Source organism: Camelus ferus, chromosome 12 (assembly GCF_009834535.1).
Source record: "Camelus ferus isolate YT-003-E chromosome 12, BCGSAC_Cfer_1.0, whole genome shotgun sequence".
NCBI classification, from domain to species: domain Eukaryota; kingdom Metazoa; phylum Chordata; class Mammalia; order Artiodactyla; family Camelidae; genus Camelus; species Camelus ferus.
The window spans coordinates 18872006-19003207 of NC_045707.1; the positions used below are offsets into that span (position 1 = coordinate 18872006).

The 131202-nt window shown below is 47.9% G+C and overlaps 5 protein-coding genes across 12 annotated transcripts; 2 read left to right on the forward strand and 3 right to left on the reverse strand.

Annotated features, from left to right (window-relative positions):
• Positions 1-3868: 3868 nt before the first annotated feature.
• On the forward strand, positions 3869-43102 carry NCKAP1L (NCK associated protein 1 like). The gene is given in 32 exon segments (XM_014557369.2): positions 3869-4091; positions 5169-5279; positions 6004-6096; positions 10298-10354; positions 10848-10990; positions 11941-12031; positions 12122-12232; positions 12234-12260; positions 13081-13129; positions 13232-13388; positions 17234-17290; positions 17567-17663; positions 18204-18313; positions 18485-18617; positions 19013-19094; positions 19279-19337; positions 19551-19696; positions 20714-20846; positions 21129-21248; positions 23665-23810; positions 24164-24295; positions 26768-26986; positions 28317-28447; positions 31159-31256; positions 31386-31479; positions 31633-31715; positions 32020-32100; positions 35453-35546; positions 36453-36569; positions 36855-36964; positions 38776-38865; positions 42579-43102. Coding segments are annotated over 32 exon segments (3405 nt in total). The 5' UTR covers positions 3869-3989; the 3' UTR covers positions 42711-43102.
• A 5188-nt stretch (positions 43103-48290) lies between these two features.
• PDE1B (phosphodiesterase 1B) lies at positions 48291-74181 on the forward strand. 4 transcript variants are annotated; one of them, XM_032493036.1, is made up of 16 exons: positions 48291-48312; positions 48726-48848; positions 64130-64243; positions 65164-65346; positions 65487-65553; positions 65898-66014; positions 68090-68230; positions 68642-68742; positions 68825-68950; positions 69070-69171; positions 70156-70276; positions 70581-70662; positions 71008-71116; positions 71531-71661; positions 72166-72285; positions 72783-74181. In XM_032493036.1, the coding sequence occupies exons 2-15, from the start codon at positions 48739-48741 to the stop codon at positions 72267-72269; spliced, it is 1608 nt and encodes a 535-aa protein (XP_032348927.1). In that variant the 5' UTR covers positions 48291-48312; positions 48726-48738; the 3' UTR covers positions 72270-72285; positions 72783-74181. The 4 variants fall into 4 exon arrangements, with proteins under 4 accessions (XP_032348927.1, XP_032348929.1, XP_032348928.1 ...); XM_032493038.1 differs by lacking the exon at positions 48291-48312 and adding an exon at positions 48486-48637; XM_032493037.1 differs by lacking the exons at positions 48291-48312; positions 48726-48848 and adding exons at positions 58920-59874; positions 60553-60653.
• Positions 74182-75095: 914 nt separating this feature from the next.
• On the reverse strand, positions 75096-82877 carry PPP1R1A (protein phosphatase 1 regulatory inhibitor subunit 1A). Its single transcript, XM_032493039.1, has 7 exons — positions 82639-82877; positions 78907-78967; positions 77845-77882; positions 77484-77547; positions 76744-76899; positions 75768-75874; positions 75096-75240 (listed from the first exon to the last, which is right to left on the reverse strand). The coding sequence occupies exons 1-7, from the start codon at positions 82720-82722 to the stop codon at positions 75235-75237; spliced, it is 516 nt and encodes a 171-aa protein (XP_032348930.1). The 5' UTR covers positions 82723-82877; the 3' UTR covers positions 75096-75234.
• An 18815-nt stretch (positions 82878-101692) lies between these two features.
• Positions 101693-104180, reverse strand: LOC102510449 (glycosylation-dependent cell adhesion molecule 1). Its single transcript, XM_006182392.3, has 4 exons — positions 103972-104180; positions 103243-103287; positions 102180-102404; positions 101693-101943 (listed from the first exon to the last, which is right to left on the reverse strand). Exons 1-4 carry the CDS (start codon positions 104168-104170, stop codon positions 101810-101812), a joined length of 603 nt encoding a protein of 200 aa, XP_006182454.2. The 5' UTR covers positions 104171-104180; the 3' UTR covers positions 101693-101809.
• Positions 104181-120866: 16686 nt separating this feature from the next.
• Positions 120867-125188, reverse strand: LACRT (lacritin). 5 transcript variants are annotated; one of them, XR_004324517.1, is made up of 7 exons: positions 125061-125187; positions 123820-123852; positions 122592-122705; positions 122096-122204; positions 121772-121879; positions 121445-121534; positions 120867-121189 (listed from the first exon to the last, which is right to left on the reverse strand). XR_004324517.1 is itself a non-coding variant. In XM_032493042.1 (6 exons), the coding sequence occupies exons 1-5, from the start codon at positions 125116-125118 to the stop codon at positions 121506-121508; spliced, it is 342 nt and encodes a 113-aa protein (XP_032348933.1). In that variant the 5' UTR covers positions 125119-125188; the 3' UTR covers positions 120867-121009; positions 121445-121505. The 5 variants fall into 5 exon arrangements, 2 of the variants coding, with proteins under 2 accessions (XP_032348933.1, XP_032348931.1); XR_004324518.1 differs by lacking the exon at positions 122592-122705 and having other exon boundaries at positions 125061-125171; XM_032493042.1 differs by lacking the exon at positions 122096-122204 and having other exon boundaries at positions 120867-121009; positions 125061-125188.
• Between the last annotated feature and the right edge of the window lie 6014 nt (positions 125189-131202).

A 131202-nucleotide genomic window follows, 5' to 3' on the forward strand; every position in this document is an offset into this window, starting at 1 on the left:
GACATTCACTTCAATGACTTCCAAGTTTCCAGGCAACAGCTACAGCTGAGATTTCTGCAAAGCAGAGACAGCACGGTCTGATAGGGGGGAGAAAAGATCAAGGAAGACTGGCATAAGCAGTAGGGATAGAAAAGGGCCTAGAATAGCCCATTTCAATTCTACTTTGCATCATGCCTAGGGCATAGACAAAGGGCACAGAACTAGACTGTTAAATGTCAGACTTTCCTGAGGGCATTTATGTGGTTAAGTCCAGGGATTTAGACTCAGGTGTCTTTCAGGAACACAAGCCAAGGTGTTATTTATTTTTTTTGAAAGCTTACAGTGCATATTAATGATTATATTAGAGCCATGAACTTTTATTATGAAGTGAGTTGGCTCCCTGAATATAAAGGCTGTAGTATAATCCAATATTGCATAGCTGTCTTTAGATTCTTAAAGATAATGGGAAAAGAGCTTTAATACTTAAATGTAGTTTTCAGATAACCCCAAACTCTTATTTTTAGCCAGCGGCCTAGAAATATATGAAGTTTGACTGGACTGATAAGGCTAGTCTTCATAAACAAAGGGTGATTCAGAGTAAGCCTCAAGAATTGGTGACATTATGGATAGCTGAGCATCCCATGTAGGGAGGCCAAGACTATAATGGAAGCCATTTGGTTTAATGCATGTTAGACTTGGCAAGAGTATTCCAGCCTTGATGCTAGCTTGACACTTAAACCTAGTCTAAAGGCTCTTTAGACCTACCTTATTCTTGAAGCAGTGTCTCTCAAGAATCCGAAGGGAAGTGTCACTTGAAGAGAAAGACAGTCCTGTAAGGCAAAACAAGGAAAATAGCTGAAGTTTGTTGAGAGAGAAGGCATAGTACCTTACACTCGAGTGATACGGATCAGCTTTCTGCTCAAGCTACTCAATTCCTCTTCTCCCACCGTATGTTCTATGGCTTCTCAGAGGTTTGGACGTTTTTGATGTCATAGTTAAGTCTTGAGAAGTGGTTCTCTGTCCTAGATGTGTATGAGAATCACTGAGTAGTCTTAAAGTGACAGAGCCTTTTGCCCCACTCCAAAACTGTTGGTTTGGAATCTTTGCTTTTTTTTGGGGGTAGGGGGCAGGTAATTATTTTTATTTACTTATTTTGATGGAGGTACTGGGGATTGAACCCAGGACCTCAGGTGTGCTGGGCATGTACTCTACCACTGAGCTATGCCCCTTCGCTAGAATCTTTGCAAATGGAGTCTGGCTAACTGTGGCTTTAAAAGAGTTCTACAGGGGATTTTGATTTGTAGCCAGGGTTACTAGACCCTGCTCTGGGGTAATTAAACTGCCCTTAGAGGGGTTCCTCCAGTTTCCGGCAGGAACTGCTGCATAATGTTTCCAATGAAGTCTCTCTAAAGATGACCTCTTGGCAAGATTAGTCTCATCTTTAAACCTGGCCTTTTTCTTTATAGGGTGCCAAATAGAATTCTATAGAAAGCAACATATGCTCACTTCATGCTAAAAAAAATAAAAAATTTATTTTTGGCCTTCCTAATCCAGTGGACCAAGGCTTGAGCCAAATATATACATACACCATGTCATATAGTTACAGTTGTATGATAGATTACCACCATTGTATAGTTAGAAAACCAACTCAGTGGTGATAGCCTAGAGTTACAAAGCTAGTAAGTGTTTGAATATCATTATTAATGTTATTTGATGTAATACATGTCAAGCACTTAAAGTACCTGGTACATAGTAAATAATGGGGTCATCACTTTACATGCAGTAACTTATTTAACACACACACAATATCCCCGAGAGATAGAAACTATTATCAATATTGTCTCCATTTTACAGACAGGGAAACTGGATCAGAGCTGCCAAATGATAAAGCTGGGATGTGAATTCAAGCTGTGTGTTTCCAGAACCTAGGCTCCTAGCCGCTAAGTCTTAAGTCTCATACATACCTACTTTTGAGCCCAAAATTCCGTCTGATGCCAAAATGTAGGCTTTTTCCATATGCCAAGTATGGCAAATAAATGTTTCTAGGCTCCAGCAATCTTACAGTTCACCTGGGGTGGCAGTATAATATGAAATGGGCAATTAAAGAGGAAAGCTAATTTAGATGTCAAATATGTGCCATAGACCAAGTGCTATAGGAGTTTAGCAGGGGCTGGACTTGGTACTATTTGAGCTAGATCCAGAAGATCGACTAGGATTTGGGCCAGCAAGAGGGAAAGCATATATAAATGAGAAAGGCAGAAATGAACATAGGACATCCACAGTAGACCAAGAACATGGTCCCCACTAGATTGGGGAGTACATATTAGGGGACAGCAGAAAACAAGATTCTTCAACAAAATTTTCAGGATGAGGATAAGAAATGCAAGTGAGAAAGATCCAGTAGGAACTGTACTCACCCATAAGGAGGCTGCTGCTGTGCCGCTGCTCAGCTCCCTAGATGTTAACGTCTTCCTGCCCGCCCTTTATTCCCCCCCATCAAGGTGAAAGACCAGTAGAAACCTCACAGATCTCTTTAGTAGAACCTGGGTTGCTTTGGTAACAGCAGGTGGTGATTCAAATATTCAGGGCCAAATCGCCTTATGCTAGGCCCATATTCTTCCAGGGACTCAATAATAGTAAATAAACTGAAAGGCAGATTCTATTTTCCAAAAATGCAAAGTCTACCTTAGAGATAGTTGAAATTTCATGCCATCTTCTTGTTTCTTTGAAAAGGTATTGGAAAGGAGGTAGATATGTAGATAATCCTGTTTGATTTAGAATTTTCTGAGGACTTTCTGCTTTTTATCTTCAAAGAGGCTTCAAAGTGAGTTAGTTAGTTTTCTTGAGTTAGGGAGTTAAGGCCTAACTTGGAATGGCAAGAATATTTTAGTGCTAAAATTAATCTAGTCTTCTAAGATTTAAAGTCTATTATTAGTTTCCCCTTGTTAATCTCAGTTAATTTGGTTGTTCTTTATGGGGACTGTTTCCCAGTTTAGTCTTAATAACTCAACAAATAAATCAGCATATTTATTGAGTGGCTACTATATCCAAGAGGTGGTGTTCTAGATCAGTGTTTCTCAACACATGTCTGATGGAGCATTTGCACCAAAACCTCCTAGGGTACTTGTTAATGCAGACTTCTAGACCCCACTGCAGACCTACCAATCCCGAATCTCAGGAGATAGGGATCAATCTCAGTTTCTCAAGCACCTTTAAGAATCATTGTACATATGCAGTGGTTCTCAAACCTGAGAGAGCATTGGAGTTACCTGGAGGGCTTGTTAAAACAGCATGCTGACCCTACCCCGGAGCTTTGGATTCAGTAGGTCTGAGAATTTGCATGTCTGATAAGTTTCCAGGTGATACTGATGTGACCACACTGTGCTAGAGCATTTGTGAGGAATGTAAAGAAGTATTAGATATAGTTCCTGAAGGAGCTTATTATGCTGTAGTTGGGGAGATAAAACATGTACTTAATAACATGACAAGGAATTCAATGTTATATATACTGTTTCACACTGAATGAGGTAATTTGGAGGAGTTGGGATTTGATCTGGGCCCTAAAAGGTGCATGGGCCCAAGGTTCAGGAGAAAATAACGTAGGCATTCTTGATGAGGATATTAAAGAGGGAAAGTATAAAGGTGTGCAGGAGTGGGGTGGCTGATACTTCTTTATCTGGTTTATATAGGACACTAGTGGAAGGGTAAGTGCCTTGAAGGCCTGCCCCTCTCCCCCACCTCCACCTATTTCACAGTCTTACCAAAAATGCTGCACAGCTAGAAAGAGGAAGTCTCCCCTGCTGAGTGTGCAAGAGGAAGCACAGAAGATTCTGAGGGCCTGTGAGTGGTAATGACTGCTTTCACCCATGAGCCAATGGTAGAGGCGACAGGAAGACCAGTACACCAACCAGGCTGGGCCCCTCCGCCCAGAGGGTGTCACCACCCAAGCTGAAAGTGTTTGGGGAGATCAGGCACTGCTGTCTGGATGCTCCTTTCTCTCGGTGGCCATCATGTCTTTGACCTCTGCCTACCAGCATAAACTAGCAGAGAAGCTCACCATCCTAAATGATCGAGGTCAGGGCGTTCTCATCCGAATGTATAACATCAAAAAGGTAAGCGTGACCATCTGGGCTAGTACTAATTATTCCAGCAACAGTACGACAGAACCCTGAGGCCAGTAGATCCAGCCAGACTCCCTCCTCTTTCCCACTGGTTTAACTGGCCTTCAGTCACTCGGATTATATAGGACAACCAGTGCTGGCAGGCAGAAGGGGAGGTTTTTTTTTTCCCCAGGGTTTCCCCCTTCCTTAGTATGACTCTCACCCCAACAAGACTGTCTGCTTCCTGCTGGGTGTGGAGGTAGAGGTGGGTTGGGAAATAACTGTTTCGAATCACTTGGGTCTAGAATTCTGGGTCTTATTGTTTAGTGCTGATCCCCCACATTCTGACGATACCCAGAATTGGGTCTCTGGCAAAACCTTTTAGAGTGGAAGTACTTTCCCTAAAGGGAAAAAATAAATATGATATTTGGATTAAAATAAAAGAGCAGGTTCCTTCTGAGGTACTTAGAGTCTGAGACAGTTCTTGCTGTGGTCATATATGTGCGTGTTTAGGATAGGAACCGTGGAATTGGGAGAAGCTGGTGGCAAGAGACGGGCTAGGAGCTGAGCCTGGCGGAGCTAAGAGATAAAGACGGGTTGGAGTGGGGAGTTTCTGGAAGAGAAAATAGGGGACTTAGGGGAGGGGCTTTGTGCATTTTGTAATAAAACAAATCACTGGGAACACGGTTTCTCTGCCCCCGTGTACCCTATGAATGCCCTTCGGGATGAGATGCTTATATAATGGACAGAGTTGTGACACTGGGTCTCCCACAAAGTGTAACTTCTGAGCAGCTGCTTTTCTTACTCCTTCCGGCTTTGGCTGAGGGGTGGGGAGAGAGCTTCCTCTTTGTGCTGGGGCCAAGCAGGCATTAAGCTTTACCCAGCAAGACGACATGCCCAGGCTATTTAGCTCTTCTGATAGTTGGCTTCATGTCCTGGAACTTGTTGCTGACCTATGCTCCGCTTTTATAGTTCATTCCCAGATCCCCTTTCCCTAGAGAGATTGTGTGAGAATGCATAGTGCAGGAAGAGGTATGTTTCCGAGGAGCAGGAGAAAGGGTTGAAATGTAGTGTAATTTGTCTGTGCAGACTTGTTCGGACCCCAAATCCAAGCCTCCTTTCTTACTGGAGAAGTCCATGGAATCATCTCTCAAGTTCATCAACAAGAAATTTCCCAACATAGATATCCGAAACAGCACGGTGAGAATGCCATCCCTCTTCTCTCCTTTCTCTGAAATAACTCTATGCTTGGAGGGTTCAGACTCGCTTTTGTGTGCCTGTCTTTGAACTTGGCAGGGGATGGAGTAGCCTTCTTTCAGTTTTCCTAGGCTCAACCACAGGGCTTCAGGTTGTTGTAGTCTTGAGAATTCTGAGACAAGTTGGGATTCTCCTAGGGTGTCTGCAGCAAAGCATTGCCCCTTCTCCATTGTAAGATTCGCAAGAACCCTTTGTTTTTATGGAGAAAGAAAGCTCTGTGAACCCAGCAGTTGCGTATATTTTACTATTGTTTCCCACTCAGCGTTTTCTTGCTTATTGTCTTTGAATTATGTGTCTAGTGGCATATCCTTTACTTCTCATTTATTAAATAATAGCCCTAGATTTCTTACTACCTTAGCTGTAGCATCTTCTCATTCTGCTTCTTTTGACTTTCATGTAAATAGTAAACCTCTTTGGCTGAAAGAGAATTTGAAATTTCCTCTCATTTCATACTCTGTATCTAGTCAAGATCATATGCAACCATCCTACCTAGATAGAAATATCCTGTTTAAAGACCTTCCAAGTTCGAAGATTTTCCAACTTCCTCTGTCAGTGTATTTTAACCCTCTTTAAGACTGTTAAAGGTATAACCCCTATTCTTCTTGGGCTCCTTTGATCTATTGTATCCTTATTTTGTGTTTTTTATTTTGTTTTATGTTTCTCTCAGCAACATTTAGGACCAGTACATCGGGAAAAATCTGAGATAATTAGATTCCTCACCAATTACTACCAGTCGTTTGTGGATGTCATGGAATTTCGGGTGAGCTCTCTCTAGCCCAGGTCCCCAGAGTTTGGATGTTCATTTATGCTCCTTATCACTATTTTTTGAAAAAATAAGTTGTATTGATATGGAAGAATCTAAGTTATATTGCTAAATGAAAGTGAATTGCAGAATAATGTTTGATACGATTATATTTTTGTTTTAATAAAAGATACATAAACTTACATACACATAGTATTAGTGTAAACATAGGAAAGATTTGGAATATTATACATTAAACTGTTGAAAAGTACCTGCTTTTGGGGGTGGATTATTGTAATTGGCTTTAATTTATTTCACTACATACTTTTGTATTATTTGAGTTAAAATTTTTAAGTATTATTCCCCAATATTTTATTACAAGTCTACTGAAAAATTCCAAGAATAATACAGTGAGTATTGTTCTGCTCTCCCCCCTGGATCTCCTAATTTTTAATATTTTGCCATGTTTGCTTATCTTTATTATTTTGAACCATTTGAATTAGTTGCAGATATCGTGACATTTCTCTCCCTGAATACCTTGGCATAGATCTGCTAAGAACAAAAATATTTTCTTATATAACCCCAATACAGTTAAATTGTGCTGAGGAAATGTAACATTGCTGCAATGTTACAGTTAATACATAGCCCATATTCACATTGCTTTAGTGGTCTGAAGGGTCAGACACTGAACTTATGGTGTCATATCTCTCAGTTGTCACGTCTCTTTAGTCTTTATAATCTAGAATATTTCCTGGCCTTATTTTCTTTGACCTTTCTGAAGAATCCAGACTAGTTATTTTTCAGACTATCCCTTAATATGAATTTGTCTAATTGTTAACAGTGTTTAGTAGCGTAATACATGGATGATATTTTATTTGCGTTTTAAACAATGAGCATGTACTATTTTTGTAAACATAAACTGTAAAAAATTATTTAGTGCAATGTTTTTGGAAGGCAGATTAATACGGTGTTTCAAAAGTCTTAAAAATACATACTTTTTAATGTAACAATTCTAATTCTAGAAATTTGGAAACAGGAAACAGTCAGATAGAAGTACAAAAGTATATGTACCAGAATGTACTCTTGCGTTATTTATGATAGTGACAACTTGATAATTAATATATCAGATAAATAGAGGTTTAGTTAAAAGTTCAGAGTATATGTCTGTAAACGAATATTATACAACTATTAAGATGACATACATTTATATTAATTGGCACAGAAAAGTGTTCTTCACACGTTCTTTAGTGTAAAAGCAAATTACAATGCAGCTTAAGACAGGAGATGTCCCTGAAATGTATATTTACATAGATCAAAATGCATGGAACTTCTATATATGGTGAGATTATGAGTGATTTTAAAAACTAATTAAAATTGTTTGTATTTTTCTAATTTTCTGCAATGAACATGTATTATTTATGTATCCAAGAAATAATACAAATTTTAGTCATCTGAGGAATCTAAGGTTGTGATGGTATTATAGTATTTCTTCAGATGATATAGGAGCATCGGTCCCTGCCTTGGGTGTCCTGCATATACCCTAGGGAGCTAATCCAGGCCATTCATCGGATCACACAGTGAAGAGAGAAGTGGGAACACGAAAGACTGTTAAGTTTGAAGGAGGGTCAGGCCAGAGGTTATTAATTAGTAGTGGTTAGGAAGAAGGTAGGCACTGGTGGAGGTAGTAGAAAGAATGCTGGAAGCATATAAAAAGTTCTCTTACTAGGAAAAGCTGGAGTCCAAAGGAGATTTTAGGATACCTTCTGATTGCTGCAGTGGTAAAATTCTGAGCCCAGGGCATTTAATATGGCTTATTTAGGGCTGGAAGGAAAGTAGAGACTGAGATATTGTGCACTGTAAAGTAGGTAGGCTCTGAATCAGACAGACCTGGTTTCAAATCTCAGCTTTATCACTTACAAACTGTATGACTTTAGACAAGAAACTCTTTGAATACCAGTTTCTTTATCTATAAAATGGGGAAATAAGATTTACTGCATGAGGTATTTGTGAGAATTAAATGAGATAACACATTGGAAACATCTAGCCCAGTGTTTAGCATATAATAAAGTAATAGGCCAAGAATGTTAAATCCATTCCCTTCTGATTCTTGTCTTCATAGTAAAGACCTGTATAGTGACACTGGCTAATGGCTGAGAACAAACCTCATTTATACCCCTTGGGAATTGGGTTGCAGGAAGGAGTTGTAGAAAGGCCCTCCCAGCAAAGGAGGCAGCATAGACCTAGACAGAGGTCTTGAGGTCGTGTAGTATAGACAGAAGATCATGGGCTCTGGGTTCTAATTATGGTACTTTTCCTTACTGACTTTGGGATCTTCAGTGAGTTTCTTGACTGCTCTTAGCCCCAGTTTTCCCCTATGTGTTAATTTATACACAATCTTTTGGAGAAGATAACTTGGAAACATTTTTTCCCCATACACTTGATAAGTTCGACAAATGTATATATCTGTGTAACAACCGCCACAAAGTATAGAAAATTTTCATCAATCCAAAGTCTCCCTGTGCCTTTTTTTCTTCGGTCAGTCCGTGTACCCCCAACTCCTGGCCCCAGGCAGCCACTGATCGGCTTTCCAGATGAGATTTTTCTCTTTTCGAGGTTCATGGATGTAATTAGAATCTGTGCAGCATGTCTTCTTTTGTGTCTGGCTTCTCTCATTAAGCATGTTTTTCAGATTTGTTTATATTTCCTGTATCTGTGATTCGTTTTCTATTTTTGCTGAGCACTAGTTCATTGTATGGATACAATCTGCTTATCCATTTACCTGTTGATGGACTTTGGGGTTGTGTCCAGATTTTGTTGCTATTTGAGGACATTTGAGCACAAATCCTTGTGGGGCATATTTTTCATTTCACTTAGGTAAATAATGTAGAAGTTGAATTGCTAATACATATGGTAAGTATATGTTTAATTTTGTTAGAAATTGCCAAACTTTTTTCAAGTCATTGTTCCATTTTCCCTTCCCATCAGCCATATACTAGTGTTGCAGTTGCCGCACGTTTTCATCAACACTTGCTATTATCAGGCTTAAATTTTAGTCATTGTAATGGGTATGTAATGGTATCTTCTTGTGGTTTTAATTTGCATTTCCTTGATGGCTAATATTATTGAGCATCTTTTCATGTGCTTATTGGTCATTTTCATATTTTTTTATTATAAAATGGCTGCTCAAATCTTTTGGCAACATATTTTAAAAATAAAAAATATATATATACGCTTTGACCTAGCAGTTCCACTTGAGTAGAAATGAAAGTACTAATATGCAGAGGATAGGGTCAGGAATAGGAACAAAGCAAAATACTCATCAGTGGGAAAAAGGCTGAATGAATTGGCTATTATGCAGCCATTAAAAGGAAGTGCATTGTGCTCTACCAGATGACTTGAGGACTTTTAGCAGGTAAGGTTAATAAGAAAAGTAAAATGACATGAATGGTGTAATATCTCAATTTTATAATATAAATGATGATCAAAAAAACCTCTCTCTGTTTCTCCCTCTCTATCTGAATAAGATTATATAAATAGGGTGAAAATAAAGAAAAAAGACAAACCAGGTTATTAAACTGGTTTACCTGAGGGTTAGTCAGGATGGAGGGTGGGTGCTGATGTGGGGGGAGGGAAGTGTCCACAATGAAACTGCATACTTATGTAGGTAAAATTATGTATGAAAATAAAAATAATCCCTCTTACACTAGAATGAGGGTTAAATGAAATATGTGCAAATTACTTACTATTTAACACATAGTAGGTGATCAGTAAATAGAAACATGTAGAAAGTTGGGTACTATTCCCATTTATTAATAATTAACTTTTGAGAACAGGAGATTGATTCTAAGAACAGACTGACTTTGGGATTCATCATTAAAAACAGGTCTGATTTTTGATATTTTAGAGTCTATCAGATGATCTGCATTTTGTGGACTTTTTTGTGAAGGAAGGGGGCACTGGAGTGATAAGATCAAGGAAAGTGTGCAGAATGTAGTGGTGACTTGTGCCTCTGGAGACATGGGCATCTGGCAGGGTAGCCTCATAAGGACCCACTGACAGCTTACTGAGGAGCTGCCCCCTCTGCTCAGCAAGCCTCCCTTAAGTTATTCTGTGGCTCTCTGGGACCTCCAAGGGAGAGAAGCCTTTCCCTCAAATTCTGGTAGAACATGTCATCTTCTTTTTATTCTTTATTCATTCTCATCTCCAATTCTACCCCCAGGATCACGTATATGAACTTCTCAACACCATTGATGCCTGCCAGTGCCATTTTGATATCGTAAGATTCCTTGCAGTTCTCTTCTATCCTAGAGCCACAGAAGTGGTCTCTGTTGGGACAGTGTGGGGTGAGATGGGACTGCAGGAATGTCTATTTCTCCGGGGCTATAATATTATACATGATGAATACTATATAATCAATGAATGGATATTAATTCCAGGGTTATAATTCTCTTGTAAAAAGTAGTAAAGTGTATTTACATGTTAAGCAGGTCTGCAATGTAATTTATTTAATGCAATATGTACACAAAAATGTTCTTATTCCATCTCCTCCAACCCCCAAATGCTGCCTTATTTCCTGGTCTCTTTATGTCTTGAGCTCACTTTTAGCCCCTGACTTTTGTTCCAATTTTCTCCTTCTGAATTTGCAATCCTGTCAGTTTCTCCTTCTAAACAGGCACTTTCAGAGTCTGTTTGGCACTGTCTGGAATGTTTGGGGGAGTAGGGATTAATTGGCCTTGCTGTTCTTGGGTTCCTATGTATTTTCTTTGTAGAATCTCAACTTTGACTTTACTCGGAGTTACCTGGACTTGATAGTGACTTACACCTCAGTTATTTTACTTCTGTCACGGATTGAAGACCGACGGATACTCATTGGCATGTACAATTGTGCACTTGAGATGCTGCACGGACATGGGTGAGTTGGGATATACAGGATGAAGAACCTCATACAAGGTATTATGAAGTAAAGGGGATACAAGGGAAATAAATGCCATATTTTCTCATGTGAGAAACTGTAATCTACATGATGACCCAGGTAAAATAAAACAATTCAGAATACTCATAAGGGCATACACCAACAAGTGCACTTTTACGTATAGTTAAATCTTGAATATCTACTAGTGGATTATCCGTTTTACACTGTCTCTGATCAGGTTTTAATCCTCGACTGGCTGCCACTCTGCTTTTCAGGTTATTGCAAAAGGCAAGGAAAATTCTTTTTAGTATTGGTAAGAATAATATTAGTAAGGTTAAAGCCATTAGAGGTAAGTAATATATGATAATACATTCAAAGTCAAATATAAATGGATTTTGGATTATCTACAATTCTTTGCCTTTCCATTAGTGCAAATAAAAGTATTTAGAGGCTGATAAAGTGAAGACCAGAGGGATCAGAATGGGCTGTGGCACATTGTTCTATGTATGATGTGTATTCCCATGCGCCTACATGAATACCTAGGCACGTGACTTACACATTCGCTTTGAATATATGTATAGTATATCCTTTTGGGTTGTATACAGTTTTAGGTCCAGCCATATTACTTGATTTATAACAAATTTGATTCATAACTTGGTTTATAACTAATCAACATGAATTTATAGAGTACGTATCATGTGTCAGACCCTATTTTGGGTGCTTATAAGGAAGAAACCTTCATGGACCGGCCCAAAATTATGTGGTCTACGATAGCTTAGAATACCTGGGCCTGGAATGGGTTATCTGTATATGTAACTCACAGTTTGGTATCTTTGAAGATGGAAGAGAAGGCCAGCCCTCGCGCACATCTTTATCCTATATGCAGACATGAACATTTACGTCATGTTTAAAGGACGGCTGTGACTTCTCTTTCTTATGCTTTCTTCCAGTGACCCCAGTTTTGCCCGTCTGGGACAGATGGTCTTGGAGTATGACCACCCTCTGAAGAAGCTGACAGAGGAGTTTGGGCCTCACACAAAGGCAAGTCTCTTGAGAGAGTGGAGAATTGCTCAGGTAGAAGTATGTTGTCCTCATCATTGACATTACAGATTCACTTGCTTTCCCCCACAGGCTGTGAGTGGAGCTCTCCTCTCTTTGCACTTCCTCTTTGTCCGAAGGAACCAGGGAGCTGAGCAGTGGCGCAGTGCCCAGCTTCTAAGTCTCATCAGCACCCCCGCAGCCTATGATTAACCCTGCTGGCTCAGACACGGTGAGTTCCCTTTTCCTCATGTCAGTGGAAACATTCTCTTTCCAACGCCGTCTCTGTACAGAGTGCTTCTTCCCAGGAAATATCAGCCCTAGGAGCACTTTAGCTCTCTTCCAGGACATGCCTCTCAGTGGATCACCTCTTGTAGCTAAAAAAGTCATGGTTGGGTTCTAGTTTTTCTTTGGACCAGGATTAGTGTGTACCTGCCCATAGAAGGAATTTAATAAATGTTCATAGAATAAATGAATGGATGAAACTGAGTCATTAGGCACCTATTCAGCCCAGCAGGAACTTGAGCACAGATGTCAATTAATTAACAAGTGTTTTTATTCAACCAGTATTGACCGAAGGTTTTTATTTCAAAGAATTTATAGTCTAGTAGGGAAGATATGCCATGTAGTCATAAAAATAAAACTGATGGTACAAGATGAATGGGATGCACCAGAAGAGTGATTTATACCTTATGTGGTAAAAGAATCCTAAGGAGGAGGAGTCATGAGAGGATTCTGAGTATTGCTGTCCTGAACTCTTGAGGAGAAGTTATGTTAAACCTCTTGTTTGCCCTGACTTCCAGCCCAAAGTCCTTTTTTTTCTCTCTCTCAACTATATTCTTTTTGCTTCACTCTACTTCCAGTGCCTCACCTCTGTTATTATCAGGTTTCCCAGATATTGGCTTTTCAGAGTACCCTGATCCAGTCTGGTGAAATAAAAGTTGATTTTGATACTCAAATTCTCGCTTGACTGCCCTTGCTTTGACTGCCTTAGTCTTTGGCGTAGACCTAGTTAAATAACTGTTTAACCATCTCTACCTCTCTTTTCATAGATGGCCTGTGAGTACCTGTCTGTGGAAGTGATGGAGCGCTGGATTATCAGTAAGTTTTGTGGGATAAGGTGGGAACAGATACATATAGCAGCATGTTACATGGATATCAAGTTCTCAGAGTCTTCCTCTGCACTGTTTTACCCACCTCCAGTTGGGTTTCTTCTTTGTCATGGGTGCCTCAACTCCAATAGCCAGTGCCAGAAGCTGTGGAAGCTGTGTCTGCAGGGCTCCCTGTACATCACCCTCATCCGGGAGGATGTGCTGCAGGTGCACAAGGTCACCGAGGACCTGTTCAGCAGTTTGAAAGGGTGAGCCATGAGAGCCACACTAATCTTCGGGGATTTTTAGCCCCTCCTGACATCCTTTTCTAGTCTCCATAAGTGTCCCAAGTACGTGTGTGAAGGATTAATTCTGATTATTGAAGAAATATTTCTTGAATACATATTATTTACTAGGCACTTCCCTGGGTTTTAGGGATACATTAATTAATAAGATAATATAGAAGTTAAGATCATGGGCTCTGAAACCAGACTACCTGGGTTTGAATTCCAGCTCTACCACTTACTGGCAAGTGGCATCTTGGGCAAGTTATTTAACTTTTCCATGCCATGCCTCAATTTCCTTATCTAGAAATAATAATAGTACTTTCCTATGACCTACCTCATAGGGTTGTTATGAGGAATGAAAGAATAACTATAAAGCCCATAGAAAAGTACCTGGTACATTGTAAATGCTAGACATGTGCTTATTAAATAAAAAAAGACAGAGTCTCTGCTCTCAAAGAGCTTACATATTGGTGAAAAATAGGCAAACCGTTGTGATATAATAAGGGATTATGATGTTAAAATGAAAAATGCTACTAGCATTTAGAAGGATACTTAAACTGGCCTTGGAGGATCCGGAAAAACCTGGAGACAGATAGACCTGAAGAATTAAACGGGTGAAGTGTGTGTGTGTGAATGAAGATGGAAAGGCAAGGGAATTGCTTAAGGCAGAGGAAGATATTCTAGGCAGAGAAACTAACAAGATTTCAAGGCAAGAGGGAGCATGGCAAGTTCTAAGAAATTCATATAGCCTAGGTTACAAAAGTGGGGCTGTCTACGGAGACTGACTTGGAGAGGTAAGCTGGGGCCTTGTGTGTCCTGCCATGGAGTTTGAGCCTGCCCTAAAAAGGATAGGGAGGTCAATGAGTAATTTTAAATAGGGAAGTGGTAAGATCATATTTGCATTTTAGGAAAAAAATCACTCTGGCTGCAGGGAAGAAAAGAAGTTAGATGGAAAAAACTAGAGGCAGAGATTAATTGAGCAAATTAGGAGGAACTGAGGATGAAGTCAGAGTTTCTGGAATGGTCACTTGGTATTCCTGAAGATAGAGAACGTGTGATAAAAGCTAGTTTGTCAGGGAAAGGTGGTGAATTCAGTTTTGAGCAGATTGAATTTGAAGTGTTTGTAGAACACTGGAGATAGATGTGCATTAGACTTTTTACTTTGTGTTTCTGGAACTTAAGAGCAAGATCTGGATTCAGGTAAGATTGCTGAAATGGTAATTCAAGCCATGGGAGTAGGCGAGATTACTCACGGAGAACATGTAAAGTGAGAAGAGAGTGGGATAAAACCTCTGATGGGAACGCTGATGTTTAAGGGCTAGCAGAGGCAGAGAAATCAGTGAGAGGTGAAGAAGAGCAATACCAGAAGGCAAGGGAAGAAGACATACCAAGAAGGAAGGACCAGTTATCTATGTCAGATGATGTTGAGAGATCAGATACAATGAGGACTGGAAGATGTTCATTGAATTTGGCTCTACAGATGGTCTTAGTGCCCTTCTTGTGGACAACTTCAGGTGAGTGCTGAGGTTGAAACCTGGGTTGCATTGGGTTTAGGAGCAAATAGGAGGTAGGGAATTTAGTAAGTAACTCTTTGAGGAAGTTTGACTGTGAAGGGAAGAATAGAGAGAGAGCTATAGTGATGAGGAGGTGTGGGATTAAGGAAGGGGTCAAATATATTATTTTTTGTAGCTATAAAATGAACACCAGAAATGTAAAAAATACAAAGTGGAACTTGACTACGGTCTCACCTTGCAGAATAGTTTGCTGTATGTTTTCCAGATGCTTGTCTGTGTACATGTAAACATGTAAAAGTGTGCATATATTTTCAGCCTTATATAAGCAATGGATCCACATTCTACATTATATTCTGAAGTTTGCTTTTTTTTTTTAAACTTACTGTGTTTTGGATATCTTTGCATATCAGTCTATAGAGACTTACTATTTTTAACAGTCAAATAGTATTTCATTATGTTGTTGTAACATAATTTATTTACTCAGTCCACTGTTGATGGACATTTGAACTCTTTTCCTCACTTAAAAAAAAGGCCATTACAAATGATGTTGTAATGAACATCCTTAGACTTATATCTTTGTGAGCATTTCTTTTTCTTTCTTTCTTTTTTTTTTTGCTGGAGGCAAAGTAATTAGGTTTATTTATTTATTTATTTAGTTTTTAATGGAGGTACCTGGGATTGAACCCAGGACCTTGTGCATGCTAAGCATGTGCTCTACCACTGAGCTATACTCTCCCCCTCTTTGTGAACATTTCTAGAGGGTAAATTCTCAGAAGTGGGATTGCTGGGTAAAGGGTATGCATATTTCAAAGTGTAATAGCTCTTGCCCAATTGCTCTCCAAACAGATGTATTATCTATAGTGTATGAGAAAACTTATTCCTTATGCTCCCAACAACTGAGTATTATCATTAAAAAGTCATTTCCAGATTTAAGAGGAGTAATCCAAGACTAATAATTAGAAGTTACAGGAGGTAGATAGATAGAAATATATAGAAAAACGTCCTAATGATTACTACTTCTAAGGAATGGAAGGGATATTTGAAGGTGTTCAGTTCCCCTTCACTAACAATAACACTAACATATAAGATTTATAGTTTAGGGAGTTCTTTGACATAAAGATTTAATCTTTGTGTTACTTATACTGAAGTGTAAGTGTTAATATCTTTCTTCATAAATGAGAAAATGGAAGCTCAGTTTCAGTATCACTCAGTTAATAAGAGATGGAATTAGAAAATAATTCCAGATTTTTTGATTCTTAATCCTCTTGCTTTCCATTGTACCATGTAGAGGATGAAATAATTACCTACCAGGAATGCTGTGGAGTTGGATCCAGAGTTAATTAAGATACTTTCCAACTCTAATTGTTCTGATTTTGCGCTAAGCTCAATAAAGGGGTGGTTTGGAGAAAGGAAGTGAAAGGTTATAAATTCAACTAGTGTGGTGGCAACAGATGCAGGACAAGAGAAGACGTAGAGCACACAGAGCTGAAAGTAATGTGGGACTTTTGGATCACTAGCAGAAAGAAAGAAATATGGTCAGGAGAGTCAAATATTACAGGCAAACAAAGGACGTTGAAAAGGCCATCGAATCTGGTGATTCAAAAGTTCATGGTGACTTAGAGCAGTTTGCTTAGTATCCAAGGTTATATGGGCTTCCAGGATTAGTGAAAGGTGAGGTGGAAAAAAGTAGGGCTATCTCTCTGGAGGAGTTCAGTGATGTGGGAAAATGGACAAAGTTCATCAGATTGTCGGGGTCAAGCGAGGATCCTTTTAGAATAAGGGAGGTTTTGAACTTACGTATTGGGAGAAGAGAATAAACCAGTGGAGAAGGAAAGTGACAAAGGAATAAGCTTAAATTCCAAGAGAAGGTGGCTGGGAGTGGGAGCCAGGGTAGAGCTGGAGTAGCTACTTCTACTAGAGAGCAGGGTCTGGGTCGTATTTATACGCCACTTCTTGTATTTTCCTCAAACCTGGAAGGACTTGGCTTGAAGGTGTCAAGGCAGGAGCACAGGACAAGACATCTAGTCCCAGCTTTGCCATTAAAACCCTGTGTGACCTTGGGCAAGTCACTGCTCTTCCCTAGGTATTGTTTTATTTGCCAGTTAATGACGGCAACTAGATAATCTCTTAAGTTCTCTGAGTCTCTTGTTGACAGGCCAGGGTGAAAAGGGGGATCTTTGGAAAGATCCTGGTGGTGAGTACTGCCCATGCTCCCCTCAGGCTGTAGTTGGGAATCTGTGAGGACTGGGGAGGTGGGACAAGGCCTCCAACTGGTGGTGTGGCCGACCTTGCTGTGCTTGTGTCAATCCGCAGGTATGGCAAGCGAGTGGCCGACATAAAGGAGAGCAAGGAACACGCGATCGCGAACAGGTAAAGGTAGGGAGTGAGCTCTCGAGAGGGGTTGGAGCAGCACTCTCTCCTGACCTGTGTTCTCACTCAGCCACCCCAGTTTCTCTCCAGCCTTATTGTCTCAACCCCAGAACTTGCTGCTGCCCCAGATCCTTGTGCTTCCTTACTGAGTCTAACTAGCACTGAGCCCTCCTTCTGGCTGACACCCATCCTAAATGCAGCTCTTCCGCACTGCCTTCGGAGGATTTTTAAGCCTAGGAGAGGCAGTATTCTCTAGTTTCCACTTTCTTTCTTCAGTGGCCAGTTTCATTCTCAACGACGCCAGTTTCTGAGGGTGGCTGTGAAAGAGCTGGAATCTGTGTTGACTGATGAGCCAGGACTGCTGGGTCCCAAGGCAAGAGAAAGAAATGCTGGGAGGGGGATGATGTCCAATGATAAAAGGCTCCTATATGGGAGGTGGCTTGGCATTCATGAGTTTTTGCATTTCTGAATTTTTGTGATCTATTTGTATTTGTATATGCTAATTCCCTTGAATCTTCTTGGAGTACCCTAAAGTTTTTGTATCTCTTTTTTGGGGCACTATTACAGTATATCATATGTTATAGCTATTTGTGTGCTTGTCTCATCCTGTATTTGAGAGTGAACTAATTGAAGACAGAGCTTGCTTTTTTTTTTTTAAAACACATACATACCTAGTAAATATTTCTAAAATTTAATTTGATAAGGGGATATTGACTGTGAGCCAATGTCAACATATATACATGTCTGGTTCTTGTCAGATAGTTTTTGGTGGGTTTTTGTGTTTAGCGTTGGACAGTATTGTTGGTGTGGCTACACAATTGTATCCGTATGTATATTTTCTTGATAGTTTTCTCTGTGCTTTGAAATCCATTTTTAAAGTAGAAAATTCTCATAGTCCCTGTCCCCTCCTTAGGCCCTTTTTGCTTTCATGGCCCTGTCCTTCATTCGTGATGAGGTCACTTGGCTGGTTCGCCACACAGAAAATGTCACCAAGACAAAGACACCAGAGGACTATGCTGACTCGTTAGTACCTGGCGTGGTTAAGATTCTTGACCTTAGATGGACTGGGAAAAGGGATCGGGGGGGGGCATGAAATGACCTCGGGAGGTTACGGTTTCTGCCCTGTTGTCACTGTCTTTGTCTCGGTACACATTTTCAGTCTCGTACATCTCTGTCTCATCCTTGACCTTGTAGGAGCATTGCAGAACTGCTTTTCTTGTTGGAAGAGATTCGGGCTCTGGTCCGAAGACACATCAAGGTGATACAGCAATACCACCTTCAGTACCTGGCCAGATTTGATGCTCTTGTGCTCAGTGACATCATTCAAGTATGTTTAATTGGTGATACTTTGGAAATTTCAGGGTGATTCCTGGTCATTTTTCCCTGAGGGCCACCCTGGCTGAATCTCATGCTCTGTAGATTGTGTATCAAAAAGCCCAATTTTCCCCTCTACATTTGTTTAAGAAAAAAAAGACTAATAATCTGAGCAGTTTTTCCCCAACTGAAGCTGCATAGAAATAGGAGAGAAAAATAAAGGGCGGTTGGGTGTTAGCATGGCAGGGAAGTAAGGAAGTTTCGTCTGTGTCTTGCAAGGCTCTTTCTCTCTATTCATGGCCCTTCGCAATTCTTTCTACCTTCATACACTGACTGAGACTTGTGGTCCTCGTTTCCCTCCTGGTGGAACTTATTCCCCCTTGACGGTAACCCCCCCTTCTCTTTTAGAACCTGTCTGTGTGTCCTGAGGAGGAGTCCATCATAATGTCCTCATTCGTCAGTACTCTCTCCTCTCTAAATCCCAAACAAGGTAACCGGAGGGAAATGGAGGAGGAAGAGTATATGTGAGGGTGAACATCTTGTTTTTTCTAGAAATATTGATCTCTCGAGCCAGGGAATGGGTCAAGATGACTCTGAAGAGCCTCTCGCATTCCATGCAGTTGGATAGAGGTACTGTTTTATTAGTTCCTTTTAAACTGCTATTTCTCTTACAGTTGATAATGGAGAGAAATTTGAATTTTCTGGACTGAGGCTGGACTGGTTCCGTCTACAGGTAGGTCTATTCCTGTTAATGGTCCCCCATTCTCAGGGTTTTTTCTCCCTCACGATCCCTTCTCCCTTTAACTCCTGAGCTCTGCTGTATGGAGTGACTCAACACTGAAAACTGCTGATTGGGCAGTACAAACCCCAGCCAGACTGTCTCAAGGCTGAGAGTCCTTTTCATTTATCTTGTGTTTCTCTACTCTTTCCCCAACCCCAACCGCAGGCATACACCAGTGTGGCTAAGGCTCCCCTGCATCTGCACGAGAACCCTGACTTAGCCAAGGTGATGAACCTCATTGTCTTTCACTCCCGGATGCTGGACTCAGTGGAGAACATGCTGGTGGAAACTTCTGACTTATCGATTTTCTGGTATGTTCTGACTCAGAGTTCTTTATCAATTGCTCTGATCTCTTGCCTGCCTCTGTGGAGGACTCTGATTCCCCTAGACGTGCAGGAAAGACTTGTTTTCTTTGAGATCTCCTGAAAGGCAGATGCTCAAACTCCACTGCTTCCTCATTCCAGCTTTTACCAAGTGATAGGAATTTGAAGTTGATTCCCTTTTGTGCCAGCTTCCATTAGGGAAGGCCGTTTGGACTTTACGCAGCCCTCCCTTCTCTGGGATAATTTGACTGTCTTTTCCTCATTGTTATCTTTGGAACCTTCTTCAGCTTCTTTTTATTCTTTGGACACAGTGACTTTAAAGAGACATGGAAAACTTGGAGATTTAGTGTAGAGAACTAAAAATAATTGGGAGGGCTGGGGAATAGGGCCTTTGGAGAATGCAAATTGGTTCATCTTGCTTAGGTATCATTTGGCATTTACTGAGTGACCACTGTTGTGTGTGCATAACTCTACCCTTTGAAGGATCCAACACACAGCAAGCTATGTTGGCTCGGCTCTCTGCAGTCAGCGTGGGTGGGGCGATACAGTCCCCACATGTGAAAAGGACATCAACATAATAATTGCAGATGTCAGAACGTGTAACAGGAGTGCATGATGTCAAGAGGATACAGGTTTAAGGAATGATCAGTATCCCGAAATTTATTTGAGAAAGTTTTCTGGAGCCTGAGTGTCAAATTTTGGGAGGACTGTAAATTAGTAGTACTTCTAAATGAGGGGGAAATGGCCCAAATCATGCAGAGGTTCTGAGGGAGGAATAGTTTGTGCAAGGAAAGGGAAGAAGATACCAGTAACCTGCCCTGGGGTTCAGTGAAAAGGTCTGAAAGGGTTGCGTTTCTTGGGTTCTTGTTTGCCTTAAGGGTAGGGAAATTGAAGAGGGAGGGATGAATATAAATAAATATTTGTTGAGGGAATGACTATTCTCTCCACCTCAAAGGGACCAGCTCATAAACCCTGGTTTTAAGTCTCCTTCCCCTTTTTCCTCAGCTTTCATCTCCGTACCTTTGAGAAGATGTTTGCTATGACCCTGGAGGAACCTGCCATGTTGCGTTATGCCATTGCCTTCCCCCTGATCTGTGCTCATTTTGTCCAGTGCACTCATGAGATGTGCCCAGAGGAGGCGAGTACCCTGAAATCCAAACCCTGTCATCTCTCTAATCACATCTTACTCTTCCAAAACACAATTCTGAGGGTTGATTTTGGTCCCAGGAAGGGTACAAACATAGATGTCTGATACAAGTCCCTAAATGTCTCAACTTTATGTAGAACGTATCCTCTCTCTGGGTCTCTTTCTTCTTCTGTAGGAGTGGGTGGCCCAGGCCAGGGGATCAGAGCAGTATTAAGAGGAAGAACTGGCTGTCTTGGTGATGACAGTTTCTTCCTTGGTTCCTCTTTCCCAAAGTACCCCCACCTGAAGAACCATGGCCTTCATCACTGCAACTCCTTCCTGGAAGAGTTGGCCAAGCAGACAGGCAACTGTGTCCTGGAGATCTGTGCTGAACAGCGAAACCTGAGCGAGCAGGTAGGCTCAGCCCTCTCTCTGTATCTGCCTCCCCTCTGCCATCCCTCAGTGTCTTCCCTCTACCTACTGTTGTCTTCCTCTTAAATGCCAAGTTCTCTGACCCTTTCAGGTAGGGCTGGGCTTTTGTGTACTTGAGTTGATGGCAAGCTTCTTTTCTAGTTGACTTTTTTTTTTTTGAGAAGTGGAGGTAATTAATTTTTTTTCCTTTGAAATTTATCTTTTGTGATGGATGTACTGGGGATTGAACCCAGAACCTCATGCATGCTAGGCATGCACTCTTACCACTGAGCTATATCCTACCCACTAGCAAGCTTCTTTTCTTAGTGTAGTCCTTTCAGTCTTTACTCCCTTAGCACTAGGGGTGTCTAAAAATACTCTTATTTAAACAGCTGCACTCCAACAAAATCTGTGCTCTCATTTGAAGAGTTCCAAGAGATGAGTTAACTTTCTAATTCACTTCCCCTCCCCTCTCTGCTCTGCGTGTACACACTTAGAACAGTGGTCCCCAGATCACCTGTCTTGTCTCACCTTTCTGTCCATCTGCACCCTGATCTGCGGCTGTCTGAACATTTTCAGGCGCCTCCTGTGTGTTTATCCTCAGGGCTTCTTTCTTGTCCTTGTCTGTTGTTTTCCCCTCCCCTCCCTTGTGGCTGACTCACAGCACCTGGTCATGATTAGCTCAACCTAAATTTACAGAAAATTTGAAAATGAGGAAATTGTTTTGCTGTTGCCCTGGAGTCTTTTAGGTTTCCTAGACTACCCACCCTTCCTGGGTTTGAGTCAGGCTTTGTAGCAACTTTGGTAGAAGGAGAGTCTGGTTGTGTGTGTGTGTGTGTGTGTGTGTGTATTATTATGTAATCTTTCCATTTTCTTGCATGTAAAATGGGGATAAAAATAGTTTCTTTATAGAAATATTATAAAGGTGAAATGAAATACAGTGTGTTAAATATTTGGTGTGCAAATCTCAATAGATGTTAACTGCTGTATTATTTGGTACTTACTGGTCACTAAGCCCTGTGCTGGGTTTGGGGGGTGGTCCCAGAAGGGAGGTACACTATCCCTGCCCTTGGGGAATATCCCAGTTTAAGGGAAAAAGGAGTACAAATAATATGTTTGAAAGAAATTTAATAATCAATGCAAAGAAGAAATGTAAACAAGTACGATTATGGGAATATTCATCACTCAGTTTGAATTCCTATTACATGCAGGGGACACAGCTAAAGATACTTGCTCAGTGCTGAAATCAGAATTGACTAAAACATGACGTGAGTGTGATTTTCACACACACCAGTACTTTTGCAAATGAGTATTGTCCCCTCCAAAGTTATTGTTTTGAATAAATGATTAGTGATGTTGCCATTACTGATGGAGTTACATTTTTCGGAACTACTTTTAGAATCTGCCATTTTTGCATCACTTCACAGTTGACACATCTTGCCCATCAAGGTAGACTTGATTTTTTTGGAAACAGTAAAAGTTTCGATTTAAAAAAATGAAGTATGACTATCGAGTAATAAAACGAGTTTTCTCATGGCTGTTATCCTGCTCTAAGAGTAATTCCAGATGAGGAATTTCCACACTTGCTCAGCCACCTTGGATTAAATGGAGGGAATTCCAAGGTGATAACCTTGAAGGAGATGCCTGAATATAGAATTCTATCTTATATTTTCTGTATGGCTAACTTGGGTATCTCAGTGACCAGAAGAGATGCAGGATTGATGTTTAACTAGCAAGAAATATGATATCTTATTTTAGAAAAAGAGAAGTGGAAAGAGAGTGCTGGCCACACTGAACTCTGAGTCTTTGCAGGGCTGAGGTGGTGTGGGTAACTGTCTCCATTGGACAGAATATGAAGAGATGTAGCAAGTGAGATGGGCAGTCCATACTGACAGAACCAAACTGTCTTTCCAGGTTGGAGGACCCCAGAAAGCACGACTGAGTGGGGCTCTTAGATCGTATTATCTTACTTGAATTTTTCCACTAGGGAAGACTCTCTCTCCTAGGAAGTGGGTAGAGGATTGATGATCTGATCCCTGAAGGACACTGCCGCCTTGAAACTTTGAGCCTAAACATGGGGAGATATTTAATGAAAAATGAAAGGGGTGAGCACATTCCAAATAGGCCCCCATTAGAGAAAGAGATGCATGGAAGGAAAGAGAAGAAAGGTGGAAAGAGAAGAGAACAGCAGTAAGGAAGCGTGGGGAGTGTATAGCTCAAGTGGTAGAGCACATGCTTAGCATACACAAGGTCCTGGGTTCAATCCCCAGCACCTCCTCTAAAAATAAACAAATAAATAAACTTAATTACTCCCCCCAAAAAACAATAAGGGAGGACCTATTTATAGCTGTTAGATGGACTGCTTGGCAGTTTTAAGAACAAATCTGATTTCTCCATTTACTTGTGTTTGTTTCTAAAGCTTCTTCCTAAGCACTGTGCCACTACCATCAGCAAGGCCAAGAACAAGAAAACCATGAAGCAGAGGCAGACTCCCAGAAAAGGAGAGCCTGAGAGAGACAAGCCAGGAGCTGAGAGTCACCGGAAGAACCGCAGCATTGTCACCAAGTGAGGACTGGGGCCCCAGAGGGCCAGCCGGGACTACATCAAAGAAGGGAGAACAGGGAAGAGGGGAGGTGATGCAGCAAGAGTGCGGGAGCGGGGGGAGTGGGGGAGTGCAGTGGGGAGTAGGGTGGGGAGTGCGGTGGGGAGCGGGGTGGGGAGTGGCAGAGGCGGAAAAGCACTTCAGCGTGTTCTACTTTGCCTTTGAAGTCAGCATCAGTGTGTACAGCTCTAGGCTGAGTTTTCCTACAAGATGGAAGGGGTCTAAGGGTCATGGGCCTGACAGATCCTTCCCAGATACTATCATGCAGTGCCAGACCTGTAATCGAGGCTCATTTTACTTTCTCAATTTTACCCAGCATGGACAAGCTGCACCTAAACTTGACGGAATTGGCACTGACAATGAATCACGTCCACAGCTTCTCTGTATTTGAACACACCATCTTCCCTTCTGAGTATCTCAGCAGCCATCTGGAGGCCAGACTCAACAGGTATCACTCTCTTCTTTGTCTTCTGTTTGCATAGTATGGTAGTTCTCAAAGTTAGGTTTCTTTGGATTCATCTTGGTGGTCATTCTGATGCAGTCAATCTGTCTAGATCCCAAACATCTCTATTAAAAGCAAATAAACAAAAGGAATCCCAAACCTCTACAGATGGTTTTGATGAACAACCAGAACTAATCATCACCAGTTTAGTAGAGCGAGTGGGGCCTTTGCAGTCAGCAGACCTGTGTTGACATTCTGGCCATTAGCTAAGACACTGGAGCAGGTTATCTCACCTGTTTGAGCCTTAGTTTCCCTTCCCTTTAAAGTAAAGATAGTGACATTTACCTTAGAATGAGAATTATCTGTAATTGAGAATTGGTAGAGAATTGAAGATAATAATGAATGACATATATAGGCCTCAACAAATAAATTTCCTTCCCTCCACTTTGCCCATCATTCCATTGCTTCCTAAAGTAGCAAGAACATTCCTTGTATTGGAATTGGGCACTATAGCCAGCAAATAGGGGAATGAAGAGAAGAATTATTATGAATAATCTCTTAGTCTTCCATGTTTCATTTGGAATATGTAGTATATTTACTCATTCATTCAACACATATTTATTGAACATATATTATGTGTCAGCAGCGTTCCAGGAGCTGTTGATATAGCAGTATACAAAATGAATAAACATCCCCGGCCCCGTAAAGCTTACCTGCTAGTGGGAGAGGGAGGGACAAACAAAAGAAGAGAGTAGGATGTATAGTAGGTTAGATAATGCTAAGTGCTTAGCAGGAAACAAAAGCAGGAAAAGTGGCGATGGTGAAGTTTTACTTAGGGTGGCCGGAAGACCCGCTCATGAAAGTGACATTTGAGTAAATTCCTGAAGGAACTGAGGAAGCCAAGTGTGTGACTATCTGGGGAAAGAACATTTTAGGCAAGTGTGAAGGCCCTGAGGTGGGAACATGCCTGGTGTGTTCGGGGAACTTGAAGGAGGCTAGCATGAGCCGGAGGGGGGCTGGTGGGACGTGAGGTCAGAGAGGTGGGAGGAGTGGCAGACTGACAGTTCAGGTGTTTCTGTGTCATTGGGAGGACTTTGGCTTTTATTCTGAGTGAGATGGGGAGCCGTGGCAGGGTTTGAGCAGAGCAGTAACACGATTTCGCTCAGTATTTCAGTAGGTTCACTCTGTCTGCACTAGAGGGGCAAGGACAGAAGTAGGGAGAACAGTTAAGAGTCTGTGTTGTGATTGTAGGAGAGGCAGATTTGTTTTTCAGTTAAGGTTTTGCTTGAGTGACAGTAAAATTTGTTTTTATTCCGTACACTTTAGCTATATGGAAGGAAGTGTCTCAGGTGCATAACAAAATGTCAGGAAGGCGACAATTTGATCATTACTTATATGCAAACCTTCAGAAGCTGGCAGTGGTCTAGGCCCTGGAGCAGCATGGGCATGATATTCCGGTTTTCCCTGAATATTTGGCCTCAGTGAAAACTCTAAGATAGATCAGGCTTGCCTCCGGTCTGTCCCTTCCGCATTACTTTCCCTCGAGTGGTGCCTCCTCTCTTTTCCTTTTCACCTGGGGAGCAGGCGCTCCTGTTCCCTTCCTCTCCCCTGCCATAAACATTTCTCCCAAAACACAAAAACAAACAAAAAACTCCCAAACATTTGTGGCTTTAGGAAGAATCTGATGAACTCATTCATACTGATGTGCTGATGACCAACAAAAGCTTGTCATTGGCAAAGTCTGTTGTTCCTCTTTCTCTTACTCTTTACCTTTTAAGGAAGGTAGCCTTAAGGCAGAGGACTGACTCTAATTGTGAATTCTCAGGTTCCTGGGGAAGGTAGTTTGGAAGGAGCTGGGGGTGCAGTGAGGAGGAGTGTTCCTGGTGTGCCCCTGAAGTAACACAGCGTGGCCAGTTATTCTGCCTTCTCTAAGGCTGGCTACAACTGTTTGCCAGCCAAGTGTACTCTCTCTCTGCCTGGCATCCCATGGCCACTCCGGATTGCACTGCACTTCCAAGGATTTCTAGGTGTGGTTTTCCATTTCTGACAGTGGTTGGAACTAATTCTTCCCAAGGAGTAAAGACAAATGCTGGCTGTAAGAATGCAGGTGGCGTGAGCCCACATGTAGAGTTAGATGGCATTTGGGAGCCCAGGTCTTTTACCACCTGACCTAATTTCTCCAGAGGAGGCAGAAGGGCATAGTGGTTGAGAGTCAAATGCTGTTAGATTCAAGTCCCCGCTCTGCCACTTGCCAGCTGTATGGTCTTCACAGATGGCAGGTGGCTTCCTATCTCTGTCCCAGTTTCCTCATCCATACAATGGGAATAACAATTATACTTACCTTATAGGGTTGCTGTGGGCTTTACACAAGATAATGCATGTAATTAAATCATAGTGCAGCACCTGGAACACAGTGTAAATGTGATAACTGATACTATGTTCATCATTATGATTGTAATTATGGTTTTTGTCCCCCAGAGCCATTGTGTGGCTGGCTGGCTACAATGCCACGACCCAGGAGATCGCAAGGCCTTCCGAGCTGTTGGCAGGAGTCAAAGCATACATCGGTTTCATACAGTCACTGGCACAATTTTTAGGTGCAGATGTGTCCAGAGTCATCCGGAATGCTCTCCTGCAGCAGACACAGCCACTGGACTCGTGTGGGGAACAGACTATCACCACTCTCTACACAAATTGGTCCGTGTTGCTTCTCCTCTTGCCTCACCTCTCTCTTGGTTAGCACTTTCCCCTTTATGCAGTGGGACCTCAGGACCAGGCATTTTAGCTTCTCGGGTCATAGACCCCCAAACAGAGGTTTGTTTCCGCTTGAGGACTGGAGCAGTAAGCTGGGGCAAACTCAGGTCCCCTTCTGTCCACCATGATGTTTCTTTCTAACCTTCCATGTAACGTCCGTCGACCTACTCTGTAGCAATTTGACATTTTCCCTCTTAATCTCCAGTTCCTAACCTTCCTTTTCTGGGTTCTTACTGTTTTAATTTCTCTCTTCCTTTTTCTGAAGTTCTCTTATTTTTCTTTTCACTCAGCTTCTCCCTTTGAAGGCCATTCTGTCTACCACCATCTCTCTGGAGCACTGTTTCCTCACCTCCCGACATGACCATGTTGAATCTAGTAGATTATTCTTCGTAGGGAGAGGGGGCTTCCTCCCCAAAACTGAAAGAGGCAGAAATCAGCAATAGTTCCTTCGCGATGGAAAGGAGGTGGATTCCTATCTCCCTAGGCCACTGGGTGGCGCTCTTCGTCCAGTCTTAGCTCCGCAGGAGCCAGGCTGCAAAGAACCCCCTGAAGAGGGGGAAGGACTGAGACAAGGTTTGCGGTACAAATGCCAACAGGGACAAATTAAAAGGAAAAAAACCCCACGCCTGAGAGCTGGGTTTGACCTCCCTATGGTTAGCTTGTGACTTCTGTAAGACGTAGGCCCAGAGCCAGTGCCTGGGTAAGTGACAGGGTTTGGCCAAGCCCTCTGCTGACACTGGCTGGAGGCCTTCTCAGCTTTCCCAGAGGTTAGGAGGGAATATTTGTAGACTGGATGACAAGTGTTCGTGGGGCTTCTCTCTGTCCGGGAGGTTTGACTTGAGACCCACTTCCAGGATCCTAGGCCCTGGGTCCAACACTCTCATTGGAGAGGTTGGGGCTAAGTATATTTCAGAGAAGCCCAGTCAGGAGGAGTCTTTTCCGTGTCAGCTTGGGCTTGTCTTACCTGACAGAGAAAGGTCAAGGGCGAGGGGAGCGCAATACTTGGAGTAGAGGGGTTTGGTGGGGGAAGTGCACACCATTACATTTGGCAGCACAGTGAAATTCTCTGTAGGTTAGAGGCAAAGCGGAATGACGTTACTGCCAGTCATTTTTGAGCCAGCAGCTTGGAGTGTTAATTAGGGTGTTGTGCTGTCTTCTTCGAGTCTCTTCTCCCTACCTCAGCCTTTGGTGGAGTTTCTCTTCCTGAGCCCAGTGGTGGTAGGGAGAAGGGGTTGAACACTAATCTTCTGTGCTTTCTTTGCCAACCCTGTAGGTACCTAGAAAGTCTGCTTAGACAGGCGAGCAGTGGGACCATCATCCTCTCCCCAGCCATGCAGGCCTTCGTCAGCCTCCCCAGAGAAGGGGAGCAGAACTTCAGTGCAGAAGAATTCTCTGACATCTCTGGTGAGCCCACAGCCTGGTCTCCCGGTCAGGGAGCTGAGCCTTTTCCTTTAATACACTTACACAGCCTGAGGACCCCATCTAGATTCTTTTACCTTCCCAGAGGCTCATTCTGTACTCTCCTCAGCTTCTCTGTTAGATTCCACTGTAGGGACAATAAAAAGAAGTTCTAGGTGAGACCCAGCATTGAGGAGTGGCTTGAGAGTTGAAAGTGGAGAGGGAAAATTATGGGAGTTAGGAGCTAGGCAGGGGCACTCAAGTCACTGAAAGGATTTATTCTTCAAAGGGTAGTAAATGGTTATTTTCCATTTCCACAAAGAGTAAAGAGTAGGACATAATGAAGGGTAAAGAGTAAATATAAGGAGGACATTCTAATGTTCGGAATCATTGAACAGTGGTCTGGTATCATCTCCTTCTTTAGGGATACACTTTAGAGACGTAGCTGGTGCTTGGACTGCTGAAGTTTAATAATGATGATGAGATGGTGGATGACACTTAGTGAGGGCTGGGTTCTAGGTGCTCGCATGTAATAACTCTTTTAATCCTCCCAACAGTCTTGAGATAGATACTCTTATTACCCCATTTTACAGATGAGGACACGGAGACACAGAGAGGTTAAGGAGCTTGATGAAGGGTGCACATTCATAAATGGTAGGGCAGGGATCTCAACTCAAGAACTTGGGTGCTTAATCACTATGTCATGCTGCTTCCCCGTGTATAGAAGTGCTTTTATGTCTTAAGGCAGGAGGATAAGGAGTGTGTAGTGAATGAGCTGGGAAGTTGTTCTCTTTTTAAAGAGGGCTTGAAGCCATGAAGATCCTTTTAAATAGATTTGTTTTACTGACTGTCTGATTCATGACTATCCCACTGCCTCCTCCTTCCTCTCACCTCCCTTTAAATCATGGATCCCGCATGGCATCTGAGACAGGTAGGAGATGTTTCAGTGACCCTGCCCTCTCCGTTCTTCCCCTTCCTTCGGGGGTGTTATGAAAGTCAGAGTACACAGCTCTGTTTTCCAGCTCTACCTTCTTCCTCCCCTCATACTGACTCCGTCAGTAAGCTGACCCTACTCTTTACCTGCTGGAGGCTTCAGATGTCCCTTTCTCATCAACTCCACCCACAGACTGTAGGCAGCATCTAAAATCAGCTTTAGGTCTTACTGACAACTGACAAGCAGCAGGAGGTAATGCTGATTCCCCCTTCTCCCACCACCACCCCAATTTCCCTGGGTTACCATGGTGATGGGCCAATGCTGCTGCAAAAATAGATGGATGGAAAGAGAAGGATGCCCTAGGGTTACTAGCCTAGAGTAGAGAAGACTAGAGTAAGGAAGGTTGGCAGATCCAAACTGGTAGATGAGCGTGTCTTCTCTCCAGAGAAGGCAGTACAGTCCCTCTCTCTGTCAGCTGTTTTAGCAGGGTCTGAGATGACCAGCTGGGAAATCCTTTCCTGGTTCTCAGCTCAGTTGTTCTTATTGTAAATAGGTGACTCTAAAAATATCTAGTATTTACTCCACATGAGGCTCTGTGTTGGCTGCCGTGACCGGTTCCACTTCCCCTGTCAGTGGTGAGGTGGAGATGAACTGGTCCTGCCTGTAAACACTGGAGTGTGGAGTCTTGATTTCCTTTTCCCTTCATCTCTTATTAACCATGTTAAATGCACCTTTCCTCTACTGGCCTCTTGTTACTTCTGGTCTTTATGGTTTGCCCTGCTGGGACAGCCCAGAGCCAAAGATCATAGCTGGAGCTCTTCTCTGTCTGAATTTGTCACTGGTGTTTCTCACATGGGATTTCCCCAGCCAGGTTTTATTTAATTCACAAAGGGCCAGAAGCAGGCTGGGTAGGGAGGGATAAGGAAGTGGGCAGACTGGAGAGAAGAAGGCTTTAGAGGGAGAAAACAGCTGGGACTCTGGGGATGTGTGTTGATTATGAAAGAAGAAAAGGTAGCTCAAGGAGAGGAAAACTTCAACTGTGAGGCATTAAATAAGGGAAATGGAGGGAGGAACATGGAAAAAGCCAGACCTCAGGTCAGGAGCTAGTTGTGGCATCTGCTGGGATGCAGTAAGGGGCAGTAAAGCATTGCACAAGCCAGGTTCTTGGTACCAGTCCTTGGCTTGGTTAAGTGACTTGGATAAGCACTTAATCCCCCATGTGTGTAATGAGGGTGATTTGCCACATACCTCAGAGGACCATTAATAATGATCATAATAATTCCTCATTCATACACATATGTTTATAGTTTTCTAAGGTTTTATAATATAGTATCTTACTTGCTCTCGTATCAACTCTGTGAAGTATTCAGGGCAGATACTAATTTCTTCATTTTACAGAGGAGTAAACTGAGGCTCAGAGAGGGTCAGTGAGTTATTTAAGGTCTTATATCAGATAAAGCTAGTGCAGCTAGTCCAGCTAGCGTAAAGCCCAGGTGCCATGTAAAGGGACTTGGGAAAGGACAGATTCTAATAATGTTAAGTAGATAGTTATCATCTGTGGTATGTCTTGGTGTGAGTAGCAGTGGGGAGAGGGTAAACTGTCCCGCAGGCAGGCCAGACCTATCGCCTCAATGCGGGATTTCTGGCCACTTTTGCTTCCCGACTTCCCACTTTCCTGTCCTTGCTGAGAAACGTGCGAAATGTTGAGGTTGCCCTATAGCTATCGCGCAGATGCGCCGGTGCCCTCCGAGTCCCGCCTGGCACTGCTGTGACTCTATTCCAGAGATGCGGGCCTTGGCTGAACTTTTGGGCCCCTACGGCATGAAGTTCCTGAGTGAAAACCTGATGTGGCATGTGACCTCTCAGATTGTGGAGCTGAAGGTACTGTGGGAAGCAAGGCCCCGGGAAGAAGGTCCAGCCTCGGGGGAAGAGGGGAGGAGTGGGAGGCTGGGGGGAAGAGGTACCGTGGGTCTCATCTTCCTGCTGAATGGCCCTGTGTCCCGGCTGCAGAAGCTGGTGGTGGAAAACATGGATATACTTGTTCAGATCAGATCCAACTTCAGCAAGGCGGACTTGATGGCTTCTCTGCTGCCCCAACTGATGGGTGAGCACCTCCCCTAAAGGGAGGAGGAACTGTGGGAAAAGCATTGAGGATGACAGGGGTTTTCAGAGATCTGGGAGCTGGGCTGGGTCTGAAGATGCAAAAGCATCGCTATTCTCCTAAGTTCTCTTCTCTAACACTCTTCTTTCTCCTCAGGGGCCGAAAATGTGCTGAAGCGCATGACCATCATTGGAGTTATCCTCACTTTCAGGGCCATGGCCCAGGAGGGACTTCGGGAGGTGATTTGGGGGAGAGGGGACTGCCACAGAATAAACACACACCTCCCTGGGTAGGGCTTGTGTGAGAAGTTGCGGAAAGGGTTTGTGAGCACTGAGGAGAAAGGAATGTAATTCACTAGAGGTCCTGGAAGAGCTCTGGAGATTCATGAGCTGAGAAGACCTACAGGCCTGAGGAGAAGGGTAGCAGGGGAAGCTGGCTACATTCTCTTCTAAGCTGAGGCCCTTTTTTTGTTTTTTGTGTCCACCCATGTTTGAAGGCACTGGCCACTGTCCTGGGGACTCATTTATCCTCTCTTTCCTCCAGGTTTTCTCCTCCCACTGCCCATTTCTTATGGGTCCCATCGAGTGCCTGAAGGAGTTTGTCACTCCAGACACAGATATCAAGGTATGGGCGAGTGCAGAGTGGAATCCAATTAGGAGATTTTTTGTTGTTGTAAAAGGATGGAGCTAGGCTCTTGTAAGGGAGAGAGGGCTCTGAAGAATACTGCAGGGAGAAGAGCCAGGATTTGAGTAGAAACATACTAGGGGAGATCTTGTGCAGGGAGGGGCATCGGTCAGACGTATTCTTGGAGAGGGGGCAGAGTGGGGAGACCCCAGGGAATGGAGAGAAGTGGGAGCCTGGGAGACCATGTTGGGGCTGGGAAACATTATTGGAGGGAGAAAAGTAAGGTCTAGAATAGTATCTGTAGGTTTTCTCCTAAGATGTGTAAATGAGATGCTGAATTATGTGCAGACAAGTCCCTTCTTTAGTCAGGGGGCTGGGTCCTTTTTGTAAAATTTTTTCCTTCCATTCTCACCCACCCTGCCTGCCCTTAAGAGTTTTCCTTTCTTTTTCTGGCCTTTTCTTCCTTCCTCCTAGTTTTGAAACTTTCTGGTTCCTCTATGTCTTTGTCATTTGCGTCAGGCCCCATTTCCTACAGAGTTGGAGAAAGGAAGAGGGGCGTCTGTAGGCACCCCAAGTTAAACATCCTCCCTCCCCTCCCGCACCTTGTGTCAGCTTGCCTTTTGAATCACCTGGAACAGATGAGTATGTTTTGCAGGAAATACAGCTGAAGGCTGGGAACAAAGGCCTTCAAATCTATAGGGCAGGGTACTTCTCTTATAATTGATTACCTTAATGGAGGGAGGTCTGTGAGAAGAGGAAACTGGTTAATAGGAAGTATTAAAGTTCGATGTTAAGAAAATAAAAAACTTCCTTACTTTGAGGTCAAAGGAGTTATGAAATTTTCCCCTCTGTCTGCAATCAGGTGAGGGTCAAGTGGGCACAGGCCATGAGGGGGCGCTGTTTCACAGGGATGGCCACCACGTTAGACTGGTCTGGGACTTCACTGTGAGCCTGGGTTTCTGGCAGCTGTTGACGCTGGGGCTGGATGCTCCAGCCTGTCAGGAGCATGTCTAGCTGATATCTCATCGGCAGCTCTGGGCTGTAGGCTCTGCCTGCTTGTGAAAATAAGCAGGTGGGGTGGAGAGGGGGATGACCTGTCCACTAGAGATTCTGTTACTGCCTCAGAGGGGTGAGAAGATTAGGGGAAGAGAAAAGAAGGCTTCCTTCAGTCATCCCTCTCTTCCTCCAGAAAACCACAGGTCGTGGACCAGATCCCTGATCTCCTAGGTCCTAATCAGGGTTAATTAATTAGTAGGGAATTTAAATAAAGGGCAGAGCAGAATGTGGCTAAGGTTTGTCTTCCGTGTCCAGTACCACAGGCAAAATGTGTTTACTGTTACATCTGTGGGGTTCTTTGTATAAGGTACTCCACTTAGTTGTCTACAGTTGAAACACTTCTCCTGTTCTCTAGAACATATTGAAGTCTTTTTTTTTTTTTTAACCTCAAACGGGGCCTAAATACTTGGTATGGGTTTGGGGCTACATCTTGGGAACCTGATTCTGGGTACAATGAGAGATTCAGGAATCAATAAATATTAATGGAATGCCTTCTATGTGCTTAGCATTGTGTTAAAGCCTAGAGAGGAGAAAAAGAAATGCAAAATGCCTGGCTTTGAGAGAAAGGAAGCAAAGCGAGAGGAGTAATGTTTATTAGTCTCTTAGTGACTCCGTAAGTCGCTAGGTGGATGCTTTGCACACATGGTCTGATTTAATCTTCACAGCAACTCTGTGAGGTAGGTAGTATTATCCCAGTTTTATAGATGAGAAAGCAGAGGCTCAAAGAGGCTAAGGAACTTTTAGCCAAGGTCCCACATTTAATAAGTGGTGGTGCTATGATTTCAACCCAGATCTTCTCACTCCAAAGACTTTCTCTCCCCTCTCAATGCCATGAGGTTAAACAAAAAAATGTTACCTAGTTGGTGAGATAAGCCATACGTCTCACCTCCTACCTGAAAAGATAACGGATGGTGCCAGGTGCTGTGTGTGGTCAGTGCTAAGTAAGTGGTACCAATTTAAGGGGGGAGAGATGAGCTTGGGAATTTGAGTTAGGCCTCAGGGTGGGTGTCACTTAGATATAAGTAGAGGAGAGGTGAATAGGAAAAACTCCAGTCTTTTTTCCTTCCTATGTAGGGAAAACTCCAGTTCTTCCCCACTGTGTGTTTCTCTCCTGTGAGTCTCCTTTACTCTCACCCAGAACACTTCATGTCTGACACTTCTGGTCACCAAATGTGTGGAGGTTTTTCCCTACACCGATTCTCTGTGATACCAGCTGGGTGTTCTACAGTTTAACTCAATTCTGACACTGTCTACCTGGAGATAGTATCAGATCACACAGGTTAAGGGCTCAGTCCCACAAGCCTGCCCCCGTCACCTCAGAAGCCAGTTGCAAGCCTGGGTTGTCACCTGTACTTCTGACCAACCAGCTATAGATCAGAGGTTCCAATATCCCCCTCCTTAGGTTCCATTAATTTGCTAGAGCAGCTCACAGAACTCAGGGAAACACATCTACCAGTTTAGTAAAGGATATGATAAAGGATACAGATGAACAGCCAGATGGAGAGATACATAGGGCGAGGTCTGGGAGGGCCCTGATGGTGGAGCTTCTGTCCCTGTGGAGTTGGGGTGCGTCATCCTCCCAGTGTGTGGATGTGTTCCCCACTTGGAAGCTCTCTGAACCCTGTCCTACTGGGATTTTATGGAGGCCTCCTCAAGTAGGCATGAGCTATTATTAACTCCATTTCCAGGCCCTCTTCCCTCTCTGAAGAAGTGAGGGGTCGGGCTGACAAGTTCCCAGCCTCTGACCAAGGCTTGGTCTTTCTGGTGACCAGGAGCCATCCAGGAGCCCACCCAGAGTTGCCTCATATGAACAAAAAATGCTTCTAGTGTTTTTATCATTTAGGAAGTTATAAGAGTTTTAGGAGCCCTGTGTCAGGAACCAGGGCAGGGACCAATATATATATATATATGTATTTTCTATTATCTCTCAAGAAAAAAGGACATGCTAGAAGAGGGAAGCACATGAACGAAAGTGTGGAAGTAAGAACGTAAGCTGTAGTTTGGAGACAGTGAATAAATGACCCTGGCTGCGTTGAGTGTAGGAAGCATTTAGGGATGTAAGGTTGAGAAAGTGAATTTGCACTGTGGAGTATGTGAATGCCACGCTAAAGTGCTAAAGCTTTTGGGGTTTTTTCCCCCCTGTAGGTTAGGGAAATCTATGAAAGGAATACTAGAAAAGATGGTGGTACACCAAAAGTTTAGAATCTGTGATCCAGGACTCTTGACCACCTATAACTTCTGTTTAGTACTTCTCTCCTAGGAACCCTCTCCAGAATGTTGTTTTCTTCTCTACCAGGTGACCCTGAGTGTCTTTGAGCTGGCATCTGCTGCAGGGGTGGGCTGTGACATTGACCCAGCCCTGGTGGCCGCCATCGCCAATCTGAAGACTGGTAAGATTGGGGAAGGGGGTGACGGAGGGCTTGGGCCCTATTCTGGGTAGGATTGTCAATGTCAGTGTCAGAGAAGTCTTTTTTTTTTGGATTGTGCATTCAGAGGATATAAACTGGGAGCTAAGAAAAGACTTAAAATGCAGTCCCTAATCCCCAGAAAATACTTCCACAGGCAATTTAGATGTCTAGTCAGGTTCCAACCAGTTGATCTGTCAATCAGGTAAAAAGTATTAAGTGAGAGTCTGATACTCGGCAAGTGCTCAAAGGAACCTACAGTCTGGCTGGGGAAAGAAGATGAATGCAAATGAAACAGTGAGTGAAGAGTACACAGTAGACATGACTTCACGCCAAGTTGTGTGGCATAGCATCCAAGTTCCCCAGAATGATCTTGTGCTCTTCCCCACCCCTATAATCACCTTGACACCATTCACTTCTTCCCCCGGTCCCACACTTGTCTCTTACATTTCCATTACACATCTCCTCTGATTAGCACATTCATACTCGTACACACTCAGAATAGGATGGAACCAATGGGCTGGTATCAAGCCCTTTCAAAAATGCCAGCCTTGCTCTAACTCTTCTGAATTCTTGGCTTTGGTGAGACTCTTGCCTCTCCTTGCTGCCTCTCCACCCCATTAGGCAGCTGACAGAGTGTCCTCAGACTGCATGTCAGCAGAGCCCCTTGCCAGGAGCTCTGCTCCGTCACCAGGGGATGCCTCCAGCGCTCAGGGCCCTGTGTAAGTGGAGGCTGGCCACATCCCCTGCAGCGGTAACGACTTGCCCCTAGTGCTCTGTGAGGTGTTTCCATAGATGTTCCCTCATGTGATCCTCCCAGGCATTCTGTGAAGCAGGGCCCCAGAGAAGAAAACTCCTGTCACTGACCTTACTCTCTTTCCCACTTTCCAGATTCGTCATCCTCTGAGGAAGAATATAAGGTGGCCTGCCTGCTCTTGATCTTTCTCGCCGTTTCCCTGCCCCTCCTTGCCACGGACCCTTCCTCCTTCTATAGCATTGAGAAGGATGGTAAGTAAGGAGGAGGTTTGAGGGACCAGTACAGTTTAGGTAAGTGTCCCGGGGTAGGGAGATGGGACAGACATTTTTCTGGAAAATACAGACCTCTGATTCAGGCGTAAAGTTCTGTTTCAAAGAACACTTGAGAATGAATTATCCATAAAATTCAATTCCAGTGAAATTTCATAGGACTAGTCTTGTCCTGACTCCCAGATGCCTGCCAGCCCCTGCTGGGGTCACCTGGGGGGGAGGCTCACTTTCCTTTTCTTCCTCCCCCCTCTGTCAATAATAACCCAGGTTACAGCAACAATATTCACTGCTTGACCAAAGCCATCATCCAGGTGCCTGCTGCCCTCTTCACGGTCTACAACAAGAACGTTGAAACGCACCTCAAGGAATTTCTGGTGGTGAGTGGGTCTCAGGTATAAGGAATGGAAGACTGCAAAGTCTAGTGGGAGTCGGCTTACTTAAATCCATAGACAGTTATTGTCGAGCAGGCCTGGGAGTCTAAACTCCTATCCTATGTGTTTAGTAAGTAGTGAGAGGCCACTTCGTGAAAGGCAGGGTTTCTTCTGAATTCCCTAACAGCCGGCACTTCAGCCTCTGCCCAAATACTTAGGATGAGCACTGGGCGAAGGGTCAGTAAATCTAAGTTCTAGTTCTGGATCTGCCACCAAGAAGTTGTGTGATCTCTGAAGGGCCAAACTTCAGGGGCCTCAGTTTTCCCCATTTATTAAATGGATTAAAATGAATCCATGGTTCACTACCTTGGTGTGTCTTAGAACACCCCAAGGAGCTTGTTAAAACAGATTCCTGATCCTTACACCAGACCTATGAATTAGAGTATCCTAGGGTGAGTCCAGGCCTCTGTTTTTAATAAGGTCTCCAGGAGACCTCATGTACAATGAAGTTGGAGAGACACTGAGTTTTATAACCCTTCCCCAGTCTAATGCTGATAAAAAGTTAAACTTTTTTCAAATTTTCAAACTTCATTGTAAGTCAGAATCATCTGGAGAATTTCTGATTCAGCAAATTAGAGGTGGGGCTAGAAGATTTGCATTTCCGACAAGTTCCAGGGTAATGCTGGTGCTGCTCATCCTGGGATCTCACTTTGAGAACCACTGGTCTAGATTTCTAGAGACTGGAACGTACACCCAGGCAGCCGATTCTACTGTAGGTTGTGTCCGATTTGTTTGAAAAAAAATTTTTTCTGGCCGAAGTTGGACTCCCGGTAACTATCACCATTGATCTTAGTTTTGCCTCTGGAAAAACAGAATAAGTAATCTCTTTCTGTTGTTGAAAGAGGCCCCCAAGTCTTCCATTCTAAATCCTCTGTGGAGGAATCCTACCCATCACTTCTGTTACATGGTCCATTACCCAGTGCCTGCTTGAGCATTCTCAGCAACAGGGAGATTATTCCTTTTTAAAGCACGGTCCCGATTTAAAAACTAGGACCTCATCTGTCTCCTTTTGGGAGGAAGCACAGTAGATCATATTCTCTAGGGAGTCATACTTTTATCCTGAGAAGTACATGTCAGAGCTTGGAAGCTTAGTGAGAGGGTCTCTGTTTAAACTGGGACAGCAGGCCAGACCGAATGGGCTCTGAGCATCTTCGATATAAAGAGGATTCACACCAGGTCTCTAAGATGGGTGAGAAGGGACTCCTCCCCCGCCCCCCGCTTTCCCCTCCTACCCTCTTTGCTAAATGCAGGTAACCTGGGCCTGGAATACCATTAATCACCTTTCTTCCTCCCTCTTTGATCTGTTGGGGACCTGGAAGTGAACTGAGAGGACAGCCATCTGGGAGCTGACAGGGGGAGAATACCAAGAGCGCTGTCTGAATCAGAGGCCCAGCTCTGTCTCTGGTCGGGTGGGGAGTCAGCTGTGAACAGCCTGATGACAGTGGTGTCTGGGAGCTGCCTAGGAAAGACATTAATCTCCTGGCATATACAGTATTACCTACCTTTGTTTCAGGTTCTTTCTTTGTCCCTTGCAACCTCTCCTCCATCCCGCCAACCTCCTGTTGTCTGCACTGGCTGTTTTAGAAGCAATGTGCGTCTCTGAAACGTAGCAGATTTGCCATTTTCCACCCTGAGCCTCCAGGAACATCCCAGCACTTCTTAACTCTCCTCCTTGATCTTTTAACTTCCTGTAGCCCGAGGCTGTCCTACTCTGACCTCCATAAAAATCTGCTTCCTTATGAATTCTTCCCCTACAGGTGGCTTCTGTCAGCCTCCTACAGCTGGGCCAGGAGACTGACAAGCTTAAAACCAGAAATCGGGAATCCATTTCTCTGCTCATGCGCTTGGTATGTATCTGGTGTAAGCTGGTCTTAGAGGAAGGGCCAGAGGGAGACTCATCTTTAGGGTCTTCGGGTCCCAGCCATTGTAATCACCCAAAAGCACTAACTAAGCTTAGTTCTGCCTGAAGCGGTCTAGTCCTCACATTCTGGCTAGCATTCTGGCCTTGTCCTGCAATCCCAAGGAAGAGTCTCTGAGAACTTTTCTGCAGGACAGGGTCTCCCTGGCCCCTTCCCCTGCAGTGTTCTGGAGCCTGATCTGGTGGGGCAGCTAAGTCCCTCAGGCATAACTGCCTGCCTAGTACATGCTTGGTTTTACCTGACCACTGCCTAGCGCTGTGTTTCTTGTCCTTCTGCCGTGGATCAGGCAGCTCCTGCTTTCTCTTCTGTCTTCCCAAGCTGTGGGCTTTCCTCTGCTTTGGCAGAAAGTTCTGGGAACTCTGACTCAGTGAACTTTGAAAAGAATCTCTTCCTTGTGACCTTGTGTCCCTCGTCAACACACTTTTGCTCTAAAGTTTGATTCCCCAGGTTAGTACTGCACTTAGATGCGGACAGGAGGGGCACCCGCCCTGGGCCCTGGGTTTAAGCGGCCCTCTGGCCTCCTGGGAGAGGACATGCCCGCCCGGAGCCTGAGCCCCACCTCCATGCCCACACGGAAGGTCTCTGGGATCTCAGAGTTCTCTGCTGAGCAGCTCCAGCGCACTTGGAGAGCTTGTGCTGAGCCTCCCCAAGTCCATCCTGTTGAGACAGACTGTGCTGCTGGCAGATACACCTCGAGAGCCCACGGAATGTACGGCTGGAGTTTGGATGTGCAGATAGTTTATGTGTGTGTATAAATCCCCCAAACTGGGGGTGGGAGGAGAAGGGGGGCCAGGCTGGAGGCTGCCTCCCTCTCTCCACCCTTTTCTGGTGCAGAACTCTGAGGAGTCTAAGAATTCTTAATTCAAACCTGCCTCCCCTGAAATTGTAAAGGTGCACTCAGTCCTCCATATCTGTGGGTTCCACAGTCATGAATTCAACCAACCGTGGATTGAAAATGTTAAAAAAAAAAAAAAAAGTCCAGAAAGTTCCAAAAAGCAAAACTTCAATTTGGCCACACCAACAACTATTTACATAGAATTTACATTGTACTAGTTATTATAAGTTATCTAGAGATGATTTACAGTGTATAGGAGGATGTTGTAGGTTATATGCAAATACTATGCCATTTTTTGTAATGAACTTGGGGATCCACGGATTTTGGTATCTGTGGAGTGGGGTGGTCCTGGAACCAATCCCCTACCAGTCCCTCATGAATACCGAGGGACGACTATTTTTGCGAAGGTTGAAAGAAAGAATGTAATAGTTTATCTGGTTTATTTAGTCATACGGTATGTGGGCTTCCATTTGTGCTCTTGGCCAGGCCTGAGACTCCCTTTGGGTTTCTTTCTTTAAATACACAGACACCAAGTGGTATCTGTGTCTCAGTTTCTCCAGCTAGAAAAAGGCGTAGGTTGCGCTGATTAAGGTTTATGATGAGAAGAGAAAAGCATGGACATGAGAGTGTGTGTGTGTGTGTGTCTGTCTGTCTGTATAGGGTGTGGCAAGGGCAGAGGGAAGGCAAATGTAGTGTGCTAGATAGAGCACGGACTTCAGAGCAGCACGACCTAGGGCAAGTTAATTAACCTTTCTGAGACCGATTCTTTAGCCATGAAAGTGGGCAATTATCCTATGACAGAGTGGTGAGGATTCACGAGCTAGTATATATGAAAGTGCACAGCACATACTAGATGCTAAACAAATGTTAGTTCCCTCTGTCTGCTGCTCACTTTAGTTTCTGGGTGATTTAGGCATGCTTGTTCACTTCTTTGGGTTCACTTCCTCTGACCTTCGTAGGGTTGGAGGTGATTCTGTATTACCACTCAGCACTGCCTCCTCCCTCTGCTTTGCGTGCCCACCTCCTCCCCCAACCCGTCCCCAAAGTGTGGGAAGGTGTCTGCGCCTTGTGGCATCACAGTGAGGCATGCAGGGTGGCTGGAACAGAGCTAGGGCCGAGGCACTTTCTGAAGGAGGGAAGAGACAGAGGGACTAGCTGCTGCAAAGCAATTTAAATGCAAATGTTTCCACGGAGAAATTGGAAATGACTGAAGGGAAGGAGCTGTATTCTGAGTTAAGAGGCTACTCATGTAGCCCCAGATCCTGGCCAGGCACCTCTCTCCCTGGGGTCTTTCTGTCTTGGCTGTCAAGTGTCGGCAGTGCCCACCCCCACTACTGCTAGACTGTTCCTGGTGTGAGTTTCACTGGGGAAGGAATGACTGTCTCCAAGAATCATGGAGCCTAAATGTCAGAATCAGATCAGATGCTGGCAGTTAGTCCAGTCCTTACAATTCCTCAGTGAGGAAACTGAGCAGAGGGAGGGAAAGATGACATCCAGGTCTCCCCCAAAATATATTGGCAGATTTAGGACTAGAACCCATTTCTTCGCCTTCACTCTAGGGCTATTTCCATTGTGAATTTTCTCCAGTTAGGAGCCCTGGGGTTTTCTGTGCTTAATAGAGCAAAGATTAGAAAGTTTTGGACCAGTGGATCCTTCTTAAAGCCATCACTCATTTGTCTGTACCCAAGGGTCATAGCCTGGAAAAGAGATCTTATCTCTCCCCTAGCTTCAGGTTTAAAAGCCTCGCCTAGCAAGAAATTCATCCAACCTGAGATCAGAGCTGCGGTGTTACGGGCAGATTTCCTTTCCTTCAGCCTGTGTTGTCTGCTCTTCTGAGGCTGTTGTGTGTATTGTGTGTAGGTTTGAGAATAGCAGTATCTTACAAATTCTAAAACCTGAAAGGACTTTAGAGAAAGAAACACGTTAGAGTGCAGGTGGCAGATTCTCTTCCCTGAGTGAATTTTTAGGACTTGAAACACCAGACACGTTGGGAAGGCCCGTCTGGGTGAGCTGCCAGAGCATATGGGACACCTCTCTCCAGGGTGTGGTTCTTAGGCCCACACCTCTTGGACGAGGATAGTACGGAAGGAAACACACCCTGCCCCTTCTTTAGGGAAGGGGACCCTCCAGCCCAGGGCTAGGCTGTGCTGCTCCTCGCTGCTCCCCTCCCCCCTCAGTCTTACCCAAGCATCTTGATCTGTCTTTCTGCTTGGCGTGGGGGCTGCTGGGATAACCACCGCACACAGGCTTCTAATTAAACTAATTAATCATGCCTGCTCCTTTATGCAGCATCCTTACTGTTCCCCAAGCACTGTGCTAAGGGAGGGAGGAGACTGAGGCCCAGCACAAGAGGACCCATGTGGATTCCAGGCCCGTCTTTCTGGGCCTGCAGTGGTGATTGTTCCCTTTCTCTGCAAAGCTTTGTCGTTAGTGCTTCCATCCATCCTTACCTGCATCTGTGCCGCCCACCCACATATGATTTAACATCCAGAGTGGGAGAGAACGGGAGTTTTTCTGCCACTGGAGAAGTGATTCTTTCCAGTCTTCTGCTTCTGAGCCCTTCGTATAAGCCTGAGGAGGGCACAGAGGTCATTACAGTGGAGCTGAAGAGGCCACATTGCTTTCCTAGAGTTAAACGAAGTGAGGGAGGGAGCAGTGTGGCCTTGCAAGGGGGAGAGTGACTTGGAACTCTGCTTGCTTGTGACTCTAAGGCCTGAGAGGGCCCAGGGAACTGAGTGAAGAGGAACAGCATCAGAGGTCCGCCCTCCCCTCGCCTTCTCATCTCTCTCGGTCCCTTCTCTTCTAGGTGGTGGAGGAGTCCTCCTTCCTGACCCTGGACATGCTGGAGTCCTGTTTCCCTTATGTCCTGCTTCGAAATGCCTACCGGGAGGTGTCCCGGGCCTTCCACCTGAACCGAGTGCCGGCCAGTACCCACTGAAGGGCCCTTCGGACCTACCTAAACCCGTGCCATCCTGGAAGCTGTGGCCGTTTTCTCAAGGGGTGGGAATGGGGTGGGGTCTCTAGGGAGAGGATCAGCCAGAGCTGGTGAAGGGGGATGTGAAGGGGCAGCCCAGGGCTGAGAAATCATAGAGAAGTGGGGCTGGCTGAGGGGACAGAGGACTTTTTTATGGAACAAAGTTAGGGGATTGGGGCCACATGTGTGAATTTTTACAATGAAAGAAATGTAACATACAAGTATGTTTTCTGTCTTCTGGGGACTGGAGCTTGAGCTCTGACTGGCACGGGTCTCTCCGACCTTCATCACTATTCCAGGATATGCTGGCGGGCAGAGATGATCAATCATCATATTAAACCATAATGAGCTTACAATTCTCCCGCTGGAGCTGCTATTGTCTCCTGCACATTCATTAGGACGATTATCTCCTCTCTTCTTTTTGCAGATGTGTTCAGCAAACATTCAGCCTGCTCCTACTGCAAAGGAGTAGCAAAGGAACCCCTTTTTTCCTTTGTGGGGGCTCTTTTAGGAGTCATAGGTCTCTGCAGCCTGCGGGGCAGTGAGGAAGTGCTCGTGAGGGATTTCCACTGCCCCAAAGCCCCTCACCTGCCCTGTCACACCTTGTAGGTAACTAGTAAGTGCTCTCATCTGTTTGACTTCAACCCTTCCTGGTTTCCCCGAAATTGCCACAATCAGAGCCGAGGGTCAGTCTGGATTAATATTAATTCTGGGTCACATGACGATGAACTGGACCAGAGTCACGTGAGATTCCGTCACACACCATTTGGGGGTATTCTCCCTCCTATTTGAAAGGACTAATTTAACCCAAATCCTCTTGTCTTCCTGGGTACAGCTGTTGCTCCAGGCAGGGATTTCTCTTCTAGCTCTTAAATTTCATAGACCTCATTAGGTTACAGGGCCCTGAGACTGGGTATACTTGAGGGAGTACAAGCTGTTTCAACTTAGCCCCTTTCTGCGCTAATTAGAATTTCAAGTGTCACAGAGCCTGGGGCACTCAAGATAGCACTAAACTAGGTTTAGTTAGTTCCATGGCAGGAAATAGCTGCCCTCATCCATCACTTCTGTGCACCCAGTGCCAGGGAGAACTGGAGCAACAGATCATATGTGTCACAGGTCTAGAGTGGTTGGCATGAGCAAAGATAATTGACTGGTTAATTACTTAGGGTCATGTCTATACTTCCATGATAAAAAGGAAGCAGTTTTTGGTTTTTAGCAAAACCATCCGGCATCCATTAAAACTATTTGATAGCTGTTGTTAGATTTTTGTATTTGCGTTTGATCTTTATTTCTTAAGACTCAGGCATAATCAATACTTTTTAAACTTGGCACCCATAACCAATACACAAGTTTTTCTTAGCAACAATTGTCTCCTCTTTAGGATAGAAGCATCAGAGGGTTCTGCTTCCTGTGTCAGCTAATTGTCCTTCCTTGCTATGGAAAGGACGTTATGTTCTAAGGAGTGATTTAGGGTCAGGCCTACTGAGACTGAGGGCAAAGTTGAAGAGGAAGAGAAAGCTCAAAAGTGTCTGAACAACTGCCCTCATACTCTCATATTTCTGCCGGGATCTTCTTGAGGAGACCGGAGATGCCTTTTCCATTTGCACATGGAATTGCTTAAGAGGAACCTCCCAGAGGGTGGCAAGACAAGTTGCTGCAGGGGAATAGAGGGGAGATATGATACTTTTTTTAAATTAAAATTTTTGTTGATGTAGTTAATCCACATGCACTTGTAAGAAATAATACAGAGATCCGGTGTACCTTTACCAGTTTTCCTCAAAGGTAACATCTTGCAAAACTGTAGTACACCATCATAATCAGGATACTGATATTGATACAATCCACTGATCTTATTTAGATTTCTCCGGTTTTACTTATACTCATTTCACTGTGTGTATTTAGTTCTGTACAGCTTTATCACGTGTACGTTCAGGCGTCTGCCTCCATGGTCAAGATACAGAATGATTCCATCACTACAGGGACCCCTCATGTTGTTCTTTTATGTCCTTCCCACAACCTGGTTCCCCTTCCCTAGCCCCTAGCAACCCAAATCTGTTCTCCTTTTCAAAAATTTTGTCATGTGACATACATCTTTTTATAAACATATAATCACACACATTTCTCTCACATATGCTTTTTCAAAATGCTATCACATCCTTAAGACAATTCTGCAAGGTAGCCAGGGAAGGCTTCCCTATTTCAGACCAGTAAGCAGATTCAGAGATGTTAAATAACTTAATGAAGGTCACATGTTTAGCAGTACATCTGGAACTGGGACCCGAGTCTGACATTCAGTCCTAAACCTTTTCTGCCTGCCCGAACTGCCTTTTCATCTAGGAAGACTTCGTTGCTAGAATCCAGAGACCCTAGAATGAACAAAAATAGGAGAAGGTGAAGACATACGGTCTTTACCACCTGAAACAAAAGGTGAATGTGTAGAGGTGAAGGACAGACGAAGTAACAGGACCCATCGGCATTTTGGCAGTTTGCTGCCTTGGCCAGGAGGGTCTCTGACCTCTTACAGTCTGGGATGCCATCAACTATGAACTGCTTCCTGCTCTCAGATCCCCAGCTCGCTTTATTTAGGCCTAAAAGGAACTGAGGAATGAATATCAGAAATTCTGACCCTGATTATTTTGTCTCAGGCAGAGAGTAGGTTCTAGTCTCAGCATTTTCATTAGTGCAGTGTTTTCATTAAAATCTCCATTAACTTGTTTGCAGCAATGAGATGGAATTATCCCTCCCACCAGACCTGGGGCGAGATGCTTGCAGAGGAGCTCCCGCTCCTTTGGGCAGTAAAAACAGTGCTTCCCCCACTATGATGTTCAGTCCAGTGGGCAGGTGAGGACAGCCTCCATGTGCAGGCAGGCCAGGGCCGGCCTGAGGGTATCTCACCCTTTGGCACCTGGCCTGAGAAGAAAAGAACAAGTGTGAGTTAAGCACAGGGACCCGGGGGGAAGGAGGTCCCCGACTGGGACCAGATTTCCCTAACCTGCGTCCCCATGCCTAGATCAGTTCTTCTCCAACAAAGTTTGACTTGGCGAAGAAGCTGGCACATGGCTGAAAGGCACTCACGCGGTTGGGGGAAGACTGTTCTTCCAGTCCTCCGCCCCACAGGGCCTCCTGCTCCTCCTAAGTACCTGTCATCAAAGCAGATGAAGATGAACCCCCCCCCTCAGCCCCCACACCTCAGTGAGTTGTCAAGTCCTCTCCCTCCCACCTGAATAGGAAGCAGGAGCAGCAGGCCAGGGTGCAGGTTGAGGAAGTCAGAAGTGAACTTGAGCTGAGTTTGCAGCTCTGGGGAGATTGAGGAGCAGGCTTTTCTCTTGTCACTCTGGAAGGCAAGGATTGCGAGGCCGCCCCTTTAAATAGCATTCCCGTGGGAGGCAGATCACATCCAGCCGTCACCCGCTGCCAAAGCATCATTTTTGGTCTCTATCAAACTCACAGCTTGTCGGAAGAGGTTGTGGGGTTGAGGGAGTGAGGAGACAGGGTCTCCGAGGGACAGGGGCAGTTTGGAAGCTGGCAAGGAGAGGGACGAGATTGGGCAGAAGGAGCCTGGGAAAGCTGGGGGTGGGGGACAAGGGGAAAAGACAGAGAAGAATAGTGGTCTTTTGAGCCCATGAATGGAGCAGCACACCCTGTTCTCTCCCTAGAGGTAGGTAAGGCAGAAATGGAATTGGACTGGAACAAGAGGGATGATGTTGAGGTTAAACGCAAGGACTGGTGACTAAAGAAAGAAAGAGCCACAGAACGGAAAAGCACTCGAAAAAGGTTAGGAGACTTGGTCCTGGCTTTGTCACTGACTCTATGTGGGACCACATCATTTTTCTGGGCTTAGCTTTCCCATTTGTTAAATGAGTGAGGTTAGACTAGATGGTCTCTGAGGTATATTCCATGAATTATTTTGTATGTGTGTGTGTTTGTGTGAATTTTCCTTTTCTTAAAATGGGTTAGGAATTGGGGGGCTGGGAGAGCAAGGGTGGGATATGCCACTGTGTTGAGAAGAAATATTGAGAGATCCCTCTGGAAGTACATCTCCCACCCCTTCCTTTCCCACCTCTTCTAGTTGAAATACCTGCCTAGTTTGGGAAGTTCCTTAGCTCTAATCCTAATTTCCTAATTAGAGCTCTTTAACTCTAATCTTATTTTGCAATTCTTTTGTAGTTTACAGCCCATTCTTTTTCAGTTGGTAAGGGAGGCATTTGCTCTCAAGTTTTGAGAATTGAATTGTGTAGGAGTCTGACTTGGGTCTCAGAGGCAGCAATGTCTTGGCTGGAACAGTTCCACTGGCCAAGAGGGAAAAAGGGTGTGCCCTTAAGTTAGATGGACAGAGGCTGAAGTCCCAGTATTCCTTCTGCTTTTTTTCTTTACCTCTGACTCTGTCATCTCCTGCCTCCATACTTCTTGGGAGCTGGTTCGGCTGATATGTCTCTGTTTTGCCAGATGGAAGGCCTGATCTACCTAGTTGCCTAAAAGGCAATCCTTCCATGTTGGGAATCTTTACTCTGCCACTTTACTTCTGTTCTTTTCTCCTCCACCACTTGGGAAGAGGGGAGCTTCCACTCGATACTTGGCGTGGAGTAAATACCTTCTTCTCCTGATCACCCTTCCTTCCAACCTCCAGAGTTCTTGAAATTAAAACTCACATCTGGGATCATGGATTAGTGAATACAGCTCCACTTTCTGTTTACATAGGATTTCCCTCCATGTCAAAGCAGGGGGTCATTAAGGAGGAGGAGTTCTAAGGAATCCTAAGGTGGTTCTTGCCAGAGTCCCACGTAGGATTCAAGTTGATGGAGGAGACTCTGCCCTGCTACAAGCCTTGAGTTTAAATTCCAGATCATTCATTCTACAAATGTTTTAAGCAGCTAAGATATTTTGTGCTGGGCCCTTAGCCATTAAATTTCTTTCGCAGAAGACAGAATAAGAGGAAATAAACTGGAAAGACTACAGGAGGGGTTGCAATGAGATAGGAATGATTTCCTGGCCCTCATAGAGTTATATACAGTCAAATGAAAACAGGGTGCTGCCTGCTCTGGTGGATTCTCTCTGGAAAGTTTTAAGCTTAGGAGAAACTTTCACCTCCGTGGGTAGTTAGAGGCACCCGCGGAAAGCCACAGGATGGAGACAGGTCGGGAAGACCAAACTAAGGAAACTGGGGAGAGGAGTGGGATACCATGGCCACTCGAAGCAGACCGTGGACTTTTCCCTTCAAAGGCAGGAGCACAACTGTGAGGGTCTGGTCTGGGGCTGGGTTCTGGCGGTGGTGGCTTCACTCTCCCAGAGTGTCCAGGACCCCAGGCAGAGAGATGTGGACTCATCCCTGATCCCTTCCTCACGCCTGGGACGCACCGGCGGCGAGGCACACGTGGATACATGAAATGACAGACACAAACTCAAAGCACACAGCCAGGGATGCCGCACAGCCGCCCACAGTGAGGTCCTGCCGCCCGCCGCTTGCGCTGCACTCTGTAAACAGGCGTTCACATCCACCCGCGCGGGGCACACGCAGCCTCCCGCACCCGGCGCCTGTGTGCGTGCGCTCGCCCTTGGGCGCTGCTGTGTGAGTGTGCCCCCGGCTTCCAAGCGTTCCTCTGGGAGGGGCAGGAGAGGCTGCAAGGAGTGAGAGACGAGCGGGCTGGCAGAGGAGAAGGGAGGGGGGGAAAGGGAGGGGAAGCCGGCCCGGGGAGGAGGAAAGAGGCGAGGAGGCGGCTCTGGCAGCGCGCGGCGGCGGCGGCGGCGGCGGCGGCGGCGGCGGGGCGGAGAGCTTGGACTGGGAGCCCAGAGCTCGGCTGGGCAGCGGGAGAGGAGGCGCCGCAGGAACTGCAGCTCTGCCAGCTTGGGCCGAGCCTAGAGACACCGGCCTGGCTGGTCTCCGCCAGCCGCAGGTGGGAAGGGGCTGGGATGGGGGGCGCGGGTCCCCGGACTAGGAGCTGAGGCTGAGCCGCGGTGCTGTCTCCTCCCTCTGTTCCGTAGACAGAGGCTGAGCATGGAGCTGTCCCCTCGCAGCCCTCCCGAGATGCTGGAGTCGGATTGCCCGTCACCCCTGGAGCTGAAGTCAGCCCCCAGCAAGAAGATGTGGATTAAGCTTCGGTCTCTGTGAGTCCCCGGGCCAGGGGGTGGGGGGAAGGGATTTTAGGGTGCCTGGAAAGGTGGGGGTGTAGCTGGAGCCGGGCCGGTGGATTCTTTCGGGCACACATGTTGGCAGGTGCGAGGAAATAAACTGCCCTGACACGCGTGGCGAGGCCACATGTGCAAGGCATGTGCGGGGCAAGCCGGCCGGTTGCAGCGGGTTTAGGAGTTGCAGGGCTAACGATGTGCTTGCGGACCCCCCTGGTAACACACGCAGCGCAGCGCAGCACAGAGGCAGCACAGTATTTGCCGTGTGGCAGGGCTGCAGACGGGCAGCATTCAGGAGGTGCCAGGCTGACTCACACGTATCCATGTGCAGGGTTGTGCAGATGTAAGACACATCACATGTGTGTACATGAGTGTCCCAGGGTCACAGAGATGTGTGTAAGGTGCTTGCCCACAGCTGCAGATTTAGTGCATAGGGATACTTGTGCCAACCTGTGGGTCATATTGAGCTTGGCTGGGATTGGTGGTTTCTGCCTCCTGCAGCCTATGGGGTGGGGGTGGGGGTGGGGGGCACTCCATACCTGAGCTGCTTATCTCTCTTAGGGCCTGGAAATCCACCCTGCATGTTAACAATGGGGAACCCACCGAGGACCTAGAGAAGGGGTGGGATACTGACCTGAGGTCTGGAGAGGGGGAGGTGGATCCCCTACCTGGAAGATGGGGTGGTGGTGAAGAGAGATTGATTGACAGGGGCAAGGTAACTGTCAAAGCCTTTTTGTTGCTGTAGAGTCTTCCAAGATCTCCAAGCATTTAGGCATCTTTTCTTACTGTTGCAGGAAGAGGGCATGTGGGGAGGAATAAATGGGAAAAGGAAGGAATCAGGTGTCCCAGACTCCCATTCCAGGGAAGGAAAGGAACTTTTCTTCCTGCTCCTTAGAGGAGAGAGATTGGGTCAGAGATGAGCCATGCACCATGTTTATCTCCCAGTCAGCTGCCATTGGGTAATCTCCGCAGTCTGTTGATTCTTAACCAGAGAACAAGGGAAGGAGCCCCTCTCCCTGATATGACTCCCCATGGCCCTGGGGGAAAGGCTGCAGGTGTTTGGTGAAGAAATACAGGAAACAGAGCCTCTAAATCCAGTTCCTCCCCAGTACCCTCAATAGTGAGCAGTGAAGCTTTTCATTTCTGGGCTCTGGCAGAGGAAGAGATAGGGGTAGAATATGGATAGATGCTTATGATTGTGTTGTTTTAAAAATACATCACCTGTGGCGATAAGATGACACCTTTCTGTTGGGCCGGTGGGTCTGATTTACACACTAGCTGCTTAGAGAGGCCGTAGGGAGAAGGGAGGCACAGTGGGCAACAGGGCTTGGAGTCCAAATGTGCTTCTCAGTCCCCTCCTTTGCTGCCTCTGGCCAATGCAATTTGCAGGCTCCATGAAGCACAGCCTTAGAATGAGGTTCTGGGATGAAGCAATGGAAAACCGGATTGAACTGATTTTTGTTGGGAGGAGCACTGGGTGATTCTTGATAGAAAATGCTGCTCTGTTAATGGTAACTAAGCTAGAAAGAGGTATAGGTGAGAAAGCAGTTGAAAGGCAAAGAAGGGACCTCAGGGTCTATAAATGGGAGAATTCAAGGTGTCCCAGGATGCTTCCTCATAGCACGAATGGCTCATCATATACTTCCTTTGCCTTCATCCCAGGTAACAGGCCCTGCAAAAGAGCAGGTTCTGCCTATTTCACTATCTCCCACACCTTTCTAACCAAAAGTCTTTCCTGGAAGCAAATTGCTCTTTCTTCCCTTAGTGTGAGAAGTGCTCAACAACGAGAGAAGGGGACCCTCAGAAGGAAGCACTGAAACCTGGGGAAAGAAGGGAGTAGAGGCAGCTGCCCCTACAGAGTGTGTTCGCTGAGATGTCCTTACAGGAGGTCACAGTGGACAAGGATCACTAATCTTATTGATGAGATTGTTCCGGTTTTCACTCACTTCAGCAATCTGGTCCTTAAGAATGCTAGCTACGTGTAATAAATCATCCCGGAAAAGCACCATCTCTTCAATGTTAATCACCAGGAATAGACTCCCAGGCTCACTTTTTCAAAGTGGAGGAAGATCTTGATATTATGATAGATCCCAAGTTGATGGCTTACTGGAATTGGCCCTGTTTGATTACTGGGGAGGCTTTGCCAATCAGGTGAAGGGAAATAAAAGGATTTTAGGACTTTTTCTGGGTAGTAGAGAGAAATAACTCTTAGGGTCCAGTGGTTTCTGAAGAGGTGAACAAAGGGGGCATTCCCTCCTTTGAATAGAAATAGAATTCCTACTCCTCTCCCCAGTTACCACCTGTCCCCAGACAGGCCTTAGGTGGGAAGGGACTGTTTAGTCTGGGAATAGGAGGGTGGACATGATTATCTCAGGACTAGATACTGAATAAAAATGAATACAAATGGAAAAAATATATGTATGTTGATTCCCCTACTCAACGTACCCTATCCCCTCCACCCCAACTACTCTTTTAATTTCTAATCTGGGATATCTAGATTTTTTTTCAGGGAATCTGGGTCTGGTGTTTTTCTTCTGGTTAAAAAAGCCCATACTAATATAATTGTGCAGGGCAACTTCCCCTTGGGAAGGGCATCCAGGAATTCTGTTTCCCATACTAGGACTCTGCCAAAGATAAATTCAGAATCTGGAGCATGAGAGCTCAGGAGAGTCTCTAACTGTGGGATTTCACCTCTACCTGGCAGGAGAATTTTCCTAACTAAGCAGACTCTCTGGCTAAGGCATAGAGAGGCTGAGACAGGCAGCCTGGGGATGATGGGTTGACCAGGATGAGTTTCAGCACCTCTAACCTTAAACAGAAGGATCTGACCTGCCTGCCCACCCATCTCTGAGACCAGAGGACCTTGAGGAATATAGGGGAGGGTGGGTAGAAGTTGAAGGGGTTCTCTGTATCTTTTGTGAAATAAGAAAAACTATGAGCAGAGATTGGTTTGCCATCCTTGGCTCATTGATTGATTGATTCATTCATTCAACAACTATTAATTGAGTGCCTCCTATGGGCCAGGTGATGTGCTGGATGCTGGGGATATAGTGGTGGACAGAATGGACACAGTCTCAGATTCTGTGGAGTTTATAATATGGTTCAACTCCATCAAATGGAGTGGAGAGTAGAGAAGGTATCCTGTTCCTCGTTTTGCTATGCCACCCAAGTGGTAGAATTCAAGCTCTCTAGTTTCTGCCTCATCTTTCCCTTTGGTGGGGTGGTGGTAACACACACAGGAAAAGCACGTATATGAATTCTTTCTCTCTCCCGGGTAGTACAAGCATCACTCTCTTCTCTCTGCTCCAGTTTCTCCTGGAATTTTACAGACAGAACTTCCCTCTTCCTTGGGATAGTCTAGACACAATCCCTTTCTCTTCTCCTTTCTCCACAGACTCAGGCTCCCATGGTCTAGGCTCAATGTCCTAAGCTGTGGTTCAAGGTCATTACAGGGGAGCTGGAGCAAGGACTCAGCTGGGGCTTGTTTTTGCCCATCTTTATTTCATCGGAGTCTAGTGTGGTACCTGGAACATAATAGGCACTCAGTAATTGCTGTTAAATGAAGGAATGAACAAATGAAGGAATGAACAAATGAAGTAATGAATATACGTGTATATGTCACAGAGCCAGGTTCTCTCTTATGCTGTGGTGCATGTGTTCCTGTGTGTGGAGGGGGCAGGGGAGGGGAGCGGGAATGGGGATGGAAGAAAGGCAGAGGTTATTACTGTTGTTTTTTGAGAGGGTGATGTTCAAAGGTATGGGGTTTGAGGACCTCAGGACAGAACCTGGAACTGAAGGAGTTACAGAGGATACAGGAACAATCTGGTTTTGTGAACGAGATGTATCAGGATGAAATTGTGAATGCCTGACGTGTATATGTATGTGTCTGGGTAAAGGGTAATGTACGTGATGGGGACAGCTGGTGGAGTCAGAGCTCCATGATGATGTCTCTTTGTTTTTATGTTTATAAATGGCAATAAATAATAAATATGTGTGATAATAAATTTGTCGGGAAGATATACACTTACCTGAATACCTGAAATAGTCCTCTGTATGAATGAGATGACATATACGTGTGTGGGAGTGTATGTGTTAGTAACGGGATAATATGTATGTGTGATCTGGTGTATGTGTTTGTGACACACTCACACTTTTTGACAATCCTGGGGAGATCAGATGGGCAGGAGGAGGAAGCCGTGGGACTGGACTGGGTACCTTGCTGATTTATCCCACCTTTTGTCCTCATCTTGAATATGCCCCATGGAGTGATCATCTGTGGCTCTTACCAGTTCGAAAACTGTGCTGCCGACCTCCTTTCTCTGCATATGGCTGTGGAGTTGCTGTGAAGATTGCAGGACAGACTGTGGCTCTCTGGACCTCTGGAGAAAGAGGAGCATCATTTCTCCCAGGCCTTTGTAGAAATGATCTTTAGTGCCTTCCTCCCTGGATCAGCCCTCCCTCCTCTGTTTCCATCCATGGCAAAGGGCGTCTCTCCTCCCCGGGTTTTATACCCACAGCTCCCATCAGCTGTCGCTATTTCCTCCATCAGCTTTGTCTTGAATGAGGCTTCTCTCAACGGTAGAGTGGAAAACTCCTGCTGTAAGGTGAAGGGGAGGTGCAGAGATAGGGGAAATCAAGTTCAGATCAAAGGAAGAACTTCACAAACCTCTGGTCAGAGTGAATGGCTGGAGGGATTCAGAGAGGCAGGGTGGTGGAAACAAAAGAGCATAGGGAATATTGGGAAACTTGAGTTTGAGTTCATGTTCCCACTCTGCCAAATACTAGCTGCATGATCTTGAAGTCACATACTCTCTCTGCATCTTAGTTCTTTCTTTGATGTCATCCATGGGAAAGTGGCTTTTAAATGATAAATTCTGCAGTTCTTTCAGCATGGGAGAGCTTGCTGTGAAGAGGCAGGGGAATGGGAATAAATGGGTGGACATTGTCTTAGATGGGGAGAAAATAAAGAGTCAAGAGGCAGGAATCTGAATGACTTAATAGGTTTGGGTCCTGGTGTCTGGGGCATGATTTGGAAGAGTCTTGTTAATGAGTGGTTCTTGGAGGGGGTGAGGCAGGTGTCTGAGCTTAGAGACCAGAAGGCTGGGTGGGGCTGGAAGAGGGCTATCCCACCAAGGGTGTGGGCCACTGAGGTCAAAAGCAAAGAGAGGGACTTACTCCCTGTCATCTCTTTTCGAGTGGTTAACTAGAAGTGGATGGAGCAATTGCAGTTCTAAGACATGGTGGGTGTAGGGAGCCCAGGGACCGGCATTGGTGAGCTCTGGCATTCATCCTAAGTCTCAAGGCCTGGGGGTGACATGACCAGTTATGACACATCCTATTTTAGAGAATCTCTAAAGTCCCTTAGAACCCAAATATCGCTCTGCTTGCCCAGGAACCCCAGGAAGACGGTTAAAAAGACAGAGAGGAGATCCCACGTTTGAGGTTGCATTTATCACTTTTGTCAGGAGGGGGTGAAGTAGGTTCGAGATGATACTACAGGACTGGAAGGCTGGGTGAGAGATTCTATACGAGAGAAGCCTGGATGTCTCTAGACCCCCTCCACCTGCTCCCTGTCCACTGAGCTCCTGAAATCAACTCCTGTGTTCTGCAAGGCCTTTCTTGTGCCTTCTCAGTGACCTCATCCTCCTAGCTCCTCTGGGGAGGAAGCCAAGTAATTGCCTTTGGGTCTCAGGGGGCTGATTTTCACAGGTACGGAGTAGCTATTTTCCAGATCTCTTCAGGACAGCACAGAGAAAGGGGGACAAAACCAGGGCAGCAGGTGGGGTGCAGGTGAGACCACAGGGAGACTGAAGTTGTTTCATAATGAGATTGTCCCCTAAGGGAGGAAGACTTAATGGTCCGTGAGAACTGGGAGAGAAGCCTGGGAATAGTGAGCGGGGCACAGATGGGACTTGAAGGGGAAGAAGGGCCACTGGAAGGGAAAAGGAGGAAAGTGAGTTGTGATCCATTCACTGCAGTGAGGTCCCTAGTGCCAGTGCTCTTGCCCCTCTGTCCCTCACATCCCCAGTCCTGCAGCTGCCCTTCTCCCCTCTTGCATCTTCTCCCTGTCTGGGAAGAAAACAGCAGGCCAGGATTCTACTTCGGCACTCCAGACCTGGCATCCTCCAGTGAGGGAGCTGTGCTGGGGTTTTGGTGGAGAAGCAGGCTTGGGGGGAAAAGGGCATCTCCAGGGAGAGGCTTGGGGGCTTAGGGCTGGGAGAAAAACTAGAAAGAGGTGCTTCAGGTGGTACTGTTGGATCCAGCCAGGCCCCCAGGTCGGTTGATGCCACAGCTGCAATGAGAAGTCAGATTTGCAAATAATTACAGTGGCTGCAGTGGGATGATTAGGCTGCCAGCTGGTGTTGGCACCATTTAGGTTGGGAAGGGAGCTTGGCTTTCAGGGGGCTTAGTGATTCTCCGGCAGGCAGGACCTGGGGCTAGAGAAGGTTTTGTTCCTTCTTACTCTTGGCTTCCCCGCTCCCCTGTTAATCAGCTCTTGTATATCTAACTTGGCACCACCCGCTTAGTTCTCTTCTCCGTGCCCACCTTGTTTGGAAACTTCTTGGGGCCCGGGTAGAGTAAGCACACATGCCAGCAGTGTTGCCAAGCTCCCTAAACCCCAACTGTCTCTCTACAAGCAGTGGCTTTAGAAATTCCAACCTGAAAGAAATATAATAAATCAAATTGCACCAGCCTCACCCCAAAGACTTCTATGTCCTGCCTCTTCTCTTCCTTCCTATTCTTCTTTGAAATGCCAAGAACATTTGCTGTTGTTTTCATTGCATCGAGATGGTTTGAAGAGAGATACGTGGGAGAACTTCTGGGAAAGTTCCTGGAGGTTAGAATGTGATGAAGATAAAAGCCACCCTCCTCCTTTAAAGCATCAGGTGAGGGCTGAGCTGAGGGAAGCAGTGAGCCAGTCAGAAAAGATAAACTCCAACCAGGGAATCCTATTTCCCTAGTGCCGCCAATCCAAGTGCTGAGCTTTACAGAGGGGGAAGCTAATGCCCAGAAATAGTTGGTAAGGCTGGGGGCCAGGCTAGGACCAGACCCATATTCCACTGATGCACAGTCTAGAGCGGCTCTCATCACACCAGCGGTCATTCCCTTGCCAAGTTTCCAACTTACTTTCCCGTCCCAAGCCTCCTTCAACATCTGTTAAGTCCCCTGGAAACAGGGCATCTGCTGGGAACATCTGCTGGGATGTGGTTTGGCAGGCCGGTGGGGTGGTCCATGTGGAGGTGGTTAATAAGCAGAATTAAATAGTGCAGGGAAGGAGGAGAGGGTTGCACAAGTGAACCAAGACAGAGTTCTCCTGGACTGGGTCCTGGGAGCCTCCTCTCTGATTAGCTTTCCTCTGACCTTTTTGCCCACCCCTCCCATTTCCTCCCTGTTTCCGGGGCTGAAGCCTAAGGGCGAGGTGACGCATCTGTGTGCTGGGCAGGGAGCTGGGCTACCTGGGTTCCTACTAGTCTGGGCTAAGGCTTACACTGCTTAGGTTACCCGCCTCTGCCGCTGATCTGAGCCGAGCTGGGCTGTTGCTAGGAACACCTGTTAGAAACGGCTTCTGGTCAGGAGGCGGAGGGGGACTTGTCTTCAGACACACTCACAAGGGTGTGAGCTGACTCCTCCCCCTCTTCTGCAGTGTTTCCCAGACCTTCTTCTCCAGTACTTTTCAAATCTCCCTTTCTTCACTCCCTGCCCCCTTGGTACCTCCTGCCTCTCTCCCTCATCTCCCTCCGCTGCCTGGTGTCTGTCCTTCCCCGCCTACCCGCCAGTCTTCCCCAGGCCCCGCCCCATTTCCCCCCAACCCCCCCATCCCTCCAGCTCCTCTGTCCAGTGCCTGGAGATCTCTCACCACCGCTGCCATGTCAACCTGAGGCCTGCAGCCTCCCAGGATGGCACCCCAGCTCTGCCACTGTGGAGGGGGGGCTATTTTTATCTGTGAAGCCACCCCCGCCACTGTGCCCAGCCAGCTGCCAGAACCAGGGCTGCTTGTATAGCAATGGGAAGCCAGGGGAGTGAGTGGAGCAGCAGAGCTTGGATGAGGTGGGGATCTGGTTGTTCCTGGTTTCTGGAACTCCGTGCTCTGCATGTCTGCAGTTTTGGCTTCCACTACTTCCCTGGCCCCTTTAAAATTAGGAGCTAGGGAAGAGCCCTTGACATCTGGAATGGTGGGGAGACACGGCTTTTCCACATCAGGGGCCCTGGGTGCACAGGCACAGGGGACTTTGTTCATGGAGAACTCTTTAATTTATTTATTTTTAATTCTTATTTTTTACTGAAGTGTAGTCAGTTTACAACATTAGTTTCAGGTGTGCAGCAAAGTGATTCAGTTATACACATACATACATATATATATTCAGTCTCTTAATGAATATTTGCTGAACTAACTAAATAGAAACTAGATAATAATCTTGTGGATTTATGTATCACTTTAGAGTTTCCAAGGTGCTCTCATATGATGTCATTTGATCCTTATGAGAAGCATGTATTCACCCATTTTACAGACAAGGAAACTGGAGCTCAGAGTGTCTTATCCAAAGTCACACATAGTGACCAAGGCAAGGCAAAAGTCTCCTGATTTTAGTTCATATCCTATTTCTATTAGATTTAGATGATTTCCTTGGTTCTTTCAATTTCTGAGATTTTGGAGATCAGCCAGTTAATCCCTTCCCCAGCACCCACCTCCATACCCACACCCACTCGTCCTTACACCCCTCTTCTCTCACTGGAGGCAAAGTCTCCTATCCTTTGTTGAGCCCCTGTTCCAACTCCTGTTCTTCAGTGCAGATAGGGAATGGTGGGGATGGACTAGGGAGGGAGGCATTATAGTAGGGCTCCTTGCTCTTTTAAAAAGGAAAACTTATACTGGAGTCATCACATCTATGTCCAGCCCATAGGACAGCCTCCTTGGCCCAGGCAGAGGTGTAGTGTGGCCTGTGAGTACATGTGTGGGTGAGTGGATATGTGTGAATTTTTTTCCCCAGGGGATAGTGGTTGACCAATATCCTTTCTAATTAGCAATAGTGAATAAAAGGCTGGGATGAGCATGTATGAGCTGCACGCTGGGATGAAGCAGCATGCATGTATGTGGGGTGATGTCATAAGCCATTATTTGTCCAACCAGCTTTGGCTCTATTGGGCAAGAGTGAAGGGGGATGGACAAGATATCCTCTCTAAAGCTTTTCTAGTCTAAGAAATCTCTGCCTTTCACTAGGAGGGTTGAAGTTAGTGCCTATTTGGCTCAGATGGTAGGGGCTGGAGTCAGGTGAGGGAGCAGAGCCGGCTTGGTTTGGTGTTCTTTGGTGTTCCAGGCTGGGTGCAGCTGGCTACCACCTGTCCGTATTTCCACCCCATCTCTATGCCTCCAAGCCAGCTTGTCCACAAAGCAGGCCAAATAGCTTGTCCCTCATCCCTGGGGTTGGCCATTCTAGATCTCTGACTCTAGGTCAAGTCCTTTCTCTCTAAAAACACTAACCAGCTCAGCAGCCCTACTTCATGGCTACCAAGAGTTCACTAGAACACAACTTGTAGACATTTAACCTCGATTCCTCTCCTTGCTGTTGAAGCCCACTTCAACTTGTCCCAGTAGTTTCTCAAACTTCATTTATTTATAATTCTTCGAGGCCTTGGCACAGTGATTAAGTATTTTAAATTCTCCCAGCTTTGGGGAGGTAAGGGTGCAGGGGTCGGGGGCTGGGGTGGATGGTGGTGTATGTAAGACTTGCCGTCATAAAATCCTAATCCTGGCTCGTGGCCCGTTTCTTCTCTTTTCTCTTTCTCCTGTCAAACGCACCCCTACTAGTTCCTCTTCTTCATCCCCACATTACCCCCGGCCCTAAACTCCACATTAAGAAGACCGTAGTCCCGCGGAACTCTTCCTTGACCCCGTTTGGGGGCATCTCGGGCGCTCCTCCTTAGCCCCGCCCAGTCACTCAACTGACCAATCGCAGCCCCAAAGTACTTGTATTGGTGACGTCATCCCACAGCCAATCCGGAGGCGGGCCGGGGCCGTCTGCGCACGTCCACTTCGCGCCGCAGAGGCTGCCTTCTTTCTCCTCCAACCTGAGCGAGGGCAAAACCTGCAGGCGGAAGACGGGGTTCTGGCCCCCAGGTCCCTCTAGGACTAACCCATAACTTCTCTTCTCCCTCTGGGCTGGATTGACCTCTCTCCAGTTAATTCACGGTTATTCCCCAGCCCCGGTTTTACAGATGAGAAAACTGGGCGGGGAGTGTTAAAGTAACTTGCCCAGCCTCTCGGTTTCTGTGAGCAAGTCCTTCAGACTTTCAGTCACTGCTTGGGCGGGGGCTTCCCTCCCTGTTGAGCGGGTCTTTGAGTAAGGGTCCCCGGATGCCTAGTTTCAGCAGGCCCCTGCCCTGCAGTTTCTAGTTCTCTTTCATGCTTCCATCCTGTCAGGTGGGTTAAAGCTCATTTTGAAGAACGGCCCCAGAAGACGACCCTGGGAGGGAGCTGAATCTGCCTTAGCCCCGCTGAGGGGCTCTTGCAGGGCCTCTTCCCCACCGCTGCAGACTTCCTCTCCAGGACAGGTTCAGGATGTTTCCCTGTCCCTGCACCCTTAAGCCTCCCGCTAACCCTTTACTTCTTCCCAAAGAGGAGCCCCACCTCCTCAGAGCAAGGGGCTGGCCTGTGCTATTTCTGTCCTTTCTGGGATTCTTCTGAGAACAGATTCTTGTTTTCAGTCTGATTCAGATGTGAAACTTTTCCCTCAGCCTCTCACCCAGTTGCTGGGGGATGGGTCTCTGCCTCATCCACTCCTTCCTCTAGCCAGGCTCTTCCTGTTCCCCTCCTCAAAATTCTCCTGTCAATCACTCAGTTTTGCTGAGACCTGGAGGAGGAAGTCAGGGGCTTAAGAGGGAGCCTTCCCCTCAGGGGCCTGGGGCACCAGGGGAAGCACTTTGATACTTTGAAGTAGGAAACTTTGATTCCCATGGCCAGCCCTGTTCCTGTGCAGAGGAGTCACCTCCATGGCCCCATCCTCAGGTAGGCGCCAGGGATGAGGAAGGGAGAGGGGAGGAGGAGGACAGGCTGCTATGGGTCCACCAGTTGTAGTGTGGTGGAGGGGAGGGGTCAAGACCTGACAGTCTCCTATGTTTTGTGTGTGTGTATGTGAATGTGGTTGTGACTTAGCAGTGACAGGTGACTTAGCAGTGTTTCCCCTCTTTCCTTCCTGACCTCCAGCAGTCCCAGCATCCTTAGGACCTCACATTCCTCCAATATCTCCTCATGTGGTCTTAAGAGCCTGAAAGGGAAATAAAATTCTTCTCTCAACTCCCAACCCCTTAGCTTGAGGCTGCCCTGTCCCATGCTCCCCACTTATAGTGGTATTTTGGGGAGGGTAGTGGTGGAAGTAGTGGCAGGGGGCTTTGGAAATCGCCAGGTCCTCTGATGGGGACTGGGGGAGCTGCAGTCTTCTGGAGTGTTGGGATTCCTACTGCCCGGAGCCACCTTTGCCAGCTGGCTGCCTATAGCTGGGAGAGACTGGGGCCTCCAGTGGTCAGGATCTGAGGCTCTCCCTTGGGGCAGGGACTGATGGTAGAGGAGGAAGAAGTTGTGGTGGTGAACCAAAACTAGGGATGGAGTGGAAGGGCTGTTGGGAAGCTTCAAGTTTTCCTTAAGTCTGGATGAAGACTGGACAGGGGTGAACATCCTGTTCTGCAGGGAAAGGGACCTGTACCAGATACTCCGAGGACTGAACCAGAGGGGCTAGAGGAAAACTGATGTGAATGGGGAAGTAGGACTTCCTGCAGAAGCATGGCGAGGTGAGGACTTTGGGTGGGTCTGAGGAGATCCTAACTCTGAAGGACGTTAGAATCAGAGAGGCCCTGCCAGGCCAGGAAGTTTTGTGCAGGAGAGTTATGTAACTTCAGGAGGGGGAAGTGCAGCACCTGGATCCCTCCAGCTGCCCAAGTCCAGGTCCCCTCCTTGGACTCCCCATTTGTCAGATTTATCCTTTTCCTCCCTCCTCTTCCTTCTGGTGTCTGGATCATGTTGGGTTCAGATTTTAACAGGAGCTATGAAAGAGCTCCTGGACAAGATCAAGACGGGGAGGGGGAGGAACTTGGAGGGCAGGGTGTGTTGAAAGCCAGCCCAGGACCTCACTCTTCTCCCCTGACTCTCCATTGGAGTTTCAGAAACCCTGCTTCTGAGATGACAATTGTGAGCTCTGGCAGACAGCTTCCCGATTAATCTGCCTCCTTTCCCTTTTATTTCTTTAGTGAACATTTACTGAGCATGTTACTGGGTGCTCTGAGCACAGCTGCCAGGATAGACAAATCACCGTCACTGGCATCAAGACGCCTCCCCAGTCTATTGTGGGCCACCAAGCACCATCACCCCATGAAGGATGGATGACTGAGCCGGAAGGAGCTCTGATGCAATGAGGCCCAGCCTCCCTCCAAGCCAGTTACACGATCAAGCTCCTTCTGCCCCAACACCTTTGGTATCTGGGGCATAGTTAGGCTCCAGTAGAGTGAGTTGTAGGCTTGACAGAGATTGACAGGTTGTGTAACCTTGGACAAGTCACTCAAACTCCCCATAAGATGATTGTGAGGCTCAAGTCAGGTAATTATCAAGGCGAGATTACAGCCATTACCATTCTCCCATTTCCTCTGTTAAGGGGCTTCCTAATTACCAGCCTCCAACCAAACTAGGTGCACTCTTCTCCACCTGGACTTGGGATAGAGCAGGCAGCAGCTTGTAGGATTTGAAGGGAGTGGGGTGTGAGCTGGGTAGGGCTGGCAGGATGCTGGTCAGTTAATTCCAATTCAGATCACATTTATAGAGCCTCATTGTATATGCAAGGCCTTTCGAATACATTATTTCATTTAATCCTCTTATTACAGCCCTTCAAACATGGTTTATTATTATCCTCACTATTTAACAGATGAAGGAACTGAAGCTTGAAAATAAAGGTTCTCAAACTTCAGGGTGTGTGAGAATCACCTGGGATGCTTGTTAAAAATGCAGATCTCTGGACTCATACCTTAGAAATTCTGGTTCAATAGGTATGCAGTGAGGCCTAGAATCGAACAGTTTCACAAGTATCGCAGGTGATTCTGATACCGGTGATCTACGGGCCTCACTTTGGCGGGCACTGGTGAAGAATTAGACTTGCCCAGGGGCTCAGAGCCAGGAAGTGAAAAGTTTGAATCCAGGATTCCTGCCTCCTGGAGCTGCCTTGGAAGCCTGGGTTTCTACATTAGACAAATGGGTGTCTTCCCCGCCTCCCTCCCTCTCTAGGCCCATTGTGAGGATAAAAGGAGATAATGTAGGAGACAGCGCTTTTTAAAATGTAGAGCTGGCAGCATTGTTAGAGATTATGCGAATCCATGCAAATGAGCACCCGTGGGTTTGGCTGGCTGTTCACTTTGGGAGCCTGTGCTGGGCTGTGTGTTTCCTCGAGGTGGCTCAGGAAAGAAGGAAGAACTTCGGCGGTGGGCATTTACCCCTAGTGGGCAGAGTTTTTGGCTGTAAAAGGGCTGATGGAAGTGGAAGATTAGGGCTGGGATGGGAATCTGGGGGAGAGGTGGGACCAGCAGCCTTTCTTTCTTCCTGAGTTGTGTGTCTCCAGATTCAAGGGTCCCTGGCCACGGGGACTGACCAGCTTGTGCCTGGGCCCCAGAGGCAGAGCACACTGTAATCTTTGCTCTGTGACCTCTGGGTCTGCACTCAGGGAGATGCTGGCTCAGTCACCCCTTGCTAGCTCATTGGCCGGAAAGCCTTTTGTGCTCTTCAGCCTCTATTCCTCCTCCCTGGTGGAGCCTAAGCTGGGGCTGAGCTTTACTGAACCCTGGGCTCTTTCTTGTTGAACAACTTGCTGTCTCCATGTGGAGACGGGGCAGCAGGAAGGCTGGAAGTGGGACTTGAAGATAGCCCACCAGGAGGCTCTAGTGTCACCCTTCAACGTCTTTCCCCGCTTTTCCCCTTTCCCTTTTGCCCCGTTTGCATTCAGACCTGTCTTCGTCCAGGACTGCTGGTCTCTTAGGTGAGAGCTGGCCAGTGATGCTTCCCGGGGCAGGCTATTTTGGGTGCCCTATTCCAAAGCTTGCTGGGACCCCGGGATTCTAGAGCTGCTTCTGTTCAGGAACGCCATTGTTCTCCCTCCCCCGGCAACCCTGGGAACTGATGCTAATTTCAGCCTCTGGTCCCTGACTCATTCTCTTCTCTTTCCTGACTCATAGGGTGACCTCGGGTTTCTGAAGCCCCTTTCAGTGGGAAATTGTGCTGGCCACCATCTCACCCCACCTTGGTTTTAGGTGGGGTGGGGCAGGGCTGGGGGAAGGAGCCAGAAAGGAATATTTAATTGCTTACTTTAAAATCACCATCTAAAGTCAGAGAGCTTTGTTTGCTTTGTGACTGCCTGGGCCGGACTCAGGCAGTCACAAACCAGACTTTTAAGAAGCCTCCCTGTTAATCACTGTCCCTCAGAATTGGTGAGTGTAAAATATGAGGGATTGTCTCTTCAGGCAAAGCGTCTAGTAAGTGAGAACCCTGACCCTACCTTCACTACTCTGGATGCCGCAGGGCAGGGACGGGATGGGTACATCCACCCTTTGCCAGAGGTTCTCTCTGGAGCAACCCGGGGAGGCACGGGTTAATCCTGCTTTGTCCCGGTTGATGGATTCTGGAATCATAATCCATTAGCTCTGCCTGGATGGAGGGAAGCCAGGCGAAAGCATTCAGATTGGTCTTTGTTCTGTGTCTTTGCCATCCTTGCCAGGGACAGAGGAGCTGTGGACATGTTCCCCTAACCTGCCAAGACCAAGAGACATAATGAAAGAATCCTGGGGGCTCTTTTGATGGCTGTTGATCCCAGAGCCCCAGTTTCAGGGGGAAAAAGGCAGTTTCAGCTTTCGGTTATTCAGACTATGAAACAGATCATCCCTGAAACATCACCCCAGGGGCTTGTACCTGCCTGATTCTTCTGAGCCTGGGCAATCTAAACAAGAGTTTTCAGGGAAAACTGACTAAAATAGGGTGTTAATGGTCAGAGGGGGATGGGGTCTGTGGAGTCAGGAAAAGCCTGGGGTTTAACTTTAGGGGGGTGGATAAACTTAGTACAAGCCCCGGCAACAGCCTGTGATGAAACACGTCAGCTGCTGTTATTCTATTAGAAAGATGAATGGCTTTTGGAAGACTGAGGCTGTTTCTGTAAAATGCAGTCCTGTTAGAGGGTATCCTGCTCTCCTGACAAGGAAGCAGCACCTGAGCAGGTTGTCTGTCCCCGCCCCCGCAGGCTGCGCTGCATGGTGAAGCAGTTGGAGAACGGGGAGGTGAACATTGAGGAGCTGAAGAAAAACCTGGAGTACACAGCTTCCCTGCTGGAGGCCGTCTATATAGATGAGACGCGGTGAGAGGGGTGACCCTGGGCTGCGGGAGAGACGTACACACGGGCGAGAAAGCTACCAGACAGACACAGTCATCCAGGCTGGGGAGTCAGACAGAAAGCTGGAGATCGACATGTGTGACATGGCCAGAGCAGGGAGGAGGAGGGGCAGGGCAGGTAGATCTATAGGTAGAGATTTTGACAGAGATACAGAGGGACAGACAGAGAGTTGTGGAAATAGCACCAAACACAAGAAGAGGAGAAGACTGTTCCAGAGCTGGAAAGGCCTTAGAGCTCATCTGGTCCTAACCTTCTTGCCAGTGGGGAAGCCTTCCAGACTGTTGCTGCCCAGGATGGGAGCCACTGGTCACACATGGCTATTGGGGCTTGAAACGTGGCAAGTGTGAATTGAGACGTGTGTGTATATATAAAATCCATGCTGGATTTCAAAGATTTAGAGAAAAGAATGTAAAATATCTCAATCATGTATTTTATATTGATTCCATGTTAATGATAATACTGTGGGTACATTAGGTTAAAGAAAATTCATTATTAAAATGAATTTCACCTGGTTCTTTTTAACCTTTGAAGGTGGCTACCAGAAAACTTTAAGTTACTTATGTATGGTTTGCATTTTATTTCTGCTGGACAGTGCTGCTGGTCTGTAGCACCCTCCATGGGTGGTACCCATTCCACTGTCTGCTTGAACACTTCCAGAGTTGGGCTGCTCACTACCTCACATAGTGACCAGTTTCATTATTGGAGACATCAGAAAGAGAAACAGAAATAAAAAAGACTTAGTGAAAGAAAGGAAAGCGCGGGTCAGAGGAGGGAGAGAGCCGCTGTGAGAGTTTCCAAGGCGTGGGGTGTGGCTGGGCCCAGGGTCTCTAGGCTGTGGAAGCACCTGCTGTCTTTGCTCTGTGACTCCTCTTCTGGGGCCTCAGGCAAATCTTGGACACGGAGGACGAGCTGCAGGAGCTGCGGTCGGACGCGGTGCCTTCGGAGGTGCGGGACTGGCTGGCTTCCACCTTCACCCAGCAGACTCGGGCCAAGGGCCGCCGCGCGGAGGAGAAGCCCAAGTTCCGGAGCATCGTGCATGCGGTGCAGGCTGGGATCTTCGTGGAACGGTGAGGCTCGCCCATGCCCTGCCTTGCTCTGCCTCTAGCTGTGTCTCTCTCTCCCAGCCACCTTGGTCTTCCAGGACCCCACCTGATCAGACCCCACCCCCAGACCTCACACCTGAGCTTCTTTTCTTCTTCTCCCTCAGGATGTTCCGGAGAACGTACACCTCTGTGGGCCCCACCTACTCCACTGCGGTCCTCAACTGTCTCAAGGTGATCCCTGGGTTTTCAGGCAAGAGGAGGAGTTGGGGGATGGAAGAGTCATTGGGGCAGTCATACTCTTTATGGGGTGATTTTTGCCTTCCCTTTTAACTGTTGTTTCCATGTTCCTCAAAACAACTTTTGCCCACCCCAGAGGCCAACTCCTGACTTCTTGTCACTCCATATGAAGAGATATCTGGGAAGAAAGAGGGCCATTTCACCACTTCTTTGTTTTCCTGCTTCCCAAGCCTCTGTAATCATCGGGAAGTCCCCCTTGAAGTCTAACTGCAGCCCTTGCTGCTGCTGGGATGCCCCCCCTTGGGAGTCTCTCTGTCTAGTTCCTTGTTTCTCCACAGAACCTGGACCTCTGGTGCTTTGATGTCTTTTCCTTGAACCGGGCAGCAGATGACCATGCCTTGAGGACCATTGTTTTTGAGCTGCTGACTCGGCACAACCTCATCAGCCGCTTTAAGGTTGGGAGCGTCCTAGCCCTGCCTCCGGGCAGGATTCTCCACTCCCATTGCTCCTGTTCTCAAAGAGTCCAAACGGGCAGATTCCACAGGCTCCTTCCCTCCCTCCGTCTCACTGTCAGGGACGTCTCCCCATGCCCATCCTAGTCTACCTTTTCCTTCACTCCCTGCAGTCCCAGCCTCTGACTTGATTTATTGCTTTCTAGGGGAAGATTCTAGCCCTGCAACTGTCCAGCCTAGGAGCCTGCCCTTTCCCCATTCACTTTGTCCCCTCACTTGCCCTCCCTGGGCTGGCTGCAAGTCCAGCTCCCTGTTTCAGCCCTCCTGCCCCCTGCCCGTGCACACGGTCAGCCTGGAGTCCAGATGCTGTCAGCCGTGCCCTGCGGGACTAGCACCTCTCCGTTTGTTTTGGGGTGGGGCCTCTCCCTCCCTTCCCGCTCCAGCTCTTGCCTCTGTCCAAGGAATTTTATGGAGAGGATCAGCTCTTGGCAGGGCTAGATAGGGCTGTAGGTGCGGAGGGAGGGTGTGAACTCATTTGCTCTTGGCTGGCCAGGAAGAATATGGGATTAAAGTCCTCTTCAGATCCCTGTGCCAGAAGGTTCTTTTGGGAACAGGAGCTGGAAAAGAATCACTTCCATGTGGGAAAACCATCCTTGGAGGTGGAGGGTGAGGCGGGGCTGAAGAATCACAAAGGGGATATTTGTTCAGCACTCACGTGGGGCTGACAATAGACGTTAGGGTGGAGGAAAACGCATGTGTTCTGAGGGGCATGGGGGCATCAAAGGAGTCCAGTCGGAGGGCCCCTCCCAGAGGGCTTCGGGGAGTCACTGGGTCACCCTCTGCCTCCACTTCACTACAACAGACTATTGGTGTGTGAGAGCCTTTCTTTGACTCAGCCTTTTACAACAGCTCCCCAGAGGGTTTCCAGAACTTTCCTGAGATGCTCAGCTGGAAGTTTCCCCAGTGCCTCCCTGAGGCCTGTTCCTCTGCAGTTTCATTTTCTTCTTTCCAATCCTGCCCTCTCCAGGACAGAGAACAGCAAGGTCCTCTTTTTCCTAAGACTTTTCCCAGCTCTTATTTCCCAGCTCCAGACTGGTTCTCAGACTTCCTCCAGACACCAAATTCTCCTACTGGTGCTCCCTCACTTGGAAGGGGACCCCAAGAGTAACTGCGTCAGGTTGGGTTTGGCCCAACCCCAGCCTGTCGGAGAGGGCCCTTCTCGCTCTAGTCCTCTCTCCTGGTAGAGACCCCTTGTCAAGCTCCATATTCCTTTCCTGGGCACCCGGCCCCTCCCCTGCTCCTCCCCTTCCCTTCCCTTCCTCCAGGGACGCCATGGCAACAGAAAAGCCAGGGCAGTTGTCATGGAAACGGTCCTTTAAAATTCCCTGAATTTGGGGCACAGCCCTCCAGAGGTGGGGGCCGGGGATGTTAGGGTCTGACTGACTAGTGGCACATCTCCTGTGCCTCACCCCTACTGCTCATCTTTGTAAGTCCTAAACCCTACTCTCCTCCCAGCCTCAGAGGAGCCTTGGGTCTATGAAGGAGGCAGTTGTACCCTCGGGGCGTATGCAGAGACCGAGTGCTTGAGAGTGTGTGGGAAGGCTTCTCAGAGGAGGGGGTGATCCACATCTGGCTAGAAGACTGCTCTCCAGGCCATCTGATTCTTTCCCTTGCTTCTGAGCCCCTCTCCATGGCTCTGGGGATGGGGTAGGGTAGTTGGAAGCCAGGAGGGAAGTTTTCTTTCCTTTTCTAAAAAATCTTCAGGGAAATAATAATTATAGCTACTCTTTAGAGAACACTTAAGTGCCTTGTACTTATCTCATTAAACTTAAGGTAGGTGGTATTCATTCTGCAATTAAGCATCTGAGGCACAGAGAGGCACGTGACTTGCCCACGGTCACACAGCCAACAGGTGTAGAGCCAGGATGTGAGCCAGGTTCACCGATTGAGAGGCCATCACCTCCCCTGCCATGTTGCCTTCTAAAGAAAGAGGGCCTTGCTGACCTTCATCCTCGGCCACCCCCCTCCCCAACTCCCGCACACCCTCCACGTGTCTCGGTTTCCTCCTCCTCCTGCAGATTCCCACTGTGTTTTTGATGACTTTCCTGGATGCCTTGGAGACAGGCTATGGGAAGTACAAGAATCCTTACCACAACCAGATCCACGCAGCTGATGTTACCCAGACGGTCCATTGCTTCTTGCTCCGCACAGGGATGGTGGTAGGTGCCCCGGAGATCGCTCTTCTGTGATTCAAGGTTTTATGGCAGCAGCACTGGGCAGTCTAGACTGTACTCTCATTCCCCTTTTTCTCTCTTTGATTCCTCTCCTTTGGCATCCCAAAGCCTTTACAGAGTCAGATGGGACTTACTCACTCTAGAGAATTCCTGGCTGGACTGTGACTTCATGGGCAGTGCTGGGGACGCGTGCTGGGATGCAGTGGGAATGTTGCCAGTCGGGATGGAGGAGGGTCTTTGGCCATTCTAGGAGCTGAGAAACATGGGTGCATTAGCTCAAGAGCTGGCCTTGAGGAATGGAAGGGCTGGGCTGAGCGGTCCAGCCTGTGTGTGGAGGTCTCCGGGCAGCGACTGGCAGAGGCCAGCCTCCTCTCATCCTCTGTCTCTTTCTCCCAGCACTGCCTGTCGGAGATCGAGGTCCTGGCCATCGTGTTTGCTGCAGCCATCCACGACTATGAGCACACAGGCACTACCAACAGCTTCCACATCCAGACCAAGTGAGGGGTGGGGACGAAGCAGGGGTGGGAGGGGCCCAGTGGAGGTACAGAGGGCTGGACACCGTGACCTTGGGCTTTGCAGGTCAGAATGTGCCATCCTGTACAATGATCGCTCAGTGCTGGAGAATCACCACATCAGCTCTGTTTTCCGGTTGATGCAGGATGATGAGATGAACATTTTCATCAACCTCACCAAGGATGAGTTTGTGTGAGCAGAAGCCAGGAGTGGGCATCCCTGAGAGACCCCTCACCCCCAAGCCCTCCCTTCCCTCTTTCCGGACCGCCCACCTAGCAGTGCTGATCCCTGCTTGGGTTCTGTCCATTCAGAGAGTTGCGGGCCCTGGTCATCGAGATGGTGTTGGCCACAGACATGTCCTGCCATTTCCAGCAAGTGAAGACCATGAAGACGGCATTGCAGCAGCTGGAGAGGTGACATCTGGTGGGGCGTGGCTGGGGACAGGCCAGAGTGAGGGGTGTGTGAAATGTGGGCGTCCACATGGGTCATAGGTGTGCCAGGTCTTGACATCTCATATATGTGACGTGTGCGCCCGTGGCCCGGGCTCGTGTGCGGCCCAGGCAGCCTGTCTGCTGGAGAGCACTTGGGCTGGGGGTCTGAGATGGGCGTTCTCATGGCAGCTTCAGGACAGGCTTCTTCTGGAAAGTTGCGAAAATCATTCAGCCTTCTGGACTCGTTTCCCTACCTGTGAAATGTGAAAATGATATGCCTCCCTCCACTACAGCTTGCCACCAGTTTCTACTCCAAGCGGGCCATTGGGAGAGTCGTGTGAGGTTAAATGAAAAAGCACAGAACAAATGCCATAATTACATCTAATGTTGCTGCAGAGTGGGTGGGAGTATACAAATGTAAGAGAGAGTAGGCTGTGTTTGTGTGTGGGCTAAAGGTGTGTGTTATTGTATGGTGTCCATGTGGGGGAGAGTGTGCATTGTCAGAGCGTGGCGTTGTTGGGAAATAACAATAATCATTATAATAAAAATAATTACAGACAACATCTACTGAGCACTTATTAGGTGCCAGACACTCTTCTAAATACTTTTATGTTGTATGTCATTTAATTTTCAGAACAACTCTGTGTGGCAGATTCTGTTATTATTTCCACTTAGGACTGAGGAAAATGAAATATGGACATTTTAAGTCACTTGTTCTGTGCCACATAGCTAGAGTGTGTTAGGTATAGTGGGGATTTGAACCCAGCCCTTTGATTCTGAGAAGCTGGGCTGCTTCCTATACATCTATGGGTGTGTGTGTGAGTGTGTGTGTGTGTGTGTGTGTGGAGCCTCAGAAGGTGTTTGAAGTTAGGTCTGAGAGAGGGCGTGTGATGAGAAGTTAGGCGTGGTCCGGGCTTCCCTTTCCTAAAAGATCAGTCTCCCTTCCCTTGTCACCTGCCCCGACAGGATTGACAAGTCCAAGGCCCTGTCCCTGCTGCTCCACACCGCTGACATCAGCCACCCAACCAAGCAGTGGGCGGTTCACAGCCGCTGGACCAAGGCCCTCATGGAGGAATTCTTCCGCCAGGTCTGGGGCAGCTTTGCCCGCCCTGCCCACCGGGACTCTCCCCTTTGTTCTCCGAGTTCCCTGTTCCTACTCCAGCTCTCCATTCAGCTGCCTGCAGCTGCCGACCTGATCCCGAACCCGTGGGATCAAATGTATCTCTGCAAAGCCTAACAGTCATTGCCAACAGAGGCATTCCGTTGGCATGCCACCCATTTTTAGGTCAAAGGCACAGAGATCCCTCTTCTCCCCCAACAGCCCCTACCTGCCCCAGCTGCACCCCAGGCTGGTAGACTGAGGTGCTTCCCTGCCTCGTCTGCTCCCGCAGGGTGACAAGGAGGCAGAGCTGGGCCTGCCGTTTTCTCCGCTCTGTGACCGAACCTCCACGCTCGTGGCGCAGTCCCAGATTGGTGAGTGTCCCTTCTGGCAGGGAGGAGAGGGTGGGGAAGGGGAGAGGGTGCCTTCTGGGCCTGCATCAGGACTGCTCCTTGTCCCCATCCCTCAAAACCATAATTCCAGTCAAGGTGAGCCTCCTGTGTTAGAGCATGAGGTCCTGGGGTGGAGCGCCAGGGTGGGCAATGGTGGACAACGATGGGGAGGAGTTGACTGGGTCACAAAGACATCGTCCCAAAGGCTGCCCCCCTGGGGAACTTCTCAGCCCCGGGTGCCCCTGTTTTACACGCAGCTGGGGGCCACAGCCGCGCCCGCCATAGCCCAGCCCTCCAGGGCACACGTCGTGTCCCCCTGCCCTGCAGGTTTCATCGACTTCATCGTGGAGCCCACATTCTCTGTGCTGACGGATGTGGCTGAGAAGAGTGTCCAGCCCATGGGGGATGAGGACTCCAAGTCTAAAAACCAGCCCAGGTGAGGGTGGCCAGGGTAGCCAGGAGACCCCATAGAGGACCGACTCCCAGGGAGGAGGCTCAGGCCTGGCAGGGGTGTGGAGAGGCAGATGACTCCCAACCAGGGAGCCCCTCTGCCACGGGTCACACGTGGGGCCAGGAGGCTGGGGGCAGGGGGTGTGGCCTGCCCGTGTTCCCTCTGCCAGATTTGCTTTCTTCCATTAGCTCTGTCTTTCTGTGAATCTGCTTTTATTTTCCTTCTAGTAGGAGGGAAGGTGTGGAGAGGGCTGGGGGCTGGGGGCCGCCTAGCAGAAGGAAGAGGGGACAGGTCTCCCTGATGCTCCCGGTCCTCCATCCCTCCCGCTCTGAGGGCTGTGGAGGCCGTCCTGGAGGAGGCAGGGTCTCATCTCTGCCATGTGGGGGGTCCTGCTTCTAGTTTCCAGTGGCGTCAGCCTTCTCTGGATGTGGAAGTGGGAGACCCCAACCCTGACGTGGTCAGCTTCCGCTCTACCTGGACCAAATACATTCAGGAGAACAAGCAGAAATGGAAGGAACGGGCAGCAAGCGGTGGGTCCTGTGGGAGGTTGAGGCCTTGTGGGCAGGATGGCTAATGGAGCAGCAGCGGGTCCATTTTCCTTAAGCCCCATGAGCAAACCTTTGTCAGACTCCTCCCCAGAGTTGGGAAGGGACTGATCAGGCTGCATTAGATCATGGGAAGGACGGACTGACTGGCCTGGACTGTTCTAGAAGAGGGACTGGAGAGAGGAGGAGGGGAGAGCCAGAGCCCACAGCTGGAGGGACCTGGTGCACACTGCGGTCTCTAAGTGGTGCCCTGTGCATGCGGGTAACCTGGTGGCCCTGGCTGAGACATCTCTTCCCTAATGTGCGAGTTGAGGGGCATGAATTTCAGCAAGGCTGGAGAGGCTGTCTCCAAGTGTGCCTGGGTTGAATGGAGCTTAGCTTGAAGAAGGGGGATGTGTGAGAACCCCTTATTTTTCTCCACATATTCCTTGGGTTTGGGGGAAAAACACTGCTTGGTCTGGTCCCAACTTCCCTCATGTCCCTCCGCAGGCATCACCAACCAGATGTCCATTGATGAGCTGCCCCCCTGTGGGGAAGAGGCCCCGGCCTCCCCTGCCGAAGATGAACACAACCAGAACGGGAATCTGGACTAGCGTGGGGCTGGCCCAGGTGAGCTTGCGGTGGTGGACAGGGAGGGGCCTGAGGTTCTGCAGGGAGGAGGGAGGGCTGGGTGTCTAACAGGCATCTTTGAAGGGTCGTCTCTGTGGTTCAGTGGATGTGAGATTCTCCCTCCCTCTTTCCAGGCAGGATAAACACATAGAACTGAGCCAGGGCGTGAGTGGGAGGCAGGGAAGTCCTCCCGCCTCTTCTGTCCTAGCCTCTGCGGGGAGAGAGGAGGTAGCTCCTCAGACTGGGGTGAGGCCTGTGTGGCTCCTTTGTGCAGGTCCGGGAGAGGAAGCAGCCAGGGCGTGAGGCTCTGGGAGGTCAGCTGGGCATGACTTCCATTCCAGCCCCCGCTCACATCCTCGCTGAGCACATTCTGTGGGGCACTTTTTGCACAACTAGATGTGAAACTGAGTGGGGATCCAGTGGGTCGTTGGGAAGGTAAGTCAGGCTGGAGATGAAGGTGGAGATCAGAGCACTGAGGTGTCTCCCTCTTCCCCTAGGCCCTCACCGAGTCCAGAGTGTTCAACGTCATCAGCACCATCCATCAGGACTGGCTCCCCCATCTGCTCCAAGGGAGCACGGCGGTCACAGAACAGACAGCCCACCCGAAGGACAAATGCCAGAGACTGTGGGGTTGGGGGAAGGGCCCCTCCCCACCCGACACCCACTGGGGCATGCTTTAATCTCCCGTCAGCAAGACTGGGGAACTTCAGGCTCCCAGTGGTCACTGTGTCCATCCCCCCACCTCTGGACTCTCCCCGTGGCCAGATGACTGGCTGGACGAGAGCTTCCTGGAGGCTTCCCAGGGCCAGGGGGGAGGGTCAGAGATGCCAGCCCCCTGGGCCCTCCCCTATTCTTTTTGCCTCCAAGTTTCTAAGCAATACATTTTGGGGGTTTCCTCAGCCCCCTACCCCAGATCTTAGCTGGCAGGTCTGGGTCCCCCTTTTCCTCCCCTCGGAGGGCTGGAATAGGACAGAGAGATGGGGGTTTTCAGAGCCCTATGCATGGGGAGGGGAGTGGGCTTCTTCAGGGTGTGGTACCTTTCTAGGGCCTGGGGGTGGGGTGCACCGTGTTTACCCCAGGCTTGCACTGCTTCAGCCCCATCCCCAGACTGGCCCCCTGCAGTCTTCCCTCTCCGAAGTGGTGACTGGGGGAAGAGGAGCCACTGGGACCAGGAGCTGAGAGGAGGTCTTTCCTGGGGTCCCCAGGGACTCGGGACTGGTCTAGGCCCCTGGGGCTTGTCACCTGCTCTGGCCAAATCCTGAACCCTTTGCCTCCTTCCTCTCCCCTGGGGCCAGGAGGTTCCTATCCGACCAATGTCTGTAAAGTGCTCTGAGGTCTCCCCAGCAAAGCACCTTTAGGATGCATCCTATGAGCACAGGTGGGAGGGACCAGCTGGGCTGGGGTCAAGGGTGCATGGGGAGGGCGAGGTATAACCCAGTAACCCTGTGTTGCAAACAGAGAGGGTCCCTCTCCTCCCTCCCAGCACTGGCCCACTTACAGGTGCCAAGAGGCCCCTCTCTGGGGCAAATGGGGAGTGGAGGGGGGCAGATGGGGAAGGGCTCAGGTCTGCTGCTGTCAAAAATGTCCTCTGAAGAGAGCCCAGCCAGGCCTCTGCCCCTTCCTCTCCTCAGGCTCCTCTCTCCCCGCTTTGTCCCCAGAAAGTTCCAGGTCCAGGCGACTGCCCCTCCTCCTTTCTTGTAAATACCAACCATGCATTTGTACAGTGGGCCTGTTCATGTGAAGTCATATCCACGGTCTCTTAGACCTGCCACCTGCCACTTGTCCCTTCTGCCCCACCCCTAGTGGGGCAGAGACGCATGTGACTCACCCCTGCCCTTGGACTCCCAGCACCCTGCTATCACCAGAGGTCAATAAAGAGGAGAGACCAGGCCTGGCCGTGAGTGTCGTTTACTGGATATCTTCACGCACACTGTCTCTTCACGCCCAATAAAATCCTGGTGCGGTGTTCGCCCTGTTTCATGTGGGGAGGGGTGAACGGAGGCCCAGAGAGGCGAGGTCTTGCCCGAGGGCGCACAGCAGCACAAGAACTTCTGAAGTTCTTTTTTCTCTCCATCATACCACTTCAGTAAACAGGGGCAAAACTTGCCTTCCCTCCTCCCTGCTCCCCTCCACTGTTGGGAAAAATCAAAAGCAGTGGGTAGGAGAGGCCTGGCTATGGGGTCTGAGGAAGTTTCTTCTCTGCTCAGCTTCTGTCGTTGACCCTGTGTCCTCAGTGTCTAGGACAAAGGGGAGAGCTGACCTTTCCAGTTCCTAGCAAGGGCCTCTTTGTGAATAGCCACTGTCTTCTCCATCCAGCTTTGCTAATGGGTTGGAACCGGGGTGGTGGTCTCCTCACAGCTGGAGGAGGGAACACATCCTGAAGCCTGGGACTCACTGAGCCTTGCAGGACAGGCAGGGAGGCATCCACACAACACAACACCTGCTCTTTCCCATGGGTGGTGCCCAGGTGCAGTTCCTAGCTGTTTCCAGCAGATGGCGCCTACAGCACAGCCGCAGCCGGACTGGCCTTAGGGCTCCTAGTCTCCCAGCTGCGGGATGGTGATATATTTTCCTCAATATGAAGAGAACCTGGGGCCATCCTTCCTTCTTGGTGCCCTGGGAGTCAGTCCTCCCACCTGTCTGACCCCCAGCAAGTAAGCATAGGGTTGGGAAAAAACTCCTTTCCCAAGGCTCCTGCCCAGCTTCCGTATTTCCTCCTTTCCAGAGGCAGCTGGGCAGAAGAGAAGGGGGCTATGTAGAGGGCAGGACAAGAGGGGAGGGAGAAAAGATGCTCCAAGTCTGGAAAGAAGGAAAGTGCCAAGGACTTAACACCAACTTTATCACTTTTTAAAAACAAGAAATTTTCCCCAAAAGTGAAGAAATAAGAAACAATTCCAGTGTCCATGCATTCCCAACTGCAGTCTTGATTCCAAGATACCTCCTTTACTCTCAGACCTGTTGTGAGGAAGCGGGCAGAAAGAGAAGGTGAGTGAGAGGCCGGGGGTCCTACTGCCCATCCAACCATCCCGTTAGTCTCGAACTTCTGCTGTCTGACCCCAGTGGCTGCCCTCCTTGTCCAGTCTACATAGGGGAGGGGAGACTGTAAAATCAAAGCTCACGAGGTTATTCCATCAGCCTCTCTACTGCGGGCAGGACCACTGCTCTCTCAGCCTACACAGGTGAAGCTCTCCCGTTGGGTTCCAAAGGCCCTTTATCAGAAACTCCGTGGTTTTCTTCTATCACCCATTTCAGGAGCTGGAAATCCTGAGACAGAGTCTAACCTCAATCCCTCCTGCTGCAGCTTAATCCCACTTCTCTGTTGGTCTGTCAGGGGAGAGGCCAGTCCTCTGGCCATAGAGAATAGCCTTTCAGTGACTGAAGCTGGTCCTTGGTTCCCCTTCTTCCCGACTCCAGATCTTCGCCCTTGCCCTCTCCACACAGCCTGCTGTCCTGCGGCCCACAGCCCCGCCCTGGGCTCTTACCGAGTTGGCTCCCTGGGAATCCAGTGGTGGTATATGGGTTGAGGGGTCTTCTGTGCTGGGTTTCTCACTGCCCCTCTCCTGAGTTTTCGGGATGGATTCTGCAGGTTCTGGAGAGGGAGAACGGGTGGTGGGAGGGAGGGGTGGTTATTCATGAGGGCTTGGAGAGGGGGTGCTGCTTCTGTTCACCCTGTCCTGTGCTCCAGTGACCCCTGAGAGGAGCCCAGGACCAGCAAGGTTTTCTCTGGTCACAATTGTTACTTAGGTTCACTGTTTTTTGTTTTTTTTTTTTTAAATCTGCAATCAGGAAAAAAAAAAAAACCCTCTAAAAAAAGCTTAAAAATTTGGGTAAGGTCTCAATGTGTGGTTACACCTGACCTGAAAGGAGATGAGGCTTTTTATAGTCTATTTATTCCACTGAGTGGGACCATTCATTTCACTGCAGAAATATTAATGTGTTTCTGCTCGGGGTAGGAGGTAACATACAATATATATACGCTTCACCTTCATAAAACTGGAAAAATTCTGAATTCTGGCCTACATCTGGGATAAGGGCCCGTGGGCACTCAGCTCCCACTGATTGCACGCATCGTGTGTGTCCGCCGCTGGACTCAGGACTGGTCTCATGTAATTTTCACAAACAATCCAAGGCGTCATCATGATCGCTTTACAGGCTGAGGTTAAGTAAGTTGTTCAAGGCCTCTGGGCTGGTAAAGAGGCAGAGCCAGGATTCTAGCCCCAGTGCTGCTCCCATTATGGTGGGCTCCCCCCATACAACAGGGAGCTCTGAAGTCCCAGCTGGGAGTGGATGGTGTCATCCGGAAGGAAAGGTGAAGAGATGCAAAACACAGCCACTGCCTCGTACATACAAAGAATCCATATTCTCCAGACAGTTTCTGGCTCTCCCTGGGCCCCTCTCTGCAGTGACTGGGCAAGGCTGGCCTCCCCCTGGGTTGGCCCCTCCCCAGCCTGAACGTACTGTGTGCTTTCCCAGAGGTGCCCGGCCTTGACTCCGCTTCTGTGTCTGTGATCCCAGCTGGGCGGGACTCCTGGGTCCCTGTGCTCTCAGTGGCTCCTTCAGACTCCTCTCCCTGCTCCTGTTGCCCCAGGTGATGTTCAACCATCATCTGGAGCTCTGGGGGCACAGAGAAAGGGAGAGAGCATGACTGCCCAGACTCCTCCGTGGGCCCTCAAACTCGACAGCCCCACTACAGGGCCGGCACTCACTGCCTTGTGTGGTTTGACTTTTCTGTCCCGAAATCCAGTGAAGAGGGATGTTCTCTGTGCAATAAGGAGGGACTAAAGCTAGACAATAAAACCTACTTCTTTCAAAGGTAGGGGAGGGGAAGGGAAGAGGCTTAAGAACAAAAGAGCCTCCTGACTAGCTGGGATACATGGTCCCCCTTGGGGTCAGGAGAAAAGACTCAATTTAGATTCAAGAAATATTAGAGCGCCTCCTATGTGCTGTGCCCTCTGTGGGTGAGTTCACACACTTGATTTAACTGCCAAAGGGAGGCAGTATGCAGGGCCCTGGAGGTCAAGCAGGTTTTCCCAGGCTACCAGGCTAGTTGGTGTCAGGGCTAGAATCCAGCCCTGGTTGGTCCAGCAACAACCCTCCTTTAATAAAGGCAGATTTAACAACTTCCCAAGGATTCCTTCCAAAGGGGTCAATGTGGCTGCTGCTCAGCATCAGGTGTGGCGGGGAAGGGTCTTCCGCACCTTTCATTGTGGGTGTGGTCCTCGTCACCTTCTTCCGTTGCCGTGGAGACATGGACAAAGCCGGCTGTGAAGGGTGCAGAGCACAGGTGGGCGCTGGCCCTTCTCACCCTCCCCCTCTGGACTAGCTGTGGGCTTCAGAAAGTGGGGGAAGAAAACTCCTGCCCCCCACCCCTCATGATGAGCACAGAGTCTGTGTGTGAGGGACACAGGGGTGTGTGTGTATGCATCCACTCAAGCCCATGCTAGGGGCACAGGGAAGAGGGAGCCAAAACGTCCTACAGATTGGTGGGGAGTTGAGGGATAATCCCCTAATGAGTCTGGGGGTTCTCTGTGCTGGGCTGAGCGGGAGGGACCAGCTCACCTTAAGAAGCGGGTTGGGGATCCGGTCTTCATCTATCTCTGAGGGAAAGATGGAAAGAAGAAAGTGATGAGAATGGGAAATCCAGGCTCCTCCCACCCCTGCCGCCAAGCGGACTTCCAAGGGGAGGAGCCTCTGCAGTCACCTCCTTCTTGATCCATCCCTCACATCTGCCCCCAGGAAGCTGGCCCTGGTGGCTGTCCCCAGCCTCCATCCTCCAGCTCCCTCCTGCCTTCCTGCCCGGTTTTATCTGCTGCTTCCTGTACTGTCCTGGACTCTGTGGTCGTCGGCATCTCTATTCTTGCCTCAGACCTGGAGGTTCCTGAAGGCAGAGTTTGTGGTCCTTTTCCTTTTTTCCTTCTTCTGAAGTATCCATCTCTTTCCCCTTCAAACTATTCCCCCTGCCCAGATCCAGGACTGAACCACACCTAGGAGGGAACACCAGGTAAAGAACAGCAAATGCGTCCTCCACCGGGCCGGGAGGTTATAGTCTTTTTTAGTAGTTGGAGGAAAGTTGGAGACTCAGGCATCCTGAGTTCCAGTCTGGCTTATTAGCATCACCGCCTCTCTGCCACTCGCCCACCAGCGCCCCTGACATTTTCTGAGACCTTGTTCTCTCCCCAGACCTTGATGGGGACACGGGTGACCAGAATGCCAGCTGCTCCCTGAGCTGTTTCTAACCTTCCCCTTCCCCTCTGGGGGCCAGGAAAAGAGCTGATGGAGGCGGTCCCTCCCCTTCACAGCTGTCACCGCCTCTGGGGGTGGGGGCAGCAGCCTTTCAGTTGCTGGAGAAACCTGGAAAGCTGTTGCCACAGCAACCGGTACTCTGTTGACCACCCCAACTCCTGGGGGGCTTGGGAACCAGGTGGTCTCCCTCCTCTCCCTAGCACTGCTCCATCTTTCTGAAGGAAATCCTCCTGCTAATCTAGCCACCACTTTCCTGTCTCTGGGTCAGAGATCTCTGGCTCCTCAGATCTGCCCTTCTCCCTAGCACCCACCCTCTCTCACTGGGACCCAGCTGTCTTCAGCAGCCCCTGCTCCCTTCAGCGATCCATCTGGGGTTACCTGGGGATGACTGGTCACTGGTCAGCACGAGGGTCGCAGGGGTGGGGCGGCGCCTCCGGATCTGAGGGAAGAGGTCAGGTATGTGTGGAAGCATCAAAGCCCTACTCACTCAGCAACAAAATCCCAGCTGCCCACTTAACACACCTCAAAAAGTGCCGTGGTACACTGACCCTGTGGTCTCAGGGTGGACATTCCTGGGCTCCTCCCTCTCCCCTGGGGACCCAGAGCCACCCACTCCCTGCTTCCCCCAACCCCCTTTCTGTCACTGCATCTCACCGGGCCCTAGCCCCAGCTCTCCATCTCAGCAGCTATATCTGTGCTAAGGCATCGATCTCCGGCCCACTGTCTTTCCGTCCATCCTGGATCAATGCTCAGAAATAACCGGAGAGGGCACAACGCTTTCTTCCCCTCAGTCCCCCAGCCCGCTCCCCACACGGACTGGAACCTGTTGTGGGCAGCACCTCAGTCCCCGCCCAGCCTGGGAGGACAGCACAGGGAAGGAAGGGCTGACTGGGCATTTCCTTGGCCCAGGCTCCTCACTGCATCATCCCCTCCCTATCCTTGGACACACCACCTTTCTGACTTGTCAGGAAATACAGTCTGGAGAAATCCTTGTCATGGTAAATACAATATGAGGAGGAGCCTGAGGCAGGCAGGACTCTGGCTGGGGACTAACACTCAGCTGAAAAATCATCCTGGGCTCCAGGGTCCCATTCTAAGAAATTAACATATAAGAGCTGATTGACTGCTGGGCCTCTGAGCCCCCTTTCCCTGCCTCTGTCCTTTTGTAATGCTGCCAATAAAGTTGATTGTTGTTGAAGTCAGTCCAAGGACTCTTGGGACACGTAGTTTTCCCCTTTTCTCCGGAGCCGTGGAAATGAAGAGAACTGTGGGGTTGGAGTCCCTGCAGCTCCCTCCCGGGCAGAAGAGGGGAGGGAAGACAAATGGGGCTGGGAAAGAGGCTAAAAACCTCCCAAGGTTGAGAGGAATAGGCTGAGGACACTGAATGATCAGATTCCTATCTCTGTGTGTCCATCATTTAGAGTCATTACCATGGGGGTGGGGGTGGTAAGACATGAGCCCTTCTCTATGCCCAGAAAGTGGGTACCAGCCATGGCAAGAGGGGCAGGGTTGGTGTGAGAGAGGGACTCCCTGTAGAAGAAACAGGTGCATAGTATGGGGGTAGCTTGGGGTAGGGATTGTTTTCTCAGGAGAATCCAGTGCTATCTGGTTTTTTTGGTGACATTTCAAGGTCCCTGGCAGCAGTATTAGTGGTGTGTGCGTGTGTGCATGCACATGTGCATACATGCATGCACTGCACAGACTTAAGTGTGAGCACACCTCTGGCTCTTCCTGGTGCAAATGTACTGGGGGCCAGCAGGCCGGTGTGTGTGCTTCATGCATGTGGGGAGAGGCCAGCCTTCTCCTAGGAGAGGACTCCTCTCCATTTCTTTCCTGTCCTGGGGGAGGGGAGCTGAAGACAGGGAGAGGGTGGGCTGTGGAGCCCGAGGAAGAGACTAAAAGTGTGACAGAAAGGGCAGCAGGGCTCTGGACAGGTCCCTTCCTTAACCAATATCCTTGCCTTGGACAACATTTCTAAGCACTCAGTGTCCTTGAGAATTTTGATGTCCTACAGCAGGAGGGAGTAAAATTAGACTCCCTGAAGCACCTCCAGGCACCTGAACTACTAGGAAACGAGTCTCTTTTTTTTTCTCCTTGCCCCTATCTCAAATCCTAGCTCTCAAGGACACCTGGTGCTTTTGCTTCTGATTTATTTCCAAACCAGTCATGCCAGAGATCTGGTAGCTATGGGCACCCCTCCATCCCCAGCCACTCTGTGCTCCATAACTCAGAGTTTCCAACCCCTGCTGCCCTCTCATGTCGGTCTGGGTTGGGTGCTCCTGCCAAGCCTGGAGATTTTTGCCCACACACTTGGGTAACACAGCAAGAGGGGCTGAGGTGAGGCTGCAGGTCGAATTTTGCACCAAGCAGACACAGATTTCTGAAGATGGGAGAAAAGCAGGCCTAAGTCTCTGCTCTCTTTTTCTCTCTGGTTCCTGAGCGCTGCTTCATGGTCCTCCCCTGACCCCCTAGACCCCTGGTCCAGCTGGCCTCCCACTCTCCTCTTCCTCCTCCCAACACACACCTACACCTGCCTCCTCTAACACCAAACAGATGCAGGTGTCAGGTAGCGAGCCTTGTCTATGCCTGTGGAAGGTAGTTCTGCTTAGAACTTCGCTCCTAAGCCCACAGCCAACACTCTTGGGCCCTTTCCCCTGTGTCTGAGGTTATCTTGGCCAGTCCCCTGCCTCCAGGAGTAGCAGCCTTTTTCCCAGTTCCAAGGGAAGGCTCCCTGTGCTCATGGCTTCGTTCCCATCCCCATCCTCAGGCTGTCTGTGGTCTCACCAACCTCCCTCCTACTATCACATCTTGAGGTCTGGAGATGCAGCTCCCCCCAGGCCAGGGAGAGGCTGGAGACACAGTCCCTAACCCCTCCCTACACTCTGGGAAGCTCAAGATGTAAGAGAGGTGTGTGTACCGGGCCTTTCCCTTCACATCCAGCCCTTATCCTACCAAAGAGCTGGAGCAACAGAAAGAACACTGTCTCCAGCCCATCTCAAGAGATCAGAGTTTTCCAGGTGGGGAGGCCCAGCCAGAGCCCTGGAAGCTGGCAGCCAGTTGGGGGAAATAGAGGCACGTCCTTGTGGGAAGTGGGTATTCTTTAGGAATGGGGGTGTCTAGGTGAAGGGACAGAGAACACGAAAGGAGATGGAGCAATGAGCAAATGAGCAAATATTTAAAAAATGGGCGGTAGTAGCGACCACGGGTGGTCACCCTCCCCACACACATGCTCACTCTCCCGGAGACACACACTTGCTCACACACTCTCATACACCGCCGCCTCTGCCAGGCTGCTCTGAGCTAAAAATAGGCCTGGCCGGGAGGCTGGGCCAGGGCCCCGGACTCCCACCCCTTGAGCCCAGGCCAGGGCAGGGCTTCTCCCTCGCGGACGCTGGGCTTGGACCACAGCCCCTAGTAAGCCCCCACCTCTGGCTTCCCGGAGCCATTCTCTCCACGCCCTCCCCGGCCCCCTCCCCCTACCAATCCAAAGGGCAAGAGTTGGGAATAAGGGCCCACGTGTCCAGACTGGCAGAGAGGGGCGCCTCAGCCTGCAGACCCGACCACTCCTCTCCCGCAAAGCCGCAGCCCTCGCAGATTCACTCAACCCCTTCTCGTCCTCACTCTCTGGAGTCTGGCAGGGTCGCCCCCAGTTAGGAGAGGGCTGGGGGCTCTTGCTCCTCTCTCAACTCCCGCCCTCGCCTGCCCTCTCCCTCACCCCCTCCCGAACGCTGCCGACACCCTTGGGCGCCCCCGCCGAGCTCAGAAACTCTGGCGGGCGTTGACTGGGTGGGGGATGCGAGACCGGCGAAGGGGGGAGGGGTCGTGTCCTCAGGGAGGCCCCCTTCCCCAGGGCTGGGGAGGCAGAGAGCGATTATCGCGGGGAACCGCTTCGAGTGCGGGCGCTCATCCGTCAGTCTGTCTCGAAGAAGCACGGACAGGGCGATGGGGCTCCCACGGTGGGGGAGGGAAGAGAAGACCCCCAAACGGCGCGCCGGCCCTGGCAGGGGCGCCTGACTCAGGGAGGGCTGAGCAGGGGTCTCGGATTGCACGGTCCCGGGGTCTCTCGTCCTCTGCCGGGCGAGTCCCTGGCCGCCCCGCCCCGCTCCGCACCTGCTCCGCCGCCTCGGGGTCAAGGTGCGGCTCCAGCAGAGGCACGGTGAACTGGATCTTCCGGGGGCTGTGGTCTTGCTCCATGGCTGGGACGGCGGCTGCCCGGCAGGGGGCGGCGGGAGGGCAGGCGACGGACTGGGGCTGGGGCGGGCGCGCTCCTTCTCCGCTCCGCTCCTGCCCGGCCCCAGCCCGGCGCGCTCGGCTCCCGGCTCCCGGCTCAGCGCTCCCGGCTCGCTGCCCCGGGGACTCCGCGGCCGCCGATTGGCTCCGCACTCGCCCCTCCCGGCCCCCTCCCCCTCCCCCAGCCCCGAGCCTTAACCCCGTCGTGGCTGCAACGCCAGCTGCCGCGGGGGTAACCGCCCCGCCGGTGGGCCACCGGGCGTGGCCGGGTCCTGGTCGTAGTGAACACAGCCCGGGAGGGCACCCAGGGATCCTCAGAGTTCTGGGCAGGGAGGGGATGGGCCGCGATGAACTTCTCCAAGCTGGGGCGGAATTGAGGGGCTGGGAAGGTGGAGGGGCGCTGTGAGAGAGGGGGCAGCAAACGCGACAGGAAGATTTCCTTTACAGTCTTAAAGGGGTCGCCGCATAGTGAAAAGAAAGGGGATTTAGGCTTACAGCAGGGAGGATTCAAGTTAGATCAGGAGAGGGACTTTTCATTGAGAGGAAAACACTAGAGCGGAGGTAGAAACTTGGACGGGAGGCGTCGGGTCTGGGCACAGGTCTTGGGTTCACTCTGCAGCAGGGAGCGGGGACTGAGGTCTAAGAGGGTCTCCAGAGCCTCTCCCTTGAAGTGCTGATGACAATGGGTGGAGGGCTAGGGGAGTGAGGACCATGGGGGTGGGGAACTGGTAAAGCTTGTGAAATAAGTTTCTCTTTCTGCTTGCTAAATCTGGGGGATATAAAGCAGGTGAAAGGCCTGCCAGGGGAGAATGCCCCTGCGGGTGGAGAGGGAAACTCCTCTAGTGGGGTGGCTTGCTTACAGATGGGGTTGGTTTCCAGTTCTACTGCTGGCAGAATAATGAAAATGATCTGCTGTCCCAAAGGGATGGAGGTGAGACTATGTGAAGAACTTACTAGGTTGGTGTAGGACCAAGATGTCAGTACTAGTGAGGGAGATAGGACGTTCACAGGAGCTGGTGGGCACTCTGCCAGGGGCTGGGGGTCACTCGATAGAGGGAAGAGAGGTGCTGAGCACTGGGGAGGCTGGATGAATCTTTGAGGGAGAAGAACTGGGCTTGGGGAGAAGGCACGAGAGTTTTGAGGGAGTGGCTGGGTAGGGGCCGGAGCCAGAGATCTGTTTCTTTAGTCTTAAACGGAGCAACTGGCAAGTTCTAGTCAAATGAATGCCTGGTTCTCTGGGGGCCCTGGGATCATCCTCTTCTCTAAGGGGTCAGCCTCAGTCCTCAGTTGCCTCCTCTCCCCGGCAGCCCTTCCCTGATCTGGATTTCACATTGCCCTTTCCTCTCTTACCTCCCAAAATAACCTCCCCTGCCCTCCCCCCTAGCCATATCCCTTTACATACAGCAGGCCAGGCCAGGCTCAGTTTCCTCAGGACAAGGCTGGGGTTATAGGGGCCCAGGGGGCCAGTTCTATCTGCTGTTAACTGGCTCCTGTTTTGCTGTCACTTGGAGTCCAGGAATGACCCCCCTACACCCAGCCTACATCTGCGTGGTCCCTTTGCTCTCTTTGATATACCAGGGCCAGCCCGGGGGGATCCCCAGATCTCTCCCCTTCCCAAGTGACAGTGGAGGGAGGGAATGTGAAGGCATGAAGCCAAAAGGATAAGGATATGATGGGGACACCAGGACCCAGTAGGACCCAGCACTTGCTCCGGCTTTCCCTCCACTCGCCCATCTCCTAACCACACATACACAGGGCCAGGTCGGAGGTGCCCTTTAAATAGGTGACTTGTCCCCATTTCACCAGGCCCCTGGGAGCTGGAACTTGAAGCCAGGATTCCCACACCCCTATCTCTGGGGCCTCAGACTCCCCTCACTGAGCCTCAATCTCCACATTTATAAAATGGGCAGAATAGTGCCTCACTGAGAGGGCTGAGTACCATATGAGGTGAGGTCCCTGGCACATGGCAGGCCCTTGATTAACTGAGAGATGTTATTGTTGTCATGTCCTCTCCTGGCAGGACAGCAGAGTTAGGAGGATCACCTCTTCAGGTTTTCAGAAGACCCTCTGCACCCACCCCTGGTCACCCAGTTTGCCTGCACCTCTTCCGTATTTCCTTCTTTCCTTGAAACTTCGGTTTGGTCATGGAAACTCCCCCCCCCCCCCGGAGCCTCACATCCACCCTTCACGTTACCTTCTCAAGCTCCAGATTCTCAGACTCCCTTCCCCTGAAACCTTCGGGTCAGGAGAGGGCCCAGAGCGCTCAGGCTTTGGAGAGATGGATGATGGGGGGCTGCGTGGGATGAGGGGTCCTGGGAGCAGCCGGTGCTGGGGTGGAGGCAGAGGAGGCGAGAGCAGGGAGAGAGAGGAGAGGCAGCTCCTGGTTCTGGCTTCAGAGGAGGCTGGGGGTGGGTGAGCAAAGCGTTTGTGGGTACCAGGGAGGGGAGTGCGGATGACTGCAGCCTTTGGCGCCAGGGTCTCCACGTGGGTTGGAAGAGGTCTGCGAAGGTGTGTGTATGTCGTTTTGACCTTTTCGACGCCCAGAGCTGGGTGAGCAACTGTGGGTGTCTGTTGGGCTTGTGGGTGGAAGAAGACGTGGGTCGCCCTCTTGCAGGGCAGGGAGTTGCGATGCCTGCTCTTAGAGCCCTTCCTAGAATGTCTCAGCCAGCCCCATCCTAGCCCTTCCCTGGCTTGCACGTGTCTGTGCAAGGTGTGCTTGTTTGTGTGCAAGCGTTCACGCCCCTGCTTCAGTCCCAGCCCCACAGGAGGAGCAGCAGCTCTTCCACGTGGTGCACTTCTGGGTCCATGAAATATTTAAGGTTACAGGGATGTGACTGGGTGATGCAATTACTGAACAGCTCCCACCTGCCCCTGCTCTTGGTGCTGGGCTCTGGCTTAATGGGCTGCTCTTTGTGGCTCTCAGCACTTTCCAGTTTTATTTGTCCACCCTCCTTATCCCCCACCAGCCTTCTCATGCATTGATTCACTGACCCCCTCAACCAAGCAGGAAGGAGAGAAGTATTTTGCGCTTTGCTTTCCAAGGGCAGGGGTGTTTAGAGAGGTGATGCTGGGCTGGGCCACCTGGGTTGGGATTTGGGAGGTTGGAGTTCAGTTCCTTCCTCTGCTGCCAACTCTCTTGGCCACTCTGGGGCAATCACTCTCTGCTCTGCCCCAAGCACACTGATCTCAGTTTCCTCATCTGTAAAATGAGGAGACTCAGGTGACTGTGCAGGTTTCTTCCTGTTCTAATATTTGTCATTCCAAGTTAGGGATGCTCCCATCATATAGGCAGGCAGTCTCGAAACCAGAGTCAGAACCCGGGATGCCGGGCCCTTACCTCTATCTTTGCATCTCCCTGCTGGCCAGTGTGGCGGGGCTAAATTCCTGCCTGTTAAATACATGATGAACGTGCGCTTTTCACACACTCGGCTCTGAGAATTTTATAAACCCAAAGGAGCAGCGACCCTATCCAAGTGGTTTCCCCCTGGGAAGCCATATGCTTGCACCAATTTGCTGCAGTTTCTCAAACATGGAACACCTTTGGAATCCTCTCAGAACTTGTGGCATATGCTCTGAAAATCCTTCCTGGGGCATGAGTCTCTCCTTTGAGGAGGCTCTGCTCTTCTGGAAATAAGTAGGAATCTTTAGGGGTCATGCCTGGTGAAGGAGGGAGGTCAGTTGGGGAGCAGAACTTCATCTGGGACGCAGGTGTGGGGACCCTGCAGGGAGGCTGCCTGCCCCCTGGGGCTCCAAAGCCCATCTGGAAGGTATCTCTGCAAGAGAATTTTCCAGAGCTTCTTGTGAGCCACAGCAGCACCATTAGGTTAGATGTGTGGCCTCTCCGGATGACTTGGAAGGCCCAGCCTCCTCCAACTGCACGAGTCCCAGTTTGCCTGTGAAGAGTGATTTATTTAGTTTTTTGGGGGAAGGAGGAGGTAATTAGGTTTACTTACTTCTTTATTTTTAGAGAGCGTACTTGGGGTTGAACCCAGGACCTTGTGCATGCTAAGCATGAGCTCTACCACTTGAGTTATACCCTCCCCCCGTCCCCCCTCCCCCCCGGCCATTTGCCTGTGAAAAAGCCCGCGGTTGCAAATCTGCCAGGCTTGGGTGCACAGCCTCCTGCAGCTGGCACTCTTGGGAATGGGGCCAGAGCTGGTGATTCAAACCAAGGGGATGCTCGTTTCCAAAATGCTTTGCCTCTTCTTGAACCACAAACTGGTAGAGGTGGAAGAGACTTCAAGATCAGCCAATCCACCGCTCCTGAGCTTGAGAGAGGAATCTGAGGCCAAGAGAAGGGAAGCAGCTCTCCCAAGGACTTGGACCCATGCCAATGCTTTTCCCAGACTTGGTGGCTATGACAGGGCAATGGCTGAAGCCGAAGCAGGGGCATGGACCAGATGACCTCTTGAGATGCACTGTAACCCTATAATCAGCACTCGTCTAGAAGTCCCCAGCTATCCTCTAGCTAGCCCCTTCCACCCCAACTCTCTAACACATTGAATTTCTACTTCCAACCAATCTTTATTGGGTATCCTTATGTGCCAGGCATTGTGCTAAGTGCTAGGTGCTGGAGCACAAAACAAGTTGTCTCTATCCACCGGCATCTCACAGCCTAGCAGGGCTCTGAGGGGACTAGGGTAACTAAGTTGTTATAAATGATAAATATTGCAAAAGGAAAGTACGAGAATGTGGTGCACTGAGGAAGGAGGGAAGTCAGTATGACCCCTGACTGCTCAGATAAGTCTTCTGGTTTCAAATCCCAGCTCTGCCACGTCAGGCAGTTTCTTTACCTGTAAATAACAGGTATCTCTGTTATCATAGTAATGATAATGGCTCGGGGATGAGGTGATGTCCTTAGAGAGCCTAGCCCAGTGCCCGGCACCCACACAGCTCTGGAGAAACTCACGTGAGTACTGAATCGTAGCCTCTGTTTTCTTCTTTAACTCTGGAAAAGATGGGAATGAAGAAATGGGGATTTCAAGCTTTCAGAATTGGGAGGGGGTCTGCAGAACACCCCCCCATTCCTTTCCAGCCAGATCCTGATCCTCCCACCCGTGTCTGATCAGCTGTTCCTGGTGGCCAGCTGCGTCCTCATCAACATGGATGATCACTCTGACCGGCTAATTAGCACCCGTCTGGTTAATGATTATATCTAACGACTTTGACTTGGGGGTGGGATGGAAAATTCCCCAGCCATAGGACAGGATGAGGGTAGGTTACCAGGAGTCGGAGGGAAGGGCCCCCCTGGGCTCGGGACGCCTTGTTGGTGGTAGGTGGCTGAGGGAGCAGATGCCTGGTTTTCTCTCGGGGCCGTTCAGCAGGGGAGTGTGGATGGAGGGGGGTCATTTGAAAGTTACAGTCCATCCTCCTCCCCCACTCTTTCCAGGCTTGGCAGAGGGCACTGGGCGCCAGCCCAAGCCTTGGCGTTCCTCTGGCCAGGGGCTGGCCATTGAATGCTGCTGCAGCTGGAAGGACACGGTGAGACGGAGTACTAGCGCTCAGGGCTGCTGGAACAGAGTACCACGAACTGCAACTGCGTGGCTTAAAACAGCAGGGATCGACTCTCTCACGGTTCTGGAGGCTGGGAGTCGAAACTGAGGTGTCCGCAGGGCTCTGCGCCTTCTGAAGGCTCTAGGGGAGAACCTTCCTTGCCTCTGTCAGCTTCCCACGGCCCCAGAGTTCCTGGGTTTGTGACAGGGTAACTGCATGCTCTGCCCCTGTCTTCATGTGGCCTTCCTTTCTCCTGTGTGTCTCTCTGGGTCCTCTCCTCTTTCTGTAAAGACAATAGTCAGTGGTTTTAGGACCCACCCTAAATCCAGGATAATTTCATTTTAAGATCCTTAATGAATTACATCTCCAAAGACCTTATTTCCAAATATGGTCACATTCTGAGGTTTGGGGTGGACATGCATTATTTTGGACACACTGTGCAACCCACTACAGATAGAGTACCTGGGGTCAGGGAGGTGGTGAGTACCCCAGGAGGCTGTGCTGGAGCTGATATGGGAGATGAAGGCATGTGTCTCTCTCCCACTCCCCAAGTCGGGGAAGTGCTCAGGACCCTAGGGTGGAGTTGGACTGTGTCTCAAGAGCCTACTGGTGGTACAGAGGCAAAGGGATGGGAGTATGGATGTTCTAGATTAAGGAAAGAAGGCTGAGGAGACTTTGAAGGGAAAATCCTGGGTCCCTGTAATTTAGTCCCATTGGAGGGGCGAGTGTAACCTGCATTATATTATATATTGTATATTGTACATATTGTTGTGTATCTTACACGTTACATTTTATACTATTATTTTATGACAACCACAACTTGTCATGAAATAAAAGCTTAAAGTTGCATTTTGATTACCTGATGAGTTTGATTTCATGATGCAATCCTTGTCTTTATTGGGCTAGTCTGCAGGGATAATTTATTCCCTTACTCCTGGGAGGAAACCCAGGAAAGTCTATTCTGCTCCCTCTCAGATAAGAGACAGGCTTCATTCAGAAATGAGGATGACCAGGCCAATATATGAATCAAAACCTGAAACTATTTTTTTGGCCTGATATTCTTAGTTTCTTAAATTGAAATATAGCTGATTTACAATATTGCATGAGTTTCAGTTATACAGTATAGTGATTCAGTATTTTTTTTTTTTGCAGATTACATTCCATTATAGGTTATTATAAGATACTGGGTATAATTTTGTGAGCTATACAGTACATCCCTGTTGCTTATCTATTTTATGTAGTTTGTACCTATTAATCCCATAACTTCCAATTTATCCCTCCCTCACCCTCCACCTCCTGTTTGGTAACCATGAGTTTGTTTTCTAGATCTGTGAGTCTGTTTCTGTTTTTTATACACATTCACTTGTATTATTTTTTAGATTTCACATATGAGTGAGATTGTATAGTATTTGTCTTTCTCGGTCTGACTTATTTCATTAAGCATAATATTCTATTAAGGTCACTTTTCTGCAGCCTGCTGGGCCCTACTTCAGTTGGAGCTGGGAAAGGGGCGAGCGGTGGGCTTCTCTTTTCCTCAGCCCTGGACATTCCCCCCTCCCCCTGAACTCTCACTAGCAGCTGTTTCTGAGGAGGCGGGGGTGGTGTGGAGCAGACAGGAGGGGCGGTGAGTTTTCTCATCCTTTGGCACAGCAGCTGCTCCATCAGCTGGTAGTGTCCTCGCCCTTCCTCTCCCATGTTCTCTACTGACTGTTCTCTCATGGTGCTTTGCTGGATACTCAGAGCTTTGCCATCAGTCCCACTCACCTGTCTTTCCTTATCCAGGAATCTGAACCTCCTTCCTCAGCTGCTGGGGTCTCTTAGTCCCTTGAGGCAGCCCTATTGGACAGCACTGAAGATGGATGCATGAGGATACACCTGTTTCTCTCCCAGGACCCATGGTGGCTTTTCCTTTGCGGGGCAAACTCTGGGAGCACATCGCAGAGCACCAGCTCAGCCGGCCTGCCCACAGGCTGCTCCCTGGTCCTTGTTTCTCTTTCTGAACTTCTGGGAGGCATCCAGGTCCTGGCATACTCTGCTCCCCACCCTGAGGGCCACGTATTCAGCTCTTGGGGTAACCCATGCCAGCATCTTCTAGGTTTACATGATAGGGGATAAGGTTCACAGCACAGCTTCCTCCAGGCATTTCCTCCTGCAAAATCCTCCCTTTGTTGATGCAGTGAGTCGGTTGCTTGGGGTGCATAGCCAGTGAACACACAAAGTACTTTCGATTAAAGCAGAAGCATTTATTATTATCTGTGACAAGTAAGGGGATAGGGTGATAGCCTTCAAAGCACTGTCTTTCTGAACAGCAAGATCAGGAAAGTTTTAAGCTAAGGGTACATACATATTCATGAAAGGACAAGTGTGATCTTCCATGGGGAGGTGGAGTTCTAAATGCGCTTGCGCAGTGTGTCAACATGCTCAAACAGACGATGCAGGTTCAAAAGCGGTGGCCATCCCTGCCCTTGGGGTGGAGATATTAGCATTTAAATGAGTCAAAGATCACTCAAGATTGAAAAAATCTGGGCGCCCAGCTGAGTGAGGTCAGGAGAGTCCGCAAACTTCATCATCACCATTCCCTAGGCTTCAGTTAATCTGGTAGTTGAGTGGTTGAGGGGGTTTGGATCCTGCAGAACAGCTCAAGAATGTGCTTCCAGCTGATCTTTACCTTTGAAAGAGACCTGGGAGTCTTTATGACTAATTTATTACCTTTGCTATAACTATGTCTTTTGCCTGATGATAGTTGTTTGTTTCTACATTCTTTGTTCTTTTTAAAATCATTAATTACTGAGACCTATTCTTTTCACTTAAAGATGTAGGGAGCCATAGTTCACCTTTCTCCCAATCATCAGTAAAGAGAACACAGAAAATTTCTGAAATTTATGCTCTGGTTCTTAACTTATGCTTGTCCAGTGCGTGTTATAATTTCTCTTACTGCTTAGTATTCTGCTCCGCAAGATAAGAAAAACTGTGGTTTAACCCCTTCCCTTCCTTATTACTGTCTTGCTAGAACCTTCTCTCCATACAATGACCCCTTTTTGTATCCTTGATATGGCTGAGGGGGTCAGAAACTAGTTGTTAAACATTTCTTTTGAAATTCTCCATATGATGATTTGGCACCTCACTTTGAAATTTCAACTATTGTACCTTGGTGCCCAGGTGAAATTCCAGTTGTAATATTCTGCTACAAAAGCATCTGGGACAGTTAAGATTGTGCTGGGAGATCGGGGCATCAGGTTCTAAATTCATACCAGCATCTTCTCTGTCAGAAAGGACAGGATGCCAAATGAATGGTCCTGAGGTAGAATGGCCACCAGAGGGCAGCGGATCCTGCTTCAACCCTGTTTCCTTTCTTGGGTTCATAGCAGCTAGATTATTTCATTCAACCCCCAGAGACCAGGCGGTGCCCAGGTGCTGAGCTAGGTGGATGTGCTCAGCTCTCCCTGTATCTCAACCGGCTTCTCGATGTTGACCCTGATTTTCTGACTTTCTGCAGAACAACCACTATTCTTCCAGTTGAAGAATCAAAAGTGTCAGTCCGTGTTCGACAGTACCAGCTAGTTACCAAACACCTACATCGTAATGAGCCTAGAGAGTAAAGCCACACTCGATACCCTGGAGAAGCCTAGCCAGGGCTGCGAACAGGTGATGAAATGCAAAATAGCAACTACTGTTGTAGAGACAGAAATAAGGGCTTTGTACTGAACCCATAGAAACAGAGCGGGGTGATGGTTGCCAGAGGTGGGGGTGGGGGAAATGAGTGCAGGAGGTCAAAAGGTACGACTTCCAGGAACAAGATAAATAAGTTCTGGGGATGTAACACACAGCATGGTGACCATAGTTCTACTGGATTTTATATTTGAGAGTTGCTAAGAGAATTGATCTTAGAAGTTCTCACCAACACACACACACACACACACACACACACACACACACACACACACAATTGTAACTATATGAGGTGATGGATGTGCTAACTATGCTTATTGTGGTAATCATTTCACAATGTATACAACTGTCAAATCATTACATTGTAGAATTAAATTTATACAATATTATATGTCAATTATATCTCAATAAAGTTGAAAAAAAAAAAAGAAATAAGGCTTTGGGAGCACTGAGGAAGGAGCAGGAGCTGGAGAAGACTTCATGGAGGAAGGGGACTTGGAGTTGGTTTTTTTCCAGAGTGAGTAGGACTTTGGGGGAGAAGAGGCGTGAGGTAAGGGGGAGGCAGACTGACAAATCCTGGGGGACAAGGGGGTTGACAGGTGATGAGGGAGGTGGAGGGGAGAATTTGGTGGATCATCAGGACTGTGTCTGAGGACTGCGGGGAGATGGGGGCCCAGTGGGGGAACCCTGGGGAGACCCCATATCTTGTTGTCATAGAAGCAAGCGTCATTTCCCATGTTCCAGTCTCCAGGAAGAGGGGCTGAGGCTAGATGACTGCAAGGATTTTATTGAACTTGGAAATTATTACAGAAAATGAGGGATGGGCACCTTGAGTTTCTCAGAGAAGGAATGCTTGAAGGATTTGGTGGTGTTGACCCAGGATTAAAGAAGACTCACTTAGGGGTGCAGTGATCTTGCGTAGCAGGAGAAGCAAGGCTTTGGATGGAGTCAGAGGGGCCTTGGAACAAATCCTGCTTATTCCAATACCCAAATAACCCTGGGTTGATTGCCTTAACTTCTCGAGTTTATTTCCTACTCTACAGGATGGTAATAATAATTTCTACACACTAAGGATGCTGCAAGGATTGAGTGAGATAATACATGTAAAATGCTGAGCACAGTGCCTGGTAAGTGTTCATTAAATGGTAGCATGTATTATTAGAATGATAATTACCTTCAGATGTTTCAAAGGTTGTCACATGGAAACGGCTGGCTTCTCTGTGCTGGTTCACCGGGCTGAATTTGCGATGCAGGTGAGAGGGAGACAGATTCAGGCTGGCTGCGAGGAAGGACCTCTTTCAGTCAGAACTGCCCGGGCCTGGAAGGGCCTGTCTTGCGTGTAGGGAGATTGCTGTCTCTGGAAATACCCAGAGGCTATCTGGGGAAGCTTACAATTAGGCCCAGAGCTGGACCACTAGGGACTCTTTCTAACTCAAATCTTTGGGATCTTGGGTTGTTCTGAAACTGTGCCTCAGTCTATGAGTGGGAGATTCTATGATCCCCCTTGGAGGAGAAGGGCCCCTGGGACAGGGAAGATGGAGGCAGCCATGGAGAGAATCAGTGTCTGTCCTGGTCCACAGCCAGATCGCCTGAGGCCTTGGCTCTCCTGTCTCCTCACGTGGTGGTGGGGGGCCAGGCAGGAGGCTCTGTCCCATCCTTCCTCCTGCTTCCACATGATGGAACTCCCCATTCTGTGTAGGAAGTCTGGGAGTGGTGGGGGATACTCTTTTAAAAGCCCTTCCCTCCCCCTCAGTAAAAGCAGTCCCGATTCTGGGGGCCCCCTACCCGCTCATGTGTTGAGAAGCCCATCCCGAGACATAACCTCAGTCTTCCTCAGTGCGGTGTCCGGACCTCTGATGCTGCACCTTGTTCTCCGGGAATGTGGTCTCCTTATCTCTGTGTTACTCCTGTAGAGGCTGGGGAAGGGAGCCCTGGGCCTGTGAGCAAGGGCTTCTCAGCCCTTCCCAGGATCTTTCCTTCCCAACCACTCTGAAGGCGGGAGACCTTTATCTGCTGCCCCCTGCCTGTGCCCCTTTCCAGGAGAGGAGAGGACTTTGCTCCCTTCTTTACCAGCGGGTGAATGCCGGAGTGAACCCTTCTAGTCTCTCTCTGTCCCTTCCGCGCTCCTTCCTAGGAAAAGATTAGCTAATTTCACCGATCACTTCACTCATTCATTCAGTTCACTCATGAATTCAATTCAGATTCATTCATTGAGCTCCAACTGTTGGCCCAATAATTATTGTTCAAAAAAAAAAATTATTGTTCAAGGTCCCAGAGAGAATATGGTGAATATTAATGATTGATAAGTTCCCAGGTTTCATGGAGCTGACATTTTTGTGAGGCAGAAAGCATATAAATAAGTAAACAAGTGTCCAAATAAGATAATATCAGAGCATGATAAATGCAGTGAGGGAATAAACAGGGTGAGGTGAGAGAAGTAACTGATGGGGGGTAGGCGGGGCTGGGCACTGAATGGGGAGGCCGGGGAAGGGCTCTCTGAGAAGAGACAGTTGAGCTCTGACCTGCAGGATGAGCAGGAGTCAGCTATGCAGAGAGCAAGAGGAACAGCGTTTTAAGCAGAGGGAACAGCAAGGATGAACGCCCTGAGCTGGGAAAGGCACTGTGTGTCCCAGGACGACGAAGGATGCCAGCGTGGCCACCATGTATTGGAGAGGAGAGTGGGACGAGATGAGGTTAGGGGATACAGGTGGGAGCCTGCGGGCCCCAAGACAAGATTTGGACTTTAAATGAAGTGCAGTTGGAAAACACCGAAGGGTTTCAAGCAGCAGAATGCCTGACACGCTTTGATATATATCTTAAAACTCTCACTTGTCTAAGTGCTGAATGGAAGGTGGATTGGAAGGGCGAAGAGTGGAGGCAGAGAGGTTAATCAGGAGGCCCTGCAGACGTCTAAGTGGTAAATCATGGTGGTGGAACTAGGGAGATGGGGAGAGAGGGAGGAAGTCAGGATATATTCTGGAGACAGATATGTATATATATTTTATTTTCAGAGTATTTTCCATTATATGTTATTACAAGACATTGAATGTGGTTCCCTGTGCTCTACAGTAGGTCCTTGTTGTTTATCTATTTCATGTATAGTAATGTGTGTCTATTAATCCCAGTCCCTAATTTATCCCTCCCCGCCCTTTCCCCTTTGTTAACCATAGTTTGTTTTCTCTGTCTATGAGTCTGTTTTGGGGTTTGTGAATAGAATTTGTGTCTTTTTTTTTTTTTTAAATATTCCACATATAAGTGGTATCATATGGTATTTGTCTTTCTCTGTCTGACTGACTTCACTCAATATGATAATTTATAGGTCCATCCATGTTGCTGCAACAAATAGTGTATTGTAAATAGTGCTGCTGTGAACATTGTGGTGCACGCATCTTTTCAAATTAGAGTTTTCTCTGGATATATGCCCAAGAGTGGGATTGCTGGGTCATATGTTAAGTCTATTTTTAGTTTTTTAAGAAAACTTCATACTGTCCTCCATAGTGACTGCACCATTTTACATTCCCGCCAGCAGTGTAGGAGGGTTCCCTTTTCTCCACATCGTCTCCTGCATTTATTATGTGTAGACCTTTTAACGATGGCCATTCTGACTAGTGTGAGGTGATACTTTATTGTAGTTTTGATTTGCTTTTCTCTGATAATTAGTGATGTTGAGCATCTTTTCATGTGCCTGTTGACCATCTGGATGTTTTCTTTGGAGAAATGTCAGCTGAGGCCTTCGCTAATTTTTTGATTGGGTTGTTTTTTGGTATTAAGCTGTATGAACTGTTTGTATATTTTGGAAATTAGTCCCTTGTCGGTTGTGTCATTTGCAAATATTTTCTGCCATTCTGTTTGTTGTCTTTTCATTTTGTTTATGGTTTCCTTTGTTGTGAAAAGCGTTTAAGTTTAATTAGTTCCCATTTGTTTATTTTTGCTTTTATTTCCATTACTGTAGGAGCTGGTTCGAAAAAAATATTGCTGAAATTTATGTCAAAGAGTATTCTGCCTGTTTTCCTCTAGGAGTTTTGTAGTATCTGATCTTTCACTTAGATCTTTGATACATTTTGAGTTTATTTTTGTATACAGTGTTAGAGAATGTTCTAATTTCATTTTATACATGTAGCTGTCCAGTTTTCCCAGCACCACTAATTGAAAAGACTGTCTTTTCTCCATTGTATATTTTTGCCTCCTTTGTTGTAGATTAATTGACCGTGGGTTTATTTCTGGACTTTCTATCCTGTTCCATTGATCTATGTGTCTGTTTTTGTGCCAGTACCATACTGTTTTGATTAGTGTTTTTGTCTTGAATAATTGCGTATGGAGGTTCTATTCAATGAGAGACCAAGATGAAGTGGACAAGTGTATTAAGATACTAGTTCAAATGCAGTACGAAGGTCATAACACCACGGCTTTAACAGAAGTTGAACAGGGGTAATACGGTGGCTCTGCAACATTCAAGACTCAGGCTCTTTCTATCTTGTAACTTTTTTTTATATGTGGCTTTTTGTTTAGTGGCCTAATATGGCAGCTGCAGCCCCCACCTTTTCATCTCATTCCAGTCAGTGGGAAGGGGATAAAACAGAAGGGGAAGACACACTCCTCTTCTGTCAAGGACACCAGACATAATTTGCTCTTATCATATTTGCTCATCTCCGACTGGCCGCAGTCTAGTCACATGGCCACATCTAGCTGCAAGGCATCTTGGGCAATGTAGTCACTGGCTACGTGGAAAAATGGCAGAGTCAGTAGATTGGAGGCCTGGATAAGGTGAAAGAGTTGGCATAACTGGACTTCTAGAGTAAGGAGATGGAAGGTCAGGAGGTGGTCGACAGAGGATGGGACTGAGTGGGAGATTTAGGAGGTTCCTGGAGTGAAGTGTAGGCTGAGGCACAAAGGCCAAGGACTGAGAAGCCAGCGTGTATGAGAGGTCCTCCGTGTGAATGGTGAACAGCAGGAATGATGATGGAGCAGGTGCGGAGCGGAAGACCAGGCGCTGAGGTGCTCGGTGAAGGAGGGAGGGGCTGGGGGCAGGGGCAGGGGTAGAAGCAGCGGTGGGAAGCAGAGAGGGTGCCTCTTCCCACCTTCTGGCTCTGGGGTACTTGATGGTAAGCGAGAAAGCGGCTCCCATTTGAGAGTCTTACAGAGGCTGAGGGATCCTTAGTAATTCTTAGGAAATCTTAAAATGTCATTTAAGATTAGGCAACTGAGAGAACACTCAGAGCAAGACATTGGCAGTGTCAAAGAGTCTGCTGATCACAGATCAGGGATTCTAGAGGGCACGGTAACAGGGTTTGGGAGAGGGCAGCCGGGCAGAGGACTGGGCTGGATTAGGGGCAGACAAAGCCAAATGGAGATGGGCATCTGGATAACACGGTCCTGGAGGCTTTGACTTGGTCCTGATGATTACAGAGGAAAATAGAACAGGGGTGACAGGCCCTTGAAGAACAGTTGGGCCAGGTTGTAGACCTGCATACCTAGCTGGATGGTTTGGGGCCTCTGGATGGGGGTAACTGATTCCTGTGGTACCAAGAACCAGGAGGTGTGAGTAGCGGCCAGGTCCATGGGAGCAGGAGACATGTGGTAGCAGAATAATGGCCCCCAAAGTTGTCCGTGTCCTAACCCCCCCGGAACCTGTGAACATGTTAGATTATGTGGCAAAGGGGAAATCAGGATTTGGATGGAATTATGGCTGCTGATTAACTGGCTTTAAAATAGGGAGATTATCCTAGATTTTCTTGGCGGGGGGGGAGTCCAATGAAATCTTGAGGGTCCTTAAATGTGAAAGAGAGATTTAGAAAAGAGAAACAGATTGATAGCAAAGTGAGAACTTGGGTGGATGCTGCTGGGTTTGAAAGGGGGAGAATGGAGCCATTAGTTAAGAAATGTGGGTGACCGCTAGAAGCTGAAAAAAGGCACAAAAGTGGATTCTCCCCTAGAGCCTTCCCGTTGATTTTAGCTTAAGTGAGGCCCCTCTTGGACTCCTGAACTCCAGAACTGCAAGACAATAACTTTGTGTTATTTTAAGCCAGTACATTTGTGGTAATTTAGAATTAGACATTGTAATTAGAAAAATAACACAAGATGAACGGATCTCCTCTTCTGGGCGACTGCAGGGTGGGATGCCTTGGCAGCTGGTGAGGCTGGACCGTGTTTCAGCAGGGAGTGGAGTTAATGCATTAACAGGCATTTCCCTGAATGGCATTGCCTCTCCCTCTGCTGCCCTCTCTTGATGCCAAAACACACACTTGGACAGGGCTTCCCCTCCCCTCCTCTCCCCTGGGGGATGTCTGCTGTTTCCCTCTCTGGTAGCTTGGGGAGGAAGGAAGGAGAGGAGGTCCCTTTGGGACCATGACTCAGTCTCGTTCTGCAGCTCAGCTTGCAGAGAGGTCGGAGGGTTGTCTGGCACTGGTCTGGCCATTCATAAAACAGGTACTTTGCTCTCCTTTTTGCTCTCTGTTCCCTGGGCACTTTCTCCACTGGCCGCACTCAGAGCAGTAGAGGGATGGCATGGGTGGGCCTCCCTGGAGCCTTGACGGTAAAACCAAGGACTGGCTTTGGGGCACCCAGTACAGTGGATTTGAACAGGAAAAGGCTCTGAAGGTGCAGTTGAAGCTGGAATGAATTTACTCCGGTTCTTTGTGGGTACAGAGCACAAGACTGTTAAATTGTGGTTTCAGGTTATTTGTGCTAATCTTTAGTAACTGATGCTCGGTTGGCTGTCCCAGGTCCTAACTGTCTACGTGGTTACGAACTTCATTTAGGGCCACAGAGGGAACCATGGAAGGATTTATTTATGGCCTGTCCGCAGGCTCCTATAAGTATTTTTTAGTACACAGTCCCAAATTTGCTTGGGGCTGTACATTTATTAAGTAAGCCCTGATCCGGGGTACATTTGTCAGACACCCACTGTGGGATTAATACAGGGATGTGGTGGACCTAACATTGATCAAAAGGACCAGGACCCTTTATATAGAGGAAATGCCAACGTGGATGAGAGCGGAGCAAAGCTCAATGGAATGATTACACACCTGAACGGTAAGAAAGAAATGAACACATCTTGTGCCTGGAACATTCTGTTTCTGGAAGTCGGAGTTATTCGGGGGATCAAGGAGGCAGGGGGGTCCACGTGGGATACAAGTTTTGGTCTTGGGGTGAGAAAAGTCAGCAAGAAAAAGAAAGAGAAGGAGAAAAAAGTTCTATTGGTTGAGCTGGGGGAAAAAGTAAGATTTTCTTGGGAGAATGTTTGAGTTTTTAGAGGGCGTGCTTGAGATATATGAAGAGAAAAAGGAGATGTTTCCATACCTAAATGCTTTGAAGGACGGAACTAGGAAAGAACAAAATATGTATTCATTTCTAGATCAGGGTGGATGAGGGGGGGCACAGATTTAACAATGATGCAAGGAGGAGTGAGGCCGCTAGAGGGAGTGAGGACCCAGCCGACTGTACACAGTCGCCTGCCCAGCGGGGGGAAGAAAGGACCGGGGGTTCAGTGGGAGTTTTGTTAGGTAAATTGTAAAGGGAAATGATTATTTTCGAGGAGAGTGTTGTCCACACCCTGAGGGGACACACCCAGGAATTTGTGGAGTTAGGACCGACCTTCCATGTAGTTACTGAGAAGATGAAACACACACTAAGAAGAACTCACGCAGTAAAGAAATAGATCTGATCACATATGAGTTAAATTGGGACTATATGGAGCATTATTTTAAATTTCTACATATTACAAGATGACAGAAATGTCTTAAATGTCCCTATTTGTGAGAAGAGACAGTAGGCACGCCACCCCCCCACCAACAGTAAACTTGATGCCCCAAATCAAGCTCTCCATGGGAGGTTTATCCCCGTTGAGGTTTAAGATCACGTGTTAGGAAAGAGCTGGCACTGACTGAGAGTATCCTGTGAGGTGAAGTCAGGTTTCCGCCATGGTGTGGTGCTGGCATTGGCAACCTGACTGGCTGAGCTCAGTGTCCCCAGGTGTCACTAAGACTGTCGTGGAGATGCCTGGCCACCACCTGTTTCAGCTGCATTCTGCCCTGGCTAAGCAAGCCAACTTCCTGCCCCCGTCCTGCCCGCTGAAGAGGACACGAAGGGCACGGATGAGGTGGGCTCTTCCTGCAAGCAGCAGCAGCACCGGAGAATCTCTGCGGAGCGGAGTGGAATTCCACAACATCTTTCTTTTTCACCTTGATCCTCATTAAGGGGGTAGAATGATAGAGACCAAGATGGCTCCTGAGTTGGAAAACTTCAGTTTTCCACCTGTGAGTCTTTCTTTGGTCTCACATAAAACACTTCAGTTCTGACACTTTTGGTTACCAAATGTGTGTTTTTTTCCCCCTTACCAGGCAATTCTGTGACACCAGCTGAGTGTCCTACAATTTAACTCAATTCTGTGACTATCTACCTGGAGATGGTGTCAGGTCCCCCAGGTTAAAGGCTCAGGCCCATAAGACTGTTCTCATTCTACCTCAGGTGCTGATCTCAAGTTCAGGTTGTCACCTGTGCTTTTGACCAATGGGCTATAAATTAGAAGTTCCCATGAGCCCCTAGTTGAGTTCAATTAATTTGCTAGAGCGGCTCACAGAACTCAGGGAAACATATTTACCAGTTTTTTCAAGGACAAGATAAAGGATACAGATGAATAGCCTGATGGAGAGATACATAGAGCGAGGTCTGGGAAGGTCCTGATGTCAGGGGCGTCTGTCCCCGTGGAGTCGGGGTGCATCTCCCTCCTATGTGGACGTGTTCCCCATCTGGAAGCTCTCTGAACCCCGTTCTATTGGGAGTTTATGGAGGCTTCCTCAGTTAGGCGTGAGCTATTATTCACCGTCTTCTAGCCCTCTCCCTTCTTTGGGGAAGTGGAGGGCAGGGCTGGAAATTCCAAGCTTCCAAAATTCAGTTATGGCTAATGCTCTTATCACTTAGGAAATCAGGAGCTCTGTGCCAGGAACTAGGGACAGAGACCAAGATGTACATTTTCTAGCATCTCACAGCTCCCTTCCTCCCATCCTATCTGCCCGTGAGTGAACAGTCTTCCCGCCATTTGTAAAGGAAAAAAAAAAAAGAAGAATTTTCTTTTTCCATGCTCTTCTCCCCCCATGGAGGCTCCTATGCCTTTTCGGTGAAAACTGGCAGGGGTTGGCACACGTTAGGTAGGCGAGTGTGGCACATGGTGAGCACTTGGTGAAGCTTGTTTAGTGGGTACGTGGAGCCAGCTACCCTGAAGTGAAGTGGAAGTCTTGGCAGATGAGGATGTAGAGGAAGAAGGGTGGGGCGAGGCCAGAAGACAGAGGATGGGGCCCTGGGAGCACAGCATGCAAGTCAGAAAATGTTCAGGGACTGGAACAGGGAGCTTGGAGAACCAGGAGAGTGCAGCATCATGGAAGGCCCTTGAGGAGAATGTTTCTGGAAGGGGCAATTGTGTCCAGGTCTACAGAGAGAGAAGGGAGTCAGGACTGTGAACGAGTCACGGTGTTGGCTGTTGTCAGTGAGCCCTGGGAGAGCAGTTGCTGCGGGCTGGTGGAGGGGAAAGGCAGACTACAGGCAGGTGAGCACCTGGTGGGTTCGGGCGCTGGGGGCTGCGGGCACAGGCAGGCCAGGAGGTGGAGGGGCAGCTGGAGGACGGCCAAGATTTCACAAAGGATATTCTGGAGTGTGGAGAATTGAACGTTTGTAAGCTGAGGAGGAGGAGGGTTTTTAAATCAAAGGGGTAACTAAGGACAGAGTGGGGACCTCCAGCCTTCCTTTCTGGCACAACAAAGCCAACACAGAGCCAGGCTTGGGATGCGATGCTTTAATAAGGAACGTGAGGGGCTGAGAGACGGCGGTGGTCAGGCCAGCGGTGAGGGTGCTGCAGGCACCTGCTGCGGTCCAGCCTGGGACGTGAGCATCCCCGTCACTGGGGCTTCACGACTTCAGAGGCATGAGGGAACAGGCTTTTCAGAAAGTCCATGGTTTCTCTCATGGTGTTTTCCAGATTCTTTATGATTTTATGAGTGAGCTCCACCAGTTTTCCCTCTAAGGTTGTTGCTGGGGAATATTGGGAGAGAAATGTCACAGCAAAGCTGGCTCCCGACTCTCCCCCTCCCCCCGCTCCAGCAACAATTTTCCACAGTGCTGGCAAAGGCAACTAGTGTGTCCTTTGACCTGCCTTTAATTCCCCCTGCAGCTTCCTTTCTCTTTCTAACCTCAACTCTTCCCCTATCCCCTCGGCCTTTGGCTGCTTAATGTTTTCCCAGCCTCTTCCGCTCTCCCCTGGCTCCTACCAGCCCCAGGAGTGAGTTCTTTGGTCTCTTCTGATTGAGTGGCAGTATTTCTGAAACTGCTCTCCTGTGGCACGGGGTGAAGCAGCTTGGGATTCTGATTCTGGTGTCTCCTGGCAGATTTGATCACAACATCGTCTTTGGAAACCAGATCTTCTCTGGAGATGGAAGGCTCCATAGAAAGGTCCTCACTGGAGACCTGATGGTTGCTCATGATGACCTGAGCAGCTGGGACCAAGGAGATGTAGGAGGCAAGGGCAGAGAGAGAGCGCATGCTGAGGAGTAGCCAGCCAGTGCGGGGTCATCTCCCGTCACACATGGAGGCTATCAGGGTCGCGTCATTACCCAGTTAGTGTAGACCAAGACTGACGTCCCATGCCAGCATCCAAATCCATGAGCACCTAAAGGGCACACCCTGATTCTGGGTGCCTTTGAATAGAAATTGCACTTCTAGCAAATTTGCCTTTCTAACTAAAAGAGGTTGCCTATGCAAACACCTGTCCCATGGTCTGGTGCGTAGGAGGGGGCTCAATATATATTGGTCCTTTTCCTCTGAATTTTGGGTATGGCTTGAGTCTGCCTTCTCTGGCTTCTCCCAGGTAAATTGGAGGAAGCTAACCTGAGAATAAACCGCAGTAACCATCTCTGGAGTTGACGCTTTGCCCCCTCACACCCCCCCGTTTGATCAGGAGCCTGATCATAATCCACAAAGTGGAATCCTGCAATATTCATGGCTTTGGGGATGTGTGGGTGGGGAGCTCGGGGCAGAGGACCCCCTGCGGCATCCTCACCTTGGGGTGAGCTGAAACTCCTTACCCGCTAGCATTTGGGTACACGATGTAGTCCCCACTCCCATCTCTAGTGACTATCCAGCATGAAATGCTGTTCATATTGTTTCTGGCCACCAGAACTTGGCCAGTTAGTGAGGCAGGAAGGATTCAAGTCCCACACTGGGAGGGACTGGCTTTGCTTTACTTCTTCCTCAGATGGAGAATTCATCACTTACTCCCTGGACAATGTTTCACCACCACCACCTTGCTCTAAAGGATGCTGACATGAGACTTACAGGTATCTGTGGGCTGAGACTCCATGTAGATTTCATCTTTTGGCTCTGAAAAATAAGGGGTTAAAGTCTCCAGCAATCTTAAGACATTTAACACATGAGATCCTCCTCTGCTGCGCCTCCTGCCCCAGCACTCGCCACCCTCCTTATCCTGCTCTGTTTTCCTCAGTGCTTCTAACACACTCTCATTTATTTCACATGCTTATTGTTTGTTTCTTCCTCCTAGAATGTAATCTCGGTGATGACTGAGGTCTCTGTTTTGAAAGTGTTCCCAGGCACCTAAAACTATGAGTCTGGCACGGAGCAGGTGCTCAGTAGAACGCGATTGAAGGCATGTGTGTGCACGTCTTCCCCTCACAGTACAGAGGGAGGCAGGGAGGTCCACAGAGGGGTAGTGACTCTGCCTGGGGTGTCCAGCACCCTCTGAAGCTGGAATCTAATCTGAATCACTGTTGACTCATAGCCTTCCCTGATTTGGGTCCAGTTCGGCTCCTCTAGCCCCAGCCCCAGGCTTTCTAAGGCACAGGATTCCTGGAGTGATGTGCCCTTGTCCCTTGTCCCCTGTCCCCTGCCCCCCTCCCTATCATCTCAGGTGTGGCTGTTTGGTTCTGCTTCTCCCCACCTCTCCTCACAGCACATTACAAGGATTAAAAAAAGGCCCTCAGAATGCTGAGGTCTCTCTGGCTGACAGCTCAGGGACCCGAGGGGGAGTTTGATGGAAGCCAGACTCACCATTAAGGCTGGCGAGAGAGGCGGAGGTCAAGCTGGCCAGCAGCAGGACGGCGAAGAATTTCATGGTGGGGCTGGAGCAGGATCTGTTTTCCTGGGGAGACTGCTTGGTGTTGCGAGGAGGACGCTTGGCAGGGGCTTTATTTATTTCGGGGTACGGATGGGCTCTGGGAACCTGGTTCATGGTTGGACCTGGGGACATTCCAGGTTCCCCCTCCCAAGTTCCCTATTCTGAATACATTTGATTTTGGGAACTGGAGCTTCTGGGAAACCAATTAACAGGAAAGCAAGGCCATTAGTATTCCCTCGGGCTCGGATGTGCCTGGGGCGCCTGCCCCAGGCTCCACAGTGACTTGGCACTTATTACTGGTAGAATTTTACTTTTATTTGTGTGATGATTTAATTAATAGCTATCTTCCCCAGGAGAATGAGACTTCCACAGTGCCTGGGTTACACCTGCTTTACTTGCATTGTTTATCCAGCGCCTAGGAAAGAGCTCGTGTGTCGTAGGGGCCGGAATAACTTAGCAGAGCGAATGAATGAATAAAGAAGGGCTAGGCTGTCCTCTAGGCTACAGATAAAGCTCCCCACATGTTCAGGAGTGGAAGGGTCAGGCAGTTAAAGGGATTCCAGCCCCCTGCCAGGCATTGTCCTGAGTTTGTTCATATGGGCTCTTTATTTAATTCATGAGGGTTGTGAGGTGTGTGTTATTTATCAAGCAAAGAAACAGATGTTCACGGAGGTGAGGTGTCTTGCATAAAAGATCACACATCTGGGTGGATTTGGACCCAGGTTAGGCTAACTCCCAATCCTAGGTCCTGCATGTGGGTGAGATGGAGCAGCGGGACAAGAGGCCCCCGGAAAGGCCGTGGGGGCTGAGCCCAGGACCTGAGGCCCGGCCCCAGCCTAGGACTGGGCCATTGGCCTCCTGCGCTCTGCTGTGGCTGGAGGTTTTGATGACCCCTCTGGAACCTGTTTTTGGATCATCTCCAGGAAGGTGAGGGCTGCTGCCCTGGTGAATGAACCTCCTGACTCAGCAGGGAGCATGGCACCCAGCGCATGTGGGGGTCCCACGGAGGGTAAGGTCCCCCCTGCAGACCGCCCCCTCTGGGCTGTGCCCACTGAGCCGGAGGCAGGAGGGAAGAGCCCTGGGGCTGTTGTCATCTTCCAGTTGCTAAGCGCTGCTCTCTCCTTAGGCGAGCCTGTGAAGGGAAGGAAGTTTATCTTGGGCTGCCTCCTACCTCCCCCTCCTCCCCAGATTTCCCCCGCTGATGGGCAATGTCCCCTCTCACAGCCCAGGGCACTCAGGGACAGAGGAGGGCGTCCTGGAGGATGTGGTTACAGCCCTGCAGGCATATTTCCTTTTTACCCCTAACAATCTGCAAGTTTAGGCCTCCATCACTTCCAGGCTGGGCTGTTTCTCAGTGTTTCTCACTGCTCTTCTGGCCTCCAGTCTGTCTCCACTGTGCAATCCATTCTCCATGCTAATGCTGGAGGAATTCTGGAAGTCCAGGCCGCTTTCACACTCAAAGTCTCTAATGACCATCCACGATCCACAGGATAAAGTCCAAACTCCTTGGCCACGTGTTTGAGGCCCTACACCTTTCTGACTTTATCTCTTGCCCTTTTGAATTCTTCCCTGCTCTCTGAGGTCTTAACCTGTTCACGCTATTCCTGTCAGGAACACTTTTTCTTCTCCGTCTGCCTGCTGTGTTCCTACCTCGTCGTCCACATCAGATGCCACCTCCTCCCTGGGGTGAACCCCACCTTCTCACCATGACGCCTCCTTTGGTTGATCACCTCATCTCTGCAGTCCCATAACACCTTCATATCTTCATCTTTTCAAGATTCCATCCCCATCCCACTATTTGTTTCTTTCTCTCTTTTTTAAAAAAAATAATTTTGTTTGTTTGGGTTTTTTTTTTTTTGGTAGGGGAAGGTAGTTAGGTATATTTATTCATTTATTTTAGAAGAGGTACTGGGGATTGAATCCAGCACCTCGTGCATGCTAAGCATGTGCTCTGCCACTGAGCCCTCCTCCCTTCTCCCCCGCCCACTACTATTTCTGGAGGGCCTGCCGTGTTGCAAGTTTTGGAGATACGATGGTGAGGAAAATTGCCCAGCCCTGGCCTGATGGCCTACGTTGTCTAGTGTTTATCACATTCAGTTATAACTCTCAGTTTAGGTCGATTGTTCATACTGGTCAATTACAATTTTGTGGACAAGAGCCATAGTTTATCTCTGTATCTTAATTTATTTAGCACAGATCCTAGCACTTGCTAAGTGCTCCAGTCTGGTAAATCGAATGAGTCAATTTGTCCATTCAAAGCTGGCCCTTGGGGGATGTGTTTACCCTTAGTGGGGAGGGAAACTCTGAGAGGCCTTCTTCAACAATTAAATAACCATAATGTGTGGGTGTCTGCTATACACCAGGCATGCTATGGGGACTGAGCTTCAATAGGGAGCAAAACAGACTGGGTCCCTTCTATCCCAGGTAGGGTTGCCAGATAAAATGCAAGTTACTCAGTTAAATGTGAATTTCGATAAGCAGTGAATAATTATTTTAGTACATGTTTCAACTATTGTATGGGACAGACACTAAAAAGTTGCTCATTGCCTATCTGAAATTCACATTTAACTGAATGTTCTGTTTATTTGCCAGGTTTGGCAATCCCACCCCAAGGTTCCAGACCACCCTCCACCATCCGTCTCTTTAGGACCCAGCCTCCTCCTGTGTGCTTAGGGCCTCAGGTGGAGGGGACAGATGGACAGAAGGGGTGTCCAGTGCCACACTTGCAGCTTCCTTTTGAGAAAATAACTCACAGTGGTTCTTTACACTCAAGTTCCCGACTTTGGGTCAGATGACCCTGTTACTCTGGCCACTGCTATTGGGTGAGGAAGTCTGGGTCTCATCCAGAGGGAACCACCAACGGGCTGGACATAAGGAATACCAGTGGCTTCTGAAATGGCCTGGGTGGGAGACGTGTCTGTTTATGACGCTCGTACTGGATGGTCCCCAACCAAGTCAACGAGATCCTGCTCAGTGAATTTTGCATGTGAGACAGAGAGAAGGAAAATGCAATGAGATGTAAAAGCAGTGGGTGCAGTGGAGGCGAGGAGGTGGCAGAGAGATGCCAACAAGACAGAGAGACGTAATGCATGTGTAACACATGTCCTGGGGCTGACGTTATGGCAAAGTGACTGTGGCCAGAGCAGCTGGAGGGGCTCACGGTCCAGCCACGCTTTCACCCTGCACAGCACTGCACGAGGCCTGCCGAGATGCTTTCCTGATCATCCTTCCTTCCCAGTGTCACTGGATGTAAACTGAGTGAGTCTTATTAACTTGAAAAAGACCACTTTGTTCAAAAGAGCATTCGCTTTGAGTCAGACACCTGCATCCAAGGGTCAGTATGCCATTACCTCACTGTGTGGCCGTGAGCCAGCCACTCCCCCTCTCTGGGCCTCATTCTCCTCCTCAGCAAGGAGAGGAAGGGTCTAGGGGGATCTCCAAGGATCTCTAGGATCCCTGTTCCAGGATCTGGCACCCCCTTGGGTCAGGGGTAGAGGCTTCTTTGGAGACAATCATTTCAAGAAGAGTAACAGCATCAGGCTGGTTAGCCTTGAACTTCAGTGCACACCAGAGCTGGGGACCCTCCCTTCCTCTCCAGTAGTGGTCTGAGATGCAGCCCAGGAATCTGCATCTAAAAGCCAGAGTCCCGGGCAGTTCTGATGTGGAGGCACTAAGGATCTCATGCCTTTTGGCTGACAGAATGGCTTCTAAGCAAAAGCTCAAACTTTTTTTCTGGTAAGGATTTCGGGAGGCAGAGAGTCTATTCTTCTGAGTGTGAGTGAGTGTGTGTGTGTGTGTGTGTGTGTGTGTGTGTGTGTGTGTGTGTGTGTGTGTGTTTACTAGGGTGGCTTCTGGCCTGGAGCATTGGGGGTTGGAGCGGAGGAGCAGGAGACTAACAGTTTGTGAAGTCTGACCTTGAGCCAGATACAGGATGATTTAATTCCCACAGTAGTTGTCAGGGTAGTATTAATAGCCTCTGACAGATGGGAAAACTGAGGTTTCTGAGCCCGAAATTGAGGCTCAGAGAGATTAAGTAAATGTACTAAGTGACATAGTTGTCAACTGGCATGGCTGAGGTTCGAACCCAGATCTGTTTGATTCCCATGCTCTCCCCATGATGCCCTCCCCACCCCTACCCCAAGCACCACCAGAGCCCACCCCACAGTATAGCAACCAGGATCCCTCAGTTTCCCAGCGGGGCTCTGTTTCACTTATCTGTGCTGTTTCCCACAAATCCATTGACTATCCTGGGAAATCAACGTTTCTGTCTCCAAACCCTTCCCAGACTGTATCTCCTCCCCAGCGGCAGCAGGGAGCCTGTTACTAGAACAGGGAGAAAATAAGGCCTTGGACAGGGGAGTTCAGAGGGTAACAGAGCCAGAGGGAGCCGGTCCACACTGGGGGAGGGGGAGTGCGGGGGGTCAGGTGGGAGTCAGCCAGGGGCAGCCAAGTGCCGAAAGATCCCGCTCCCAGGGGACCCGGAGCAGGTGGGGAGGCGAGAGCAGCTTCTGTCTTACTTCTCAGTCAGGCTCCAGCAGTTCTTCCAGAGTGAGTCTCCAGCTGCCTTCTTCAAGGTCACTGCTGACAAGTCCACTCCAGCCATATCCAGTTTCTCTGCAGGAAGGTCTGAGCCAGACTTGGCTCCATCTGGGACGCCGGTGGAAAATGCTCTCTTTGGGGAGACGGGGCCTCAGGAATGTCACCTACATTGCCTCCTGCTCAGTGTGCCCCTCCGCCTGCTTGCCCCACAGCCTGGTGCGCTGGCTTGGGAGTCTGACCGCTGCGGGTGTGGCAGCTGATGGACCAGCTGCACTGAAAGCTGCAGTTCCTGGGCTGCTTCAGGACCACTCACCCCCTCCTGGGGCTCTGGGCAGGCATTTTCCCTCTTATCTTAAAGCCTTTATGGACCAGGCCTCAGACAACAAACACAGTATCCTAAGTTGAATGTTTTCTGTCAATAGCTCTGATCTGCAAGGTTTTATTTCAACGTGAGTATTGGAGGCTGTGGGAAGGGGCTACCAAGAGTCAGGATGGTTGGAGGTCAGATACCCTGGGGGCCACTTGCACACTGGGAGGTGAAGTGAGAATGACAGAGTGCACGGGGTGGGGAGGGATGGCGGCTGCTCTCGGGGCCGACTGAGGATCGCAAAGTTATGGAATTTGGGATTTGGAAGGAATCATGTCACCTGTGAACCTACAGTGAGGACTCAAGCAAGGAAAAACCCTAATAGGTAGTGGTAGTGGGACACCATGGTCACATCTATGTGTTAGGGGCTCTTCCGTGTGGCTGTTAGCATAACCGATGCCATCTTGGTCCCTTACAGTTCCTCCTGTCTTCCCACTGCCCCTACCCAGGACTGTACTGTGCAGTAAATCACTTCTCCATCATCAATGGCTTTGTAAGTTCATAGATATTGTTCAATTACCATTAGGACCAGGAACGTGGGGAAAATTGCTGAACTCTTGGTGAAAACGAATGAAGTGCTCAAGATCTGTATTTTCTCTCTAGCAAGACAAATACTTTGCGCTGCTCTGTGTTTTTGGTCTTTTCCCACATCCTATCGTGTTGATACTGTGTAGAATTTTAGTTCTATGATAGTATATATTTAGTTCTTTTTAATTTTCCCTAGTAATTCAGACAATTATTTATTGATTTTCACTTCCCATATCTCTTGACACATCTTCCTAGATTGAGTTACTTGAATACTTTTTCCATGATTGTTTTCTAAGTGGAAGTTTTTGTGGCAAAAATTCTGAGTGTAGTTTTATTATCAATATCATTTAAATGATAATATCATCTTTAAAAAACATGACTATTGAATTGTCAAATTCCTCTGCAGGAGTTTTGAAATATAACCATATGCTTTTCTTTTGCTGATCACTGGTTTATAAAATTATATTCATGCATTCCCTAGTATAATACCATTCTTTTGCTCCTGGTGTGAACTCCACTCACTGCTAGATTCTATTGCTTACTTAGGATTCTATTGTATCTCACTTAGGATTTGGTTTCAGTGTTTGCAAGTAAGAGAGATTGATCTATATTTTCTTTCCTTCCTTTTTTTTTTTTTCACCCTTGGGTACTCTTTTGGGTTTTTAAATCACTGTTCTGCTGGCTTCATTTTAGTATTTATGAGGTTTCCTTTTTTCTCTGTGTTCTGGAACAGTTTACATGGAATCAGGTGCCTTACAGGGATGGTAGCACTCACGTGTGAAGTGCTCTGGGCCTGGTGCTTATCTGTGTAACTCTTGATATTTTTAATTTCTTCTACAGTAATTTGTTTATGCAGTTTTTTATTTCTTCTATAGTAATTTGTTTATGTAGTTTCTTCAGTTTTCTTGGCTATTTTTCTAGAAAATAATCCATTTTATTCAGGTTAGAAATATATATTCAGGTGGAAAAATATATATTGAAACTGAATTATCTTTTAATTATTTGAGTTTCTTTTTATCCGTGTTATGCTCCATTCTCATTTCTTATTCTGGTTTCTCTCACCCCATACCCCATCTCTTTTTGTTGTTGTTGTTGTTCTTAAATTAGATAATGGTTTATCTCATTTTCCCCCTAAATAATCAGCTCTTGAATTTTTTCCAGTTTAGGTTTTACAATTTTCTGTTTTCCATTTAATTGATTTCTGATTTTACTTTGACTAATTTCTTCTTTCTATTTTCATTAAATTTAGCTGTTCTTTAGTTTTTTGAGTTAGTTACTCAAGTAATTTATTTTTACCTTTTCTTTAATTAATGTTAATATTTAAGGCTTTGAAATTTCCTGAGAGCACTGTTTCAGTTGTAGCTCAGGTTTGGAGATGCAGTATTTTCGTTACTGTTACATTCTAGATGTTAAGTAACTTTGGTTTCATTTTCCTCTTTAAATCAATAGTTGTTTAACGGGTTTATAAATTCCCATTTGCGTAAGAATTTTTTTGGAAGGGATTATCTAGTTCTGGTCTTAATTTTTAGTTTTTTTTTTTTTTTTTATGATCAGAAAATGTCCATTTGCATTATTTCAACATTTTAGAGTTTAAGTATTGGCTAAGAGTGTGGACTCTGGAGCCAGACTGCCTCAGTTCAAATTCTGGTTTTACCAAGTATTAGCTACATGACCTAATTTAACTTCTCCGGCTCAAGTTTCATCATAGAATTGTTATGAAGACTAAAAAAATTGAAATCTGCAAAATGCTTAGAATAGTGCCTGACACATTTTTAAGTTTTATAGGAGTGTTAGCCATAATCATTATTGTGGTTATTTGTCATGATTTGATTTTTGATGCATTTTTTAGAGTTTCTGAAATGAAGAAAGTTTTCTCTTTTCAAGAGTATTAAATTAGCTCTATTTTACTATTTACATTACTTAGATACAGTAATTTTCTGACCTTGACCTTTGTGGACTGAGACAGGTGAATTAGAGCCTCTCCAATTACTAATCTTGAATTTCCTCAAGTTTTGGTGCTATTTTAGAAGGTGCAGAAATATTGGTGTCTGTTGAAATTTTTATTGTGGATTGTACTTTATCCACGTAAATACTTTTCCTGCTTTCACTTAATGTTCTTCCACTGACGTAAGTGTTATCTGATACTAAGATCAATATTCTGCTTTTTAAAATTTGCCTAGTGCTTTTGCCCATCCTTGGACTTTCAATCTTTCTGAGTTACTTTTTTTTTTTCTATTGAATTTTATGTAATTTTGACAAATGAGGGCATCCACATCATAACCTCGATACAACCAGCAAAATCAGGAAGTTACTGTCTGCTACACCATTGATACCTAATACCATCTAAACCACAGGCCCCATTTAAATGCTGCCCGTTGTCCCAGGAATGTCCCCTATGACAAAGGATTCAATCCAAGATTCTGCATAACATTTAGTTGTCACGGTTCCTCAGTCTTTCCTTGATGTTTGTGGCATTTTCACTTTCGAAGATTGTAGGCCAGTGTGTAGAATGTTCCCCAATTTGAGTTCATCTGAATTTTCCTCATAATTAGATTTAGGTTCTGCATTTCTTGTCAGGAATATCAAGACGTGACACTGTATTCTTCGCGTTATGTTCAATTTTGATGTGTCCCATTTTTGTGACATTGACTTTGATCGCTGATTAACGTGATATCTGACAGTTTCCTCCACTGGGGAGTTACTCTTTTTCTTCTTGGTAATTAATAAATATTTTGTGGGAAGGTATTTTGAGGCTGTGTAAATAGGCTTTTCCTCATCAAACTTTTATTGATTGGTTTTCGCACTCATTGATGTTTCTTGGCTGAATTCTTTATTCCTGTAACGGTTGCCATCTAGTGATTTTCCACTTCAGTCATTCCTACTCCACTCATTAGCTGCCATTCTGCTGTAAGGAAAGACTTTCTCGCTTCCCTGTTTGTTTATTCATTTATTTATATCAGCATGGACTAAGGGCTTTCTGTTTAGTCAATGAGTGGTAATGCTGTTGTGTCATTATTTATCGTCATTATTATTATGATGATTATTATAATTGTAATCTTTTATAATACTTTCCCATTGAATTTGGTTAGTCTGAGACAATTTGACAGTAATGAGATTGAGCCAGCCTTCTGGTTAGCTTCTTGTGTTCCTTTGACATGTCTCCATCATTCTTTGAGCACTTCTTAACTTTCTGGCACAACAAGGCTCTCCAGGCTCATTCTGTACTTTGTCTGCCCGAACCCTGCCATGCGCCCTTTCTCCAAGGACTTCTGTTCTCTTAGTAGTATTTAGAGACAAAGTTGTAGGCTCTGGGTGTGCTCCTGTTCTGGGGATGCCACTGCTTCCAGGCCCCTCCCATTAATGAAAGTTAGGGAATGTGCCAGGCCACTCTCCCTCCCCGCCCCCTGTACCCCTGGGCAGACACCCTCCTTGTCTCACTCCAGTTCCGACACCCTGTTCCGGCTTTCCAGCAACCCCCTGCCTTTGCCCATGCACATGCCTGCTTTGCTGGGGTCTACCTATGGGCTTTTGTACTGAATTATTGGGGAGGAGGCAGGAATGCAGGCAAGTGGGAAGGAAGACAAAAAGAATTTGTTATTTTATTATTGATATATCTTTTAATCCATTGTTTAATAGTTTGGTTTTTCTTTGTGATCCAATCTGAGAATCTTTTTCTTTTAATAGATGAATTTGTGCTATTTTTATTTATTCCTATGGAAGGTATGTTTGATACTAGCTTTACCTCCTTAATACTGTCTTTCTGTTTTAACAATTTTTTGTTATTTGTGTTTTGCTAAGTGATCTGTGTTTCTTTTTCCTTTTTTAGGTGTAGCTCTTCTGATAATATAAAAGATTTATAGTTTGTTTATAATCCTGTTGATTATCTTTATAAACTGTAGCTTCAAATGCTACACTCAATTCTTTATATTTAGAGTTGACCCCCTGTACTAGAAATGAATAGAATATTGTACTTTCTGGTATATATGTGTAAACAATGGAATATTACTCAGGCAAAAAAAATTTGCCATTTTCAGCAACATGGATGAACCTAGAGAATATCATACTAAGTGAAGTGAGTCAGAAGAAGACAAATATTATATAATACCATTTAATATGTGGAATTAAAATAATACAAATAAATCTATATACAAAACAGAAACAGACTCATAGACATAGAAAACAGACTTATGATTACTGAAGGGGAAAGGGAGGAAGGAGGGAATAAATTAGGAGTATGGGGTTAACAGATACAAACTAATATACACCAATTGCTATAAAGGATTTATTGTATAGCACAGGGAATTATATTCAATATCAGTATTATATCTACTAATAATGAATAATGGAACATAATCTGAAAAAAACATATAACAGAATCACATTGCTGTACACATGAAACTAACACAATGTTGTAATTCAACTATACTTCAATTAAAAAAAAATAGTGTATTTTCTCCTTTCTCCCCTGTTGTTCACCATCTGATTTTCATGAATCATCATAGTATTTTTTATTAATTATCCTACTAATTTCCTTTATATCTTTAAATGTACTTATATTTAATAGTATATATTAATAATATATTAAATATTACTTGATTTAGCAGTTTAAAAGTTGTTTTCGGTCTTCCAACTATAAAAGTTGTATAAATCTGCCTACTTATATCAGCCCCACTCTGTCTTCTGTCTCTACCACTTCTAGTCTGATCTTTTGTTACATTCTCCTAGTCTATAAGGTTGACCTTCTACTTTGTAACTGTAATTCCCACAGCAGTTTTAGCTTTTGTCTTGTCTTAAAGTAGATTTAACACTCACAGCTAATCCTTTTACTTGGTTTTCTCCATTTATCTCTTGGTTGGCTAGAGTTTCTTGTCTAATAGTTTCTTTGAAAGGGTTCATAGGAATGAAATTCCTTGAATTCTTGCCTGCTGGACATATTTGTCTGTTGCCTTTAGCCTGGTAAAATAGTTTAAGTGCAAAATGCTTTGATCTCACTTTTGTTCTTCCAGAAGAACATGCAGGGATTTCTCCACTGTCCTTTGTTATTGAAATCTGTAGCCAGCCTGAATGTATACATGGCCTCAGTGAGTGTGTTGTTAGTTTTGCCTGAATCCCCAATGATTCTTTTTTTATCTTCAAGAAAGAATCAGTTCAGTCTCAGCCAGTCTCAGCATTGGTCATTTTGAATCAGTTTTTCCTTCAATCTGTGGATTCAAGTTTTTAATGTCAATTTTTAATTGTGGTAAAATATACATAACATAGAATTAAATTTTTGTTTTTAATTTTGGGGGAGATAATTAAGTTTATTTTTTAATGGAGGAACTGAGGATTGAATTCAGAACCTCATGCATGCTAAACATGTGCTCTACCACTGAGCTATAATTTCCCCTCCAATTACATAGAATTTATCGTGTGGACAAAGAATGCCCCCTGCCACATCAGCAGACAAAGAATATCATAGCATCAGGCCATCAGCACTACAGCTGCGCCCCTCCCCACTTCCCCCAAGGTGACAAACAGGCTGCCTGCCACCAAGCCATCAGCCTCTGCAGCGCCCCCAATAGTGTACCCTGAGGAGATTCGTTATAGGCAGGAACCGGATATTGGCCCTAGATAGTTCAGGTGCGTATCAAAGGAATGGTTTCAAAGAGCCCAGACTCTTGCATCTTCCTATACAGAGAAAAGTGCCAAATTCATTAACTTAAGTCCTCAACAAGTTTGCTGAATAAAACATAATTCTCAACTTTCAGGTTGTGCTTTTATTTATTTATTTTTTTAGGTGACAACCATCTAAATCATTTTTTGGTATGCAGTCCAGTTGTGCAACCCACCTCCAGAACTCTCTCATCTTGCAAAACTGAAACTTTATATCCAGGAAACAACAGCTCCCTGTTTTCCCCTCTTCCCAGCCAGATTCAAGTTTTCTTTTTAAGTTTTAAGAAATACTGTCTTCAATTACGTTTTTCTTTTCTAGATTTCAGTTCATTTTTTCAGGAGCAGTCATTATAAATATGGTGGATCTGGTTATAAATAAGGTGTCCTTGATTTTTGCTCCTTTGAGTATATCGTGTACTTCAGAGAAGTTGCCCTTTGCCTGTTCTGCCCATGATCTGTCATTAGAGGACGCTGTGTCAGCATCCTCCCTCAATTTGTTTCCAGATTCACTGGATTTGGCCAAAGTTCTTCATAGAAAGTGTTATTTGGGGGTGTAAGTGCTTTCTGTTTTCACCCGGGATGGAATTCACACATCTGTATTTATTTTTCTTGTTGTAATCAATTCAATTTCTGTCAGAGATAAGAAGTAGGTAGATATATCTTTACTCCCACTCCTTACATTTGGAAGGGTGTTACTGAGTGTTTTATTTTTTTCCATGTCCTTATCTGGATATTAAACTTCCATAACCTCAGAAAGCAGGTGGACAACAGCAAACCCGGAAATAAGCCCTATTTTTAATTCAACAATTATTTTTTCATTTCATGAAATTTAGGGTAGGAAGGGAGGTGGAAAGTTGTGCATAGCTTTTTACCTGGACACTGATGTGTTTGTACGCACCTTCAGTGGTCCCGTAGACCACTCTCTGTGCCCTGCACCCCGCCACCCCCCTCAAAGTAACATGTCGCGGTGGACAGACCCTTACCACGAGGGGGAGCTGGCTGCTTCTTTTCTCTTGTACAGTCCTCCCTAGGTATCTGCAGGGGGTTGGTTCCAGGATGGGACCCGTCCCGCCAACCCTTGCCCCATACCATCAGAAGCTCAAGTCCTTTATATGAAATGATGTAATACACGATCCTCCCATATACTTGAAATCATCTCTAGATGACTTTTAATACCTAATGCAATGTAAATACTATGTAAATAGTTGTATATTCAATGTAAATAGTTGCCAGCACATAGCAAATTCAAGTTTTGCTTTTTGGAACTATCTGGAAATTTTTTCCTGAATATTTTCAATCTGTGGTGGGTTGAATCTGTGGATGTGGAACCTGTTGATAGGGAGGGTCGACCGTAGTCTGTCTAGGTCATTTGCACTGCTGCCGTTGCCTTCAGGGTTGAAAAAGATTTTACCCCAGCTGGGGTTTCCTCTGAAACAGTATCTGGAGAAGTTGTTCCCCTTCATCCGGCTTTGTCATGATCTCTGTGCCTCTCTCGGCACAGATGCTTGGATGTGAGATGGTTGAAGTTTGCCCCCCTTGGGTGGGGGGAGGACCTGGGATGTGTTGGGGTGCTGGACGTCTCGGGACCCCGGGTGGGTACTGGCAGTGGGGAGGATGAGAGGAGTGCTGTGTGCAGGTATGAGCCCGAGCTGCATGAATCTCCTTCTTTCAATATGGACCACTTGTTAAGCACCTGTTACCCACTGAGTATTAGGGATACTGAGATGACTCTCACACAGACCTGCTTCTAAAGAGTTACCTGTCTGGTGAAGAGGTAGCATACATGCAAGAAACATGTTCTGAGCACAGAGAGGCATAGTGTGAGCCCTGGCAGTTGGGTGTTCTCTTTTTTGTAAAGCAAATGAAATGAAGGGCAGTCATCAGTTTCGATCTCTAAATTATAATTTGCTTAATAAATAATATCCTGTAACCTATCTTCACCGACTAAGCTTGCTTTAATTATTTTTGCAAATTGCATACCCTCTAAGCTTCATGTAACCTAGATAATATATCACAAGACTCCTTAACCACCCCCTGCAGACCACCTCTGACATCTAGGTCACTATGGTAACAGTCGCTTAAGTTGTTTTTCAGGAACTTGAAGTCAGCTCTTGTCCAGTTTGAGCTGGTTAAGGTTGGTTGGAGCCACCTACTCTCAAACTGGCTTTGCACAATTGTCCAATGAATGACCTTTTGACGTCAGAGGGCCAGAAACTCCACCCTCAGATCGTGCTAACATAGCCATTTTCTGAACATGCGTCCCATGAAAAGCATGTAACTTAGATGCTCCTGCACAGAGCACCAATTACCTCACGTTCCCCCTACCTCCAGTCACCTTTCCCGACTCCTAAAACCACCCTGCTACTGTATCCCGCAAGTATTCCAAGCCCCGGACCTTCCGGGAGGTGGATTTGAGATCTGTTCTCCTCACTTGCCTGCCTCATGAATAAATGCTTTCTCTGCTGCTCACCTTGGCATCTCGGCATTTAGCTTACTGCGTGCGGACAAACGAAGCTGATTCCTGCTTTGGTAACACGAGTGCCTGACTTAAGCTTTGATTGCCAGGGCATCCACTTCAGACATGGCTATCTCAATAAACACAATTGCCAGCCACACGACTAGATAAAGAGCCAGGCCGCTCCCCCCCAAGTGAGGCTCCTTTATTTTAGAGATCTTGGCTGGTTTTGATAAGTGACCTTTTGGGTCACTTGTTTTTCTCTTCCCATGCTTTAAATTCTTTCTCTTATGTTTTAAATTCACTAATAAAGAGTGGACCCTGGAAACCCTAGACCTGCCTCCTCAACCTCAATAAAAACAGAACCCCAGGCCTGTGTACTCCCCCCATCCCCCCTCCGCCTCCCCACCATGAATGCCTGTGTGGTCCCAGGTGTGCCATGTAATTTCCAGGTCCTGTAAGAAATGAATTCCCCCCACCCTTTCCATAGTGTCCTGGTAATTATTGCTGAAGGGCATCTTGCAGTCATAATAAAAACCACAAGGGCTGGTCCAGCCATAACACTGGTTATTGATAGGCTGAGATGAGCATCAAACAAGAGGATGGAGAAATTAATTTCACAGGATGAGAATGGAGAGGTGGGCAGAAGTGGTGAAGTCATTCAACACTCACCTAATATTTACTGAGTGCCTCTTTGTTCTAGGCACTGTTTTAGGCCCTAGGGATACATCAGTGAAAGGAACAGAAATCCCTGCCCTCGTGGTGCTTACTTCCTAGTGAAGAAAGCAGACAAATAAGTAAATAACACAGTATATTAGATAATAGTGAGAAATGCTACAAGCTGAAGAAGTTCTAGAAATCTGCTGAACAACATAATGCCAGTAGTTAACAATACGGTGCTGTGCACTTAAAACCTTAAGAGGGTAGATCTCATGCTAAGATGGTAAGTGTTTTTAACACACACACACACGTGGCAAGGAGACACAAGACTCTTGGAGGTGATGGTAACACAGGTGTGTGCTTATGTCCAAACTCCCCAAAACGTATAGATGAAACATGTGCAGTTTTTTTGTACCTTAAATATACATCAAATAGCAGAAAAAAAATGCTAAGGACAACAATAAAGTAGGGACTTTGTAAGGGAAGTTGCAATTTTAGACAGGCTGGTCAGGAAAGGCCTCTCTGAAAAAGTGGCATTTGAACAAAGATCTGATGGAAGTGAGGGAATGAGCCATTACATTATATGCCAGATGTTGATATATATCTTTTGCAATCATTTAAACCGTAAGTAAAAAATTCTAGGTACCTGCTTTAGCACGTGTGAAAGTATATTTAGTTTTAAAAAAATTTTTTAAAACAAAGTTTAGGAAAAAGAAATTAAGAAAGCAATCCCATTTACAATAGTGTCAAAAAGAATAAAGTATAGGAATAAATTTAACCAAGGAGGTGAAAAATCTGTGCAGGGAAAACTGTAAGACCTCTATATACATATCAGCCAGAATGGAATAGTATGCAGCCATGAGAATGAAGGAAATCCTGCCATTTGCATCAGCATGGATAGACCTCGAGGGTATTATGCTCAGTGATATAAATCAGACAGAGAAAGACAAATACTGTAAGATCTCACTTATATGAGGAATCTTAAAAAAAGAAAAATTGAACTTGACTAAACAAAGAGTAGATTGGCTGTTGCCAGGGGCTGGGAGGTGGGAGGAATGGGTGATGGTGGTCACAGGGTCTGAACTTCTGGCTATAAGATGAAGCCAGTAGCCTGATGAGAGGATGGATCTGGGAATGGAGTGTGTATCAGCTTCCTAGCTCTGCCATAATACAGTGCCATCAACTGGATGACTTAAAGCAACACACATTCATTGTCTCACAGTTCTGGTGGCTAGAAGTCCGAAATCAAGGTGTCAGCAGGGCCATGCTCCCCCTGAAATCTATAGGGGAGACTGCTTTCTTACCACCTTTCTAGCTTCTGGTGTTTGCTGGCGATCCTTGGCCTTCCTTTTCTTACAAATGCATCACTTCATGGCCATCTTCCCTTGTGTGTTTTCACATCATCTTTCCTCTGTGTGTCTCTGTGTCCAGATTTCTCTCTTCTTATAGACAACAGGCATATTGGTTTAGGGGTTCACCCTACTCCAGAGTGACCTTAACTAATTGCATCTGCAATGACCTGATTTCCAAATAAAGTCACATTTTGAGGTACCAGGGGTGAAGACTTCAACAGGTCTTTTTGGGGGGCACACTTCAACCCATGAACAGGGTGGCAGGCTACTTGAGTGTGAAATGCCCTGTGTACCCAGCATTGATCATAATCAGCTGCTCTGAGGGGATCTGTTCCTTGGTAGTGTTCTCCGAAATGCAGGATGTGTGGTGGAAAGAAGGCTGAGTAGGAGGATATATTGCTCCATTCATTCAAAACCGGGTCTACGTTGAATGCCTCCCAACCCCAGGATAGAAGGGGAGGGAATCTGATGGGGTGGAAGGAAGGACAGTCTAGAATCAGTGATCTGGGGGTGTTAGAGAGCAGACGTCCTGTGCACCAGGCCTGGGGAGAGGGCTGGTAGGGAGAGCTGATGCTTCTGTCTTTCTCTATGGTCATGAGTGTCCTTCCCTGCTCATCTGTGTGCAAAGCACAGCCCTGGCCTGCGGTGGGGGAAAGCGGGGGATACAGGATAAGTACGTGGGTAATTGTAACAGATTCAATTGGTCTCTTTGGTCAAGCACCAGCCGTCACTGCCGTGGTTCATTATTTTACTTCTGTGATCTAACTGGCTGTGGCCATTCACTTTGGCCCAGCGTAGAAAGTATGAATATGGGGTGGCCCAGCATGAGAAAGTGGCTTTAACAACAAGGGCTCAGGCTTTAACTGTTTTTCAAGATGATAAACCCTGCTTCGCTGGAGGTTGATTTACTTTTTGGAAATGCTCAAATGTCCCTGGGAGCCATGTGTGAAGAATAAGGAAGGGAGGGTAGAGCTCAGTGGTAGAGCACGTGCTTAGCATGCACGAGGTCCTGTGTTCAATCCCCAGTCCCTCCATTAAAAAAAAAAAAAAAGAACCTGATTACTTCCCCCTTCTCTCCTGACCCCAAAACAAAAAGGAGGCAGACCAGAAGTGGAGTGGCATTTGGACCAGAGGGAGACCCAGCATGTGTGGCTGTGGCTCAGTGTGGATCCAAGGGCTTGTGAGAGGCTGTGTGTGGCTGAGAGCCTGGGTCAGGCATGGCTTTCCTCCCGCTCTGCTCCAGGGCCCACCCCACAGAGCACAGACAAGCGCAAGCTGAATGCTTTCAGTTTAATCTCTCTAGGCTACAAGCATGTTTAAGGCGGTAAGTCCAGAGACCCCATTCTGTTCAGTTTCTCAGAGTGAAAATATTGGAGAAGTGAATTTTTTCCTCAGGGTTTGTGCAAATTCGGCTGCATCTAGAGTACAGCGGAGAGGAGAATGAGGCTTGAAGGGTGGAGGCACCTTCCTCCTCTGCTCCATCTTCTGCTTCCCAGCCTCACTGAGCCCCTGGAGGGGCCTCGCACCAAAATCAGAGGGATGGCGGTTAGAGTCACCGGAGAACAAGGGACCTGCGCTCTCCCACCACCCGGGCAGGACTGAGAGGAAGACAAGCAGGCCGTGGACAAGAGGAAGGCTGGAGGCCAGACCCCAGGGGAAATCTGGTATCAGGCAACCATGGTGGTTTGCATGTGGACGGGAAATTGGAGACATCGTGAGGGAAGCTTCTGCAGGGAGTGCAGGGACTCAGGTGTGGTGTGCAGGTGGTGGCGTGTGCTGTCCACCTCCCACCCCTGGACTGTGGGTGGTGAGAATTCCCACTCCCACAAGCCTTTGCTTTGGGATGTACTCACCTTTGATTCATTTTTTCCCAACTTTAATTTTTTTCACGTAGTTTTTCTCCTGCTCTTTTGGCTAGCCCGAGACTTTTCTTACCCCGAGACCTAATTTTGGAGCAGAAAAATCACATGGGCAGAAAAGTTGTATCGTTAAAGAGGACGCCCACTTTCCCTCTTTCCCACCTTCCCCCAACCCCATCCCCCACCGGACATTATTATCCTCGGACAAATTCCTCAAGTGGAGAAGTTTTGCCGGTGGCGTGTTCCATCCACCTCCCACCCCTGGACCGTGGGTGGTGAGAATTCCCACTCCCACGAGCCTTTGCCTTGGGATGTACTCACTTTCGAGAAATTTTCTTCCATCTTCAAGTCTTTCACGTAGTCTTCCTCTCGCTCCTTTGGCTAGCTCGAGACCTTTTTCTACCCCAAGACCTTTTCCTACCCCGAGTCCTAATTTTGGAGCAGAAAAATCACATGGACAGAAAAGTCAAGAAGAGAACTCCCACCTTCCCCCGACCCCATCCCCCACCTGGACATTATTATTCTTGGACAAATTTCTGAAGTGGAGAAGTTTTGCCGGTGGCGTGTTCTGTCCACCTCCCACCCCTGGCCCGTGGGTGGTGAGAATTCCCACTCCCACGAGCCTTTGCCTTGGGATGTACTCACTTTCGAGAAATTTTCTTCCATCTTCAAATTTTTCAAGTAGTTTTCCTCTCGCTCCTTTGGCTAGCTCGAGACCTTTTTCTACCCCAGAGACCTTTTCCTACCCCGAGTCCTAATTTTGGAGCAGAAAAATCACATGGGCAGAAAAGTCATATCTTTAAAGAGAACTCCCACCTTCCCCCGACCCCATCCCCCACTGGACATTATTATTCTTGGACAAATTCCTTAAGTGGAGAAGTTTTGCCTAGGGGCCCAGTTTCTTTCTCCTGAAAAGGTGGGTGGAAGGGGAAAGAAACCACGTAAGGTGCAGGCAGCAACATCTGCTGTTGCAGGAACTCTCGGTGGGGGGTGCAGGGTGCACCCCCATTTGTGCCTTTGTGTCCGGGTGAATGGCTCTGCCTGCTCCTCCCTGGGCCTGTCTCTGTGGGTGGAGGCGTCATGCAGGCCTGCCGCCAGACACTTCTCTAGGTTGTTATCTGGCGTAGAGACAGAGACTTACGCAGGGGTTTGAATACTAAGCTGGTTTTCTCCTGAGTCACTGCCGAAGTCTCCTGGGCTGTCTTTTGGGGTGAAGTAGATTCCACTACACATGTCGTCGTCTCATTAGCTTTAGCTACAAACCAACCAATTTGTTGAATTTAGCACAATCAGTGTTTTTTCCTCTTTGGAAGGGGTAAGAGGGCCCCAGGATACCTCTCTGTGCTGGGTGCCAGAAAACAAAAGTGAAAGGGCATGAACCCTGCCCTCTTTAGGGAGGTAACACACAATGTGCCTGCTATGGAACTGAATGTGTGTGTCCCCCTCAAATCATATGCTGAAATCTTAACAGTGGCACCCACCCCCCTGCCCCCGGCAATGTGATGGGAAGGAGGGCCTATGAGATTAGTCACAAGGGTGGTGTTCCCCTGAGTGGGATTAGCGCCCTTATAAAAGAGACCCCGGAGAACTCTGTCTGTCATGTGAGGATACAATGAGAGATTGGCAGTCTGCAACCTGGAAGAGGGCCCTCACCAGAACCTGACCAGGCTGGTGCCCTGATCTCAGATTTCCAGCCTCCAGAGCTGTGAGAAATACATTTCTGCTGTTTAAGCCTAGTTGCTAGTTACAGCAGCCAGATTGGATCAAGACAGTACCTCCTAGAAAGTGGGCAGAGTTGGGGAGGGATTTGGGGTGGGGTCTGGGGAGAATCAGGGGGCATGTCAGAGAGAAGCTGGGTCTTGAAGGCAGGATTCTGGCAGGGAGGATGTTCTAAAGGGGCTTCTTTGGGGGCAGGAAGTGAGTCAGCAAGAGCTCGGGGGAAGGCATGGGTGGGGCAGGTGTGGGGAGTGCAAACACGTTCAGCTGAGCTGATGTGGGTGGTAGTGGAAGGAGAGGCATGGAACACAGGGCTGGAAATGAGGTCTGAGGCTGAATAAGAGGCACCTCGCTGAGGAACTGGGAGTTAGGGGAGGTGTTTGCGGGTGAAGGGATTAATACCATGAGTGACATTTCCTTTGTCATTTAACCTCATCTTTTCCTCCCTTTTATTCACAACAAATCTTTCCCCCAGACTTCCCATGACCTTAGCCTTAGTTTCCTCCTCAGCCTTGTCCCCCCCCCCCCACGCTCCTCGCATCAAGAGCAGGACCCAAGCCCCCTCCCCCTGGATCCCTCTCCCAGCCCCCACAGACATCCCCAGCTGTTAAATTAAAACCTCCCCCCAGGGCAGGAGGAGGGAGAGAACTCACGGGACACAGGTTCCTGGACCAGAGTAGAATCTTCTGTAACGGAGGAAAGAGATGACAGTGAGCACTGAGCCTGCCCCGAGAGCCACCCTCCCTCCCTCCCATTCCCAATCCTCGGCTCCTGGAATGGCCTGTGGACGCACGGGAACACACGGCTCTGTAGGTTCAATGTGGCCACATCACTACGTCCCCCTGGGTGTTCTTTCTGATGTTTAATTTTAACTCCTCCTGCAATTTCTTGAAGCAGGCTCTCCTTGGGGAAGTGTCATATGCCTCTGAAAACTGCCCTCCTCCCCGCTTGCTTCTAGCTTGTGAAGGTTCCCTGAGATCCCCGTCAGGGAGATGGCTGTGGTTGGAGGAGCTCTCTGTGATGGAGCAGGACAGTGTGGGGGCCACGGGGCCACACCCCAGTGATTTCTAGGGTTGGACCCCCCATTCTCTTCATTCTTTTAACACAACATTTATACAAAGCTTGCTAATTAAAGGGGGTTCAGTGCTGAAGAAAGTGGACAGACCCTGCCTGACAGAGCTGATAGTCCACGATGTAATTATTTAGTTCCTGATGTGATGATGTGGGGAGGGCAGGTACAGGGTGTGATCAGGGCAAACAGGGACTCATTTATTCTGCATGTTCATGGAAGGGTCCTTTGAGAAGCTCATATCTAAACTGAGATTTGACAGATAAAAAAATGTTGGCCAGGCGATGCTCAGAGCTGGAGGAAGGGACAGGGGAGGAAAAGCATTCCAGGCAGAGGGAAGGACAAGAAGGAATGTCCTGATGTTCGATGTTCAAGGAACGGCAGTGTCGTCCTGGCCCGGACACTACTTTTGTGAGGTTGGAAAAGGCATCCTGAGAGACGTGATCAGAGGCAGGGGGCACCGCTCGGCACGTGGAATGCAGGTAAGATTTCAGCCCCCACCACCCCTGGCCTGGCACTCCTGTGCAGTGGACAACCTGCCCAGCTGTACGCGGTGGCCCAGAGGCCCTACAAGAAGGCCAGGGGGGCAGGAGCGTAATGGGTAGAGGGTGGTGTGTGAGGTGGTGGACCAGGCAGGGCTGGGGGTTCCTGGCTCCCTGACCAGTGGGGTCAGGCCGCGGGCGGAGACCTGGGGGCACGAGCCACTTGCAGAGGCAGGCGGAGCTAGGGCAGCACTGGGAGAGAAAGAGAGGCAGGAAGACAGGAGCGGTGGCTGCCCTGGACCATGAGGGCTCTGGTACGGTGCAGGGGAAGGGCCATACTCACGGGCACAGACCAGGGTCCCAGCCAGAGCTGCCAAGAAGAGGAGAGCCGTGAATCTCATGGCCTTGGGAAGAGGAGTGAATGTAACCACAGAATCCTCTGAGGGTCCGAGAATGCCTGTACTGACACTGCTGGGCCCTTTTAAGGATGTCACTAGCCAATGGGAATCAAGCTTGGAGGGGTGTGACATCCGCATCCTCCTCCCCTTCTTCCCCAAACTGTCACCCTCTAAGTCAACAAGGGCTAGGTGGGGCTGACCGATGCCTGGCATCCGTACAGGGAGGTCCTTTCCCTCCTGACTTCCAGCCATCCCTTTCCCCCTCCCTCCCTTCTCCATCCCTCCTGCCCCCTGGGTCACATCTCTGGGATCACAGGGACCAGAGACAGAGCAGGTTTTGTTTGGGGTGATTCTGGAATGTGTCTGTTGAGGGTCCTGGTAGAACTGGGGTTCTGGCATCTCTCCAGGGGGAGTCTGGGGGCTCAGGAGATCACGTCCGCCTTTTGCCTCCATTCCCACAAGAGCTCAGTGCAACCCTGGCTCCCCAGACTATGTGAGCCTTTCCCGGGGAGGCTTCCCTCAGGACACTTGGGGGCTGAGTTCATGGCTCCCTCTCTCCCCTTGAGGGGCTGGATTTGTAGGCACTGTGCCTTCTCTGGAGGGGTCTTCTGTTCTTGAAGTTATCTAACCCCTATGAGGCACTGCCCCAGCTCCATATGGGCCTCTGTCAACCTCTATCTTCAGGCGCAACCAATGGGACTTCGTGTTTCTGAGAGGTTCTCTAAACTTACTGAAGTTGGAACTTGGTTCTCCATTCAAGTGGGGAGCTAATCCATAGTGCGAACAACCCAGAAAAATAGGTAATTCTGAAGAAGCTTCTCTTTGAGTTGGGATTTCTTCCCCTCCCTGAGCTGGGATTCAAGAGCCCTGGATTTTGAGTTCTGGCTTTGTCACATACACAGGACAGTATACTGTCCAACATTGAAAACTGCAGGGTTTTCATTTGTCATCTAGGAGTCTGGGCTCCTCTGTGCAGGACAGTAGTGGAAAGTAAATGAAATAACATATGGCCAAGAGTTCGTTAGATGATCCATTTCTATGGACTGTGTGGGATTCTTGAACCACGCAGAGGGTGGTTGGGTTTGGTTCAGGTTGGTGCTAGAAGCTTAACAGACTGGGGCCAAGGGGAAACAGGAGCCCGTTGAGGGGCTGATGGGTGGGAACAGGGCACTGGATACCAATCTGTGATGCTCTATTTGCTTGGCGTTGCCCCTCAGCAGGACCAGGAGGTCGTGCGTTCTTCTCTGCCTCATGGCTGCTCTGCAGATGAGCATGGGAAAGCAAGTATTGGGGAACTTTTGACATGAGGGTGTTTGGGGTGTCTCGGTTCAGGACATTAATCTCTTTAGGGGATAAAGGAAGAGAAAATTAATGGGGCGGGACATTATAGGCATGAAGAGGGAGAACTTTCAGGCCACTTCATCCATCCTTGGCCTCCAGGTAAGATGACCGTCACATTCAGGCAGCTGATCTGCTCCAGACATAGAGGGTGGGAATGGGGTTAAAGTAGGGGTTCCCCACTAACTCCCTGTGTGATCTGATGTTTAAGGTTTCTCTGGCACCTAACAGTGGCCAGTAGGTGAAGAAGAGGGATTCATTGAACTAATGCGGGGACAGGACCTGACAACTGCCCGCATGCCTGAGGGTCCAGGCCTGGGAGCCTTGGAGGTGGTGGTGGCCTCTACTGGGATGGGAGGGCTGAGTTACAGGAGAAAGTGTTGAGTGCATCAGTGCCCTGGGGTGTGTGTGTGTGTGTGTGTGTGTGTGTGTGTGTGTGTGTGTCCCCCCGTGTCCGTGTGTACACTGCAGGAGAAGCTCTGCCTCTAGACCCCAAGCAACCTCAATGAGCACATCAGAAAAGCCAACAGGAGCAAACTACATTATTTGCACAAGTTTTTTCGAACAGGAAATTAGAATTTTGGCATCAACATTAGAGCTGTCACAGAACAGGTCTTTCCAAATGTCACTGCTCAGCCCTTTTCCTCCCCCAATCCTCCTCCTGGCCTCAGGAATTAAAGAGGCAGGTACTGACATCAAGAGGAATGAGATGGAAGGGAGGGACATTTGTTCTATAGAAAATTTTCATTACCTTATAAATGTGCCCAGGTTCAATGTTATCCCACATTGTACAGCCCAGGAAAGAATGGGCTTAGAGAAGAGAGATGCACCCCATATGTCTGGGTGAGGGGTTCTCAGTGATGTCTTATCTTCTAGGGTACCTGATCTCCATGATGACTGTTTGTCAGTTTGTGTCTTTTCTCACATCCTGGTTATTCTCCATCCATCATCCCTCCCCCTCCTCCCTCCCTCAGGTCTATTCCCTGCCCATCTCTGTACTGATCTGGGATGATGCACTTTGTGGGCTGCATCGCTTGGACTCCCTTACCCTCTAGCTGCCACCTGAGTTTGGCTAATGGGGGAGATGGGAGGTCAGAGGATGGGAAGAGAGAGGTCGGGGCATTTGTTCCACCTGCTCCCTCCTTGCTTTGGCATACGTTTTAAGATGGTTCCCAATGGTCCCCACTTCCTGGCACTCATGCCCTTGTGTAATTCCCTCTGCACGAGCATGGGCTGGACCTAGTGATTCACTTCTAACAACGAGAGAACCTTGAGTAATACAGGTACTGATTAATTAAGACTGGAAAAACTTAATGTTGCAGAGGCCCAACATTTATTATAAAATGTTATAAACATTTATTATAAAATTTATAATTATAATTAAAAAATTTATAAAATATAAAATATTGAGGAATTAAAATTAATATTTATAAATTTATAAACTATTTAAAAATATTTTACAAATATATTTATGTATAAATTTATAAATAAATTATATAAATATATAAAACATTTGTATATATATATATTTATTTATTTTAAGAAATTGGCGCACAAGATCATAGAGGCTGGAAAGTCGAAAATCTGTAGTTCAAGTCTGAAGGCTTTTGGGCTAAAGACTGAGGGAAGAGCTGTCAATCCAAAGGCCATTTGCTGGCAGAGTTCCTTCTCCCTCCGAGGACGTCAGTCTTTTGTTCTATTCTGGCTTTCGACTGATTGGATGAGGCCCACCCACTGTATGGAGGACAATCTGTTCTAGTCAAAGTTCACTGATTTAAATGTTAATCTCATATAAAAATACCTTCCAAGAAACAGCCAGAATAATATTTGAGTAAATATCTGAGCACTGTGGCCCAGCCAAGTTGACACATAAAATGAACCATTACAGTAACCTTCAATATTTTGCTTTTGGAAGGGTTAGTGGACATTGGGTGGGGCCCAGAGGGAAAAAGACATGTTATGTGCAACTTCAGAAAGCTTTTTCCAGACTTAAAGTGAAAGACTCTTTTTCTATTCCTGGTTTCACGGGTGAAGTGGTGAGATCCAGGGAGGTGCAGGACAAGTCCACAAAGAAGACCAAACAGCTGGCCCTCCTGCTGTGGTCTTATTAAAAGGAACTCTCAGAGCTCCCATGTGGTCCAGCTACTTCGGTTGGCAAAGTCCAGATGGGGACTTGGAATCAAAGGGTAGAGGTAGAGGGTTGCGAATTTCAATGCCTACAGGAGTTAAGCAGGTTATATAAACAAGACAGGCAGGCCAGGTGTAAGGCAGACAACAGCAGAGATGCAATGATAAATGTCCCTCAACCTCAGGGTTAGGGAGTCGGGAGGAAGTGGTAGAGCCGGAGCAAACTGTAGTGTGCCTGTCCTGTCCACAGTGGTCGGCTGCCCCTCCCTTGGGCTGATTCTTGCCAGACATTCTAATTCTTCAGGAAAAATTAGAAATCTGCATTCCCATGTGAAATCTGATTTGCTTTCTTCTTATTTTTTAAAAAAAATACATTTTATGTATTATTTTTACTTTTTATTTTGAGATAACTTCAGACTTACAGGGAATTTGCAAAAATAGTACCAAGAATCTCCATGTATGCTCCCCAGGTTCACTGGGGACTGGAGTCCTCACATGCTAACATTTATTCATGCTTGATCCGTCATCTTTGGCTTTTGTCTCTTATCTCTTCTTCGGTGTTTTCCTGAACATTCTGAGAATTAGAGCTGAATTTTTAGCAGACATGAGGGAAGACCCCTTCAGAGCTGGGCACTAAGTTCTTGACTAATCTTCATGAAGGCAGATCCTGGTCCTTGTGGTTTAATTTTATCTTTGGAAACAACAGTTTATGGCTCAGTCAGGATTTGGTGGAGTTTTCTTTTTCTGCAAACGGTGCTTCCAACTATGCCCTGTCCAATCTCCCTTTCCCAGTTTTAGTGACATATTGAGTAGATTCCACAGTTTTTAGTTCCTTTTTGGTTATTAAGAAAGAATTCATCTGAAATTGAGCAGGACCCTGTGGGGCTCTCCTGGGCACAAAAGCCCCACTGTGTCCCTCGTTTCTTGTTTGTAGAAATAGGCTTTGGTTTCCTAGGCCTTCCATGAGTTCCAAAGAGCAGATGTAGGTGGTTACTAACTAGGAAAGTGAAGGAATGCAGAAACAAAGGAAAAGCAGTCAAGAAACAATAGTTTAGAGTCCTAGTTCCTTCTCAAGGGATATACATAACAATCTGACACAGAGCTTTGAGTTGTTCTGCAGGAACTAAGGCCCCCACTCAGGCAGAGGATGGTGACTACACGCTGACCACAAGCACGTAGACCCCAGACTGGTTAGAACCAGCAGGTTGGTGATTAAGGTCCCTGAAACATCACCCAGTTACCTCACCACCAACCAATCAGAAAAAAGTCATGTACCCTGCAGCCCTCACCCCAAATGTTGCCTTTAAAAGCCCTTCCCTGAAAAGGAAGCCACTGGGGAGTTTGGGTCTTTCGAGCATGAGCACCCGTTCTCCTTGATGAGCCCTGCGGTAAGCGCTGTTCCTTCACCATAACCTGGTGTCAGGAAATTGGCTTTGCTGTGCACCGGATGAGCCAACCCAAGTTTGATTCAGTAACACATCCAGTTTAAGATCTTACCCCTTTTCCTCTCCCAGCAGACACTTAACTAGAGAGACCTGCGAGGGGGCAGGGTGTGGTTCTGGATCTCAAGGGAGGTGGGGCAGGATGGCAGAGATCTTCTAAGGTCGCTGGTCAGCGGCAATGAGAGGAGAAGTCCTGACCTCCTTCTGGCTTGGTCTCCCTTCATCTGCTCCTCTGAGGGCCTCTACTGATGCAGGGTGGTCTCTGGGTGGATGGGGTTCAGCTTCACCCAGTCCCCTTCATTGCTGTGCAGTCCTTCAAGAGGGGCAGTTCCTTGGGCCCTGCCAGGGGCCACACCTCGCCCCTCCTTCCACGTGCTGCTTCTTCTGATCTGGTTAGGAAATCCCCAGTGCAGCCTTGGCCTTTGACTCCTCTTCTAACGCATTCATGGGAATGATGGGAAATTCTGGGTTCTCTTCCTTGCCCTCCAAAGACTTCAGGAGACTGAGGCAGGAGGGTCTTCTTGCATCTTTTCCATGCACTACCATGGAAAGCTTCCTCCTGAAATTTCAGATGACAAGCAGGTGCTAGTTTCTTTGTTCACTCTGCCCTGAGGCAGAAGTTGCTACAGGGACACCAACATTCATTCTGATCATCTCCCTGCCAGCCATTCCCCAGCCCTTGCAGTTAGGTGTGGCCATGAGGCTGAGTTCTTCCACCAACACGTATCACTTGCTGGTCCAGAAGAACCAGCCCCAGTAAACCTCCAAGCCATCTGTTCCTTGCACCTTCTGCACTTCTGTTGTTGGAATAGTGACGAAGATGAGAGAATAACCTCGATGCCGGGTATTGAGGATGGCAGAGCCATTGGCGGCCCGAACCCCTAAATGACTAGATGGAGAGATCCTCTTCCAGATCTGAGACATGAGAAAGACAAAACTCCCACTGTGTTTGAGCCACTATATGCTGGGATGTTGTTTACAGTAGTTTAACCTTCCCTAACTCATATATTTCTGATGCCTGGGGACACAGGCTCTCCCAAGAGCTGTCGTGCTCCAGGCTGGGCAGCTCCCTGTCAGTCTGGAGATGGCATCCATCTGGGGGAGGGAGATTAGTCTCCTCTTGGACTGGAACCTCCAATCTGTGAGCGATGCCCACATCCCCTCACTTGACTTGGATGGG

Excerpts from the sequence above, each read along its gene's own strand:
- LACRT (XM_032493042.1), bottom strand. The coding sequence starts at position 125,118 with ATGAGATTCACGGCTCTCCTCTTCTTGGCAGCTCTGGCTGGGACCCTG. Across the intron at positions 121,880-122,591 it reads CTTAGTATTCAAACCCCTGC|GACTCGGGGTAGGAAAAGGT; the intron begins GTAAGTCTCTGT and ends CTCCAAAATTAG. Across the intron at positions 121,535-121,771 it reads TGGAAGAAAATTTCTCGAAA|GTCTCGGGGTAAGAAAAGTC; the intron begins GTGAGTACATCC and ends CTCCAAAATTAG.
- PDE1B (XM_032493036.1), top strand. The coding sequence starts at position 48,739 with ATGGAGCTGTCCCCTCGCAGCCCTCCCGAGATGCTGGAGTCGGATTGC. Across the intron at positions 70,663-71,007 it reads CGTGGCGCAGTCCCAGATTG|GTTTCATCGACTTCATCGTG; the intron begins GTGAGTGTCCCT and ends CCTGCCCTGCAG. Across the intron at positions 71,117-71,530 it reads AAGTCTAAAAACCAGCCCAG|TTTCCAGTGGCGTCAGCCTT; the intron begins GTGAGGGTGGCC and ends TCCTGCTTCTAG.
- PPP1R1A (XM_032493039.1), bottom strand. The coding sequence starts at position 82,722 with ATGGAGCAAGACCACAGCCCCCGGAAGATCCAGTTCACCGTGCCTCTG. Across the intron at positions 78,968-82,638 it reads ACCCCGAGGCGGCGGAGCAG|ATCCGGAGGCGCCGCCCCAC; the intron begins GTGCGGAGCGGG and ends CTCTTCCCTCAG. Across the intron at positions 76,900-77,483 it reads GACCACACCCACAATGAAAG|AGCTCCAGATGATGGTTGAA; the intron begins GTGCGGAAGACC and ends CTGTGCCCCCAG.
- LOC102510449 (XM_006182392.3), bottom strand. The coding sequence starts at position 104,170 with ATGTCCCCAGGTCCAACCATGAACCAGGTTCCCAGAGCCCATCCGTAC. Across the intron at positions 102,405-103,242 it reads GTCTCAGCCCACAGATACCT|CTGCTCAGGTCATCATGAGC; the intron begins GTAAGTCTCATG and ends CCTTGGTCCCAG. Across the intron at positions 101,944-102,179 it reads AGAACTCACTCCTGGGGCTG|CAACAACCTTAGAGGGAAAA; the intron begins GTAGGAGCCAGG and ends AATATTCCCCAG.